Source organism: Heptranchias perlo, chromosome 36 (assembly GCF_035084215.1).
Source record: "Heptranchias perlo isolate sHepPer1 chromosome 36, sHepPer1.hap1, whole genome shotgun sequence".
NCBI lineage: Eukaryota > Metazoa > Chordata > Chondrichthyes > Hexanchiformes > Hexanchidae > Heptranchias > Heptranchias perlo.
The window spans coordinates 16,533,412-16,677,590 of NC_090360.1; the positions used below are offsets into that span (position 1 = coordinate 16,533,412).

At 41.1% G+C, this 144,179-nt stretch overlaps 3 protein-coding genes across 3 annotated transcripts in view; 2 read left to right on the top strand and 1 right to left on the bottom strand.

The window, feature by feature from the left end:
- Positions 1-7,031, top strand: part of rbp3 (retinol binding protein 3) — an 8,099-nt gene extending 1,068 nt beyond the window's left edge. Inside the window, exons 1-4 of the mRNA XM_067972370.1 lie at positions 1-1,932; positions 2,044-2,234; positions 6,356-6,498; positions 6,608-7,031. The exon at positions 1-1,932 is cut by the window's left edge and continues 1,068 nt beyond it. Of these exons, the coding sequence (XP_067828471.1) occupies positions 1-1,932; positions 2,044-2,234; positions 6,356-6,498; positions 6,608-6,933 (2,592 nt within the window). The 3' untranslated portion in view covers positions 6,934-7,031. The remainder of the gene's footprint in view (positions 1,933-2,043; positions 2,235-6,355; positions 6,499-6,607) is intronic.
- A 4,486-nt stretch (positions 7,032-11,517) lies between these two features.
- On the bottom strand, positions 11,518-15,638 carry znf488 (zinc finger protein 488). The gene is made up of 3 exons (XM_067972335.1): positions 15,423-15,638; positions 14,802-15,033; positions 11,518-12,704 (listed from the first exon to the last, which is right to left on the bottom strand). The coding sequence occupies exons 1-3, from the start codon at positions 15,636-15,638 to the stop codon at positions 11,518-11,520; spliced, it is 1,635 nt and encodes a 544-aa protein (XP_067828436.1).
- Positions 15,639-22,447: 6,809 nt separating this feature from the next.
- LOC137304142 (anthrax toxin receptor 1-like) lies at positions 22,448-107,312 on the top strand. The gene is made up of 18 exons (XM_067972638.1): positions 22,448-22,767; positions 40,092-40,163; positions 40,252-40,323; positions 40,589-40,670; positions 40,804-40,837; positions 43,392-43,471; positions 43,559-43,627; positions 44,436-44,516; positions 44,710-44,770; positions 50,698-50,796; positions 56,401-56,470; positions 60,930-61,008; positions 62,294-62,389; positions 67,358-67,396; positions 68,285-68,380; positions 76,248-76,412; positions 77,643-77,723; positions 103,074-107,312. The coding sequence occupies exons 1-18, from the start codon at positions 22,577-22,579 to the stop codon at positions 103,308-103,310; spliced, it is 1,704 nt and encodes a 567-aa protein (XP_067828739.1). The 5' UTR covers positions 22,448-22,576; the 3' UTR covers positions 103,311-107,312.
- The last annotated feature ends 36,867 nt before the right edge of the window (positions 107,313-144,179 follow it).

Consider the following 144,179-nt stretch of genomic DNA (forward strand, 5'->3'; position numbering starts at 1 on the left):
GCTGTGATTTCAGAGCAAGACCTGGCAGCAAAACTTAACTCTGAGCTCCAGGCCACCTGTGAAGATCCACGACTAATGATTAAAATAAGGTCAGAACCCCCAGTCACCATAAAGCATAACCCTACCGTGGACTTACCAGATAACGCTACTTTCCTCCAGCATCTGGTCGACAGCGTGTTTCAAGTGAAGATCCTGCCAGGCAATATAGGATACCTCAGATTCGATGAGTTTCCGGATGATTCTGTGCTGGTAAAACTAACCCCGTACATACTTAAGGGAGTGTGGGAACCGATCGAAGACACTGATCATTTAATAATAGATCTTAGGTATAACATAGGCGGCTCCTCTGCCGCCGTGCCTGTGTTGCTCTCCCACTTCCAAGACCAAACGCCACCCGTTCGCTTTTTCACTGTATATAATAGGCTGACCAACGCCACGATAGAATTCTCCACACTTCCTAATTTGAAAGGAAACTCTTATGGGTCAAAGAAAGGCGTCTATGTGCTCACCAGTCATCACACTGCCACCTCAGCTGAAGAACTGGCCTACCTAATGCAGTCATTGAGCAGAGCCACGGTGATTGGGGAGATCACATCTGGCAGCCTACTTCATTCCGGGTCATTTCAAATAGAAAATACCAATTTAGTTATTACAATCCCATTCATAAATTTCTTAGATAATAATGGAGAGTATTGGTTAGGCGGCGGTGTGGTACCTGATGCGATAGTATTGGCCGAAGAGGCGCTGGATAAGACGAAGGAAATTATAATGTTCCATGCTGAAGTGTTTGGGCTGGTGGAGGACACGGGGAAACTTCTAAACGTCCACTATGCCATCCCAGAGGTGGCTGCCAAGATCAGCTCGGTGCTCAATTCAAAGCGGTCGGAAGGTTTGTATCGTCCCGTTGTAGATTATGAGTCATTGGCTTCTCAGTTGACCTCAGACCTTAAGGAGACCTCTGGTGACCACCGGCTTCACGTTTTCTACAGCGACACCGAACCTAATGTCCCGGATGAGCACGCTGGCAAAATACCTTCGCCTGAAGAGCTCAGCTACATCATTAATGCCCTTTTCAAAATCGAAGTGCTACCAAACAATATAGGGTACCTGCGATTTGATATGATGGCCAATGCAGAAATCATCAAGGTTATTGGCCCACAATTATTGGACCAAGTGTGGAACAAACTGGTCAATACAGACACTTTGATTATTGACATGAGATACAACACTGGTGGTTACTCAACTGCCGTTCCAATTTTATGCTCTTACTTCTTTGACCCGGAACCTGCCCGTCATCTTTACACAGTGTTTGACCGCTCTTCCTTGACTAGTTCAGAAATATGGACAATGCCTAAAGTACTGGGCCAAAGATACGCCTCTCATAAGGATATCTACATCTTAACCAGTCATATTACAGGTTCTGCTGCAGAGGCATTCACAAGAGCAATGAAAGACCTGAATAGGGCAACAGTCATAGGGGAACCAACTATAGGAGGCGCCTTGTCTGTAGGCACATACAGGATAGAAAATAGCAATCTCTATGTATCTATTCCAAATCAAGTTGTCCTGAGCGCCGTCACGGGAAGAGTATGGAGCCTCTCTGGAGCTGAACCGCACGTTACGGTCCAAGGTAACGAGGCCATGAACGTTGCACTTTGCATCATCGAGCTTCGCTCCAAAATACCATGGATTGTCCGGACAGCCGGAAAACTGGTAGCTGATAACTATGCCTTTGCTGAAACCGGTGCGGGAGTGGCTGAGAAGATGGCTGAAATCGTCAGTAAGGGGAAGTACAGCATAATTAATTCTGAGGTTGAGCTGGCTCAGAAATTATCAGAGGACCTTCAGAAACTGTCCGGCGATAAACATCTCAAGGTAGCGCATATCCCTGAAAACTCAAAGGACCATATTCCCGGTGTAGTCCCGATGCCGGTAGGTTTCTTATCCGAAATAAAACATGGCTCAATTAAGAAAGTTGACCAAGCAATCTACTCAGTAACGGTGTATATTAATTTCAGTCTTATTTATATGTCCTTTTCCTAGATTCCGCCCCCTGAGATGTTTGAGGACTTAATCGAATTCTCTTTCCAAACGAAGGTGTTTGAGAATACTGTCGGCTACCTCCGATTCGACATGTTCGGTGACATTGAACTGATCACCCAAGTATCAGATCTAATGGTGGAGCATGTATGGAACAAAATTGCAAACACCACTGCCCTGATTGTGGATCTTAGGTAACATACGGTGTAACTTGGCCAGCCGGTAATGTGCAGTATTGCACTTATTCCGAATCCCCTAATTGCCTGAAAGATGTAAATATCGCGCAAAACTGCACCGTTCCTTCTGCTGCTTATTGTGCACTGCCAACATTTAATGACGATTGCATTAGAGTCATCTGGGCGCTCGAATAGTCTTCATGTGTTGGCTATGTCATGTAGCTAAGCTTGGCCTTTAGTAATGCGGTGTTTGAGTCTCCCCTGCAGCGCAATAAACGGTTCACATACTGATCATATGGCAGGGATCATAGATACTCCAAACCAATCAAAAGCGTTGCTGCCAAATTATAGTCTCATGATGACATGTCATTAATCTATCCTAGTTTATCCCAAGCAAACCAGGTCGGAATACGAGTGGGACTAATTGGATAGCTCTTTCAAAGAGCCAGCACAGGCACGATGGGCGGAATGGCCTACTTCTGTCCTGTAAGATTCTGTGATTCTCTATGACTGTTTCTCAGGTAAATATAGGATCTCCTCTTGTGGCATCGACTAAAGGTGCACGCACTACAGTCCTACAGAGCATGGCCATCTGGGTTAAATTCGAACATCTGCAATTTGCTTTCTCTCCAATAATCACAAATGCCAGAGTCACAGGTACGCAATCACCCTTGGAGGACACCAGTATATGAACTGTTAGTTGCTACAGTAACTGGAGACAGCATTTAAACTTTGCGATTTACAGTGCATTCACACTACAAGTTTAGGATCTATGTGAAGCTGTTCATCCAGACTAAACTTGTAGCGTAAATCGGGCGTGATGGCCCAAAGTGACTCTGAAGTTAACCAAAGTGCGACCACCTCCCCAGGGAGTCTCTCTTAGCTTTTTTCAGTATCAGGATGGCATTCCAAATTCAGCCTTTATTTACACTACAACTACAACCTCCCTGCAAAGCAAATGTACTTGGGATTGAGCTTATAGTTATAATATGAAAGAACTCATAGAGGACAAATAATAATGAATACATTAAATAGTGTTGATTCAGTATTTACCCATCCCACTCATTCTTTTTCTCTGATCCCACTTCTCCAAATGCTGCTGCAACTCCAAATTTGCACTCTTCCCCCCTACATTTCTCTCCTATTCCCTCTATAACCTCTCCTTGCTTTTCACCAATTCCTCTCCCCCCAAGACCACTAATTTAAACTTTTTTCTCCATCATGAGTGAAGTTGAGAAAGGCCCATCCGTCAATCGCGTTCCCTAATATTTGCATCACTAGAAGAGTTAGAGCAAAAGAGACCAATGCTGTTTTTTTTGGGGGAGGGGGGGTGGGGGTGGGTGGATAGATTAAATGGGAAGCAGAACCATATTGGAAGAGCATTTAAAGCAGTGGAGTCAGTGCGAAGCAAGACCTAGAGGCGGCAAATGGAGACAAATGAGCAAGAAGAAAAAAGTTTGTCCCAATGGCTAATTCTTCCAAACATCCCATTTGCAAATGGCATCTGCATTCTCAGCATGTTCAGTTGCCCACAAGTATCGAAGTTTGCAGTATAGCGAATTGGATTTGCTGAAAAGCAACATATCAACCAGACACGTTTCATTAATCTTTGCTAAAAGGGCTGTAGTTTTGAGCAACTGAAAGTATGGAATAGAAAAGGAAAGATTGTCTTGTCAATGCAAAAATAGCAGTACTCATCTGAGTGCAAGCCTTGTTCATGTCATGTGCAGTAACACAGAGATATAGCAAAATAAATAATGACTGTAATCCTCTAACAATATAGTACAGTACTTCCAAAATATTTGCCCACAAGTTCCACGGTGACCTCCAGTGCAGAAATGCACTCTAGGGAAGTAAATGGAGAGTACTTATAGATACATGTGCTGACTAGAGTTATTGTGGGTCTAGCTAATGCTTAAATAGTGTACAGATGTAAGCCACAAATATGTGGCTGATCTGTAATATACCTTGGCCATTCATTATAAGTTTTTTCCACTTATCTGCACTGCTGAGAAATTACGTATTTTAATGCTACAGTTGGTTGGGTATGCAGGCAAGTGCACCGTTGGTAATGACAAATTTGGCTTCCCTGCATCAACAGGGAAACACTAACAATGGCTGCCCGATATCAGGGATAAAAAATTACAGGAAAGTTTTCAAGACGTTCTGACATCCAGCTTCCAATAATTATTAGGAAATACGGGGTGATAAAAATATGACAATTGATACATTATAATGGCTGATCAAGGTGAATCAAAAAAAATTCAGGACTTTGGATGGGATAGTGAGTTAGACATTGGTCTTTCAGTTCTGGGGATCTTAGTTCAAATCCAGCCCAGATTGATTGGATGAAAGTCATCTTTTTCAGCTGGCTGTAATGGTCCAATACGAAATGCGTTTGGGAGGTCACCATTTACCTTCCAGGGAGTTTAGGCACAAAACATAAAAGTACCCACAGTTTGGCATTAACTTGGCACTCTTACCCAGAGACCCTAAATGATGACTGGTGTGGGAAGTGGGAAATGGCAACTGCCACACAAGTGCAATAGAGGGTCCTATTCTGAAGTTGGGACAGCAGCAGATTGTTCGGGCAGAATAGAGGGGGCTGTACTCTGCATCCAACTGTGCTATACCCTTGTATAGATATACTGGAGCGCTTGATGCTGATACTGGACACCCAAACTGGAAAGTGTTCCATTCCCCAACATTAGCATGCTTCACCTTGATGAAAACAGCTACCCTGGAACTAATGCAGGGTCACCCAACACATTGAGTGTTATGTAGTCTTTGAACTTTGACAATCATGTTCAGGGTGACTGATTACGTTGAATTCCATTTTATTATATAAGTTTCCAGGATTTGTAACCAGTAGTTTGGGGGTTGCGTTTGCAATTCTGACTGTTTCAGGTTATGTGACCAAAAGAGTCAGATTCAGTTTTTAATACATGGGAATCTGGGAGTTTTACTGATGTTTTGAGAATCATAAAACCATAAATCCAAAATCATGATGCGTTGTATAATATTATCAAATAAATTTTAGCAAATGCATTCGTCAGACAGTGTGGTGACAATTGTGGCTATATAAATAGTAATTGACTGTCACGTGGTTACAGGTCCTACTGTACTACAATGCTGGAGTGAGATCCAGTTATTTTATGGAACTATGGTGAATGTCATTTTGATTGTTACAAATGGTTACGGTGAAACTAGCTACCGTGTGATGGTTGTTGCAATCATGTGACAGGAAGAGCAGATGCATGTTTTGAAATGAAAGTTTTTCTATCGTGTCACTTGACCGGAAGGACAGTGCTACAGGTTTGTTTTTCTTACAGTTGTAATGGGAAATTACATCGCCATTATGGTGTAATATGACAAAAGGCAAATCTATCATGTATAATCTGAGTTCATTTTACAAACTGGAAACATGCCAGTTGAGGTTTCTGCGTTTGTTATATTTAAATACAATCACAATTTTTTCTTTATATACAAATATTTTTGCATCAAAAATTTTAAAATATGTATTTTGAAGATGTTGTTTACAGATAAATCTATAATCAAATAATTGGAACATACAGTACAAAAATGCTTAGGTTACATTTTCCTTCTTTAAAAGTCGCATTCGTGTTTTCTGATGGTAATCGATTGGAACAAGTATGCTAAATTCAACAATAGTTTTTGAATTTACATGAAAAAACAGAAATTTACTTGTAAAACTCCACGATTGCCATCTCTAGTCCATCAAAAAAAATTGAGGAGGAGCTACTGTAAGATGGTTGCGTTCTATTGCTGAAAGGCAAACTTAAATCTGTACATGGTTGAAGCAACGCATTGTCCGTCGAGATACATATGCTGTATAGTTTGGAGTCGACCATTTAATGCAGCGCGAAACACAAACCAAGTTAGGAAAGAGTCGTTCTGATGTTTCATTAGGTTATGGTGTAAAAGCAGACTTGACTTTTGAGTAAAGCGAGTGAAGACTCGAAGACCAACAGTGCATTAGTATTTATCAGTCAGCTGACCGCTCAAAGTTCTTCACTCCCCCATGTTTAAATTATTCTGATTGCCGTTTAACATGCTTCGAAAACTCTAATACTTTTTTTTCAACTTTAACTAATTCGAACCCATCTTATGTGGCGTAGGTACAACATTGGAGGACCTACATCTTCTATCCCAGCCCTGTGTTCCTATTTCTTTGATGATGGGAATCCTGTGCTCCTAGACACCATTTACAGCAGACCTACTGATACAACCTCCGAATTATGGACCATCCCACTGGTAGCAGGTAACAGATAAACGAGATATATCGTGGCATTTGTTTGTTCAAGCACAAAATGCGCGCCGTTACTAGCTTTTTGCCATAATCCCTTGCAATTGCTGCTCTGTGTTTTAAGGGGAGCGATATGGCTCTGAAAGGGAGTTAATTCTCCTCACAAGCAACGTCACTTCAGGGGCGGCGGAGGAGTTCGTCTTCGTAATGAAGAGATTGGGAAGGGCTCTCGTTGTTGGTGAGGTGACGAGCGGCGGATGCCACCCTCCACAAACCTATCATGTGGCCGACACCAACCTTTACCTGAACATCCCGACCGTCAGGTCTTCCAGCCTGGAAGGAGCCTCCTGGGAAGGGGCAGGTATCGCACCCAATGTCGAGGTATCTGCCGGAACCGCGCTGGAGAAAGCCAAGGAAATTATGAGAAGTCACTTGCATGGACTTTCTTAATTTACTCCCCCACAGCTTCAGCACATATAGTTAAGTATAAATAGCGTAGTATGTCATTCAAATAGAATGCCATGTATTCTTACATAATATAATTAAATACCAAGGGTGAATTGTCACTTTATGGACACACACTGGATATAGTTCTAGTCTCAGTTCTCAGCTAATACCACCCACTGTGAAATAATACATCACTGTCCTTCCATATTTGTTCTCCAGAAGTTTAAATATTTATAATAAAATGTCTGCCTAATGTGTGTTATTAAGAAATGTGCTTCCCGGCTTCGAGTGTAGTTCCAGGACTTTATGGCACAGTTGGATCCCCTCATTTTGTCCGCCTTGTTTGTAACTGGCTGAGAACATATATTTTGGTGTATAATGTGTTATAGGATTTTCTTTGGTGTAATTGTTACTAGTTTATCTATCATTTGCTTTCATATAGTTTGGATGATTTTTCCATTATCTTCATTTTCTTGTCAAGGAGAATCGTGTAATGCTTCAGGGACAATGTCACTAATTTCGACCACACTGTGTGAATCGGCAACGATTAATACAATAAACCGCTTAAAATTAAGAAAATGTGGAGAATGTTTGCCAAAAAGGGTTGATCCGCTTTAGTTTGTTAATCAATGTCCGGGTAAAAAATTTTTTTTATTATTCCTGTTAATACAAATTCAATGATCCTTAAAATTGGAACTATAGTTACATTTATTCTTTTAGTATCAATGTGAAACCCACTTATAGAATCTAAGTAACTAACTGCTACCATTTGGCTCCGAAAAATACACGTTGGATCAAAATCTAGAGAAAACAACCGAAAATCATAGTAAATTAAAGATGACGACGGTCGCTTAACTCCTATGATTTCACTGGACACGGGTGCAACAAAATAATCGCTTTAATGCCCTGAAATTGAAAGTTTGAAAAACATTGGTATAATTGATCTTTTTGGTCGTATATGCTTTCGTAAGCTGAGTAACTCCTCCAGGTTGGTAAAAGTAATACATCACTGAATCATCCAGGTCAGATGGTCATAAGTTGTTTCCAAAGTGATTTGTCCACTTTTAAAATGCGGCTTAGCACAGGCCTGGAATTATACTGCACCTGATACAAACTCACACTGGTCTGCGACAGCCTTCTGAGGGCGAGTCACACATCATGACTTAACTGTGCCCGGGAGTCAAAGCAGGAAGTGACTCCTGACTTATACTGATACTTTCGTGTCAATGAGCATCACCGCGCCCTTCATTTCGATATCAGCGGCGTGTTTTACTATTATTCTTAGTAAACTGTACCAAATTAACACACCATCTTCCAGGGGCAAAACCAAAATAAAATCCACATTGTTCCATTGTTTTCGACGACGATCAGTAATAATTAGAAGTAAGGAGTAAAGCTGTGATTTTAATGTACCTAAATAATATTTTGTAGTTTGTAAGAGAAAAGATAGTGCTGGAATCGATCATATAATTGACATTTATAGCTACATTTTTCAATGCATAGACATTTAAAATTCAGACACAAAGTAAATACCATTCTGAAGTATTAGTTGTTCTCTAATTGTCTATATAGTTAATAAAATGTTACGTGCCTGTTGTGAACTTTGTGAATATAATGCCCACTGTAAACATGTCAGTCTTCTTATCTGGAGATGCAAAGCTCTTCTTTCTCGTTGGTTCAATGTCTTTTTCTCCTTTCGAATTGGTTATTTTCTGCTTTTGTTGTTCACTAATCATATTGTACAAAACCTTCTCCCCCCCCCCCTAACATTTTCTGCCCAATCATAATGCAGTAAATATTAGCCAATCAGGTTGCAATCTCCACGAAAGTCCCCACCCAAGATGAGAACCAGGAAGCTTTTAACAAGTGCTGTTTTAAACATTGTGGATTGTTTCGTGTTCCTAGGAATAAAATAGAGATTACCTGCAACTCCATTTACAGCAAGCCAATGGGGAGATGTCTGAACTTACATAGCCTGGTTTGAAGACGCCCGTCTCTGCGCTGAGTGTGTTCCAGCTCTGCTTCCCTTACTCGCAGTTACTCCCCAGTAATCCCTTTGGGTTTTGCTCCCTCCCCACTTCAGCCCCTTCCCGGCTTCAGCCCCTTAGGTCCCAGACAATCCAATCAGCTTTTTTTTAAAAAAAACAGCGGCCGGTGCCCTATCTCCTCCTTAGCTTGCCAGTAACACCACTGGAGCACCACTAGTTATTAGAATTACAGCTCAATTCACGAAAAATGTGGAGAGCAACCCGAAACACACTATCACTGATAGTTGTTCCTATGCCTTTTATTATTGCACGTTGTATCAATGCAACTAATCTGTGATTCTAAATGTACTGCAGCCGGGTGTTTACGTTCCTCTCCCCTTTCTGTTGGTTAATAGTGATGGTCCTGTATCATTTCCCATTTTACTGGTCAAGAATATTGCGCCACATCAGCCTCGGGGTTAGCTCTTCTAGATATGAATAAACAGTAACCACAATAAAGTGAATGACCTCCTTGAGTGATGGATGGATTCGGGAGACTTTCACCATCTCAGAGCGAACCCGAAGGATTTACTGGGAACACTGATACGTTTCTGAAATGGTCAGTCGGAGCTGCCCAGATAATTCTGACTAATTAATGTTTCAATTCGCACCTGAATACAAATTGATACTGGTTTAGGAAGCCAGTGCATATAACGAGCTAGATTGAGCCCTCACATTTTTGAACTGCAATTCGCTAACTTTCCTACATTGCAACAGTAACTACACTTCGAAAAGTACTTCAATGGCTGTAAAACGCTTTGTGATGTGAAAGGCACTATCTAAATGCAAGTTATTTCTTTTAATGGCTTCAACCAGTACTATGGTTATCTAATCGGAATATATTGTGCTTTGGTGGAACAATCAATATAATTTTCTCCAAACAGGATTGATTGGTCGATCTCGAAGCTAAAGTTGGCAATTCGTAGGCGCCAGTCACGATTACTGATCAGCGTGTGGTATCATTTGGGCCCTTCTGATACTATGAATATTTACACGGTATGCACATAAGCCATGCATTTCACTGTTGAACTGAAAGAAGCACCATGATTTCTATTCCGATGCATTTTGTCCAGCACGAATGCAAAAAGGATGACTTTGTATTTGGGAGTTGATAAATCGCTCAATAATCATCGCTTGGATTTCGATTCAAATTGCCACACAAAGTCCGGCACGGTCATAAGAGCTGTGACCAATTGAATGGCCGATCATAAGGGAACTCCTAAAACCGGGAAATAATTTCAATATTCTAGGAAAATATATCCCTTTCAAATATTCGCTACAACACTAGTATTTAACTCATTCAAAACCGTTGACAAAAGTGTTAACATTCACACCGTACAAAGGCAAAAATATCAATTTAATAAAATGTATGGGTTTCCTTCTAACTGAAATCCATAAAATGTAAAGCAACCGCTAATTAAACAGAGCTCATTAAATGCACTATTAGACTTTCATTTTTTATCTCAATATTTGAATTCGCCTGATATGCAAACATCTGTAACATTAAATCCGAATGACCATGAACTTAGTTGGTGAAACAAAGAGCCTCCAGATCAAGCGCCTCCTCGTCTACCAACTACCCAATAAATGGCCCTTGTGTGTCCTCTTCCCTTTGGTATGGTCTGGATGATTGACAGAAATAGTGTTGCCTTTAATGAATGTATGGATAGGTTTTTCTGGACTTGTCTATCATTCATTATCATTGTTTCTTTAGTCTCTATTCATAGTACCTCGATAGTACAATGGCTTATCCTTCGCTATGCATTAAACACTATTGGCCTAGCTGCCCAAGTCTTTTCACAAACCTTCCACAGTGGCGTAAAGTACTGCATGAATTAGTCCAATTTTCAAGAGTAATCAGTCATGTGTTTATATGGCAATGCAAAAGCAATCATGAGTCTGTACGAACAGATGAGCAGCAACACACTCAACAATTTAGAAAGCTGTTGTGGAAATTGACTTTTTGTATAGTCTCCATATTGACCTTGCATAATGTCAAATTGTGTAATTCATTAACGTAATTCGAATACCAGAATGAAGACACACATTGTAACAAGTAAATTGCAGATATGTACACTGTATTTTCAAAAGTAATTATCCAAAACGAAAATAAATTTAAATTGAAGATCGTTTTATCAGCTGAAGATTCTATGGTCGTTGCACCAAGTTAACAATGTTTCAAAAGCAGGAATTTATTACTGTACATGATTATGTTTAAGTGGTTGTTCCATGCGACGTTTGCACTTACATGTATTTAATTCATAGGCAAATCAAACTGATTGTTCTGAAATGCAACGTTGATTACATTGGCAACTCTTTGTAACCCCAATTTCTATTGCTTTTTCTGAATAAATCAGATGCTTGCAATATCATTTTTGATATTTAGGATGCTTAGGCAGCCATTGGCTCGCTCACCAGCTTAAAAACTGTTCTAGGCCAGTAAGACTAGTTCACTCTCATCTGAACAGACAACTGTTTCTTATGGAATGCCGTTCCAGTTTGTAATCAGACCGCTAGTAAACTACTTCAAAGTTCACTTCTTTCAATTTTAATCCAGATCTCAATTGTGAGATGTCATGTGTCGCGATAGATGGTGGCGCTCTCTAAAGAATTCATTACATATTGGACATGTCAATTTCTCCTCCCTTCGTCTCTTACTCAGGTAGTCAGTTGCATATTCTTTTTTGTGATGAGACCTCATGTGAAACACCAGGTCAGAAGTCATTCGAAAGGACGCGTTGCATTTGGCGCACCAGTTCTGAGCTGACACCCCAAAAGACGTATAGGACGGTGGGAGCAGAGTCAGTGAGGATGTGGATTGTAGCTGAACTCCAACCGGCTTTGGCCACATGTCGGTGCTATATAAAAATGGGCCGTTGGTTGTGACACTTGTGTGTAATATATGAGAATTGCCAAGATCAGTGCTGATGTATTTGGACCCCAACAGATTAGTGTGACCCAGGAGATGACTTGAAGTGATAGAATCAGGTATATCCCTAGCGCATTCAGTAGAAGCATGGAGCGCATGGGCTAGACGCATGGAAGGCCCTTCTCCTGTTCGTCTGTTCGGTTGACAGAACGCACTTTTCTGTTCTTCTCTGGCACCGGACGGCATTACAGAAGAGAAGGCGCTGCCAGTAGAACTGAGAACCACGTCTGTTCTTAGTCCGACCTTCCGGGTAAAGTCAGGGGTACTTTCTTTGGCATTCCCCTCTGTTTTGTCAGCTTTGCCCTTTTCTCGCGCTCGTCGAACCTCAGTAAATGCACTTGTTTTATGCTGCGATGAATCTTTCTTCAATAAATACTTATCAGAATTAAGTTTCCAAACTGAAACTGCAAGTGCCGGACAAAGACTTGGGTCTTCTTTAGAAATTCCGCCCTGGTCGCAGACTAAATGATTTGTTTTTTCTAATAAAACCGTTTTCCTGATTTTGTTTTCCTCTGGGCCTTCTTGTTTCCTCTTGTTGGCATTCTTTTCTGTCGAAGATCGCCCCTCGTCCTGCACGGCAGACTTTTTCTTGGAGTGCTCCAGATCATGGGCTATCCTGTGAAAGTTGGTAACTCTGTCCTTATCTTTGACTTCTGTGCTCTTGTATGTGTCTTTAAACAGGCCGTTGTGACCAAAACCAAGAGCTTGAAAATCTCTCCATGCGAGATAGTCTTTCCTCTTGCCACACAAGAATCGAACGTGGGCCAAATATGGATTTTCATACTTCAATTCCTGATCACAGTCCACGCACCTAAAGGCTAACACAAACAATAAAATGTCACCAACAACTTACTTCTAAATGCATTCCATTGTGTTCATATTTAATAAACAAAACAGAAAAGAAAAAGAAAGAAAGACTTGCATTTATATAGCGCCTTTCACGACCTCAAAGACACCGGGAGATCTCCCCTGTTCTTCTTCCAATAGTATCATAGGATCTTTTAGGTCCACCTGAGAGGCAAGACCGGCCTTTGGTTTAACGCCTCATCCAAAAGATGGCACCCCCGGCCGTGCAGCACTACCTCAGCACTGCACTGGAGTGTCATCCTAGATTATAAGGTCAAATCTCTGGAGAGGGGCTTAAACCCACGACCTTCTAACTCGGAGGTGAGAGTGCTACCCACTGACCCAAAGCTAACACCTTGATGAGATCAGCAAATCAGACGGCCCTGGTTATAAGCCCACCCACCATGATATAAATAACTAAGAACATCCTTTGCTCACAAAATCTTCTTGATGTATTAATACATTCAGTAACATTTTCAAGTAAAGGTAGTACTGTGCTCTCTAACCTTCCTAATCGTTTTTATCCATTGAGAACTATGCATTTGACGAACAGTATGACGGCACAATAAAATGTTGTGTTCCTAATAACTATTAATTATTTAAAGTACAGCGGGCAGTATTATCAAAACCCGAGGTTCTCACAAAGTTTTGAATTTGAACGTAGCTGGTTCATTTAAGATAAACATATCTCCTTTAACGATACCAACACATGACTGTTTCCCCATTTACTGTTGACTTGTCCAATTCAAATGACAGGTAATAAAAACACCACTCGGCAGTTCTAATTAACAAATGTAAGCACTTTTTTACCCTAAGCTGAAAGGTCTGTGCAGTTCATGCTACCACTGGACATAGACATGCATTGACAGTAGTGTTACGGGCCCTTTCAAGTAGACCATGAATAATGGTGTCGCTTTGCATAGACGTGGAGCTACTCAGAAACGCCTCACCTCTACTATTCGGAAGAAAATATATAGAACAATAAAAATTAACAGAATACAAAAAACAACGTGTTCTAGGATGGTCATATTTTCTGCAAAACATCTTACTGTACAACAATGTTAACACTCCATCAATATTCTCTTACAAATGAAGAATATTGCTAATGCAATCACACTAAAGCTAAAAGGAAATGGATTTTATAACAACTTGAAATAGTAATTGTGCATATTTTATACATTTATTATTACATTTTTGGATCTTTCATTCACTTTGATATTTCGGCAAATATGTTTTAAAGAACGACTCGCAGCGATTGGATTTCTTGGGGGCTCGCCTACTAGGGTTGGTCAAACAAATCTGAAATGGACGAAAACATTTGTTTATAGTGCTGTTGAGGGTGGCAGTACTCGAGATTGCGATATATTGTACCTATTTAACTCAGTAACAATATTAAGGTAGGGTCTGATAGGGACTGGTTGCAGCGCAAAGCTTCCCTAAATTTCCTGACGATGCCCTTCAACCCCCAAATGTCAGAAGAGCATCTATTACTGTTAAGTGTGGCATATTCATGCCCCCGTGGGCTTTCGCTGCCCAATCAATGCCAATTAGTGCTAAATTCGGCGATTTTTATTTTGCACCAAGGTCTCCTGTCCATTGAGATCTGATCTAAGACTGTCAGAATGCATTTTCTATGTTCCCCTTAGCAGCACTGTATGCATATGAGTCTAGGAGTCTTATTCCCCTTTCTCTGTATGTTATTTTAAACACATTTGTCTCTATTAAGTTGACTCTTCCAAAAGCAACGCGTGTTACTAAGGTACATTGAGCAAATTTTGTTTGATTTTTTTTAAATGCCGCAATTCATCCCTTTTGTTAAGAAGATAGAATCCATTTATTGATCTATTATTGGACATCAACCGTAGAATATTGTACTTGCCTTGTTCATTTTGTAATGACATTTAATCTGACGCCGTGCCCAAAAGTAATACGCTTATCTAAGCGTCCGTCGGGATTAGCTTTTTGCAGAACTCAATTTAAAGATTTAAACTACAATTTAGTTGAGGGGTAAATTGTTTCAGTTTGACTCCTGCTGTGCTAAAAGTTTCGCTGGTGCCAAGGTTACTCACTATTTGGGCCAGCTTGGGCTTTGATGTCAGTGAAACCGAGGAGTGTCGAGAGCTCCCTGTCGTACCACACGAACAGCTCCTCGTCTTTGCTGATCCTCCGCGTGGAGCGGTAGTACAGTTGCCCACTCTTCAGATAAGCCTCCAAATTCTGTTCCTTCGTGTTGTTCGCCGCTTGCACAAGTCTCAGCCAGGACACACCATCGGTAGAGCTGTTCATCGCTGTTGCATCCACCTAAATGGAAGAAAACTTTCAATGAAGCCCCTAAATAATTTATTTGAATCCCATAAATATTTTATGGAGATTTTTAAAAATGGGTTAGCCATTAACCAGGTTTGATAAAGTCGTGAGTTTAATGCAAAATATATTTCAATCACTTCTCGTGCACCATTTCTGCGATGGAACCCTGCTATTTAATGGGAATTGCTCATCATGTTTATTGCAAAATTCGACATCACATTTCGTCCCTAAGAAGACAATTTTCCTCTTAAGCTTAACTTTAGAGAAACGGTGAATTCATCTAGTTAGGGTCTAGTTTGATGTTTCCTCAAGTGTCATTGACGATACAACTCCCAAAGTGAAACTCCTAAGCACAATGCAGTCTTGGGTATAAGATCTCTTACCCTGAATACATAGGGGGCACTTCTCCTGTCTGAAGATTTCAAAGCAATAAAAGCTATTGTGTCATAGAAGTTGTTCTGGAGGATGCAAGGACCGAAGATCGCGTCCTCAGGGATCTCCCGGGTAATGTGCACACTGGTTAATATGTCAGTGAAGTGATGATGTAGAAATTTGTTGTCACCTGCCCATAGTCCTTTAGAGAAAGGGGTAAGTTCCATAATTCACCTGCGACAGACAAGATGGAACAGTTTAATTACTCGGGTTTTATGGTGCGAATTATCACAGCAGTACATTGTATACAATCCAAAATTCTAGTAAGATGTTCTGTGTGAGTGGAAGGCAGGCAATATTCACGATGCACGAATAGAGACAACTCCACCTTGTTCTATATTAAACAATTTAATCACAACGAACTTCTGATTGAAACATAGTATCTACAACTTTTTTATGCGACATAAATGTTTCTTTTGAAACAGATCAGTACCGACCCGCTAGCCATGCAAAAGTGCAGTATAGTATATATTTGCTTGGTGACCCGCATGCAAGTTTTCACGAGTACCCAAGCTGTGAAGGATGAAATTTGAGCTTTCCCAAAACTATTTAAAGGTGCATTTTGTATAAGTAACGTTGGTTGCTGCAGCATATTTTGCATCTCGTCCTGTCATCATTTCTTCTACTTCATAACCTCCAGTAACCATGACCTTAGAAAGCTATAAATGTGCACTGTTGGTGCCAAACAGTATTAGAAAATACAGTTACGTTCACGTTAGGGGAAGTACAGAAAAATAACCATAAAATATCATAAAATGGATTTCTCACGCAACTTCGTTTATGTATTTATGATGCAGGTGAAACATAAAATCAATATATATGCATAGGTAACGGATATGAATCCATTGCAAATGATATGAATGTTTGATTCAACTCGTTAACTATAGCCTATTCGTCACATTGAATAAAGTTTTTTAAACGATTTAATTTCGGGCATTAGAATGAATCATAAGACAGACTTATCAATGTGTGATATCATTGGTTATTTTAATAAAATACTTGGGTAGCATATATGAATTTATCTAATCTTCCTTGAAATTGATGTTATTGTGCACATCAGGCGAAGCGATGTTGACAATTTGTGACAATTCTGACCGACCCCTGATTATCTGAGGCGCTTTCCAAATATTTTATCATGAGCATTGTGTAGAGCTGATACCTAAATTAATTGATGCGAAAACTAATGATCTGAGAGCTCATGTTGGATGAATATATCCACGGCATTCAACGGTGACAAGGTTGGTGACATAGATTAGTTAGGATTTTTTTTAAACACAAAGACTGAGTAGGTATTTTAACCGTTGCCGATAATTCTGTTTATCAGGTTTAACATTTTATTCACGTTTTGATCTCTCGGTCTTCTGTTGGGTTAGAAGCTGACTGATAGAGGCATTAGCGTTTTTCTATTTCTGACTCCCAATAGCGCAAAGCAGGTCTTTTCAAATCGTTTCGCACCTCTGCTCTCTCGGCTCAATGTGAAATAACTTCTCGGGGTCTCACCCTGAGTCTAGTGACACTTGGAAGCATGGTACCGTATTTACTGTTCATTCATTCCACCCCTTTCCTTCCAGCTAATTCGAATCTGTCTTTTATTTCACAATACCAACTGACACGCGTGCAAAATCAATTTGACACGAAGACGCCAAGATCAACATAATTATCTTCAGTATGCCACAGAGAATGCTTCAGACTGTTGGAAGCAATATAAATATAAATATTTCCCGCTGAATAGCCACTGTTTGAAAAGACAACTGTAGAAATGGAGAACTTACTGCTAAGTTGCAATGTTATTACATTGCTTTAAACGTTTAAACTATATTGTGGACAACACTGTTAGGTGCCCATTCACAGTGATCTGATAGAAACTGGCACAAGCACTGGTCTAAACGCTCACAAAAGTATATGCGATGTGGGTGAATGCGTCTCTCTCTCTCTCTCTTCTATTGTGTATGAGAGGAAAGTCAAGGGATTGTTCATTTGATGCATATCAGCTCACTGAGCCTGATCCCCCATTGTCTGTCCATCTGTCTGCCTGTTAGTTCCGGCCCTTTTTTTTTCAACCATCACTGTTAATATCATGTTAAAAGCACCATTTCTTTTTGCGTGTAATAAACGACCACCATTAGTTACTGTTCAGATTGTTTTTAAGTCATCCAATTTTTAAAAAAATCCAGACGTAACAGTTGCTGTATTATGAAATTATATTCAGGCTTCATGCAGCACTTAACTGTGGCTGAATAATCGCGACCTAATTATACCGTACACAACTGCATTACACGGAAGAATTGTGTTTTATCATATCGGTAATTGATCTTTAAATATATTTGACTTAAGAATCAAGTCCCCGTCTAAAGGGTTGCTGATAGTAGCATGTTGAGCTATTCTTTTTTTATATATATTTCTATTATCATTAAAACAATTTGGGACGCTATCAGAATCTAGCCTATATATTTAAAACGTGACTGATGATCAGGACTGAAAGAAGGTTTATGACAAGAAATCTGTAACCCCCCTCATATAAAATATCCATACACAATACACATCTACACACATACAAATCCAGCTTTCATTTACCAATGTCAGCCGATGGCTTCTTGGAATCGATTTCTTCAATTTCCCCTTCAGGTATAAGCTTCTTTTGGGCACAGCGATTTCTATTGATCCTGAAAGTGAGAGTGACGCTGGCGAGCGCTGGTTGGAAATGGCAGTTTGTCCCGCTGTAAAAGACACTTTCCTTTGGAAGATCATTTGCTCAGTGAAGCGTGACAAGCAATCCCAGGGCTCTTCCGCTTGCATGCACCCTCAATTGGCACTTTCATTGGTGGTTTATATGGAGCAACCCTAATAATGAACGCATGGAAACGAAGAATTGCATTGCATTTAAAGCAACATTTAATAGCTTTATACACAATATTATATATATATATATACAGTTTAAATGTCTTAAACAAGACAAGTACCTGTTATGATATTAAATGCCTAGATGTGGCAATGTCTATTTATGTCGCTTAATGCACCTGATCTAAAATCAGAAGTAAAATATTATGCATTTATGACAAATCCGTACCTTAGGCTGAATGCAGTGAATTGTATAAAGCCCCTATATGGTGGTAGCGTTTACCTGGCAGGGGTAACGATTTAATAATATTTGTGACACATTTGCAGGGAGTAAGTAAGACAAATAAATATAGAACGCGGCACCTGAAGCCTTTTAGTTATGTTTTGTTGTACAAAGAGTATAAAAATGTAAAATTTGAAATCGATTTTAAATATACGTGTTCGTGTCTATATACAGTCCACATCTTGCAGACTTCTTCACTCACAGAATAAACGTTTTCTGAACGTAGAAATTCTGTCTAAAGCTTTCTGGCCAGACAGATTTCTTAATTTTGAATCTATCAATCATTTAAGAATCGGCGCCACTGATCTTTAAAAACTTTAATCAATATATTAAAAACGGAAGTTAGCAAGATAAACATACGCAGCATGGCATCGAAACAATGCCAGTTTAAATCATTCGAATTCACGGTCTTTGGTGTAGTTATGTATTTATATTGGGCAAACTTGAACCTAATTCTGTACTGTACATTATAAAGAAATGAGCAGTTTTGGAGTCTGCTGTGCAGATTAAACAAGGCAGTGACAAATGATGATGATAGGTTGATTCCTAAACATCAACCTCATTTGTTACCGTCTTGTTTATTAATACGTACAGAACAGCGTGGATGCTGCATTATTTATAAAGCATATTACCAGGTAGAAAACCCTCGTCTACTTCACTTAATGCAGAATCAATGCTTATCGCACAACAATGGTGGGAATAAGTATCACAAAAATATCTTTTCAATTCAGGAGATTAAAAAAAACCTTTGTCAAGCAAGATACCGCACTATCCAGCAAGTCAATTACATTCGAAAAGTGCCACTTGTTTGGGAAAAAAAGCTGCCTGATCTATATATGTTATTTTACAAACACATAGCAATGTTTTCATTAAGTAAATTCAATATAATTGCCGTGGTTCTCATACAACAGGCCTAACTCGAGTGAAATTTGCTGTTTTTTGAATTTACAAATGGGGTTATATCTGCAACTATTTTTATGATTATTAATTCGTATTGGACCATGAAAATATTAGCGAGCAAGAAATATTTTCATATAATCCTTGCCCGAAAATGTACCGAGCTCCGAGAAGCTGCCAAATACCTGTCAAATTAATTAAAGGAACCACATTTTCTGCCAAATACAAAACATACTATTACACACCGCGAATTGTCATCTCAACCCTTTCAAAACGATTTACAAAATCTTATAAAATATTTTCCAACTCACCTGAAAACAAAACGTGACTACGCTATTTATCAAAGGATAAACGAATCTCTGTGGGTAACTTCTACTATTCGTTGAAATTTTAAATGCATAATATACATATAATCAGATGATTTTAATGCAATTGATAATTAAGAAAAAAAATGTATTCCAAGTTATTTTTTTCCGAGAAATTGTTGTGCATTATTGCAAGCGAAACTAAATCTACTCAATTTAGTTGCTAACTATTCGAAATAACTATCCCACTACAGCTCTTGGTCGATTGTCCAACTTGTTTCATACAAAAGTCACCGATGATACGCTTATGTAAAAAGCTTGTATAATGATCAAATGTCTTGTCACAATCAAATAATGCTTAAAATTCAAATAGCAACATCATTTTTGAAAGATGTCGTTCCAAATAAAGGCGTGTCAACGCCTGACAGAAAATTCCTATGAACATCTTGACATCCGAAATAGCCAACCCTTTTGATTAATGTCTACGCAGTTTTAATGGCTTGCTCCGCAATATATGAAGAATTATTTAATCGGTGCGAGAACTCCTGCTAATTTTACCAAAATCTAATGTTTAGGAATTGTTTTTGCAATTTAATAGAATAGCCATAATGCGGAGATTTAGTCAATGCATCAATTTAGCTGAAATTTAACACTATGTGGCAACACCAAAGTAAATCAAATCCCCTGTAGAAACCAAATTTCAATGCACTGATTATATGATTAGGATCTTGAATATCATTAGAAAATAATAGGTTTGCTTACAAAATGCATCAATTTTAAGTTCTGTCTTTAAATTCACGATGCAATTTTCAATGACATGTTTGGCAGTGTAACTTTATATATGAATTTTATATTTGCCTTGCTCTTCGACAAAAGGTCACTACTGTGAATTTATTTTTCTTTGAGCTTGTTACCGACTATCACGGATACGTCATAACATGATAGTTGCAGTTTATTTTTACATTTTAATATCTAACAACAGAATGTATTTGAAGCCTTTTAAACTAACACTATAGTCAGTATTGAGAAAGTGATAATAAATTTAGTTCTATGAGACACTAGTTCATCAATTAACCAAAATAAATTCTGATCGAAGCATTCTAAATTAAAATGAAGACAAAAAGGTAAGTACATATTTAAAAAATAATCCTCAATCTTTTGATGTACCTGTTATGCACAATAATTTTCACATTTAGTTACTTTTTAAAATGCTAACATTTGATTCAAGTTACCATGCTTTTGTAAGATAACATTTGAAAAAGTATGTTTGCCTCAAGTCGTGGCAACAGATTAAATGCATAATATAAACTGCCGAGTTAATTTGTGTTGAAATAAAGATATTTTTTAAAGTTGCATGTGCTCTTTGATGCAACCTAATGCAAAGCTGCTGTTATTTTTCAAAGTTGGTGTCACCAATGGCAAATGGTTCAAACGTGTCACTTTATTTCTAAGCTTCTGTAGCTATAAAGCATTGATAGAAGTTGATATAATTCCGTTTAAAAGAGGTATGTTAAGATGCCCTGGGATCTGACGTTAACATTCTGAAAGTCAAATCTGCTCAGCACTTTAGGTCAAATGTAAATAGTGATTGAACATTTGGATTTGCAGCCAGCGGAAAGTATTTTTTTACATCTGAATGCGGATATACCATGTCTATATTACCCGGATCGATGCAAGATAACTGTCTTTATTGGGATTAAATGAGTAGAATAATGTTGCTTCATGGTAACATTCTATAGCGTTAACATTTTATCTCTCAAGCGCCCTCTTACTAGCGAACGCGTACTGCATGATATTTTTGGAAGTCCCTCGAGTCCTCAAATCAACCAAACTGTCTCATCATTAACTCTCCAACCTTAAGCGTTATAGATTTATGAAACGGCCTCTGCATGCCACTCGTTTAATCGAAACTGCAGATTAAGTATTTATCATTATTTTGTGGAATTAAGAAGAAAAGTTTTTGAGCAGTTTATCTATTAACACCACTGCGCGTTTTCATGTAATAATTATAATCGTGTCATTGAAATAAAATAGTGTTGCATGACAGTTCTGGATGATCATTAATTTAAGATTAAGAGGGGAAAAAAGAGCAGACAGGACTAAAATTGGCCAGAAGGGTTGCAAGTCTTACTGTGACAGGAGACTAAAAGAATCAAGTCAGTGTGAGGTATGCTGAAGTATAGCAACTAATGACATTTTATAGGTTGAGTGTACAGTATCATGATACAGCACAGAAGGAGGCGATTCGGCCCATCGTGCCTGTGCCAGCTCTTTGAAAGAGCTATCCAATTAATCCCATTCCCCTGCACTTTTCCCATAGCCCCGCAAAATTTTCCCCTTCAAGTATTTATCCAATTCCCTTCTGAAAGTTATTATTGAATCCGCTTCCACCGCCCTTTCAGGCAGTGCATTCCAGTTCATAACGATATATAAAAGTTAATTTATATAAAAACATGTTATATGTTGCAGCAGCTTCTGGAGGAGCATTGCACTGAATACTACTTTGTCAACCTTTTTTTTTCTGTTGCAATTTGCTTACTTGTGTAGAAATTGGATGCGAGGAAATTACAAGGCTGGTTAAGTTACCAGTCCCAGCCTCCGCACTGACTGTGTGGCAGGGGTCAGGAAACGTCAGAGTCTACAGTGGAAAGGACATGCTGACGTGCTGCTCAGCAACGCCAATTTGAGGGAAATAATTTGCCGGATTTTGCGGGAAGCAATAGTAAAGTTATCACCTATTTGATCTCCCTTGTCTCCAGTGGCGGTGATTGCAGAAGATCGAATGACTTTTTTTTTTAACATTTATGTCCCGAAAATGGCGAGCTTTGAAAGCGGCGTTTGCAGAGCGGCGCTGAGCGCGTTGTTGCTCCTCACCGTCTTCTGCTCATTTACTTCTGGCCAAGTAGAAGAGGACAAAGACGATGATAAGACGTCCTGTCACGGAGCTTTCGACCTGTACTTTATTTTGGATAAGTAAGTGGAAAGCCCTTATACTGGAGTGCTTTATTTACTCTCTTGACTGAACCTCTCTGTGGGACTGCGGGGTTTCTTTTTTTTTTGCTTGAGATGCGATCAAGTTTTTTTTTTAAAAACACAAAAATTAGCACAAAAGGCTGCCTTTTCACTAAATGCACGTTCACTTCGGTGGCTGCAATCAAAAGCAAAACAAAAAATGTACGGGGTGGGCGGGGGGGGGGGAAACAACAAAAAAAATGTTTTTGCAAGTTTTTTCCCCCTTCCTCCTGCAAAAGTGTGCAGATTGCTGCTGGATGTCGTGGCCCCCTCACGCACACTGTTTTGTTTGTGAGGCAGTGGGTGGGAGCCGGTGCTCCGCTGCGCCTCGCTGCCTCCGCTCCTTTTGTTTACTGCACTGAGACTCAATTGTGCAGATCTCCAGCGGAATTTCTGTTTTGAAAGCCGGCTCGCGCATGAGCCGTTGGGGAGATGGGGGGGGGGGGGAGAGAGACTCGCGCAGGAGCCGTTGAGGGGGGAGGGGGACTCGCGCGGAGGAGCCGTTGAGGGGCGCGAGGTGGGTGGTGGAGTAGCGCTCGCGCCCTGGTACACCGTTCTGTTCGCTCCGTCTCCCCCCCCCCCCCACCCACCCACCCAGCTTCGGGCTCTCTGCCCTGGCGGTTGTCAACTGGCGCCGCTCGTGCACGCTGGCGCTGGACGTACGATGGAGCTCTCGCGCGCGCCCGAGGTGGGCGGGGGGGGGGGTGAACAGATGAGCCCTGGCGCTGGGTGAGAGATGCTGGCACTCGGTGAGAGATACTGGCACTGGGTGAGATTGTTTCACTGGGCTAGAGATGCTGGCACTGGGCGAGACATTTACTGACATTGGTGAGAGATACTGACATTTGATGAGAGATACTGGTGCTGGGTGAGAGATACTGGCACTGGGCGATAGATACTGGCACTGGGCGATAGATACTGACCCCTGATGAGAGATACTGGCACTGGGCGAGATACTTTCACTGGGCCAGAGATACTGACACTGGGCGAGGGATACCGACATTAGTCAGAGATACTGACACTTGATGAGAGATACTGGCACTGGGTGAGAGATACTGGCACTGGGCGATAGATACTGACCCCTGATGAGAGATACTGGCACTGGGCGAGATACTTTCACTGGGCCAGAGATACTGACACTGGGCGAGGGATACCGACATTAGTCAGAGATACTGACACTTGATGAGAGATACTGGCACTGGGTGAGAGATACTGGCACTGGGTGAGAGATACTGGCACTGGGCGATAGATACTGACCCCTGATGAGAGTTACTGGCACTGGGTGAGATACTTTCACTGGGCCAGAGATACTGACACTGGGCAAGGGATCCCGACATTGGTCATAGATACTGACACTTGATGAGAGATGCTGGCACTGGCCGAGAGATACTGACACTTGATGAGAGATACTGGCACTGGGCGAGAGATACTGGTGCTGAGTGAGAGCGCTGTAATGAGTGAGAGAGGTACTGTCACTGGATGAGAGAACTTGACACTGGGTGGAAACCCTGACACTGAAAGTGGCACTGGGATGAGAGACTCTGGCACTGAGCGAGGCACACTGGCACTGGACAATGAGGCCCTGGCATTCACTGTCAGATCATGGCACTGGGTGAGGCACTTGTGCTGTGTGATAGACATTGTCACTGAGTGAAGGATACTGTCAGTGAGAGAGGAATTGGTAGTAAATGAGAGAGGCACTGCCACTTGGGTAAGAGATCCTGGCATGGAAGGAGACACACTGTTGCTGAATGAGGGGCACGGGCACTGATGACAGGGACAATGACATTAGGTGACAGAGGAACTGGTGTTGAGTGAGAAAAACACTGACAACAGGTGAGAGATAGACTTGCACTAAGGCAAGACACTGGCACTGGGTGAGAAAGGCATTGGAACTAGTTAAGAGAGACACTGGAACTGAGCAAGAGAGATACTAGCACCAGGCTAAGAGACACTGGCATTGAGTGAGAGACCCTAGCAGAATGAGAGAGGCTCTGTTATTGACTGTGAGGTACATTGGCACTGAGTGAGAGAAACTGGCACTGAGTGAGAGGTACACTGGAATTAGGTAATAGTTGCAGGTAAGGCACTGAATGAGAGGCACATTGGCAGTGAGTGAGTAAGACACTGACACTGAGAAAAACCCTATTACTGAGTGAGAGAGGCACTGGCACCAAATAAGAAAGGAATGGGCGCTGAGTGAAAGATCCTGGTGCTGAATGAGTGAGACTATCATTAGGTAAGAAATCTTGGTACTGAGTGAAAGGTGCACTGGCACTGAGTGAAGGAGATATTGGTCATGTGGGAAAGAGATCCTGGTTGAATGAAAGAAACACTGACACTGAGTGAGAGGCGCACTGGCACTGAAAAGAAAAAGACTTGCATTTATATAGCATCTTATCACAACTCTCAGAAACATCTCAAAGAGCTTCACATACTATTAATTATTTTGGAGTGCATTGATGGTTCTTAGATAACAAACACAAGTCCCCAGAAAAAGTAATCAGATGAATTACCTGGTAATCTGTTTTTAGTGGTGCTGGTCGAGGGAGGAATGTTGATGATGAATCAGGAAACTCCCTGTGCGTCATACCAAGGGACTTTAACGTCCATCTGAACCACTAGACTGGACCTCGGCTTAACATCTGCTCCAGGTCTGCATCTCTGACAATGATAAATCCCTCAGTATTGTCCTGGAATGTTGGCGTAGATTATGTACTCAGATTTTGGAGTGGCCTCAGACCCACAACTTTCTGGCTCAGAGGTGACGTTATTGGGTGAGGCACACTGTTATTGAGTGTGTGAAAGAGTGAGGCTCTAGAGTTGGTAATGAGACAGACCCTGGTACTGGCAATGTCCGAGAGAGCAATAAACCCTTGCAGTGGCAAAGGGTGAGAGAGAATATTCCTGGAAGTAACAATAAGAAAGAGGTATTGATAGCGTGAGAGAGACTCTGTGGTACTAGCACTGGCATCGAGAGAGATAGATACCCTTGACATTAAGAGAATAACACTGGTACTGAGTGAAGTAGAGATATATCCTGGCACTGAGTGAGAGAGACACTGCCACTGATTGAGTGAATAAGGGACTAAAACTAGACACAGATGCATTCTGAAATAGCCTGCCTTGTCACCAGAATGTCAAAGTTAATTCTTAAAAATTAAGAAATACTTTAAAACAAAAACTTTTCATTTCTCAATTTTGAAGAGGACAGCTGATGAAGTATGTGATTACAAAACAAAAAAAGTGCCACTCCTGGAAATCTGAAATAAAAACAGAAATTCTGGAAATGCATAGCACTTGACCAGGTTAACATCTTGGACAAGACCGGTCTCTTTCCTGAAACATTAATATGTCTTTTGCTTTCCGAGGTTGACCAACTTGCTGTTTATTTTCAGCATTTTTGTTTTTATTATTGTTTGTATCAGATGGTTTAGGAGAATCAACCTCAGCTTATTAGACACTTTTATGTGCATATATGGCAGTTTATGGTTCCTGTGAGTTGAGTTCAGTGACAGGGTATGAGAAACTGGCCATTTTCAGCTTGTGTTCCTTGGAAACTGCACATAACCCAGACAGCACAAAGAAAGGATTCACTGAGCTCACATCCTTTCTGCTCTTCCTGGACATTTTGTGTAGCAATATCCTATTTAGCTGGTGCATATATAGGAAATCTCAAAAGTTATGTTTAAAATCCAAGAAATTAGTTGTCACTTTTAAATGTACACAAAACTTGACATTCAAATTTATAAAACAGTTAAAACCATTAATTAATTGAATAATTAATCAGAAAATGTTCAAAATTCCTATATTTTTGAAGCATTGTGTTATATTGCCTATATTTATTTGTTTATAGATAATGGGGCTGAAATTCCTTCAGGGTTCAGCTGGCCTCTTGCCATATCTCCAGCAAGAGACTGGCAGAACCTCCCGAAACACAGTGGAGACCCGGTTACACCTGGCCCCCGCTGTTTCCAACTTGTCTTGTAAGGGGCAGAATCTCTGCCTGCCTTTTAGAAGACAAATATCATTGGGGAATGGAGCCGGGGTGAGGACTCTCTTTGCCAAAACCTCTGCTTCAGTGGCTCAGTTGGGACCTGGGATATCTGTGGAGGATGGTATGCTCAGTGAGGTGAGGCATACCAGACTCCACATGGGTGGATGTGTGCCCCTGTGGTGGATTCCGGGCCAGGGAAATGGCTGGGACCCCCAAAGATAAGTGAAATTTTCAAGACTAGCCCCTTGTACAGGGGACTGAGGGGAACATGGCTTGGATTGGGGGGTTTGGTTTGTATAGTGTTCCCTATTGCTTGTAAGCTATCATTCAAAAGGTCTGTTTTCTTTGACTCTCACTCTCTTAGCGAGAGTTGTGCTTCTAACCAGCCAGTAAGAGGTATGCAAAAGGAGGTTAATGGGCCTATTATAGATGATTTCAATTCACTCTTTAAAGGAAATGTATGGCCTCCACTCAATAAAATGTGGCCCCATACAGTGTGGCCAAGTTGAGGAACTCAGTAGAGTGGGGGCTCAAATACATGTTCCTCCAATCAATCTTCAATGCACTGTGCTTCCTCTTAGGAGCATCTTTTGAAAATGGAAATAGATCACCTCATCCTTTGGTGGGTTTGTGTGCCACATGGTGATACGAAGACCTACAAAATAATCCCCTCCATCTCCCTCTCTTCCTTTAAGACTCTCTTCAAAACTCAACTCTTTGATCAATATCCTAACATCTCCTTCTTTGTCTCTGTGTCCATTTTTTCCTTATGCCTCTGTGAAATGCCTTGGGATGTTTTTCTGTAAGGTGCTATATAAATGCAAGTTTCTGTTGTTGAGCATTCCAAGATCAAGGTGTTCTAATTGGCCTTAGTGTTCCTGGGATAAGGAGGGCAAAGAAATTAGCCAGGGTTACCATTTATGATTGCTGACAAGTAACCCTGCTAGAATGTGAGAGGGGGTGAATTTGTGAAAAGTTATAGCAGTAGAGCAGGGGAAGCCTCAAAGAAATTCACCCCCATAGTGCCTGAATGTCAGGCGAGGACAAGATCAGTCTTGTTTGCAATGGCTCCTTATGGTCAAATATCATACTTACTGTCTATGGTCACACATGTTGAATGGCCAATTGGATGAGGTACCAGAATGCTGCTGGCTCTAGAACTGTACTTGAGCTTTCAGAAAAGGAAGTCAGGAGAGAAAATGTTCCCTCAGATAGTGCAGTCCATGTAGAGAATGCAGGTTCACTACACCTTAAGACTGTGCAGTTCATTGCTACTCAATGCATTATGCTGATTCTAAAGTTATTTAAGTATAGGAACATTTATTATTTACCTGGTTTGAGAATAGGGTTTACATAAGTATTGTTACTTGAGTCCTTGTATGAACAAGCACAATAGCAGTACATGTAAACAGGAGAAACCGATGGAGATTGTGAAATAGCATCTAGTGATGGCTTGTTAATCAACATGTGTCAAAGGGAGAGTGTAAACCTTGAAACATGTTTGTTTCAATTAGTTGATAGTATCCAAGAATAAGTCTTTTTGCTGGAAATTTTTTACTGCCTAAAAAAAGAAAACTTATGTTTAATGTATTTAATTCAGTCTTGGTGTGTCCTTATTAAAGAAACAAGGACAAGGTTATCTATATGAATGCTTATTGTATTTCTTTGAATATATCCTGTCACTATTTTATATTTATATAGTTGTATATCCATCAAAACCTCATGTGACATTAAAACATAATACGTTGCAATATTAAAACCATAGGTTTCAGTACATTATGACCTAAAACCCCAGTTCAGAATATGTCAATCCATTTGTTCGAGTGCTTGCAAAAATAAATAACTAGTCTCCATAACATAGTCCCTGTTGCTTACACTTCTAGTGGTGCTGTATTTAAATACTCCTTTGTAATTTTACTTGCCCTAGCCTGCCCAAATGAAAGTGGTAGTGATGCACGTGAGCTCTAGTCATTGGGAAAGAAAAATAGCTTAGTTTTAAAAGAAAAGAAAAAAATTCTCAAAGTAGTAAATTATTTTAAGGATTACCATCAAAAAGTCATTATGTGGAAATAAAAAGAAAAAAATGAACATGCCATGAAACCCAAAATAAAAGTTGTATTTCCAGTATTTCTATTTGTACTTTAAAAGGCCATAATGTGTTGAAAATGAGGAGAGATCACATTTTGTAGCATCTTTTTTTTGTTCCGAGGTAGTTTGAATATAAATGTAACAATTATTTCAGTGCGGTAATCTAATTGAAGGGTTCAGATGAGATCGTAAACTATAAAAGTAAAGCTGAAATGGTTTATACCAGCCTTTTGAATTCAGGCATTTAGATTTATATATTGAAGCCTCAATGCTATTTTATTGATATAATATATACTGAACTTCTTGTTTTCTGGTAACCAGCTATATATTATCACCCAATAAACTTGCAGTGATTACGCCAAAATTGTTAATCCTTTACTGAGAATGTCACTATACATTAACTTCACTTAACATCTGCCTGTCTGTGTACACCATGCCACAGGCAAAATAAAAGATTGAGAGCAAAACTTCTTTCACCAACTCCATAGTAAATCTATCTATTTGTAGTCTGGTGTGTCAGTAGGGTTTGGGAAAGTGACTGTAGGGCATGAAATATGGTGACTGGCTATTTTTTAATGAATGGGACGCTCAAGCCAATAAGAAGATACTGCTTTTGTTTTAGAAAAGTCATAATTTTTACCATCTATTCATATCATTAAACGTTCTGCATCTATCATGCATCTGTCTCGTAGCTCCTTTCAAAGACATCACACCTGAAAGTGTTACCTCAGAGGCATCATAACTCATGGCAGACACACCTTAGGGTGCCGCACTTCTAAAGTACCACATTGATAGGGAAAAATAATTCTGTTTGGCCTAAATATTCACTTATGCTTTAAGTTACCAGTAAAATCTCTGATTCACTAAATGTGAACAAATAAAAAAAAGCAGAAAGTACCAATGAGGAATGAGTAACTAACAAAAAAACTGAAAAATCAAATCCCTCAATTTTTTTCAAAGCTACAATTCACAAATCAGGAAGTACCACAAACCACCCAATCAAATTACTCGAATTGCCCCTTCACACTGTTATTGACTACCATTTACTTTCTTCACTGAGGTCAGGATATACGGCTAGAAATAATAATTCTAACACAATAACCATGTAAAAAAAAAATCAGAGTTGCAGTTTTTACCTTGCTCCTAAAAATAGTTTCCCTGGAATTTTCATCATTAATTTTTAACCAACACATAGGAGTAGAGAGGGGTGGGGCAGGGCTTACAAACAGCAAGTCCTGGCACATGCTGTGAATGGCCAGTCATGCTGTCAATCATAAATAATTTCTGGAAATTGTTAATCCAGATACATGGTGGGTGCTACTGTGTTGAGTCTCTTCAGCTGACTTTGGTAACTCTGGGAAGCTGCATGATGTTGAGCTAGGCTTCTTACAAAACCCCAGGGGATAAATTTTAACATTGAGCCGGGAAGGGAGCAGGGGTAAGATTTCCAGGTGTGAATCCCGGAAGGTAAGTGGGGGGTCCTAATCGCTAATCAATTGCACTTCCAGGTTTCGAGCGTCGCCTGATTGACAGGGTGGCTGGCTGTCGGGCAGGAAGGCCTGCTGCAGCAGACCGCAGCCAGGGATAGGAGGGAAGGAGGGAGGGATATTGGGCTGGGGAGAAAATCGGGGGCCGAGGAACGGATCGGGGGCAGAGGAACAGATTGGGGGGGGGGGGCGAGGAACAGATCGGGGTGGGGGGAGCGCAGAGGTACAGATCAGGGGAGGCCGAAGAACAGATCGGGGGGCAAAAGAACAGATCAGGGGGCAGACGAACAGATCAGGGGGGGGGCCAAAGAAAGGATTGAAGGTCCGGGAAGAAGATTGGAGGTTGCTGGAGGTCGGGTGAAGAGTTGGAAATAGGTGGGGGTCCACCAGCGGAGCGGGGGGCGCGGGGGAGGGGGGGTCGGCCGACAGGGGAGAGTCCTGTCGGCCAGGTGAGCTTGTTACGCCTGGATGAAGCACTCCTGCTCCTTCAGGCCCAGAAGCAGTGTATTAAGGGTACTCGCCTCATGGATCCGGTCCTTCCCGCCTGCTTTCACAAGCGATGGGAAACCCGGACCGGTAAGATTAAATTTGTTTTATTATTCCAATACACAAAATATTAAGTACCTCAAGTATCTCAATGAGGTACATTGCCCTTTTAATTTTCAGCCTGCTGGCTTTAAGTGGGGGCGGGACTACCTGGTGTCTGCTCTCCACAAACACACACACAACACACATATACCTGCCTGGGTTAAACCCAGAAGTAGGCTTGTTGGAGCTGGAATGCCATTCTGCTCTGAAAACAGTATTTTTCTCCCACTTCTCCTGTTTTTGGAGGGTAAAATTTATCCCTAGGCCTCCAGCAAAAACCATTCTTACAGGCATTTCTAACACAGAAAATCCTACTGTACAGGAACTTTTTTTGTAACTGTCGTAATTTTTAAAATACATTTATTGTGTTATAAATCTTATTCTCAGTATTGCAAGATTTCCAGTGACAATCCAGGATGGTAACCAAAAGCATTTTCAAAGAATATTTGAAGTGATTTCACTATCTACTTGTTCAATTATGATTTGTTATTGTTTTTTGAATTTGGGATTTGAGCAATTCAGGTATGATGTGATGCGAAATTTGCAAATTCAAAGTGTGATTTAAAATGGGAGCGGGTACTGGGTAATAGAAGTGATTGTCATTTCTTCAGTGAAAAGAATTTGAAAGATTTTGCAAAAAAGCTCCCCAGAGGCAGTGAATGAAGTAAGTGTTTTTTGGTTGGTTCCTGGAAAATAAATAGTGTTTTCCTTAACCACTGGAGGAACATAAATAAATATCACAGCCACTTAAGTAAATGTGTTAACATAAGCAATTGTTTTTGACTTCTCAGCATAAAATAAATGAAAAAGGTAATACAAAATATATAGACTTGACACACTTTTTTTCTCATCCTGCCTTTTACCCTCTCCTTCTCCCCCTGTCCCTGCATGGTTCTGATAAGTATCTCTTTCCCTCTCTATCTCTATCTCTGTGTCACAGATAATTTTCCTTTCAAAACTTAACTCAAAAAGGTTCAGAAGTTCATGTTTTACCTTGTTTTCATTTCTCTAGGAAAGACAAATCACAATTACTGGTATAGCTTCTGTGTTCTTGTACTTAAGTTTTACCGCACAAATTGTCTTCAATCATACTGCTACATGAGCGGAAGGTTTTCCACCATGCATATGCTCAAACTGTGACATACTGGAAATTGTAGGCACAACTGATTGCTAGGAGTTGTAGCTGTTGTTACTTCAGCTGCTAGTGATGGCTCTGGGAAGAATATGAACTAGAACCATAAGCTTATTGGAGAGACATAGGCCCTGAGATGGAAAATGTTCTTAAACACATTTCAAACATGATTCAATAGGTTAGTTTAATAATTTTTTGTCATTTTTGACACTTTCCATGTCCATTATTTTACAGGTCTTATTTCTAAAAGTGCTTAGTGGACAATCCAATAGTAGTCTAAAGGATTATTGAGAAAGGAATAGAAGGATAGTTGATAGGGTGAGATGAAGTAAGGTAGGAGGAGGTTCAGGTGGAGTATAAATACCAGTATAGACCAGTCAGACTGAATGGCCTGTTTCTGTGCTGTAAAATTCTATGTAATGCTACGTAATTTGCAGCAATTTGATTGGCTCTGCTTCTACTCCTTGCTATTGGTAGCTGCTGTTGATTTTTGATTCGGAGTTTTTGAAATTGCTGACTGGTAGTTTTTATTTCTGGTTGCGATGTGTTTATTGGCACAGTCCATACTTGTTTAGTTGTTCTTTGTTGCTGATTTCTGAATATGAAATTTGAGCTAATCCAGGTGCAAATGTGCTGCAAAATTTTCAAAGAGAAAAGTGTGATGCTGAAGTGTGGGACTGACACGAATTGTGCATACTGTTATTATTTGTGTTATAGAGGGTCTCTCATCTCTTGGTAAGTCAGATGATACAGTGTTTTATATAGGTATAAGTAACAGAAAATACAGCTGTTGTGTGACTGGCTGGCTTTCTCTGAGGTTGAATTTAAGTGCCTGAAGAAAAAATTTGTTCTCCATGAATTTGGAAGTAAGTAGGAAAGAAGTTCAAAAATCCTGTCACAGGCAAAATAGCAAATGGGAGAAATATTGCTAAAAATATTATTAGGTGTTAGATGTGGAACTGCAAACAGATGCTCAGGCTTGCAGCCTGAAGCTCTCCCCTGCTGTATGGGCTTTCTCAGTGGAGTCAGCAGCCCTGAATGCACAGGATAGACTGATTCACCTCGCAGCCTTCTACATTGTCTACCCACTGTTTCTCCTCCTTCGCAGAATGCAGGTATTGTGGACTGCTACATGTTGATGGCCGCATGGCTACTTCCTGGATAATGGCTACGGATCTGCATGATGATGTTTCTAAAGTCAGATACCACCAGAACATTAATTATGTGCAAATCTTTTCTTTTTGTGTAAACCATGGGGTAGATATGAAGAATGCTGATGCCTGTATGGGTTTCATATGTGACTTTTTCCACTTGAGAAAGTCACCTCTGCGGTTTCAACCTTAGTGCACCTAATGTTTATAGGTGAGACTTACGGTGTGGGTGAAGCGAAATTTGACCTGACAAAATTTGGTTACAGTTATTTAAACCACCATTTGAATATAATTATGAGGCCTGCACACTCCTGAAGCATAGGCCTAAAAATTTTCCAAAACTGGTCTCATAAAATCAGGCACAGTGTGCTTCAGGCACTTGAAACCTCATGCCCAATTTTTTGAACTCTACCGGCAGAGTGCAAGGCCTACCAGTGGCACAAGGCTCACAAAATCAGGACTTTAATATGTAACTAGCAGATCTTCTGTAGCATTGGTTAAGATGAGTCAGAAGATATGCTGTTTTATGTTATGTAATATAGAATATACCTATGAGGCCATTGATTTTTGGTGATAATAATAAAAATACAATTGATATTCTAAGTATTATGGGATATAAATATTTTTGGTTCAAATTATGCAATTGGTCCACATTTTCTTGTAAATTGTAAATTAGTGGTTTTGATTGTTATTATAGGGCCAACTTTCCACGGCTACCTACATATTGTGGAGCCTTGCTGGCAACGTATGTGGTCACTGATACCTTACACAGTGTTCTTCCTGCACCCAATTTTCTGATGGGTGATTTTGCTGTACATAAGGAGGTTTTCGCTGCAGGCCTGTGAACCCTTCTTAACATATTTTAATTATTTTAATTGATCCTTTACAGATGTTCCCATGGTTGGACAAAACTTGGTCCATGGCATGCTCCTTGCCCTCTGTCGAGAATGGGTTTGGCTACATTTATAGATTTACCTATAGCTGATTGCAATTTCAGTGCAGTTTTTGCTTATTGGGCATTTGTTTGGCTGCATTGTACATTATGCATATTTATGGTAGCCTCCATTGTTTGTTCTTTTTAACAGTGCATACCGACATTGTTGCCTAAAGCTTTGGCCTGTGTACAAATTGCAGTTAATTGCAGGAAATATGGGAATCCTTTTATATTCAATCATGCTGAATGATCTGTTTAGTGTAAACATTGTAGTTCACATGTGGAGCCTTGATGGCCACATGGCTACCATCTACAATGTCCTGCAATCCCAGAAATCCCACCAGTCTGAAGAAGTTTTGTGCCCTCTCGTGTTGCTGGGTCATCATCCTTATCCTTCCCCAGTTGAAAAGACCCAGTAACAGATGAATGACTAGTTAATTTGTTTTTTTGGTGGTGTTGGTTGAGGGATGAATGTTGGCCAGGACACCAGGCAAACTCCCTGCTCTTCTTTGAAAAGAATCATGGGATCTTTTACATCCATCTGAAAAGTCAGATGGATGCAGTAAATTGCTTGCAGTAAATTCCATTGCCATTCATGACAGTGCACTTTTTTCCTGGTAACTATGGACATTCTGCTTCTCATCTAGTGATTGTGGACTTGTATCAGTTCCCAATGACCATGCCTCTTCCATACGCTTCATTGTGCCCTCCCCACCCTAAAGTGCTATGAGACCTTCTACCAGTATCCAGATTGCCCAGTGTTCCAGGGCTCTCCAAGTGCTCCCATTCCTGACCCTAATCTGCCTACACTAGTCTCCCAAATTCTCCTAAATTTCAGCTCCACTTATTGCTGCCAGACCTCCTAAAATGCTCCCAGACTGCAGACCTCTCGAATGCTGTCTTCAGAGAATCTTACAGCCCGGAAGGAGGCCTTTCAGTTCATTGTGCCAGTGCTGGATGTGCCTGAGCCCTTATGAGAGAAATATGGAAGATACTGACAACACAGGGAAGGATTGGAACTTAATCAAAGATGAGGAAATGAGTCAAAAACAAATAGAGCAATGAGTGTGTGACAAAAGGGAGAAAAAAAGAATGGAAGGCAAACAGAAAGGGAAAGAGTGACAGGAAGAATTAGTGTACGAAGAATGAAGGACATCTGCGGGAACTGAAAAACATTTTTTTAGTTGTCTCTGAACAATGCCGCAGGCGATTAACTAGTATATTATTAAAATTATGTATATGTAGCAGCGATTTCAAAGCAATAATCTCTTCTTTGAGTGTGGATAACAGTATCTTTGATGAGATTTCTGCCTTGTAATGACTCCTGGGTATCCTTAATCTGCAAGCATTATAGGTTTTAATAATTTGTGGAGTGATTCTATTCAGGTTTAGTTATTTTCTGCTAACAGCAGCTGTCAACCTGTGCTCCAAAGTGCAGTTGCGCTCTATGTCAACGAATCATGATGTTCACACTACATGATGCATGACTGTGACATAATTACTGCAAGTTTGCAGTCTATTAATAGAAAATACTAGTGGACAGAATATAATTTCATAGCATGTATATTTAATTATGAACTGCAAAATAACCACACTCAGATTGTGCTCTCATTATGATAATATTTAATCAATGTTATGCAAAGGTCCTGTCTTCACACTGAGGACACCATCCAATGTGTTGTGTGGCACTACCACTGTGCTAAATGGGATCAGAACAGATCTAGCAGCTCAAAACTGGGCATTCATGAGGCACTGTGGGCCATCAGCAGCAGCAGAATTGTATTCCAGCACAATCTGTAAACTAATGGCCCAGCATATTCCTCACTCCACCATTACCAACAAGCCAGGGGATCAACCCTGGTTCAGTGAGGAGTGTGGAAGAGCATGCCAGGAGCAGCACCAGGCGTACCTAAAAATGAGGTGCCAACCTGCTGAAGCTACAACTCAGGACTACATGCATGCTAAACAGCGGAAGCAACATGCTACAGACAGAGCTAAGCGATTCCACAACCAACGGATCAGATCAAAGCTCTGCAGTCCTGCCACATCCAGTCGTGAATGGCGGTGGACAATTAAGTAACTAATGGGAGGAGGACGCTCCGTGAACATCCCCATCCTCAGTGATGGCAGAACCCAACACGCGAGTGCAAAAGACAAGGTTGAAGCGTTTGCAACCATCTTCAGCCAGAAGTGCTGAGTGGATGATCCATCTCGGCCTCCTCCCGATATCCCCACCATCACAGAAGCCAGTCTTCAGCCAATTCGATTCACTCCACGTGATATCAAGAAACGGCAGAGTGCACTGGATACATCAAAGGCCATGGGCCCCGACAACATCCCGGCTGTAGTGCTGAAGACTTATGCTCCAGAACTAGCCGCACCTCTAGTCAAACTGTCCCAGTACAGCTAGAACACCGGCATCTACCTGATAATATGGAAAATTGCCCAGGTATGTCCTGTCCACAAAAAGCAGGACAAATCCAATCCGGCCAATTACCACCCCATCAGTCTACTCTCATTCATCGGCAAAGTGATGGAAGGTGTCGTTGACAGTGCTATCAAGTGGCACTCACTCACCAATAACCTGCTTACCGATGCTCAGTTTGAGTTCCGCCAGGACCATTCGGCTCCAGACCTCATTACAGCCTTGGTCCAAACATGGACAAAAGAGCTGAATTCCACAGGTGAGGTGAGAGTAACTGCCCTTGGCATCAAGGCAGCATTTGATTAAGTGTGGCACCAAGGAACCCTTGTAAAATTGAAGTCAATGGGAATCAGGGGGAAAACTCTCCAGTGGCTGGAGTCATACCTAGCACGAAGGAAGATGGTACTGGTTGTTGGAGGCCAATCATCTCAGCCTCAGGACATTGCTGCAGGAGTTCCTCAGGGCAGTGTCCTAGGCCCAACCATCTTCAGCTGCTTCATCAATGACCTTCCCTCCATCATGAGGTCAGAAATTGGGATGTTCGCTGATGATTGCACAGTGTTCCATTCCATTCGCAACCCTCAGATAATGAAGCAGTCCGTGCCCACATGCAGCAAGACCTGGACAACATCCAGGCTTGGGCTCATAAGTGGCAAGTAACATTCGCGCCAGACAAGTGGCAGGCAATGACCATCTCCAACAAGAGAGAGTCTAACCACCTCCCCTTGACATTCAACTGCATTACTATTGCCGAATCCCCCACCATCAACATCCTGGGGGTCACCATTGACCAGAAACTTAACTGGACCAGCCACATAAATACTGTGGCTACAAAAGCAGGTCAGAGGCTGGGTATTCTGCGGCGAGTGATTCACCTCCTGACTCCCCAAAGCCTTCCCACCATCTACAAGGCATAAGTCAGGAGTGTGATTTAATACTCTCCACTTGCCTGGATGAGTGCAGCTCCAACAAGACTCAAGAAGCTCGACAACATCCAGGACAAAGCAGCCCGCTTGGTTGGCACCCCATCTACCACCCTAAACATTCACTCCCTTCACCACCGGCGCACAGTGGCTGCAGTGTGTACAATCCACAGGATGCACTGCAGCAACTCGCCAAGGCTTCTTCAACAGCACCTCCCAAACCTACGACCTCTACCACCTAGAAGAACAAGGGCTGCAGGCACATGGAAACACCACCACCTGAACGTTCTCCTCCAAGTCATACACCATCCCGACTTGGAAATATATCGCCGTTCCTTCATCATCGCTGGGTCAAAATCCTGGAACTCCCTGCCTAACAGCACTGTGGGAGAACCTTCACCACAAGGACTGCAGTGGTTCAAGAAGGCAGCTCACCACCACCTTCTCAAGGGCAATTAGGGATGGGCAATAAATGCTCAGCGACATCCACATCCCATGAAGGAATTTTAAAAAATCTCAACCTGCGTTAAAGTTGGTTGTAGCTGTTGTGAGGTCAGTTCCAGCCAATATATTATAAAGTACTAGTCAATTTATTTTTCAAGCTGCAATTGTATTACATAGTGTCTTTCCGCTATATAAATTACAGTAAGAAAGACCTTGCAACTGCATAGTATCTTTCATGAAGTACTTGTGAAGTATAGTCACTGTGTTCATTAGAATAAACACGGCAGCCAATTTGTGCATAGCAAGGTCCCATAATCAGCAAATGTAAGGAATCTTACAACACCAGGTTATAGTCCAACAAATTTATTTTAAAATCACAAGCTTTCAGAGATTATCCCCTTCGTCAGGTGAATGAGTGAAAAGGTTCTCAAATCACATATCTTATACTAGGCTGGGACAGCATCACACCAATCAAAAGGTGTCGTTGTTATTCAAACAGGCCAGTCACGGAGAACAGCACGTCCCAGTACACTGGATATACATTGTGTCAATTACACAGACAGACAGAAAGAAACCCAAATGGCAGAGAGAGAGAAAGAATATTAAAAACATAACTTTTTTTTCCCCTTTTTGCTGGTGGGGTTACGTGTAGCGTGACATGAACCCAAGATCCCGGTTGAGGCCGTCCTCATGGGTGCGGAACTTGGCTGTCAACTTCTGCTCGACGATTTTGCGTTGTCGTGTGTCTCGAAGGCCGCCTTGGAGAACGCTTACCCGAAGATCGGTGGCTGAATGTCCTTGACTGCTAAAGTGTTCCCCGACTGGGAGGGAACACTCCTGTCTGGCGATTGTTGCGCGGTGTCCGTTCATCCGTTGTCGCAGTGTCTGCATGGTCTCGCCAATGTACCATGCTCCGGGGCATCCTTTCCTGCAACGTATGAGGTAGACAACGTTGGCCGAGTCACAGGAGTATGAACCATGTACCTGGTGGTGGTGTCCTCTCGTGTGATGGTGGTATCTGTGTCGATGATCTGGCATGTCTTGCAGAGGTTGCCGTGGCAGGGTTGTGTGGTGTCGTGGACGCTGTTCTCCTGAAAACTGGGTAACTTGCTGCGAACGATGGTCTGTTTGAGGTTGGGTGGCTGTTTAAAGGCGAGTAGTGGAGGCGTGGGGATGGCCTTAGCGAGGTGTTCGTCGTCATCGATGACATGTTGAAGGCTGCGGAGAACATGGTGTAGTTTCTCCGCTCCGGGGAAGTACTGGACGACGAAGGGTACTCTGTTGGTTGCGTCCCATGTTTGTCTTCTGAGGAGGTCTATGCGATTCTTCGCTGTGGCCCGTCGGAACTGTCAGTCGACAAATCGAGCGTCATATCCCGTTCTTACGAGGGCGTCTTTCAGCGTCTGTAGGTGTCCATCGCGTTCCTCCTCGTCTGAGCAGATCCTGTGTATTCGTAGGACCTGTCCATAGGGGATGGCCTCTTTGACGTGGTTGGGGTGGAAGCTGGAAAAGTGGAGCTTCGTGAGGTTGTCCGTGGGCTTGCGGTAGAGTGAGGTGCTGAGGTGCCCGTCTTTGATGGAGATTTGTGTGTCCAAGAAAGAAACCGATTCTGAGGAGTAGTCCATGGTGAGTTTGATGGTGGGATGGAACTTGTTGATGTTATCGTGTAGTCTCTTCAGTGATTCTTCGCCGTGGGTCCATAGGAAGAAAATGTCGTCGATGTATCTGGTGTATAGCGTTGGTTGGAGGTCCTGTGCAGTGAAGAAGTCGTGCTCGAACTTGTGCATGAAAATGTTGGCGTATTGGGGTGCGAATTTGGTCCCCATGGCTGTTCCGTGTGTTTGGGTAAAGAACTGGTTATCGAAGGTGAAGACATTGTGATCCATAGTCAGCAATGAGATAATGACCAGATAATGTGCTTCTGGTGGTGTTGGCCAGGACAGTGGGAGAACTCACTGTTATTCTTAAAATAGTGCCATGGGATCCTTTACATCCACCTGAGAGGGCAGACAGTTTAATATCTCATCCAAAAAACAGCACCTCTGAAAGTGCAGCACCTCTCCAGTACTTGCGTAGTGCAGATTAACAATAATTATGTTGACTATATTTTTTTCAGATCTGGAAGTGTTAGAAACCATTGGATTGAAATATATTCTTTTGTTGAACTTCTGGCTGAGAAATTTTTAAGGTATCATTAAGTCTATTTAACATTATTGCTGTCAAGTATAATTATAAACTTATTCAAAATACTTCACTAATAATTAACATTTTTTCAGTCCTCAGTTACGAATGTCTTTTATCGTTTTCTCTACAAGAAGTACAACTTTGATGAGTCTAACTGCAAATAGGTAAGTCTTATTGTGGATCACTCAAGTATGTAAAAGAACATTCAGGTTTTTCAACAGTGCAGATTGTGAATGCTTTTGCTTTAACTGACCACTTGATTAAAAAGTCTTCATTGATGACCTTGTAAAATGAAAAAAAACTCACCAACATCTAGCCAACTCATTGCTTTGATAGGACACCTTAATAACAAAAACGGGAGCAAATGATAAATATACTCATTGATTTTGTGCTATCGTTTGAACTTAAGTAATTGTATTTCAATTAAAGGGAAACCATCCGCAAAGGTCTTGAAAAGCTTCGAAATGAAGTGCCTGGAGGGGATACATTCATGCACGAGGGCTTCAGAAAGGTATAATTTACAGCACACATTCTGTTGTTTGTAATTATTTTTTTTAATCACATTGATTCAGTCTGTAGGACATATTGTTTAAGGTCCACATTAATTTTATTTAGTAACTTTGTTTCATTTAAACTTACTACAGGCAACTGAACAGATTTATCATGAAAACTATTCAGGTAGGCATCAGCCTTCTTTCTTAGTGACCATATTTGATCTGCATCCATGTGTTTAAATCCCTCCATAGCATCCCCAGCTCTGTAACCTCCTACAGCTCAAGCCATGACCACCTCCCCCCAAACACTCTGGTTCTCTGACTCATGCCTCTTGTGCATCCTCCCTCCTTTTATCCTATTATTGGCAGCAGTGCCTTCAGTTGCCTAGGCCCAAAGCTCTGTAATTAATTTCCTAAGCCTCTCCGCCTCACTCTCCTCCTTTAAGGTCATTCTTAAAACTCAGCTCTTTGACCAAGCATTTGGTCACCATTCCTATCTCCTTCTATTGCTCAGCGTCTATTTTATTTCCTTACACCTGTGATGCACCTTTAAAGGTGCTATATAAATGCAAGTTGTTAATGTTGTTGTTGATATTTTCAACTGTTTGCTATTAGTATACTTGTTAAGACATGTTAGATATAAGATACCTCCACCCACTTTTAGTATAATTTTAACACAGCCCATATTACACAAAATAATTCTATCTGGTTAGCACAACAATTAAAGTCACAATGAGGGTAATTCAAACTGCATCCTCCATCATGGTTGCATTCTGTATTTTGTCTTCAAAAAAGTCATTCTTTTTATTTTAGGGTACATACACTTTTATATTCTTAAGTTATTTTCTAGCTCCCTTTCCCTGGTCTCAATAGACCATCAGATGTGGCCAATGGAGGAAATAAATGGTCTGTTCCTAGACCTATGGCAGTTGCCAGAAGGCACAGAAATAACTCAGTGACAACTCATCCTTTGATTTTCTCTCCCCTCTGCAGGGTGATGATGGCTTTCATTTGGCACTTTCCTGCACAATGCAGCTGAGATTGGGAATTCAGTGAAGTGATGAAAAATGATTGGTTTATATTAACAGATTACTACATATACTCCCATATAAGGCAGGACATTTATGCCCTTATTTGGTGTTCAAAGTAGAGGTTCATCTTAAAAGAAAAGGTGTGAAGCTGTGGCTGGGACTTGCCCAGAGTTTGGCTCTGGGTACAGGCCTGTACTTGCTGACTGTATAGGCAATAATATGTTCCATTATCTGAAGGGAGACCAATGGACGACCAGCAGAGAATAGAAAATTTACATCTCCACTTGTGATACTGTGTTCATCTCTGGGAGCAATAGTGTATTTGTGTCACAATATTCAGCCATAGCATTGGAAATGACAGTTGTCAAATATAATACCCAAACTGCACCCAGAATCAAACACAGACTGAGTTTCAGCCACAGTATTGCAAATGAAAATGTAAATTTTTGACTCTGGCAATCTCTCGCTGTGTTTCTCTCAACCCCAATCTGTTGCTCTCCTCTTTCTAATATATGGGCATATTTAAAATAATATCCAACTCAGTATCATCATCCTTACTTACAAGTTGCTTTGTTTAAAGAAAATATTCTGATTTACATTCTAAAGACTAATTAAAATAATTTAATTCCCAGTCTCCTGCTACATGATTATGTTAGTGCGCAGCAGTGGCAGCGCATGAAACAGTCAGTGCACATTAAAATCAAATTTTCTGCTTTTTGGAAAATCACCCATAAGTCATTGCAGCTCCCCAGAGAGCGGGAAATTTGATTTTAATGCGCGTTGACTTTTATACAAGTGCTGCCACTGCACATTAATGCAACCGGGGAGCAGAAAACCAATACCAGAAATTATTTTAGTTAATTTTTAAAATTTGGAAACCAGAAACTTTTCTCCCAACAAAGTGACTCATAAGTAAGAGAAGTGATGCAAAATTAGATAGTATTTTAAACATACTTGTATATTAGAGAGGCGGGTGTGGCAGAATGGCAGTCTGAGAGAGATTGAGAATAAAACTGGGAGCCTGAGAGAGGGGAGCATCAGACTGAGAACTGGAGAGATAGGACCTATGGTACTGTTGTAATGTTGACCCACGCCTTATATGTGGGTCATAAATTTTTGGGTAGCTTTGGGCTGGTAATGAGGGTGGAAAATCATCTTATACGTGGTTCACCTTATGTGCAAGTATAAACGGTGGTGAGCAAAGTTTCATTTTGGAACATGACAGATCAGAGGTATAAAGACAGTGGACAATGAAATTCTTTCATAATTTTAGATGTCTCTAAAGCTGCAACTTAGTTAAAATCTTTTCAAACTCATTCCTTGTCATTTATGAAGTTCAAGTTAGTCATTTTGTATCTATTACTATTAATTTTTCAAGGAAATTGATTTATTAGTTCAGTAATTAGATCGCTAAGGGGATCTTAGTCAGTACATTTTTCTCCGTAGAGAAAACAATAACTGTATCAAAGTTATCCTGCTCACGGCAAGATATATTTTCCTTCCCTCCTTGTGGTCTCTTTATTAGTTAATGGAAACACATGCAGAAAATCTGTTAGAATTAATAGTGCTACTTTGCTTTGACTTTGTTTGGTGAAAAGTTATTTTGAGGCGCCAAGTGTTGCAGGAGCACAGGAGGGTAAGTTACCCCACGCATAACTCCTTGTACTATATTGGGAAAAAATATTAATTTTGATTTTACAATTACAGGGATTCGAGCTGCTAGTGTCATCATTGCATTGACGGATGGGGAATTAATTGATAATTTGTATGATCGTGCACAAGTAGAAGTAAGTATTCATAAGCATTAGGGAAAAAATAAGTCTCCAATTTATTTTTAACACTAAAAACATTTGACAAACATTTTTTTTGTATAGGCTGAAAGAGCTAGAAGTTTTGGGGCTACAATTTATTGCGTTGGTGTGAAAGATTTCAATGAAACTCAGGTACACCTTGCATTGTTTTACTAATTGATTTAACTAAAATTAAATTGGTATGATGCTTTTTCAAACCTTAGAAGCGGCACAATCAATGGCAGGTCCCTAAAGCACCATGCTCCTGCCTCAGCTCCTGCATTAATAATAATGGTGAAAAGGGGAATGCCCTGTGGGACGACCATTGCAGCTACTTTGCCCTTCCAAATGTGTTGAGAGGGGTGGGGGTTCCTAAAAGTATTGGCTACAGACACTCACAGAACTCTGGTCATGAAAACTGAAGATGTCAGTAAGAGACAAGCAAACAAAATACCCAGAAAAAATCAATTCCAAACTGCAGTGATGAAGCTGCAAAGTTTGCATAGTCCTCCCAGGCTGGGAATCATGGGAGAGCCATAAATTACATTGTCAGCAGGTGACCTTGGACGATCTGCATCTAGTTTTCTCAGTGTAACTGGATGCCACAAGAAAACTAGCGAATATCCAGGAAATTCACGCTCACAACTGTTTTGAATGGAGTGGAGCTTTGGAGGGTCTCGGCAGATGTCTTGGCGAAGCAGCGCAGAAGTCCCAGGAAATTACAGAGTAGCATGAAAACTTACTTGCACCATATTTTCCTTGGACTTTTACACTGGAAGATGGCTTTACGATGTAGACACGCCATTGTTATGGTGCACATTTCCAGGAAATTCCCGGCCATTGTTTCTAAATTACAGAAAACATGAGGGGAGAGTGTCTGTTAAAAGCTTCACAGAATAGAAAAAGAATTGCCAATGCTTCTCCATCCAATGCTTTTTTAACCAAGAACTTTCTTTTCTAGTTGGCAAAGATTGCTGATAGCATAGACCATGTTTTCCCAGTAACGGGTGGATTTCAAGCATTAGGAAGCATAATTGATTCGGTAGGTGCAATTCAACATAGCACAGTGGCTTTTAGTCCAATGGTGCTTGCATGCAGTATATTTTTCTCATTCTCTAATTTTAGTGAAAAATTAGAAGTGAATATAAAGCATGAGAGACCACTTTGTAAACATGTTTGTAGTTGAATTCTTTGCTGGGCCACCAAAATATTCTTTATCCTCTCTGTCTTAACAGATTCTTAAGAAATCTTGCATTGAAATTCTAGCAGTTGAACCAGCAAGTGTCTGTGCAGGAGGTAGGTTTCAATTTCCAATACAAGCCAAAGCATCATTAAATGATAAAAGATTAAAAGGGCAATAAGAGATAATTTAAAAAGTGACTTTTTTGTAGCAATTAAAAAGGTTAAAATATCTTTTAAAGAAACATAGATATGTACTTTTTAAACAACTTTGTATCATTCATTTAATCACATTTACTAATGGAGCTCTCAATTGAGAAATTGACAAGAAACAAAGTAATACACGCAACATTTCTTTAGTATGTATAGACCATGCTTAAGCCATGCTTAAATATTGAATATCAAATTCCCTGATCGTTTTAGCTACCAGTTTATAGTAGATGTTCTCTTAAAAGCATTCTGCTCTAGATTTGTAAAACAAAGCACATAAATTGGCTCATGTTTGAGGGGTGTCTACAGATTGCATGAGATTAGGCGGATCCATCAAACACACAGCTGTGGATTGCAAGGAATGTCAGAGATGCCTAACTGGATAGGATATTTTATAACAGCAAAGGTCCAACCTTTTGTCTCAAGGCAGAACCTAATAGTTCAGATGAAAAACTTTTCACCTTCTCTTACTGCATATCTAGCTGGTTGGCATTCATGTTTACATTCTTATGCACTAAAAACGGACACAAATGTCTAATTAGCTATTAGCAGTAAGCATTGACTTTTGTTTGGTACTTCCTGATTATGTAACTTTTCAAAAAGTTTTAAGTTTGCTTTTTGCCTCTGTTATAATATGAACACAAACAATCACCATGAACAAGTACAAACACAATCATTAAGAAATATGGGACTCAGCTTGAAGGCTGAACTAGCAGTCACAGGCAACAAGACAAAAAACGTGAATCCAGCTGATCAGGCTAAAGCCAAGAGTCTGAGAAGAATGCATGGTAATAGTTGTTTTTGTCCTGATACCTGGAAAAGTTCCAGCATAATTTACTTCAGGTACCAACACAAACTTTACAATGCAGCAAATGGTAAGATAGCTAGTAGTGTAAACCACAATTGTACATGCACAGAAATCAAATTAAAAACTATTTTTCACTGTGCCACATTTTATGTTGGAAGTTTTATACTGCAGCTGATGCCTTTGCCATTTACCACAATGGACATAATATGAAGTCTAGAAGGGTGAAAATGTTATGTCAGTTTTAAGAACATCAGACAGAACATAAAGAACATAAAATGCAATAAGTCCATTTAACCCATCAATCCCATTCCTTTTGAAGACCATTGTACATATTTGCCAGTCATTAGGGGTGAAATTTGTCTTAGGCAGAGTGTATAACGAGCGATGGGGAAGTGGGCGGAGTATATAATGGGCGATGGGGAATGGGGCGGAGTGTATAATGGGTGATGGGGAAGTGGGCGGAGTATATAATGGGCGATGGGGAATGGGGCGGAGTGTATAACGGACGATGGGGAATCGGGCGGAGTGCATAGAGGGCGATGGGGAATTGGGCGGAGAGTATAACGGGCGATAGGGAATCGGGCGGCGTGTATAACTGGCGGCCAATTCGTTATCGCCCATTTTGCCCTACCGCCCAAGACAGATTTCACCCCATGGATTCTACCCAATTTATTTGAGATAAAGTTTTGCAAAATTTCCCTTTGTCCCTCCAAAGTAAACAACTAAAACTTCATAATATGTGAGTGATTGCTTTCCATGACATGACATTTTGATAGACCAGCACTTCATGAACCACTGTATTCCAGAGATCATTTAATCTTCTCCATCTATGCTTACAACCTCTAGTCCCATTCCTAAACAGATACTTATCCATTTATATAAATGAAACATAGCCTCGCTAACCATAGCCAGAGAATAATCCTGACACTGATGCCTGGTGAAAATGATAGTTGAATTAGCCAGTTAAGAATAATTGAAAAAAAGAATAATGGGGAGGGGAACAATATTGTGATAAGTAATTGCTCATACCCAGTAATTTACAAATTGGAACAGTGTTGCCTTGGTAACTCAACTTACAATTATCTACTAAATCAAATTAAATAGGTAAGCAAAATTTAGTTTATAGTGGAATGCTTGCTCCAAATATTATAATGATACCATTGATCAAATTATGGTAATAACCATAGGGTGTAATTTTAACCTAATCCATCCATCTGAAAACTGACAAGATTGGGTGCAGTGTTGGTTTTACACCCCACCCTATTTTACTTTCTATTGAAGTCATTTGGCATTCTACCCGATTCTACCGGGTGAGTTAGGTTAAAATTACCCCTATAGAATCTATACAATATTAAATGAGTAAGTCTTTGATTAATTGTGTGTGATAACTTAATAAATAATTAATAACCTTGTTAATTTTGTTTCCATAAAAACATTTCACATTTCAGATGTGGAGCTTGCTAACATGTATTGCATATATATTTTATTTGTTTGTGAAATATATATTGTAGGCTCTAATTTTTTTTCAAAGCAATGAAACTAAAGTGCATCCAACCACCTAACTTAACATCATCCAGTGTTAAATTACTATATTAGGTAATATTTGCACTTTGACAAACTACATTAGGAATGTTATACTAAAATAAAAATATAGAAAATGATCACTTTTAGTTCATTTGGTGGATTATGTAAATGAAGAAATGGCTCATTGGTTCCATACATTTCCCCAACTCTGATTTAAAAATGAAAACAATTAAAATGAAAAGAAAAACATTTTTGCATATGTTATAAAATGCTTTGCATGTACATTTTGAAAACTGCAAGAAACATTTACCAATACTCAATGAATAAATGATCATCTAATTGATATTATCTGTCCTTTTTTGTGAATCCTATTTAAATATATGGGCAGCTTGAAATGAAAACCTTGCATGTCTTCTTAATATTGTGCTACAAACTGTTAGCTAAATGTTTATGTAGTCTGACCTGTCAATGTAGAGTGTGCACTGAGAGAGCTGAAAAATAATAAAAAATGGCATTGCTGAATCGTGACAGACATGTGTGAAGATATCTCTGCTTTTATAACATGCCACTTCATGCTTTCTGCCTGCATACTGATGGATTCATGAACAAAATTTGCATCCTGCAATTCCTGATATAGAGCAACGCACTGCTATCTTAGTAATAAGGCTGATTTAAAATGACCAGGATGTGCAGCCTGTAAACAGGCCATCAATTTGGAGTTGGAGGTGCATTGTATATAAGTTGACAGCATCATTGCTTTGATTATGCTCATGGTACATAGACATGATTGAAAGGTTTTGCTGGATGTGGCATCCTACTGGCCACGTCAACTACCAGGTGTGGATGCAAACAGTCAGCTTCTCATCAGAGTCACAAAAGCAAAGCCGACAGCACAGCCAGCGCGCACCAGCTTCAACCCACCATCTCGCTGCCAGCGCTGCCCGATTATTTCAGAGCTGACCTTTTTCCCTTCGCTATCTTGTCAAAATCGACAAATGTACAATCTGACAGTAACTAAGGAAGAAAAGGACTCGGTCACAGCCAGAACCTGAAATTAAATAGAATTAGCCATTTCAGCATTCAGCTTTCATATTAATCACGTATAGCTGGGCACAAGTAAGAATTTGATTCGTAAACTGGTCTACGACTTTGAACACAAAATGAAATTTATGTAAAATTGAACAGGAATCCTTTATTGAGATGACATGTTATTAAAGATTTGAGCTGGTTGCTAGCTGACAGAATGGAGGTTTTACGTTATACCTCAGCTGACATGGCAAGTGGGACATCAGGAGAGCAGTAGATGTAAGCTACAATGACGTGATTAAACCCTGTGACATTAACAAGAGGGCAGTTCACAGTTTTTATATTCACAGCTTTGTTTGCCTTGTGCCAGCCATTTTTTCTTTTTTTTTTGTGAGCTTGTTTATATTGCGGTAATCATTATCATTGTTTAGATCCTACATTACTAATACTTCTTAAATATTGCAGAGAAGAAAGTAAATATGATCCTATTAATTGTGATATAGTTATAGAATAATAATCACCTCTTAATATCTAAGATATTTCAATTATGGAATAAATCAAATTTAATTGGTCAGCCTTGGGAAGAATTAGAATAAATGCTACATAATTTGCAAAAATATGGCCATTATGGCAAACTTAATTTTTTGATAATTGTTCTGTTTCCCATGGAAAGGAAACTATTACAGTAGATAGACACCAAAATGTCACTTAAATACACAGGAGAGTGACCTAGGGGATGTTCCTCTCTAATGAGGCACCAAAGAAAGTAAAATGGAATCTCCATTATTCACCATAATGTAGGGGCCCCTTGGTGGGTAATGGAAATTGGCAGATAATCGAGTGCTCAAATGTTCGGTCTTACATATATATGTTATAACAATACACTAAACACAGAATGAAGCCAAATATAATACAGATAATAAAATAAACATTAAGTAGTTTTATTCATCAAGAGAGAGATGAAATACAAATAACAAAAGAAGTTGTGCAGTGAGACACTGTCTCGTGCACGTTTGTCCTACAAAAGTTCTGGCAAATAATCAAAATGGCAAATAATAGAAGTGTGGTTAAAGGACATTTCAGTGTATCGTCACATTTCATGCACTGTGAATAACAGGCTGTAGGATTTGTGCCTATCTTCCTTCACACAAAATGCCACTAGAACACTAGCTAACAAGCTGAACTAACAGACCATACTGAGGCCTTTATAACAGCGGTTTGGCTTCCCAACTATTTATGCACTATTGTGTTTTACTGGCAGAGTTTGTATATGAATGTATATATTTTTTTATTTTTGTTCAAGGGAGGAAGGGGGTTCTTGAGTTTGTGCAAGTATAAATTCAGCCATGGCTCAGTGGTATCACTGTTTGCCTTCTGAGTCAAAAGATTGTGGGTTCAAGTCCCACTCTAATGACTTGTGGTACATAATCTAGACTGACACTCCAGTGCAGTACTGAGGGAGTGCTACATTGTCAGAGGTGTGGTCTTTTGGATGAGTAGTTAAACATAGATCCCATCTGCCCTCTCAGATGGATGTAAAAGATCCCATGGCACTATTTTGAAGAAGAGCAGGAGAGTTTTTCCTGGTGCACTGGACAATATTTATCCCTCAACTCAACCTCACTTAAACAGATGATTTGGTCATTATCACGTTGCTGCGCATGTTTCCTACATTACAACAGTGACTACACTTCAAAAAGTATTTAATTGGCTGTGAAGCGGTTCCTCAGGTGGTGAAAGGCACTATATAAATGCAAATCTTTTTTTTCTTTTATTATGAAATTCCTTTTACTGACAAACTTACATTTTATTAAATTTTATCCATGATGATGAATTGCTTTGGTTGTCCCAATTCCCACAAACACAACATCGATAAAGCACTGTAGTAATGAGTTCTTCCCAGAATTCATTAAAGCTGGTGCTTGATTTTGAATTCAAATAAAGGAAATATTAATTGAATTTCTAGACTTAGTGGGGGACTGAAATCAATGACCATTGATCAAGCCTGCACTTGCATTCTTACATAAAAGGAGATTTTCTCATATCAAGGAGAAATACAAGACTACATATTATATATAAAATAAGGATTGGGTTGCACTAACTGTTTATCCTTAAACAGAAATTACAGTGCAGTTGGGAGTGTTGCGGCTTGCTATAAAATCAAAGAGTACTGATGATGTCAAAAAGCATTATAACAAGGATCCAGTGGTTGATGTCAGGATTGTGTTAAAGCCCAAAATGCAGTCACTGGAGATTGTTCTGTATCCCATTACTGAAGCTTTGCATAAATTGTTCAAGCTTGGCTTATGATTTTTAACACCATCATTACCCTTCAGATGTGATACAATCTGCAACACGCCTCAATACAACTGTCCATATATTACACATTCAAGGAATAAGAAAAAAAGAATATACAGTTTGTTATAGTGTCGACAGGCATTTGTAATGTTTGTGTGTTATTTTGCTATTGTTTCAGAATCATATCAGGTTGTGGTAAGGGGCAATGGATTTTCTCGTGCACGAAGTGCTGATCAAGTTCTTTGCAGCTTCAAGATAAATGACACAGAGATAATAAGTAAGTATTACTTATAACTTATAACTTATAAGTTACATCTTCAATGTTGAGATTTTTTAATAAGCAACATCTAATGCTGCATTTAGTCTGATGATTCATATCTGATCTGTGCTGAAATCAAGTCCAAGTCATCTCACTTGAATCCATTCAGACAGGATAGCAAATGGCAATATGGCAATAAACATCAATTGGTATTGCAGAGCTTCACAAAAGGAAACATTTATTGATTGCATGCATCATGATGTTACGATAGCTGATGCATGGACAAAATTATGTTATTTCTCCGTAAGCGCTCTTCCATGAAATTCTGGGTTCAGTAACCTAAATTGGTTCCATTTCATTTTGGTGTCAGTTTGAATATTGCTAAATTGGTCCCACAATAATCCCAGACTACAGTTGACCTGCTTATAGGCTCCAGTCTGAATGCAATCTAAAATGGCAGCAAGCATTCAAATTATCTTAAGTAATTTCTTGTAATGAAATGTACTATTTATGTTGTTGTCCTAATAGCTACAACACTAAAATATTGAATCTCAACTTGGAAGCCTTAGTTCAAATCCCAGCTTTGACTGACATTTCCGCTAAGGAATCCTCTAGAAGTCGAATTTGCTGGTCTTGGCAAGGTCATCTGGGGGTGGGAGGGAAATCTCTCCAGGGGCTTCCTTCCGTACTGCTCAAGTGTGCCTCCTGGCAAGTCAACTAAAGAGCAGCATTGATGTAATCTATGGAAATATTGGTGGGCTGAACCTTCCCTTCCTTCCCAGTGAGAATCATATGAATGAAAGGGGAAAATCAAAGTTTTCAAAAATGTACAATCTATTTTCAATTTTTTTTTGTAATTTTACAAGAATTTATATTTGTATAGGATACAAATATCATAGTTCATATTTCTTCCCATGCTATAGAATTTTACTGTTCATTTTTAAAAGAAGTTTTTCTTTGATGCAGCTTAAACATGTCTTCAGTATTTGGGCTGTAAAAGATTAGAAAATGTCAAATTTACGTAAGCCTAAGAGATGTAGTTTTGAAGCTGCTTAAACATAAAAAATGAATGGTATAATGTAGCCATTAAAACTCTGATTGCCCAATTATACTGCAGTTCTTGTGTCGATGCAAGCAGAAAGACAGTAAGATTAGAAAGTGAAGTCTGACAACACATTCAGCATTCAGCAAGCAGGGTAAGATCAATTCCAGAGGGTAGCTTTATGCCTGTAGTAGAACTGCAACTGGTGTGGAGCAAACTTTTCAAACTTTATAATGTTAGCAGACTGTCCCAGCAGTTCTTTGCTAAGATTAAAACTTTGAACTTTATTTGGAGGCCGTCGACCGGATATCCATGCACACCTACATGTACATGTCCACAGCGCCACTTTGTCTGACCAAAGAGTAATGCAGAACCAGCAGTATAACTCTGTGCTGATAGTTCACACCACTCTAAAGTAGATACCAGTATCAAACAAGTACGTGCAGCAAAACTTGGCTATAAACCATGTGATTTTCAAAGATTTTATATAAAACATATTTATGCTATTTATCAGGTGTGAAATATTTGTTCACCCAAAAGGACTTTAATTAAAATTTTAGTTCAAGCAGGCAACCCAGGAGCATAGTCCAGTGATGTACCAACATTTTGTACCACTGACTGATAGGGCATAGTTTAAGCATGTCATTCACCACATGCTTTCCTACCGGGAAAGAAGGAAAATCATGGGTTGTATCTTTTCCGGTTGATCTTTCTTGTGCATCTCCTACCACTCAGTTATGGTTGAATTGGCAGAAACCTGTGCTCAAGTCTTTTCAGTAGGTCTGTGGAAAAATGTTCTAGAGAAGAAAATAACAAAGAAGAACTTAAGGAAAGAAAATGAAATGAAGCCCAGAAGTGTTAATGGTTGAATGCTTGAATTCCAATGAAAAAGAAAGTCAGATATTTGAGTATCACGAGCTACACATTATTGAAACTACCTTCAGAATGCTGTTGATTTTCAGCTGGCCAGCCAATGAAGCATTACACAGAAATGAGGTGTTTAAAGGAAAACTAACAATGTTGATTTCAATTATCATATAATTCTTAATGCAAAACAAAAATATATACAAACCAAAAGCTATGTACTTGAATGGAAATGAAAAGTTTAATGAATCGTATTTTAATTGATAAAACATATATTTTTATTGAAATACCTGCATAGAATTATTCATAAATTTTAGATTTCCGTGTAATTTTTGGAGGCTTGGAGAATAATGACACTGTGGAGGGGGGAGCAAAAATTGCATCAGCTTCAGCTATGGGATATGTGACAAATTTGTACTGTGTGGTTTCTACATCTGCTGCTATCAAATTCATAGCTGTGGATTCATGCAGATTTTTTTATTTTCATAGCCTTGCAGCTAGCTGTCCACATAGCACTTTTTGTCTGTTTCTGGGTTTCCCAATTATACAAGTTAAAACAATATTTATTCCACAATACATTGAGTATTTAACCAGTAGAAGAGATGGAAGATATCACTGCAAGAATATAAATGTGTTCCTATTATAAAGTATTACCAAATTTAAAATAACGGGAACATAAACAAAGGCAGTTTTGAATAATTGCATTGACTGTACACTGAAATAAAAGGTCAAATGAGCATAAATTTTCTAATTTCACAGTATTGTGCCACATATTATAAGTGTCGTCGTAAGAGTGTCAGCTTGACTCAGTCAGGAGGTTGTGGATTAAAGTCCCACTCTCTAATTTAGGCTGAAACTTAAGTACAGTCTGAGGGAGTCTTGGAGGTGCCATCTTTTAGATGAGACATTAAGCCAAGGCTCCGTCTGCTTCTTCAGGTGGACATAAAGATTCCATGGTACTATGCAAAGAAAAGCAGTGAGTTTCCTGGTGTCCTAACCAACATTCCTCCCGCCCACCCACCCCCCAACCCAGTACCACCAAAAGCAGATTAACTGATTGTTCACCTCATTTGGTATTTGTGTGGGATCTTAATGTGTGCAAATGAGCTGCTGCATTTTCTTGCATAATAAAAATGTCTATACTTTAAAAGTAATTCATTGGAACACACTGACGACGTGATGAAGCACTATATATGCAAGTTCTTTCTTAATAGGGGGTTTAGGCAAAACAATTTTTATATTTACTTTTATAGTGATTTTGTTCCATAACAAAATCTGAGTCTTTAAGAACTTCAATTTTACTTTGTTCTACTTCCTCCACTAACTTGATAGGTTTTGGGGAAACCTCATGATGTGCATGCACCTAAAAATGTTATAAAGATGTTGCAGATTGGTGGTGTTGCACATGATCTCCTATTCCCACATTATTTAAAGTTCCAGGAATTGCATCATTCCACCAGTTTGTGTTTTCTCAGCTAAATGTTCTTTGCTCATCGCATTGAACCGCTTCTCACCAAAGTTTGAGACATGTGGGGTGATTTTAACCCCCAAGAACAGATGGGTTGGGGGCGGGTGGGAGTTGAAAATAGTTGGTTTTTGGGTCGCGACCGCAACCCGGCTTTATTTCCGGGTTTAACTTGGGCGCGTAAAAGTACAGGCTTCCCACTGGGAATGCAGTTGCGACCCAAAAAAACAACTATTTTCAACCTCCACCCACCCCTAACCCACCTGTTCTTGGGGGTTAAAATCACCCCCATAATGTCCAGTCTTCCTACAGGAGTACATTATACTTGTCAACATTAGAAAATCATACATTTTATTCATTTAACTGACCTATTTTACAGTACACTCTATACCGTAGACCCATGGAATACAGTGCCTGGTGCCACTCGATCATTGCATAAAATGCTTGTAGTCTAAACTGCAACTTGTCAAATTTGCCTCTGGTTTAGAGGGAGGTAATTGTCGGTTGCAGACATACACAGTTAATTACGTTCTTGGAAGGTGTGGCTGGTTACAATTAACCTTGCCAAACCTTATAAGATCATTACATTTTTTCCTGCAGTTGTTGCCCTGCTTGGGGTAATTGAGTTGGTACTGACAATCCTGACCACCTCCTGCTCCTGTGCTGCTTTCTTTGCAGGATAAAGTTATGGGATTCCAAACATTACTTCTCTCCTCTGCCTAACTTAATTGAGAAACACTTGTACACCCTCATAACTCCTGCATATAATAAATTAGATAGCCAGGTGGTGAAGGATAGAAAACTAGAGCCTGGTCTTCAGTTGCTTCCGAGTCTTTATTCACAGAGATCCACATTACCCACTCTACACGCTAGATAAGCTCTCATTTAAATTGATGCAAGAGAGTCCCCATTTGATATGTACCATTTGAATACAATTAACACTAATTGATATAAATCATATGGATACAATTAACACTGCAAACCTAACAGATAGATTTGAGGGGGGGGAGGGAGTGGGAGTCTGCAGAGGAGTCAAGACACAAGTTATCAGGATCAATCTGCCAAATGTGTTGTGTGCTGTTGTTAAATCTAGACTGCAATGTTTAATAAAGGTGTGCAGGCTGCTTTATGTGGCAGCCGTACGTATGCTCAATTCGAAACTGATTGAGCAATGCCCAGGAAGCAGCCATAGAAAGGATTGAATGACTGTCAGCCCGCCCCAAACAATGGTGCAGAATGCACTCAAATATCCGTTAGGCTATCTTAGTCACTTGCATTTCTTAGGCTCTAGCACCATTGGAAATGAACATAAGTCTAAAACCTGAGTGGAAAATTCGCAGCACAGGGCTTGCCAAGAAGTGGGCAGACGGCACAAGAGTTTCCAGGGTCGGCCCAATTAAGATAACGACTGGGCTCAGAATAGGTCAGTGTTAAGTATTTAGTTAGTTTCAGTTTAACTTCAGGTGAAAACAAATTTGGCACAGGCCCTGGACTTTTATACAAGGAGACCACATACAGTACTGCCATTCTACAATATCACAGCAACATTTTTAGGTGCATGCTTGGCACATAGTCTCCCCATAACCCATCAAGTTAGGTTAAGCTCCAGCACTGTGTGGAGGAGATCCATCAATTTAAAACTGAAGAAGACCCCACAAGGTAGAATTTGTATCTATGCTTTCATGGAATGATTCTTTGACTTAGTGGTGGTGTTTAAAATCTTAGATTTGACTAAGTCATCGACTGATATGATTTCAATATGGTGGAAGAATAAATCATTCCTTTAACTTTTCTTAATTGCACAACAGTCACAAATATATAAGAAACTCCTGGATGAAGAACAGAATTCTTTAGATTCTGAAAAGCAAATGGATTCATTGTCATTCATTTTTTTTCTCCTCTAAAAGGTTGTGTGCAAATTAAATTGATTAATATGAAAGAACACAGTAAACAACTAGAGATATAGATATTTATAGGGCATTGAAGAAAATGATGTGATGAGAAAACTTCCCTGGTCTTTACTTGCCTTGTGTGGCCATCCTAAATATTTTTATTCATACAACAACAACTTGCATTTATATAGCGCCTTTAATGTAGTTAAGCGCAGTTCGCAAGAGCGTTATCAAAGAAAATTTTACACACATTACCAGAATATACTACACTATTGTGAATACTTTTATTTTTGATTACTCTTTGAAATATTCACTTTTAACACAAAATTTCAGCACTAAAAGATATTTCCATCTTTTAGCTGAGAAGCCTCTTGTTGTGGACGACAATTACTTAATCTGCACTGCTCCAGTGATAGATGAAGTTGGAATGTAAGTAATGAGGTGACTTTTTGTGTCATGTTAAATGCCTGAAATTAATTGTAATACTTACTGCAGCAAAGACTATTACATTTTTGTGAAATACTAAGAATAATAAAGTGATTCCACTTCAGCATTTAGCACTTGGTCACAATTATCCTATAGGGTCAATCTTCATTGTAAGTGCTCACTACAACTGATCAGTCTGATTGGGCTACATCTCACCACACAGACAGCATAGTGGACTAATTCTTGTGTTTTTCTTATTTTGTTAGAACTTGTGTTTCTTTGCACTCATTTCATTCACAAAAGTGCACAATTATGAGATGTTATCTTTTAAACAAAAAAGGCAAAGTTCAGTGAGATAAGATATCTGGCCCAAATTGACTGGGCAGAAAAGTTAGCAAACCAGTTGATGGAACAGCAGTGGGGAATCTTCAAATATGAGATGGATAGAGTAGAAAATAGATGTATTCTTATAAGGCAAAAAGAGGTGTTTCAAAGGATAGAGTTCAGTGAATAAGTAGAGAGATTAAAAATAATCGAAAACTTAAAAGGGAGACATAAAATAAAACTAGAGCTAACAATGCTGAAGAAAATCATGAGGAATATAAGAGGAGTTTAGAAGAACTAAAATAATTTCTAAAAGGCTATCAGATAATATAAGTGGAAATAGTAAAGGTTTTTTATAAGCATATAAAAACGTATAGGAATAATTAATGAGAGGACTGCTCAGGAGTGAAGGGGGAATTTAGTTGTGGAGGATGGAAGTTTTGGCAGAGATATTGGGTGTGAAATTCAACTTCTGCGGGGATGCAAACAGGCGGTAGTGGATTGGCCACTCATTATACACCTCACCCAATTTCAAAATCGGGCAGGGCATATAACAGGCGGCTGATCTGCTACCGTCCATTTTGCACCCCCGCCAAAGTTGAATTTCACGGTCATGAAATAATTATTTCTCGTCAGTTTTTACAAATGATGGTGAAAGTGACGATGTAGATTTACTAGCGGAGAATGTGGCACAATTGTTAGAGATAACTGTAGAAAAGGAATTGGTTCTGAAAAAATTAGCAGAATTCAAAGTTGACAAGTTACGAGGTGCTAATGGCATGCACCATAGAGGATTGAAGGGAATCAGAGAGGAGATGGGAGAGGATCTGACCATAATTTTTCAATCTCCTTAGATATGCAAATTGTGACAGGAGACTGCAGGGTAGCCAGTGCAACACATGTATTCAAGAAAGATAGACTGGTTAGTCTAATGTCAATTGTGGGTAAACTCTTAGAATTCATGATACAAGATTAAATTAGTGAGCATTTACAGTCCTCCTTGCTATTTACCAAGCTCCCTACTTTTATGTCATCTTGAATTTTTTGAAGATGTGATTCATTGATTGCTTGATTGTGTAGATAAAGGAAATGCAGTAGATGTACTGTGTACAGACTTTCACAAGGTGTTAGATAAAGTGTCTTACCTTGTTAAACAAATTCAGGTATATAGTACATGACAAAATGTAGCAGCAGGGGCAAAAAGTTGTTTGATGACAGGAAACAAAAGGTTAGGGTGAATGGTGTTGCTTAGTTTGGAGAAAGGTTGGACGTGTTACCCTAGGAGACAGTGCTAGGTCCATTTTTGTTCATGATTATACATAGATGATTTGGAGTTGGCATAGGGAACACAACCTTGAAATTTGCTGACAACACAAAAGTAGGAGGGTTGACAAACAAGAAGATGATTAAAAAAAAACTTAATTAAGGATTTGGATAGGGTGAACAGGGAAAGACTATTTCCTCTGGTTGGGGAGTCAGTGATGAGAGGTCAACAATTTAAAAATGTCACCAAGAGAGTGAGAAAAGAGATTAGGAGAAATGTTTTTATACAGAGAATTGCTGGAGCATGGAATGCTTTGCCACAGGGAATAGGTAAGGTAAACACCATTGCATCTTTTAAGGGAAGAGTACATAAACATTTGAAGCAAAAGAGGATGCAGGACTATGAGGAAAGAACGGGGCAGTAAGATTTGTTTTGGATTGCCGTAACGAAGAGCGGCATCGACACGGTGAGCCAAATGGCCTCCTTTTACGCAGTAAATTTCTATGTTTTAGGTTTAAATCATCAATAGTAGGAAATGTTCGGCCCTATGTGCTTATTGCTAAAGCAAAATAATTTTCATTCATACATGGTTTCAACAAATCGAAACCATATGAACCTCCATCTGACAGTATTATTCTAAAATTGAATTATGATAAAATGTTTATAGGAATTGATCACTGCAGGGAAAGTATTTTTAAAAAATGAACTCAGCTCTATGTCATGTTCAGTCTCTGGTTAACCAGAGTACTAAGTTGCTATATAACTGGAAATTCTGGACAGGATGAATATGTGGTTTTCCTGTGATTTTGTTTGTTGAGATTGGATCTGACCCCAAAGGATTTTAATGCTGCCTTTGCTGCACCTGCAGTAAAGGCAATGCCTTTCATAGAGATGCTCATTATCCAATTTTATTTGTAATAACTGAGAAACTTACATGTTTACAGCTATAAGATTTCAAATTGCAGTCCCTTCCTGCTGCTGTCTCAGTCTGGATGCTCTTAAATTAGAATATGCTTACTTCATCTGTGGTGGGCATTGATTGATGGATAGCTGGAGGCTTAGAGGGCTGCAGAAAGACACTTACTGTTTTCACATAGTCCAGAGTTGCACAGACTGCATTCTGAGAATAGTTTTCTCATCTAAATGTTCACTGTAGCTGTTGATTTTGTACATGGTTGCCTTTTTAAGGAACTAAAAGACTGCTTTTTACTTTTTAGCACATAACTGTTTTCAGCCACATCTTTTTTAGATGATCTGGCTTGGAAATATGTGCCATCTTTGTGTGGTAGAGTAAATGTTAAATACTCTCACAAAATAAAATCTACTGAAAATGCCAGAGCAGAAAGAAGCTTCTCGACCAAAACAAAATTATTTGTCTTGTTTTTAGTTTCTATTGTTATTTAACTAACACTTATACATTAAATTAGCATTTCCATAATTTAAAAAAGCGATTTGCTTAGAAGTGTTTCATATATTACATTCAGGAGTCTTTCAAATTACATTTGTTTCCAAGTACTATTTGGTACTGTTTTTGCCTATAATACTTTGCTTATCAGGCTTGTGGTACATTCTAATATGTTACAAATATTAAACCATTTGAAAATACTGGCCCATATCACAATATGAGCAGCACTTAAATATTTCAGGAGGGCACTGGTGCCATTTACAGTACTAATGAGGTGCCAGCCTGAGGTGGGGGAGAGAATTCTGAGGTGCCTTACCACAGCATAAATGGGCTCACGGACCTGAAGGAGCAGCAAAGAATTTTTTTTTAAATTGTCGGTTGATTTTGCTGCTGGTTCCCAATCAATTGTATTACCCAAACAGCATTTTGAAATGTGAATCCCCCCCAAGCCTTTAGCGATGCTAGTGTCCAGCATTGCTTGGGCAGAAATGATGGGAAATATGTTGTGTGGCAGATTTCGCTCTGTTCCCTCTAGTTACAATATCTCTAACATTAGTTCCGGAGGACGATGCTGGAAATGCCTGCTCTCTGAACGAACTATCCACTTAGTCTCATTCCCCTGCCCTTTTACTACACCCTTTTAAATTTTTATTTTTCAAATATTTCTCCAGTTCCCTTTTAAAAGCTATTGTGGATTCGCTGCCACTGCTGTTTCTAGTAGGGCATTCCATGTCCTCGCAAACTTCTATGTAAAAAGATTTCTCCTAAACATACCTTTTGTTTTTTTTGTGATGAGTCAGATGGTCGTGAATTTACACCCTACACCAGAACTTGAGTATATAGTCTTGGCTAACACTTCAGGGCAGTATTGAAGGAGTGCTGCATTGTCGGAGGTACAGTATTTCGAATGAGACATAAAACTGAGGCCCCTCCTGCTTCTTCAAGAGGATGTAAAAGATCCCATGGTGTTATTTGAGGAAGAGCAAGGGAGTTCTCCCAGCTAACATTTTCCCCAACTAACACCACCAAAACAGATTAATTAATCATTTATCTCATTTGCTGTTTGTAGGACCTTACTGTGTGTAAATTGGTTCCCATGTTGACCTATACTTTTAAAAAAAGTAATTAATTGGTAGTGAAGGGGTTTGCAACATCCTGAGAATGTGAAAGATACTATATAAATGAAAGTTATTTCTTTCTTTGGGTTGGCTGGCTGATGGTGGGATGAGGGCATCAGTTTGATTGTCAGTTTCAATTGCAAAAGAGAACAGCATTGAAGCTACTGGACTTGGTATAAGTATGCCCCCAGAAGCTCATTGGAATGTTTCAATTTTTCATATCACACCTAAATACAAAGATATGTAAATACTCCTGCAATTCTAAGAACAGATGTGTGGTGCAAATGAAATATAATTGCCTGTATTAAAAGAGTGATATCTTACAAATCAATATTGATGTTTGCCTTTTAGGGTAGTTTACCTTCAAGTAAGCATGAATCAGGGATTAACATTCATCTCCAGCTCTGTCAGTATCACCAGTATACATTGTGTAAGTATACCGTTCAGAGCAAGCAAAAGAGAAATGATTTGGATTGTCATAAAAGTAATTTTGAGAAGACATAAATCGACTCAAATGTAAATGAAGTTAAAGTTTGTGGTACACCTCATACATTATAGAAATATTTTTGTAATCAATAACAACTTGCATTTCTGTTCAACTCCTCATGAGCAAAGAGAGATCTCAGAATGTTTTACTGGAAGGTGAACAAAGAACCAAGCATATAGGGAAAGAAGAAAGAGGGTTAGGTGTGGGATCACAGTCCAAAAGAAGGGTCTTAAGAGGGCTTCTGAAGGTACGGAGGGAGGGACTGAGGAAGGGAATTCTGGGTGGGGCTAAGTGAGTAGAGGAGTGGGAACGAAGAGAATTCCAATGTTGGATAAGCAGAGAGTGCATGTAAGGACATATGGCTGGAGGGCATTGCTGAGGTACGGTGGTGTGCGGCAATGAAGGTATTTGAAGGCAATGATAAAGATCTTAAAGTCAATTTTTTGAGGCATGGAGACCATGTAGAGGTTGGCAGGAATGGGGGTTCAGGCCTTTTAGGTGAGAATGTGGCTAATGGCATTTGTAGAAGGTGAAGGTGGAAAAGTTAGCATGGAAAGCATTGGGGAAATCAAGCTTCAAGATAATAAAGGTACGAACAAGCGTTTCAGTAGCAGTGCTGCTACTGTAGTATTTTTTTGTAATCAAATCATTTTTGATAGCTGTTGTCTTGTCCATAAAGATCTTGACAGAAAGAAAAGCAAGGAGTGAATATTGGTAATTACTAATAAACAGTGAATAATTGATGTAATGCATAGAAGCATAATTTAAGAAAGGTAATTTACCTCTGCTTTCAGTTACTGTCCTGCATTACTTACCAATTCATTTATTTCTGTTATCATTTTTTTTTAGGTGGGGGTCTTTTCTGTTTTGCTCTTATTTCTGCATGTCTGTTTAATCTTTTTAGCTGCAAGACTTCTTTACTCATCCTACAGAACTATCTGCTCTTCTATGAGGCATCCTCAACTCTTGTTTCTTCTCTGGTTATCTCCTTTTTATAGAGTAAGTTTTTCTACCGCTTCCTGGCTACATGCAGCTGTTTACTATTGCAATTTGAATTACAAATATTTTTACCATTTTTTCTCAAGGCCGAGTATTTCTAAGTCCTATAAATGATTTCTCTTTGTTTTACCAGTTTTGTTACATTGCGATTAATATTACATTTATTACATTTTACCTCATATAATGTCTTCTGCCAATCGTATGTTTAATTTTGTTTGCTTATTTTCAGTCTGATGGAACGATCCTTTTAATTGCACTATTAGTTTTGTTCCTGCTGTTGGCATTGATCTTGCTGTGGTGGTTTTGGCCACTGTGCTGTACTGTGGTAAGCTCCCAATCACTTCTTAAATTGTTAACTGATCCTTTTAATGATATTTGATCAGTGATTACAAATTATGATGAAAATTAGAAATATCTCCCATAATTATGATTATTTACATTAAAAAGTTGCTCTTTGTTGCCATAAATACTACTAAGTATTTGGCACAGCATGTTGGAGCATCAACATGTTGCACCATGGAATGATTAACCCCCACAACACTAAGTACCTGATCTCAGCAGTACCACTGAAGACATGTGGTAAGCCCAAGCCAGATGACTCCCGTTGGCGAGGAGGAAGGGAAATTGGATTGGAAGTCTTCTCTGGGACACTCTCACACACCTCCTGGTAGTTCACCCCAGAACAATATTAGTTGTTACTTAGAAACAAGCCACCCACCCTTCCTTTGTAAGCATAAATGGTGAGTATCCTACAAAGACAAGCAAGGATAGGACATCAAGTAGTGTATACTTATAGGAGAATATTAACAACAAAAAATCTAGTTTTGCATTACAAGCTATTTAAATTGAGGTGAATTTTGCATAGGCATGACATATTTACGTACAGCACCCCTCCACATTATACAACAACATTATGAGCGTAAATATTAACTTCACAATGATTGTTGTTGCTGAATAAACCCAGTTAAAGATCAAAGGAGGGTAATCTAAACCCGGCGGTGACTCTCTAGAGTAAATGCAATGCTAAATTCAAATGGATAGTGTGGACATTGATCTTCATTATCCTTCATGACATTAAAACAGTGCTAACAGTTTTTCAGTGATGGGTGGGAAACAGCAATTCAAGCCATTATTGAGTGGATACAATTCGTTATAACTGCACTGAATTTTACAAATAATTGTGTGGTTTTCACGTGAAGTCACACAGAAGAAGACTACATGGAACAAATTGGGCCAGAATTTTCCCAATCTTTCTTTCCTTCTGTTTATTTCTCTTTCTGTACCTGATCTGACTCTAATTCACTCTATTTCCTCCTCCCTCGTTCCTCTGTTACTTTCTCAATCCTTAAATCTCATTGGTTAAGGAGATAGATGGTTGGTTCCGTCATTCACTCAAGGTCCCAGATGCCCCGTTGCCCTCGCCGTACCATTATCAGCTCGCACTTGCAGCTCAAAATTTTTCAAGCTGAAGGGTGAGGGAAAAAGTCTAACTAACAAGGCATGCCATGAGATGCCCCATTCCAGCAAATCCTGGGCCAATATATGTCAAACCCAGCAAAAGGATAGCAACATGGCATTTGCTGTTATTATGGTGACCATCATCCTATCGTGGGAGAAATAGGGACATCAATAATTGAGAAGTTCAAACACACAAGAAGAAAACTTTCTGAAGAAGATCACATCCAAGGGCCAGAATGTTCTACCTGATCAAGAGAAGGAGAAGCATTCAAGGAGGCTGAGGTTCTGGAAGGAGACACTTACAGAAGCTTGTGAAATGGTAGCAGGTGACATAAAGGTATCCTTTGCAACTTGAGCTGCTCTCCCTGTGGCTATGAAAGTCAAAACTGGTTTGTTTTTCATTTACTACTGAGTTATTGCAGTCACCTGGGGTAATATTGCAAGCGTTAGTAATACTCATAAACATTATGACCACCTGCATCCAAGTGACAACTGCTGCACTATTGCAGATGGGAAACAGGCTCATCCATTTCCGAAGATATATGGATAATCATTTGACAAGACATCAACAATTTTATGGCATTGCTAGCTTCCCCAAAGTTTGGGTGGAAATGACTGCACTCATTCAAAAATAAGAACACCCACAGTTAATCAGATGGCATACATCAACCACAAAGGCTTCCATTCACTCAAAATGAGGATGGTCCACAAATTATAAAGAAAGAACTTAAGTGTGATTGCCTAATACCCAGGCTCAACACATATTCATCTTGAGAAACTTGATACACTACTCTGGTTGATACAAAATCACAAATTTGAACTATCATTGCAACCTTGCACTTAAATAAAAGATTAGCTATAACAATGGCAGGATAAAAAAATGTTAACTGGGGAAACTGCATGGCACAGTGGTTTAGACATTGGCCTTTTACCTCTGAGACCTGGTTCAAATTCAGTTCAGACTGATGGCTGTCCTTCGTCTGCTGGATGTAAGAGTCCTATATGAAACAAGTTTGAGCAATCTTAATCCAGCACAAGACTATCCATAATTCAGCAATAATCAAAGTCACTCAGAGAGGTCACAGGATGCCTGATGTGAGAAATGGAAAAAAAATTGTCACACTGGTGTAGCAGGGAGTGTTTGATTGAGATCGAGGCTGAGGTTTTTGTTGGGTAAGAGTAGAAGGCACTTTACTCTGCATCTGGATGTGCTGTATCTGATTTGGCCTGGGAGTACTTGGTGGTGACAAAGGGTTCCCCTGAAATGGGAAGAGTTTCATTCACCAGCACGGGTATCCCTCATTCTGATAAGCATCATAAAAATGTTATCTATCATAGCATACAATGTTGTTGTTTTCCTATAGTCACACCTGAATCTACTATTTCTTTTTCAAACAATTAAACATACATATAATACAGGGGATAAAAGCAAAAATGATAGGTATGGTAACCTAGTGATTATTGTAGCAACCCACAGGTGGTAGATTCAAATCCCACTATGGCATGTTATGAAATTGAATTGAATAAATCTGGTGATTTAAACTCTAGAAAACCCAACTGGTTAAGGGAAGGGTGCCTGCCTCTCCTACCCAGTCTGGCATACATGCGTCTCCAGTTCTACACTGGATGGGTAATTCCTAATGCCCTCTGAAGTGGCCTAGCAAGCCACCCAGTTGTAAAGAATCACTACAAAGTTCAATAATAAGAATAAAATCAGATGAAACTATCAGCAACAACCCAGGCATCGTATCAGGACAACAGCAAGGCAATCTCAGCCTAATTGAGCCTGCAATATCTTCCTTATGAATATCTGGGGGTTGGTGCTCAAACTGGGAGAAAGGACCCACAGACTAGTCAGGCAACCGCTTCCTCCCTGAAACCTCTACCACCAAGAAGGAGAAGAGCAGCAAAATTATGGAAAGACCATCACTTCCAAGTTCCCTACCAAGTTACACTTCAGCTTGACTTGGACCTATATTACCATTCCTTGGTGTTTTTTCTTGATTTCTTGAAATTTTCAGGACTGAGATCGATAGATTTTTGTTAGGTAAGGGATGTGGAGTGAAGGCGGGTAAATGGAGATGAGGTACAGATCAAACATGATCTAATTGAATGACATAACGGTCTCGAGGGGCTGAATGGCCTACTCCTGTTCCTATGTTCCTATTTTTGGTCATTGCTTGGTCATTATCTTGCAATTCCCTACTTCATACTATTGTGGGAGCAATTCAAGTAGACCCAACACCTTCTCAGGACAAGTAGAGATGGGCAATAAATGTTGTCTGGCCAGTTGTCAAGAACAAATTTTAAAAAGGTGATTTCAATTGCCTTTGTTGAATGAGTGCTAAATGTATCCTACTATGTGTATTTTGGCTCTTTATCTATAAAGCCTTACTTTCTCTCACTCCGTGGCTATCTACCTGTGGAGATGCCCTTTTTCGTATCTCTCATGCAGCAGAATCACTGGTGACAGGTAGTTCATCCAATCAGGCATTTTCAATTTGTCATGAAGGTATGAGGGAGGGATCAAAGCACTCAATGATGGTGGAGTCTTAGGATGCAGAATGGCCTTGTACAGTCACTGTGAACAGCTTACTGCTTTGAAGTTTTTTTTTATTCAACCAAAGATATGTGACTAGAACCCCTCTGATGTCAGGGATAGCTGCTGGCCTGAATTCCAACATTCTGCCTCTGAATTCCCCAACAAAGGTGGTTGGCATCTACTGTTTTCTGACTATAATCTGTCTGAAGCCAGATCAGTATACATAAGGTCATAAATATCTACTCTCAGTTTCAGTGCACAGTTGCCCTGGATTTGAATGCAGTGTATGGTGCAGAACAGTCGAGGTTCACTTGTGCAGAGAAAAAGAGTGTATTAGCCGGGTACCACTGAGATTTTATTTTTATCATTGAGAACCATAAAATGTACATTAAGCATTTACTGCTTGTTGTAGATTAAACTTCATATTAGTTAAAGTGTAGTAGACAGCATCACAAAGGCAGGAAACCACTTGCTGGATCCAGTGCAGTCTCTGTCCCCTTCTCCAGTCTTCCATATCCATTTCTGGTTCTGTAAGCATGTTTAATTACAGTGACCCTCACCTGATCCTATTGGTTGAATGAAATTTTTAGTTTGCTAGTCTTCTGTACATCACAAAAACTTTCCCAGAATTCATGTTATGTCCTTCAGTTGGTGTTCAGCGCCTTGTTATTTCCTCCCAATCATTTTCCCTAACATGTGAATTCAAGGGATGAGCTCCCATGCTGAAGATCGCCAAATTCCTTGACAGTACTTCCTCCACAATGATTCAGTAAAACACACCTTCTATGTCTTCTTCAGCATTAAGTAGGATACTCTAATCAGCATATCTGGGTTCCCAAAATCTTGTACATTATAAAGGCCAAAAGACACACTTTCCGTTTAAGGGGCTAAACTGTGGGCGTCAAAACTGAGCTCTGATTAGTGGCTCCCCCCCAGCTGAAAGTCACACTGCCGCAGATCTAAAAATGCCATATTGCTACGTGGGGTTCAGCTCAGCAGATTCCATGAAAAATAACTGAGTAAAGGACCTTTATGTCCAGTACCTGTCAAATTATCCCAGGCATTAGAAACCTGTGTTATTAGAATATTATTTACAATAAAGTAGATTTGGGATTATAGTTTGAATTTATAGGTTGTTTGAAAATAGAGGTAGTGACAATCATGCCTAATTAGAAAAAGATTAGTGTTTCAAAGAAAAAGTGTGCCCAACTAAAACAGTTGCCATTCAACTTCACTTCTATACTAAATTAACAAAGGTACTTTGTTTGGTAAATTGTATTTCTTTCCTAATAGGTGATTAAAGAGCCACCACCTCCACCAATCTATGAGGAGGTAAGTGAGATGATCTTCGCTTAGCTATTTCCTTTGATAAATGATTTAATATCAGTGATTCTATTTTTACATTTTGTGAGAAATTTGTTTATAGTGTCAACTGCTAGCACCTGAATTTACTTGTGTGCAAATTCTGTTCTGACTACTCAACTGCATATGAGGATGTTTTTGATATAAGCAGTGTATATATTGCCCAAAGTCATAATAGCTACTATTGCACTTCAATCTGGTTAGTACCATATATTTAAATCCCTTAAGCCCAGCAAAATAATATGCCTTAGTTTCAGGAAAGCTGGGATAGTAAGAGTTCAAGTCAAACCAAAGAATCATCTCCTTGTGCTAACTGGGTTATGAAAAGTCAAGGGTCAAAGATTTTAACACAGAGCTTTGCAAAAGATCTTTGTCACACTGTGCTACTGAACTGCACTTCTGTGTAGTCCTGCAAAGATCTTGGAGTGAAGAGTACAAAACTTCAACAGCTACAGGGAGGTCTGTGTTTCAGTGACTATTACATAGAGATATGGTAGACAGAAGTATAATATAGCATTTGTCCCCACATAATGACCCTTTTTTGGCATGAATTATCAGAATTTGTTGTCTTGTATTTGTATGTGAATAGCACATGAATCAATGCTGATTCCAAATGCCAAGTGTTAGCTTTTTCTGGCTTTTTCCCGAGATACGAAGCTCCAAACAGGACACAGGAATCCTTTATTTTACTTCAGCATGAACATCCACTTAGTTTTTAGTTAAGGCTTGTGGCAACTTGGATTGGAGATTGAAAAACACTTGCTGTTTGAGATTTGCTTAAACTGATTCAGAATTTGGCAGAAAGTCCAGTGAGATTTTCCACCACCTGACAACTGTCTTTTGTTCGTCTCCTTGCAGGAATCCGATGATGAATCCATGCCAAAGAAAAAATGGCCAACAGTTGATGCATCGTACTATGGTGGAAGAGGAGTGGGTGGCATTAAAAGGATGGAGGTTTTTATGTTGCTTCTTTTTGTAGTTAAATTTGAAACATTCACACACCATTATTTTTGGAAAGATTACAAACACTTGAGGAAAACTTTGATTTTCTTACCTGCTAGATATGAAATTCTTGCCCTTTGAAATCAGATGTTGATTATGATCTAAGATTTGAAATTTGAAACCACACTGACATCTGTGCCACAATCACATTCCTGACTGACCTGTAGTCCTTTGTGATGCAGGTATAGGTTTGGTCCTTTTACCTGCTTTACAGCACTGCGTTATACTGATGGCTCCACACCACTTTATACCTAAGCAAAGTCAAGCTTCAATTAACATTGTCGCAATGGTAATGAGCCAACTATCAGTTGGTCTTCACTAACATCATAAAAGGTAAAGGTGGTTTGCTGGAACCTTTAAAACTTGAATTTTAAAGTTAAATTAAGTGGCTTCACAATGGTTTTGTTATATAGTAACCATATAAAACCCAAGCAATGTGAGACTATCTCCTTACCAACCTGCATTGTGTCCTCAAATTGGTAAATTGAAGCCACAGTTGTACTGCAGTTTCCAAATTAATGTAACAATGTTACATTACATCAACTCAGAAATTGCAGTGTAACAGCCATTGCACTGGTCAATATTAGCTGTGTCCCTAACTGTGAGTAATAGTTTCCTGAAAATTTTTGGGGCCTATTTTTATCTGTCTACCGTCCCGCTTTTTGGTAGGAAGCGAGATAAAAATCGCAAAAAAAACTCACTTCCCTCTGTCTTTGCCCCCGCTGCAGGTTTGGAGGAGGCCTTGAAATAGGTGGCCAGTGACCCCACCCAAAACAAGCAATAACCTCATTAATATATTTAAATTGGGGTCCTATGATGTAATTAGGACCATGGTGCAATTTTGGTCTTCCAATAGGCAGAGCGCCTTAACAGAGGTTCTTAAAGGAACCACTGGAGGTAACTGAAAACTTTAAAGGTGAGTTTTTTAAATGATTTTTATGGGGCCAGGAGGACCCACAAAAATCACCTGCCTGCTGCCGGTCGCTCTACAGACCCCCACCCCCTCATTGCCTGCCACCACCCCCCTCCCCCGGCCATATGTAACTCTGCCGGCTCAGCTCTACGGAGCAGCCACTGGCATTCCTGCTCCCCGTGCCCCCTTTCCCTGCTCCCTGACCAGCAAGCAGCCTGTCAACATTCATTTAGTTCTAGCAGCTTGTCTATTTTTATTACAATGAGGTCCAAATCACCAAAATTGATTGGATCTTCCGCCAGCAATAACAGGTGGGCGGTGCAATTGCCTCCCTCATCACCCTCCCCCACCTCACTCATACCCCCCCGTCACTCATCACCCCCACCCAGCCCCCTCGCTCATCACCCCTACTCCCCCCTCGCTCATCACACCTACTCCCCCCTCGCTCGTTACACCACCCCACCCACCCCCTCTCACTCACCACCCCTCCTTGCTCACCACCCCGCCTCGCTCTCCACCCCCACCCACACCCCGCTCGCTTATCACCCCCATGCACCCCCTCGCTTATCACCCCCACCCCTCTCGCTCACCACCTCCTCACCTCGCTCACCACCCCCACCCACCCCTCTTGCTCACCACCTCCCCCCTCGCTTACCACCCCCACCCACCCCCCTTGCTCACCACCCCCCCTCGCTCACTACACCCAACCCCCCTCGCTCATCACCCCCACCCACCTCGCTCACCACCTCCTCCCCTCGCTCACCACCCCCACCCACTCCTCTTGCTCACCACCTCCCCCCTCGCTTACCACCCCCACCCACCCCCCTTGCTCACCAACACCTCGCTCACCACACCCACCCCCCCTCGCTCAACACCCCCACCACCCCTCAATCACCAACCTCCACCCACCCCACCGCCGAATCAAAAGTCACCCCTTTATTTCCTCTCTGCACTATAATCAAAGACAGGATCTCTTCGTGTAAAAGCTTCCAGCATTTGGAGCAGTATGGATAGAAGAAAATGTAGCCTGCGGCCTCATCATATTGGTGGTCCTTTGACACATTTTCCTGGAAATACTTTATGTCTCTATGGGCTCCTATTCAATTGTGCCAAAAGAAAACGTCTCGATTCTGCTATATAGTACTGGGAAAATCTTTTTAAAGGAACTCTTTTCATCAGCACTATGAACTTAAAATGAAAACCAGAAGTAAGATGTGCAGAAAATTAACATGCCTTGACATGAAGTAGGTCAGCTTAGAACAATGGGAGATTGTATAATGGGAGAAATGTTAATAGTAATGAGGGTAATATACTTTGATTTTTATCTTTTACATAGAAAAAAGTCTTAAAACTATTCACTAATAATAATAAAATTTAACATTAAATTAATAGTAAAATATGGACCAGTAAACAAAAAGAATAATATTAAAAAGAGTGCAAGACTTTGGGGGCTATAATAATATGTCTGATGCAGTGACGGAGCCAGTGGGGTGTTGGGGGGTTATGACACCCCCACCCCACCAATCACTTTAAGGTCGGTCAATTTTGTATTTCAGAACTCAGCCAAAACTAACTAAAAATAATTTACTCATTTAACTTTTAAATTCCCAATCGCATTGTCGTTTCGTGTCTGACATGAACGGCAATGCGGCATTGGAGGAAGTAAGTGGGATTGTGCTGTGCCAAGTCAGCCAAAGCTGGACTTCAACCTCCTCTAATCCTTCAACCTTTTTTTTTATTCGTTCATGGGATGTGGGCATCGCTGGCGAGGCCAGCATTTATTGCCCGTCCCTAATTGCCCTTGAGAAGGTGGTGGTGAGCTGCCTTCTTGAACCGCTGCAGTCTGTGTGGTGAAGGTTCTCGCACAGTGCTGTTAGAAAGGGAGTTCCAGGATTTTGACCCAGTGACGATAAAGGAACGGCGATATATTTCCAAGTCGGGATGGTGTGTGACTTGGAGGGCAACGTGCAGGTGGTGTTGTTCTCATGTACCTGCTGCCCTTGTCCTTCTAGGTGGTAGAGGTCGCAGGTTTGGGACGTGCTGTCGAAGAAGCCTTGGCGAGTTGCTGCAGTGCATCCTGTGGATGGTACACACTGCAGCCACAGTGCGCCGGTGGTGAAGGGAGTGAATGTTTAGGGTGGTGGATGGGGTGCCAATCAAGCGGGCTGCTTTGTCCTGGATGGTGTCGAGCTTCTGGAGTGTTGTTGGAGCTGCACTCATCCAGGCAAGTGGAGAGTATTCCATCACACTCCTGACTTATGCCTTGTAGATGGTGGGAAGGCTTTGGGGAGTCAGGAGGTGAATCACTCGCCGCAGAATACCCAGCCTCTGACCTGCTTTTGTAGCCACAGTATTTATATGGCTGGTCCAGTTAAGTATTTGGTCAATGGTGACCCCTAGCATGTTGATGGTGGGGGAGTCAGCGATGGTAATGTCAAGGGGAGGTGGTTAGACTCTCTCTTGTTGGAGATGGTTATTGCCGGGCACTTGTCTGGTGCGAATGTTACTTGCCACTTATGAGCCCAAGCCTGGATGTTGTCCAGGTCTTGCTGCATGCGGGCTCGGACTGCTTCATTATCTGAGGGGTTGCGAATGGAACTGAACACTGTGCAGTCATCAGCGAACATCCCCATTTCTGACCTTATGATGGAGGGAAGGTCATTGATGAAGCAGCTGAAGATGGTTGGGCCAAGGACACTGCCCTGAGGAACTCCTGCAGCAAAGTCCTGGGGCTGAGATGATTGGCCTCCAACAACCACTACCTTTGTGCTAAGTATGACTCCAGCAACTGGAGAGTTTTCCCCCTGATTCCCATTGACTTCAATTTTACTAGACTCCTTGGTGCCACACTCGGTCAAATGCTGCCTTGATGTCAAGGGCAGTCACTCTCACCTCACCTCTGGAATTCAGCTCATTTGTCCATGTTTGGACCAAGGCTGTAATGAGGTCTGGAGCTGAGTAGTCCTGGCGGAACCCAAACTGAGCATTGGTGAGCAGGTTATTGGTGAGTAAGTGCCGCTTGATAGCACTGTCGACGACACCTTCCATCACTTTGCTGATGATTGAGAGTAGACTGATGGGGCAGTAATTGGCCGGATTGGATTTGTCCTGCTTTTTGTGGACAGGACATACCTGGGCAATTTTCCACATTGTCGGGTAGATGCCAGTGTTGTAGCTGTACTGGAACAGTTTGGCTAGAGGCGCGGCTAGTTCTGGAGCACAAGACTTCAGTACTACAGCCCGGATGTTGTCGGGGCCCATAGCCTTTGATGTATCCAGTGCACTCTGCCGTTTCTTGATATCACGGAGAGTGAATCGAATTGGCTGAAGACTGGCTTCTGTGATGGTGGGGATAGCAGGAGGAGTCCGAGGTGGATCATCCACTCGGCACTTCTGGCTGAAGATGGTTGCAAATGCTTCAGCCTTGTCTTTTGCACTCACGTGCTGGACTCTGCCATCATTCAGGATGGGGATGTTTACAGAGCCTCCTCCTCCCATTAGTTGTTTAATTGTCCACCACCATTCACAACTGGGTGTGGCAGGACTTCAGAGCTTTGATCTGATCCATTGGTTGTGAAATTGCTTGTCTCTCTCTATAGCATGTTGCTTCCGCTGTTTAGCATGCATGTAGTCCTGAGTTGTAGCTTCACCAGGTTGGCACCTCATTTTTAGATAGGCCTGGTGCTGCTCCTGGCATGCTCTTCTACACTCCTCATTGAACCAGGGTTGATCCCCTGGCTTGTTGGTAATGGTGGCATGAGAAATATGCCAGGCCATGAGGTTACAGATTGTGCTAGAATACAATTCTGCTGCTGATGGCCCACAGTGCCTCATGGATGCTCTGTTTTGAGCTGCTAGATCTGTTCTGAATTCTACCCCATTTAGCACAGTGATAGTGCCACTCAACAATCTGGATGGTGCCCTCAGTGTGAGGACGAGACTTCATCTCCACGAGGACTGTGCGATGGTCACTCCTACCAATACTGTCATGGACAGATGCATCTGCGACAGGTAGATTGGTGAGGACGAGGTCAAGTAGGTTTTTCACTCGTGTTTGTTCACTTACCACCTGCTGCAGGCCCAGTCTGGCAGCTATGTCCTTCAGGACTCGGCCAGCAGTGGTGTTGCCGAGCCAATTCTTGGTGATGGACATTGAAGTCCCCCACCCAGAGTACATTCTGTGCCCTTGCTACCCTCGGTGCTTCACATGGAGGAGGACTGATATCATTAGCTGAGGGAGGGTGTTAGGTGGTTATCAGCAGGAGGTTTCCTTGCTCATGTTTGGCCTGATGCCATGAGATTTCATGGGGTCCAGAGTCAATGTTGAGGACTCCCAGGGCCACGCCCTCCTAGACTGTATATCACTGTACCGCCACCTGCCGGTGGGATAGGACATACCCAGCAGTGGTAGATGGAAGAGTCTGGGACGTTGGCTGAAAGGTATGATTCTGTGAGTGTCTATGTCAGGCTGTTGCTTGACTAGTCTGTGGGACAGCTCTCCCAATTTTGGCACAAGTCCCCAGATGTTCGTGAGGAGGACTTTGCAGGGTCAACTGGGCTTGGTTTGCCTTTGTCGTGTCCGGTACCTAGTGGTCCGTCCAGTTTTATTCTTGTAATGACTTTTTTTTTTAGTGAGTTTGTACAACTGAGTGGCTTACTGGGCCATTTTCAGAGGGCAATTAAGAATCAACCACATTGCTGTGGGTCTGGAGTCACATATAGGCCAGACCGGGTAAGGACAGCAGGTTTCCTTCCCTAAAGGGCATTGGTGAACCAGATGGGTTTTTACAACAAGTCCGGTAGTTTCATGGCCACCATTATTGACACTAGTTTTCTTAAATTCCAGATTTTATTTAATTAATTGAATTTAAATTCCCCAGCTGCCATGGCGAGGTTTGAACTCATGACTGTAGATTATTAGTCTAGGCCTCTGGATTACTAATCCAGTAACATAACCACTACGCTACCATACCCAGTCTGATATAAATATTTGCAAACATTGCTATCAAAAATTGATTAGAATAAATTTCTATCTTGTTACTTCTACAGTACACAAAATACAGCAATAATTTTAAGCTTTTTTTTAGTTTTTAAGCCTCAAAATCTAACCTCCTTTTCTAAGTATTAGTCCACATATGTTGCCTTCTCTTTTTCTGTTTCAGTAATTGGAAACTAGTTTTCCGTACTACTGCACATATGTTTTTAGAGATGTTTGAACATGTTTGACAAATTCAAAGCACATTTAACAGTTGTAGGGGTGATGCTGAAAACATTAGTTTTACAAATTAACAATAGAACATTGCATGATATTGTAAAATACTTTATTTTAGCTGTTATTAACATTTTTTTAATTATTCCAGTAATTTGGTTGTAATATTGTTTGAATGCAGTGGTTTGCATACAGTATCGTTTGATTTCTAAATGTTGCAGATATTTCCTACAAACATTAGGATTGCCTAGATTAATTTTCACGGTTTTCAGATGTACATTGCACTTCCTAAGGAACCTAAGGGACACATGTGACATTATCAGCCCTTAATGTCTACCTCAATCAAAATTCAAACTTACATGCGCTTTTCTGCGGGTGAAATTCTTCTTTTTAAACCAAAAATGAGAGAATGCTTGCTTTTCTCCATTATTAATGACCCTTTAACAAAATTGCATTCTCAGAGCTCATGAAGGTGATTTTAGGAGGCAAATGCGGGTGCATTGTGGGCGGTGGGGGGTCTCCGAAAATCGCGCAAATCCTGTTCGGGTTCGGCAATTAATGCCAGCGGGATGACAATTAAAGAGCCAAATGTACCTCATTGAGATACTTAAGGCACTTTACCTGTGACAGATGAAGGGATTAGAAAGATTTTTAACTTACCTGGGCGGCTTGCCCACCGCTTCTGATTCACGCCTGGTGAAACCAAACGTGAAGGGACGGATCAGGAAAAAAAAACTAAATAAATTAAATAAAAAAGGAAGTGAAAACACTAAATACACCTACCTTTGAAACCTGCTCCGATGTCTCCCGCTCCGATGTCCCCACCTTCACCCTCCCGATGTCCCCACCTTCACCCTCCCGATGTCCCCACCTTCACCCTCCCGATGTCCCCACCTTCACCCTCCCGATGTCCCCACCTTCACCCTCCCGATGTCCCCACCTTCACCCTCCCGATGTCCCCACCTTCACCCTCCCGATCTTCCCCCAATGTCCCCCGATCTTCCCCTCTCCCCCCCGAACTTCCCCTCTCCCCCCCCCGAACTTCCCCTCTCCCCCCCCCGAACTTCCCCTCTCCCCACCTGATCTTCCCCTCTCCCCCCGATCTTCCCTTCTCCCCCCCCCGATCTTCCCCTCTCCCCCCGATCTTCCCTTCTCCCCCCCCCGATCTTCCCCTCTCACCCCGATCTTCCCCTCTCCCCCTCCCAATCTTCCCCTCTCCCCCCCCCCTCGATTTTCCCCTCTCCCCCCATCCCCGGTCTTCCAGTCCAGCGCCGGATCTTCCATTCTCCCCCCCGCCCCGGTCGTCAGTTCCAGCGCCGGATGACGTCTGGCTCGCTCTCTTTCTCGCCACCCCCCCCCTCGCGTTGCAGCTCCTGATGGCAGCCAACAATCAATCAACATGCGATCGCGTCAGAAACGGTAAGTTTGGTTCATGCGGGTTTGCCATGCGCCCAATCGCCCCCGCCACTGCCATCCCACCTCCCCGCTCATATCGGGGCCCATGTGTTTCAAAGCTGCCTGTTACTGTGATTTCATTAGTGACTTAATAACTATGGAGAAAAACAGGCATTCTCTCATTTTTTATTAAAAAGGAATTGTGGCTCTTAAATATTGCCGTCTTTTGCAAGATTTGTTAATTCAAATATTTCTATTTCTTACTATAATTCAACTTTTTGAATTACTTTTTTTTGGGTCAGGTTCGCTGGGGTGGCAAGGGTTCAACTGAAGAGGGTGCAAAATTAGAAAAACCCAAAAATGCAGTCATTAAAATGCCAGATCAGGAGTTTGAACCACTGGATCCTAAGCCCTACAAGCCTCGACGGACACCACCAGACCAGAGAAAATGGTATACACCAGTTAAGGTAATTCTGCTGTTGGATATGTTATAGGGACTGATTGATTATAAAAAAGTAAGATGAACCATAATCACCCAAATAGTGCAGACGCACGGAATTATGTTGGCCATGTCACAGACTGCTGTGGATTCTATTTAGAAATTATAATACATGTCAACATTTGGCACATAAGAATATAAATAAATCAATTTTGAGTGAACTTACACTCTCAGGAGGTGGGTCGGTCAGTAAAGTCTTTTAAGGAGGCTGCATGCCTCCACTTTAATAGCTTTTTTATTTTTAACTCCTGGGGGCTGGGATTCCTGGGCCTTCTGATTCTCACCACGTAAGAGGAAGCGAGAAGGCCCGGATCAACCGGTAAGTGTCTTTATTGCATTGCTTGTGGGCCAGGAGGAGCAGGAGTATTTCCTCCAGGCCCAACAAGCTTACCTGCCGTGATCCAACACACGCGATCGGCCGACCACCCATCCCCATGACCCCCCTTTACAATGTCCAACCACCCCCACGATGCCTCCAGCCCCCCATCCCTGCAATGTCCAACCCCCACCGCCCCCCACAAGACCAACCCCCCCTCCCCGGTATCCAGCCCTAAATCCCCCGATGTCAGACTTACCTGGCATCCGCTCTCCGATTGCTTTCCCGTCTGACAGGCAGCCAGCCTGTCAATCTGGCTGCTTGTCGGGCGGGAAACCTGCTGATAAAATTTAAAAGACGTCCTGACGTCAAAATGGTCAGGACGTCCAGGAAACCCATACTTCCGGGTTTCCCATTCGGAAATGCTCCCCCACCCCCGCCCCCTGCTCTCCACGGCTCGGAGTAAAAATCGAGGCCTTGGTTCCAACACTGTGCGTAAGACCCAGAACCACCAGTCACAAGCTACTACTAAAACTGTGTAGTGCTAAATGTAACAATGATCAGTACCATATAAGATTAATGTGGACTAGAATTTTGAGTTAGTGGGGGTAATTTTTATTTTGGGTGCAGGCGGACAGCTGGCGGTTGCAGATCAGCTACCTATTATACAGCCCATCCAATTTTCCTGACTTAATTTCCACTAACTTCAATGGACAGGAAAATCGAGCAGGGTGCATAACGGGTGGCCAATCTGCGACTGCCAGTTTCCTGTCCCCACCGAAGTTGAAAATTATCCCCAATGTTTATCGTTTTGAAAGTGGTAACCTTTTGGTAAGCAATAGTAAGTCTTGTCACCTAATATTGTTGTGATAATTTATCTAGGGCAAATTGGATGCCTTATGGGCCCTTTTTCGCAGAGGCTATGATCAAGTATCTCTGATGAGGCCACAGCCTGGGGACAAGGTAAGATCAGTTGTACAGATATCTAAATACCTTTACTGAACAGAATGAGGTGTTAGTTCTCCTTCTGATTTCTGTATGTGTGAACCTTTGTACAGTCTGTTCCAATCAAATTACTAGAAGTACTGTTACCAATTTTGCATTCTTAATTTCTGAAGATATAAATGCAGATTAAATAATTAAAACCTTAAGAATGATTACATTCCCTCGTCACATTAGAAAAATTATTTGTAGACCTTTGATTTTTTTTTATATAGTAAATTAACAGTGTGTGCCAAAGGTGCATAAAGCCGCTAAAATAGCTTTAAATTTTACTCAGCAGCTGACTCTTGGACAAAGTATTCAGTCATCAAAAAGGAGTTTATAATTAACGTTTTTTTTAATGTCTGACTGCAGGCAGAGTGTAAGCATGCATAGTGTAGATGTGGACAAAGCACATACACAAAATCCCAACAGTGCAGTATCTATGTTCAGGCCAGGACACCAATTATATTCAAGTCAGACTAGGTTTCAGTATAGTCTGACTCCACCCAGTTTGTTTAAAACAGAGTATTCCTGTGCTAGTTGGACTCTTGCTGCAATGGTGACATTATTACTTAATCATATTTATCAAAGGCAAATTTTTCTTTCATGTGAGTAACGTTGTGTAAAATGTAACTTAATTGTCAATGATTCCATATTAGTAGATGTACAGTTAATAATGTCCCTATGTTTTTAAAATCTTGACCTTTTATTAATCTTTTTATTAATGCTTTCATTTGAAGAATAGTTTTGTCATTTTGGATAACTCTTCTATTAAGTATGGAATTGAGTTATTTAATGCCCTGGTTCTCTCTGAAGAGTTTACAATTTAAGTTTCTCATATTGTTTGTTGAAAGTACCTGTCACACTAGAATGTAAAAATATTGACAAATTCAGCTGCAATAAATGTCTACGGTGTAGATTAGATAAATTGTGAAAATTATTTGTGGTGTTTGTAAAGAGTAGGTGTGATGACCCAACTACTTTTTCTTATTCTGTACTTTTTATGTTCTTGTAAAGAACAGTAAGTAATTTTGACAACACAGTATGTAGAAATGCTGTGTTCTTAAGTGTGGTGGGATCTGAGACCATCTGCACTCTTTCCACCAAATGATCAAAATACTTTATATCTGGTTTGGATTGCCTGCGTGAATATGGAATAAAAAACGCAAATTTCAAACATAAAATTACATTAGCCACAATCTAATCCCTTGTTGCTACTGAATGGGTTAAAACAAAATTAAAAATTCCAATGTGTCACATACAATACGAAGCATTTATACTCCGGTGGTTTACCTTGAAAAGCTTGGCTCAACTGAACTGTGCAAAAGTTGTACTCTGAACTAAATATTTTATCCTTACACATCCCTAATTTAAATATTGTCTGAATTCTGTACCAAATAAAAATGTATTCATGCCAAATGGTATCCTGTGGTCCCAATGGAGTATCACATTTCCAGTGGTAATCTGAAGATAGTGAAGTAAACATATAGGCTGTTTTTTTTTGTTTTCTTAACCATTTGTCAGATTTTATGGAAGTGCACTTGGTAGCACATAATTTTTTTATGTCTATGGTAAGTAGGATTTAGTAAATAAAATATGGCATCAAATTTTTAAAAAAATAAAATTTAAAAGCTGATAATACTTCAAAAAACTATAAAGGGCAAATCAATTCTAGATCACATTCGCAACCAGAAGGATGATTTTAATGGGATGCAGAACTTATCTATTCTGTGTAATTTGTACCACTTGTTTAAAATCAGCTAATTGAGTAAATGCACCAGCACTGTCGGTAAACAATATGAAAGAATAGGTAGGAAAGATTAAAAGTTTGCCTTCGTCAAATACACCCTTTGAACATCACAGTAATTGTTTCCACTTTGCAAGAAATCTTAAAAATAGTCAGAGTATTGGAGAAGTATTTATGCAATTTAGGATGGTCTCCATCAATTATATTATTAAAAATCAAAGAGCTACAAGGAATTTGAATTAACTTTATTTTATATTCTGTTTTTTCTGTTAATTATTTGATACCATTAGGGAAACTGGATTGACTAACCCCTACACTGTAAAATAATGATGTTTCAATATCAGAGATACAGTTATTAACCCAGGAAGCTTTAGTGATTGTGCTGTGTCAACACTGTGTGTTAAGAAAGCGCCTCACTATGTTGGACTTAGTAATTTTACTGAACTTGTTCTCCCATCAGCTTTTCCCAATGATTTGGACACATAGTGCATAATAATTTACTACTTTTTTTGCCAACTGAGTCAATCACAAACAAATAACCTGTTTAATAAAAAGTATTTGTTAAAATCCTAATCAAATAAAACTTAGAACTAGGCATGATTTTATAATGATGAAGTATAGGTATTTCACAAAGAAGTGAACATTTTACTGTCAGTACAAGTTATTTCCTGTCCATTGTTGTAATATTGTTTGCATTTCAAAGAACCTCCTAAAATCTCTGCCTTCTAGCCAGAAGAAATATCAAATGGGTTGGTATGGGAGGGGGGCTGTATAAATCAGTTTGTAGTTTTTTACTACCTTTCAACATGTGTGGTTATCCTTAGGGAACAAGGTGGTGACATGATGTAGAACTAAAGCTGCAGGGACAGATGAACTGGTTTCCTACACAGAGTACATTCCATTAAGCATATAACTAGCTTACTGAGTACTTACGGTTGAATCAGAATTTTACTTGGATCAAGATTTCTATTAACCACAAATGAGAATCACCAATTTTCATCTGGTTGAACTTCAGGCATTTAAATCATCCAGCAATGCATTCACAATGGAAACAGCAGGAAATATTCAAAATCATACTTTATGCAAAAATGATAAAAGTTTTAAAAAGCACTTCTCTCCACGAGAAAGGTAAAATTTATTTGACTACAATTTGCTGAACACGAGCAAAGTGGTAAGTTGAGCACTCTAAAGCATCAATTTTAACTTTGTCTGCTGAGTGGGAATGGGGTGCTGCTGGCCCTAAAAATCGTATTGTTGCACTTACTATCTCATTACTCTTCCGATCCCACCCATCACCATTTTGACCAAGGCCATGCACACTTCAACCATTTGTACCAGACGGTCAACAGCCTAACCAATGGCCCTTAAAGGAATCGCTGAAGGTCGGTCACAAAACAGCGCAGGAAATATCTAATTTTTATTTGGTGGGACCAGGAGGAGCAGGAGTGCTCATCTTGGGCCCAGAAAAAAGACGGACCGCTCCCAGCTCATCCGAGGACCCCCCGTCCCCCTCAGGATTGTCTCCTCCCCTGGGCTCCGACTGGCGGGCAGGTCAGCATGTGAACCAGCCAATTTCCTGCTCTCCCAGAACTGGTGAGCTGCAGCGGGGTGCTTGCTGGGCGCCTATAGCCCACCAGTGAGATGGAAATGAGGCCCAACCCCTAAATGGCTCGGACCTCTCGCTGGCATGAACAGCAGTTAAATGGCCCTTTTATGTCTGAATTGAGTTTTTAAAAATTTTAAACTAACTGATGTACTGTGGCATTGCTCATGGGCAGTCTGGAATCTGGAGCACAAGTGTCATGTTTATTGCTAAAATGGAGTTATGTTTAATCTGCCCAGATTGTTTAAGGCCATGTGCACTGTGGAGAAGTGGTCTAACTGGGCACATCCTGAGGATAATTAGAAGTTAATTGTTCAGGGAAGTTTCTGTATTTTGGAAGCTGCTTATAAATTGCCCACTCCTGCTCATTAAGGTTAGAAAACCCAGTAGAAAGTAACTACATTTCTAATACTGTTCAGTTGAAATGATGTCTGAAATGTGACACCTGAAATGTAGTGAATACACACTAGATGCAAAACATATATACAAACATCTGTTCCTTCATCATCGCTGGGTCAAAATCCTGGAACTCCCTACCTACAGCACTGTGGGAGAACCTTCGCCACACGGACTGCAGCGGTTCAAGAAGATGGTTCATCACCACCTTCTCAAGGGCAATTAGGGATGGGCAATAAATGCTGGCCTTGCCAGCGACGCCCACATCCCATAACTGAATTTTAAAAAGCAAATTTCTTGTAGCATTGCTCACGGTGAATCAGAGGTCATAATGTTACAATGGGTTGGTACAGGGGTGAGGGCAGGGTTCACAATTCTTTTGAAAGGACTTGGAAACAAGTTTATAAGATATATGTTCAGAGACTTTTTGTGTCACAGAAAATTCTAAATCATATCTTAGTTTAGTTTTGTATCAATGATAATGTCATTTCTATAAAAAATGCTGTCTATAAAACACATGTGTAGGACAGTTCTTCTTTCATTAGGTTAACTGGATGCAGAGGGAGTAACTTTTGGTAATTTCATTGCCACTGAAAACAATAATGGCACCAGTACATTATAAAACACATTCTGACGTAGGCAGGATATCGTATTCTTGCCTTTCTGTGGTCTGACTGGAGTCTCCTCATATGAAATAGGTCAAAATGAACAGAGTTGTATACAGCCTATATCTGGTTGCCAATTTGGCTTCAGACCAAATCCTGACTTGTGATGCTCCAGAAATAGAGCAATTCTTTTGGTGCCCAGCACTAGGTTAGAGCAGTATCATAATATTTCTGGGGTCTTTTACAAGCTATGGCACCACAGTTGAGAATCTGGAGTTTTGTGTCATATATGGTGAGTTGGTTAACTGGATATAGATGCAGCTATCAGATTATTCAGTTTCTTACCGTGACAATTATGCAGTGTCCCACAAAGAAGCACTCTTAGCACCAGTCTGCCTCTCATCTTCATCAATGACATGGTGGGTGTTCACAAAAGTGACACAGTTCTCTTGCTAATGACAGCATCCTCTGTAGAATGATTAACTCCCCATTTGAAAGATAAACAGTGACTATATTATTTAGCAAATGTAGAGAATTTGTCAGTTGCCAAATAGATTGCTATCTTTAATACTGACAAGACAAAATCAGTAATGTGGAGAAAGATTTACCATTATATTATCCATCTATCTAAGCTATGAGGATTCTGCTGTAGTGATGTCCTGGAGCTGTGATGAATGGCCTCCAACAACCATGGCCATCTTCCTTTACATCAGGTATGACTCAAAGAATTGGAGGGTATTCCCCTTGATCACCATTGACCTCAGTTTTGCTAGGGCTCCTTGGTGCCTTATTCAGTCAAATGATGCCTTGATGTCAAGAGCAGGTACTCTCAACCCACCTCTGGAATCAGTGAGCAGATTATTGGTAAGTAGGTATCACTATTGATGACTTCTTCCATCACTTTACTGATGATTGGGAGGGCCTGATGGGGTGGTAATTGGCCATGTTAGATTTATCCTGTTTTTTGTATTGTCGGGCAGATGCCAGTGTCATAGCTCTATTGAACAGCTAGACTAGGGGAGCAGCAAGCCCTGGTGTACAAAACTTCAGCAATACAGCCAGGATGTTGTAAGGGCCTTTTCTGTGTCCAGTAACTCAGCCACTTCTTAATGTAACGTGGAATGAAATTAATTGGCTAAACACTGGCATCTATCATGATGGGGTGCTCAGGAGAAGGCCGAGTAGGATTGTGCACGTAGCATTTTCGGCTGAAGTCCTCCTTCAACTGCTGAACCCAAGGATTGAGACCTCAAGGGACCTGTGTACAAATTAAGTCACTCATTGGAACATGAGTATTTTGTGTAGTTTTTCTAATGAATGATCTGACTGAGTCTATAGCCACCTTGGACTCCAATATTCAGCAGTTTCACTTGTCAAGTTTCAATATGCTTGAGAATTGGATTCGGAGAGCCATAATGTAACCTTTCAACAAACCTCATAATTGCCTAGTTTTATGCTCCCACACAGATCATGCAACATGCTGAGGGAGTTCCCCACAGCTGGATATGACAGGATTACAGAGCCATCAGTCTGGGTAACACCACATCTGTCCCACCCATCTGTTCCACTCAAACAATTTGTGATGTAAGTAAACAAGGTACTGGATCAGGCAGGCAATGCTGCATTAAATCTGCTGCCAGTAATTGAAGAGCCATCTCAAGATCCAGCATAAGGAGGCACCTGACAGCCTCCACCCCCAGAGGCAAACATTGACACCCAGCAACCAGCCACCATACTTCCTTCTCCCATTGGCAAATAGCTTAGATGGATCGCTAGGTCAGATAATAGAAAACACCAAAGGAGATGCACAGGGATTAGAGACACTGGGTGCAGTTTAGTGGAAGGAAAATCTGGCAGGTTCTGATAGGGGCATGTGATCCTCTCCATCAGGTTTTCCTTTCTGCATTTCGCCGAAGTAATGCTTAATGCTCAGGCATTAAAGATCAAAATCCTACCCAACTAAATACAAATGCTGCTCTCACTATTAAGGAAAATAATATAGCTGGATTTTATTCAAAATATGTCTTGAGAATTCACATGGGATGGAGCAGAATAATTAGCAGCAGTGGACTCGATTGGTATCCATTGCAGTTGTTGTAAGTCAGAAGTCAGCTGTACCTTAATTAAAGAGGAAGTTTGTACCTTTCCTGGTGCCGTTAAATGTTATAAAGAATTATAACATTCTTTTGTTTTTCTTAATTTATTTGTACTGTTGCAGATTTTAAGGATCATTAAAGTCAGTTTTTACTAATTTTCACCATCATTTCTGGATTTTTCAGGTTGGTGGATCAGTAGAAACTGAATTTCTTCCCATTTTTAAAAAAAAATAATTCTCCCCGTTCTTCATGCTGAAAATCGGGTCCTGAAATGCTTGTGCATTTTGTGACCCAATTTTCAGCACTAAATGCAACACAGAATTGTCCTGAGGTGAGTTCAGAGTTTATATAACATGTGAACATGTATTGCAGACACATTTAGATACTTCAACTTTCTTTGGCAAACAAATGTGATTATAGAAAATGATTTGATATAAAATTTGTCATGCTTTGCACTATTATAATCAAAGCCGAACAGACTCTAACACAGCAATTGGCTAAATTTACAATTATTATAATTTTCATGTTATCCAAATCTGTCCACAGTAGTGACTACATTAAAGTTTTTTAAAAAATAATAGATTGGAAAAAACCTGGTGGAACTGCCAGTGAGACTCAAAGTCTGTGAGCTGTGTAAATAATTGTGATTGTCATTTAACTTAATGCATCTTTTTATTTAGTGCCTTTCTTGTTTTCTGAAATTTAGCAATATGCCAAATAAAAACGGATTTTTTTCCAAATTTACAGGTTCTTTTGGGGTCCTTTTTTTTTCTCTGACTTTCTTAGTTTTTGGTGTCAAAAATAGAATCTGAAAAACACCTGAAAAAAACCAGACTTTTAAATTGGCAATAAAAACCAACTTTAATGATTCTTAATTATTTTTAAGTAGTGTGTCTACTGAAAAAATCAGAGGACATTGACAAGAGGAAGAACTGGGAGCTGAAAAGTTGAAATTACATGATCCACAGCAGCATCCTAGGTTACTTACCTCTGCGTAATGCTAGTTCACATGCCTCACACGGCTGGGCTCAGTAACTCTGCCAAGATAGTTGTCTCAATGTCATCAACATTCATTTTGTTTCAGCATTCATATTGAATAATTCCACAGAAATAAACAAAAATAAACCAACACTAGTCAAAAATAATTATTATTTTCAACTTGTTGCTTGTTAAAAGGATTGGTGCATTTTCTTCTTTGATTAAAGCGCAACTCTTCTGAAAGACCTATCATTTTCAAGTTCTGATAATAGAACAAGGGATTATTGTCTTCAAGATGATGTCACATTGGTGTCGTCTTTCAGTTATAGCATTAAGATGTTGCCCCAAGGGTCTGAAAATAATTGACCTATAAAAGCAACTTTATGATGATAAACTCATTGTATATTTTCTGACATTTATCAAAGTTCAACTACATGGATCCTTTCAGGTAAAATATATGTATAGATAGATATATATATATATATAATTTTCTAAAGGTCCATCATAATTGCTAACACCTCAAGTAACAATTTTGTTATTTTTGCCAGATAGCCAAATATCTAAGTTTCAGTAGCAAGATTTTGATTAACTAAACATAATGGGTCGGATTTTGCCATGAGCAGCGAAGGAACAGCGCCCGCTGTTTGTTAGACTTGCACTTGCCCATAGACTTTCTATGGGGTTTTGCACTGCAAGTTGCTGTCAGTGGGACAGCCAAACGGCACGGTGCCCTCTACAGGGCATCTGGGACCTGTGCGAAGAGAGCAATCAACTGTATATCTCCTTAACCAATCAGACTGAAGAATCGTTAATGAGCAGTATAGAGTCTGAACCAGGAAGCGTAAGTTCGAATAGTGAATTCAATGTGAAATCAGGTACAGAAAGAGAAATAAAGAGAGGGAAAGAAAGATTGGATTAAGAGAGATAGATGAAAGAGACAGAAAGAAAAAGTAAAAAAAGTTATTTAAATATTTTTTGCCTAAATCTCCAACATTAATTGAAAGCTGAAGAAATGAGACTCCACATTTGTAAAAGTTAATTTTCAGTGCCAGAGAACTTGCTTGGCAGTAATTATGACTTACTATGCTGTCAAAAGGGTACTTTGACTGGAATGGACAAGCCCTAACTTTTTGTAGCAAGTTTAGTCCATATCTATGACGTCAGTACAGGAACTTCTGGAAATGACTGTCTGATTTGCGCAAAAATAACAGTAAGCGCTATTATCCTCACCGTTACTTTCACAGCAAAATTTGGGCTAATAACTATTATAAGGTAATGAAACTTTACTGATAATGCTTTTGAAAAGCTATATTTTTGCAAATATTTTGTTTTATGAGATAGCATGTGTGTCAGAAGTTATCAATCACTTATGTTTTCAGTGCATGGAGCTCCACTTTGGAATTGTTACTGTTTGATCATTTAACATTGAAAGATGTTTTGCATTTATGTACAATATTTGGAATATGTATTACCAATTCATCACTTCTGGCAACAAGACTCATTTTCATTGGCAAAACATCTGAATCAGTTCAACTTCTTTAAACCTTACATTATATTATATGTTGTACCGTAATATTTCACTGTCAACTTGAGACATCTACATTTGACATTATTATCTTAGCAAAATTCTTTCCAAGACCCGATTGGGTGGACCTTACTCCGCTATCCTTCCTAAAACCTGGCTGGATAATGGCGGAAAAGAGGCAAAATTGGGTGCTGAGGCCTACCACTGCCTCACTACTCCAACCTGAATTTGCTGCCTCCTCCACCAGCTGTTCCTTCCCTGCCCACCACATGCAAATGCCGATGAGCAGGGTCTGGGTTCCCAGCCCATTTCCCTCCAATATGCCTTTTCCCCAACAATCCCTGGGACCACTAGTTGAACCATGGCAGTACGCCGAGGGTAGTGGTGGGAATGGCCCCATATGTGGCAAATGGAGGGATATGGCCTGATATAGACCTCCCCTTTTTCCGATTGCTTACCTGGCCAAGGCGCTCAGTAAATCTGCTAATCTAGACTTCAGGGCATTTTGGTCCCTTTAATATTGTCTCCAATCTCTGGGTGCTATAACTGCACTGCTATGATTTTCCTGGGAGCCAGGAGCCTGCCATGACTACCTAATAACCCCAAGCCAGGAAACTGAGCAGGGGTCATGATGGGGTAGTATCAGGGAAATCCTGCACTGTACTAAATTAAGGCAAATGAAGGCTAGATTAAAATAAAATCTTGTTTCCCATTCGATATCTACAGTTGCTTAAAACTGAAGTGCAGGAATACTGGATTCCTTTAGTGCAGTTTAAGTTAAGCACAATGGATGTCGGGCATTTTGATTTGACATTAGACTAGATTGGTCCACTGGACTGTCATTTAAGTTTCTAATGTTAGAACAGAGCTTCTGTCCCATTGGCTAAAACCAATGAGTGTCCTATAACTGCATCATTAGTCAAATCCTTCAATGGCTGACAAGTTGCGCATTATGTCAGGAGTAACCAGACATTCCGAGTTAATATATTCACTTGTTATAATTATTTGCAACACAGATTTTTCATCCTACAATTTTACAATGAATTGTAATCAAGGAAGTTAAGATCTGTACATTGCTAATGATTACACACACATGTCTGACAAGGAATGGTGTCACTCATTTTCAGTAGAAGAAATTGGTTTCTGATTTCAGTCAGCTGTTGCATAATGTATGGATATGCTCCTTCCTTTTGGAAGTGTAGCCCCATTGAGCTTTCTGAATAGGCTGTACAGTCCCAGCTGTATCCTGCAACCTACATCCTGTCTCACACACAAATTCTAGTTAATAAGCCTACTTCTTTCTTTTGCCAGCTTCTCACAATGAATACATTAGGGCTTCTGTTTGGACATAACCTTCTTAAAGATTCACAAAACCAGCATTGAGGGCAAACAGTTTAAATTAAACTGAAACACTTTTAGATGGTAAAGAATAGTGTATTATGCAAAAAGAAAATAGAACATCAAAATAATTAGTGAGTGACTGGCAGGAAACTGCAGAAAGTAGAATATCTGTTGTTGGTATAAAAAAAATCCTGTTGCATGACACCCAGCTGCGGGATTATGAATATGCTTTGATTTTATTCAAAACAGGGATATGGCAGTCAACCAATATTTACACAAGAGTGGGAAACAAATATCAGTACCATGATATGTGTTTAAAATAATTCATGAGGTCAGTGATTCAAAAAAAAAATAATCCTCAATATCAGTAATGGACCAATTTCCTTCCATGAAATAAGTGATTCATGACCCAGTAAGCTTATGATGTGGTTATGCTAGTCTTTTAGCACCACATTCAAAGGAAGCAAAGTTCATTTTTCAAACTTTTTTCACACATCCTTATTGAGACCCCCAAGGGGGAAAAATGTAAAAAAAAGAAATCTTCTTTGTTTTGTTAATGGCAAATTTCAAAAAAAATTATTTAAGCAACTTTCCACTGAAGAAAATGCTTATGAAATATTGACATACTAGCAGGTTGCGTGACTGTAGCATTAGCAGCTAGCATGTGTTTTCAATCTGTGAAGAAATGTTAACTGCGTAGTTAATATTTTTAAACCAGGAACAGCAAGCTGAAAATGCAACAGTTTTTGTTAAATTGGGAAGTCTTGCTATATTTCATTTGTAATTGATTTAATGATAAAACCTGTTGTCCAGTTTGAATAAAATTACATGTGTACTCAGCACTATTAGCTGAGTATTGGACTTTCTAACCATTCGGCTACAAAGTCGAATTTCAGCTATAATTGACATTGAAATTTGTGTAGCTTGAACAAGCAATCTTGCCAATTCTTGGAGTGGCTGATAGATATGGAGCAGGATGTGACATCTGAGTTCCTTAAATTTGTTCATGGGATTTGGGCCATGCTGACAAGGCTATGCTTAATCATTAGTTGCTCTGAGAAGGTGGTGGTAGAACTTCTTGAACCACTGTAGTCCTTGTGGTGATGGTTCTCCTACAATGGTGTTAGGTAGGAAATTCCAGAATATTGACCCAGCGATGATGAAGGAATGGTGATATATGTCAAAATCAAGCTGGTGTGTGACTTGGAGGGGATCTTGTGATGGTGTTCCCATGATATTGCTGCTCTTTTGTTTTTCAATGATGGGTGTTGTGGGGCTGGGAGGTAACGTCAAAGTAAGCTCGGTGGGTCGCTGTAGTGTATCCTATAGATAGTACATACTGCAGGCACAATGCTCTGGTGATGGAAGAAGTGAGTATTGAGTCCAATGGCAGGGATACCAATCAAGTGAACTGTGTTATCCTGGATGGTGTCAAGCTTCATAAGTGTCATTGCAGCTACACCCATCTGGGCAAGTGGTAAGTAGTCCACCACACTTGTGACTTGAGCATTGTACGTGATGGAGAGGTTTTGAGGGGTCAGGAGGAGAGCTACGCGTCATTGAGTGCTCTGCCTCTGCCCAAATCTTGTAAGGAGTCTTACAACACCAGGTTATAGTCCAACAGTTTTATTTGAAATCACAAGCTTTCGGAGGCTTCCTCCTTCGAAGGACCTGACAAAGGAGGAAGCCTCCGAAAGCTTGTGATTTCAAATAAAACTGTTGGACTATAACCTGGTGTTGTGAGACTCCTTATATTTGTCCACCCCAGTCCATCACCGGCATCTCCACATCATGGCCAAATCTTGTAGCCACAGTGTTGATATGGCTGGTACAGTTCAATCTGGTCATTGGAGATCCCCACAATGTTGAGAGTGAGGGTGCCAGCAATGGGGGCACAGATAAACCATAATTTGGGCGACTGCTTTGGTATGCCAAAACTTGCCAAAAATCACGGGGCAGATGCTGGCAAAATGGCTAAAATATTCAGGTAGATGTGGCAAATACATTTCCCATAGACCTCGCCAAAATTTCCTCTCACTAGCAGCTTAATTTTTATCAGCAGCATGTTTTAAAATATCTGTGTTCTGCCCTTTTCCGCCCCCCGCCCAACATTGAACGAGGTTTATGGTTGGTTATTGTATCACTTGGCTCTATGGTCAGCATTGGCACTGTTTAACATTAGAACTTGGATTAAATTACCAGTAAACAAAGCATGTGTCGAAGGTACAGTGCTCAGGGACAAAAAATGGAAAGAAATTGTCTCTCTCTCTCTCTTTCTCATTCATTCACTCTTCTGTGTGTGTGTATCTGCCTATCAGTTTGTGTCTCCCCACCACCTCTATCTCTTTGCCTTTCACTCCATTTCTATCCAGCTCCTTCATGTCTTTATCCCTTTCCATCTGTCTGTCTGTCTCGAACTTTTTGTCTGATGGGGGCCTTAGTTTAATGTCCCTGAAGTGGAGCTTGAAACACAACCTTCTGACTCAGGCTAGTGCTACCACCTTTTAGAGGTTCTGCCTGTATGACACTAGGGAGGTACCAGTAGATTGGAAGTAGACCAATGTGGTGCCTATATTCCAAAAGGGTGACAAATGAGAAACAGGCAACTACAGACCCATGAGTCTTACTTCAATCCTGTGTAAAATAATGGAATTGATTATAAACTTGAAGATTATCTGTACAATAGTAATTTAGTAAACAGCAGTCAACATGGATTTCAATGGGGAAGATCCTGTCTGAACACCTCCTTGATTCCTCTAAGAAAGTGACATCCCAAGGGACTGTGGTAAGCCTTATGACATGTCGTGCCTAGACTTCCAGAATGCATTTGACAAAGTTCCCCACAAAAGGTATTAGTTAAGCTCAAAGCTGTGGGTATTCAGGTTAAATCTTGGCTACGGTTAAGAAGTTGGTTGAAGGGTAGAAAACAGTGGGTACTTGTGCAAAGAGTTACATCAGGGTGGGGGGGTGCCGAGTGGGCTGCCTAAGTGATTGGTGTTGGACCACTATTTCTAATTTACATCAGTGCCTTGGACTCAGAAACCCAAGCAAACTGGTCGAATATGATACAACAACTACTGGGGGGGGCAACAGAATTGGAGGAGGCAGCTCAAAAATGACAGAATGAGTTAGACAAATTTATAAGTGAGCAGAACAGTGGCAGATGCAATTTAATGCAGACAAACATAAAGTACTGCATGTTGGAAGAAAAATTAGGCAATACACATACTCGCTGAATGATATTGATGAAGGTTGAAGGTGAAAGAGACCCTAGGAGTCTTAGTAGGCTCAACACTCAAAATGTTCAACCAATGCAGTGCAGCAAGCCACAAAGCCTGTAGAATGTTGAACTATATAGCCAAAACAGTAGAATATAAGAGAAAATCATAATCAAACTACATAGTGCTTTGGTTAGACTCCACCTTAACTACGCTGTCCAGTTCTGGTCACCAAGAATCAAGGGAGTCATTCTAAGAAGAGCCACCAGACTGATCCCTAGTGTTAGAGGTCTGAGTTATGAGGAAAGAAAGGAGAGACATGGGGCTCGATTTTCGGACCTCCGAGCCGTCGGGTTTGTGGCGGGGGGGGGGGGGCTGCAAAAATCGGGGATTCCCGGGGCGGGTCCGGAGCCCGGCTCCAACCCGCCAACTTCCAGGTTCCCCAGTGACGCACTTAGATGCGCGCGCAGCCCCCGCATGCGGGACTCCCGCCGGCATCCCACATAAACCAATTAAGTAGGTACTTCAGTTCGTTTGCAGACCTGATTGACATGATAGTTTAGGAGGGGTGGGATTTTCATATCAACTGGGACTCTTTCCCGTAGTGGGGGAAACACTCCCAATTGAAATGGACGTGTTGCAGCCACCAGCCTGTGGCAGCTGCAAAGGTTCATTTGACAGGTGGGTTGGGGGGGGAGACCCTTATTCATTGCAGGAGGCCACTCTATCACTTTGGACAAAGTTTGGCCTCCACCACCCTCCTCCTAACAATAAAATTCACAACCTTTCAAACTCAACCCCGGTGTGCAGACACATTTACCTACCTTGCGGGCCCCCACAAACCTACATCTTGCGGATGGAGGCCGCCATAGCTGCAGTCATGACCTCCTCGGAGGACAAACAGCATCACGAGCCTCGCCGGCCACGCCGTCCACCTCTGACACGTGGAGCTCCACAACCGAGTGCTGTGACACATCCACCTGCACAGCAGGAGGGAGGGCAACCGCAGAGAGAGATGCATCGCAGAAGGCACTACCCTCGCCACAGGGTCTACAGACCGAGGCTCAGCTTCCTGGACCTCTCTGAGCAGCAGTGCATACGGAGGCTCAGATTCACTCGACATGTAGTCGTGGACATCTGCAGCCTCCTTCATGCCGAGCTGCTCCCGGCTGGCCCGAGCACCATCTTCTTACCTGTCCTGTCAAAGTCACCACTGCCCTCAACAACTTCTCCTCCGTATCCTTCCAGGGTGCCACCAGGGACATCGCCGACGTCGCTCAGTCGTCTGCACAAAAGAGCCCTGCAAATACACCTACACCCACTCTGCAGTGACACAATGGGTGGCATCAGTTGTGGGTCTTCATAGTGATCCTCAGGAAAGGGCATTATTGCATAAACCAGACAAGATTTGCAAAGACGTGGCAGTAGTGGTGACAATTTAATATGTAATGTGAGTTGATCAGAAATCAAAAATAAGTAAAAACCATCACAAACCCTCAAACACCCTTGTGCATCCCCTTCATGCTCACGACACGTTTGCCTTATGCTTCCTACTGCACATATGTGATGCATGCCCTGTGGCTGCAGCACAGGTAGTGGCAGGTTGAGTGAGGCTGACCGTGAAAGAGATGCATGAAAGGGTGAGTATGAGATAGAGCCATGAGATTGTATGAGGATTGGGTTGAGTGGTAGTGGCGGGATGAGTACTGGCGAGGTGAGTAAGTACATGTAAGATGAGGATGAGCTTTGAGTGGGTGTGAGGAGTGATGTGATAGAGTAGTGTTGGCAGTGCAGAAGGAGATATGGGGGGGGCGGTGATGTGGCAGACAGAGTGTAGGGGAATGAGTAAGTGTACTCACTTCGGCTGACCTACTTAGGGAATTGAAGCGCCTCCTGCACTGTATGCAGGTGCGCGATATGTTGGTGGTGCTGGTGACCTCCTCTGCCACCTCGAGCCAGGCCTTCTTGGTGGCAGAGGCAGGCCACTTCCTCCCGTCCACCGGGGGGAAGATCTCTGTCCTCCCCCTCCTCCTCACTCCATCCAGTAAGACCTGGAGTGAGGCAGCATTAAACCTGGGAGCAGCCTTTCCCCTGGGCTGCTCCATGCTGTAATTTTGCCTATTTTCTGCAGCATCAGTCAGTGGAGGACTGCCCCTTTAAATAGGGCTCCTCCAGCTGACAGCCTATGATGCGACTGCGCAGTCCGCCCGCTGAGCAGCTTTCCAGCGCGAAAGCCAGAAGCCTTCAATCAGGCTACGATTGTGTGCGGAGCACCCCGAATTCACCGGGCGCGTTACCCATGCGCCCAGTCGACCCCCTGCTGCCAACCCGCCACCCTCCTAAAATCGAGCCCATGGGCTTTTCATCATTGAAGGGAGATGTCCGAGAGGTGATCTTAGAGATATATAACAGTAAATGGTATGGAAAAGGTAAATCTGGATAATTGCTTTAAATTAAATCATAAGAATAGAACTAATTCAAATTAATAAAGGCAAATTTAGGACTGATACCAGAAAGCTTGTCACACAAAGAGTGATCAACACTTGGAATAGATTCTTGAATAGAGTAATGGAAGGAAGAACTAACTGGATGCAGCAATGGAGGGTACTTAGGGTGATTCTGGATGAATGAACTAAGATGGCCCAAATGGCTTTTCTTATTTGTAATTATCTTACAATATTGTGATTGAGACTATTTCCTTTGAAAGCCTCACTATAACTGCTCTGGCTGATAATAGGCACTTCTATACCTATTAGTTAAGAATCGTATCTTGCAGTGCTTGCGGTTTGGTTTGGGGCAAATACAAGAAAAATAGAATGATGCATAAACTAAATAAGATTGTGACTAGTCAGTTATCAACAAAATGAAGATGTAATTTATAAATCTCAACACAAATCATTGTTAAACATTTTGATCTACAAACAACACATTGATGTGTTTCAGTCAGTATATTCTCTGCTGGAATGTTTAATTGCGGAATGTCGCTTTAACAACAACAGCAAGGCAAAATGACACTGTATCGAAGAACACACAGAGGTTGTCATGGAACTGAACACTAAGCATGGATTACAGAGTTCCTCAGAACTGCTGAATGAAATGGCTTCATGTATTGTTACCAGAAGTTGCTTTGTGACGCAATTAGAGGTAATTTACAATACAAGTCAGCATCTAGGTGGTCTAATGAAATGAATACTTCAATAGATAGGCCTAAAAAGGACATGAGGCATTCACAAGATGATAATCAGGGGCTGGCATTCAGGCGTGATGTCCTTCGGAAGGGACTAAACAAATTGCTGTGATTGATTGGGCTTAAGTCAGGGTGAGGGTAACGCCTGCTGCCTCAGCACTTGGGCAGAGAAAAGGCAATTTGGTGAGCAGTACGGCCAACAGCCAAACACAAGGATGAACATATGGGAAAGAACAGAATGGTGCAGCATGAATACTGCACAGATGTGAGTGGAGGTAAGGGAGTCATTCCATATGGTGCGTTACTGGTCTTCAGTTGGTCATGAATGGCAACAAGCTTCAGTTCAAGACAGCAGAGAGATTTACTGTCAGAACTAATGATGGAAGCACGAAGAGCAGAATGTAAGCAGACTGATAAGCTGCTTCTTAGGGGCGACAGGCTGAGCTACTGACTGCAAACTGGGAAATGGACAGCTGTCACGGTTAGGATCATTAGTCCAGTCTCCAACAATGCAACTCTGACACCTTGGTTTAAAGAATTAATGCATACCAGACTGCAAGAGAACAATATGCCAGGGGTATTGCATTAGAGTAATTATTATCCATCATACCTCATTAATCTGTTTACGAAATCATAGTGGGGGAGGGGGTGATCATTTGGCTGATTCGATTGTCATTGAAGTTATACATGGAGAAATTAACCACAAAAAATATAAATGAATACATCTTCATCTGAAAACCCAAGGAAATATATTTAGCAAACAGTTGTGATTTTAAAAATATTGTCCTCCAGTGCCTACAATAATCAGAGTGCTGTGCAACAGTGGCTGTAATATGGTGTCACGATTTCTCATTATCTCGTTTGGTTGTCAGTCATGGTAATCATTTAAAATCTATTCCTGCTAGGATTTGCAAATTGTATTATCCTGTCCTTTGTGCAGCTTAGCTCACTACATTTAGCTTAATGTGTTCAAGTTAGAAATTAGTAATTACAGCACAGAAAGAGACCATTTGGTCCATTGGGCCTATGCCGTTAGAAATATTTAAAAATATTGCACCAAATGATTAAAATTAAATTGTCCTGGAAATAATTTCCATATTAATATCAACATTTGTTAGATTAAAATTTGTATCTGTGCAATATTAATGATGATACTCTCAAAGTCCGTTGAAAAACACAAAGGCTTCTTGTGTGTTTCAACAGACTGAGATAATTTTTTATAGACCTGTAAACATTACATATTTTTGTTCAAAACATCTTGCACAAGTGGAAAAGTGAAATTAAAAAGTGAAATTCATCGTCTTGCAACATGAGATCGGTTTATGGTACATTTGTCGAAAGGATTGTAATCTGCATTGTCTTCTTGAGTATAAATTAGCCTGAGACATTCCAACTCGTGCACAAATGTGGCTACCTTATTTATGTTTGCCAATAGTTTATTGAACTGCATTACAACACGTTCAGACATTGTTGAGCAACATAAAGCAGACCTCATGCTGACAAAGCATTCATAGCATTCATTTACATGCATTCCATTCAGCCCATCAAATTTGAAAATTACAAGGAAACTGCAATCTTGTGATCTCTTAAGTTGTTGACAGCCATCCAATCATGTGCCTTCCAAGCAAGTTAAGAGCTGACTAAAGAGAATTTATCAGGTAAATCAGAGAAGCTGTATTTGCTTTAACAAAAATGAAAAATGCCAGTATCTGCTGAAAATGCAATTTTAAAGGACTTAAAAATCAGTTAATACTACAGTTTTGAATGATTGACAGCAATAATAGAAACATATTATACACCATAGAAAAATTCAGGCCTGATCTTGCAAAAGCAAACCTGTGGACGTCCAAACTTAAAGAAGTGTGTAATATGATATCTGGCAAAGCATGACACGTCTGGTGATTACAACGATCTAACTTACAACAGGGTAACTAAATAGAAAGTGTACTATTCAAGGTCTAACATGGATCAAAGAAGTATAACAGCTTGGATACAGTCATTTAGGACATGAATGACAATTGATGTTCTCCATGTTTACACACAAAATAACATTAGTCCTATTTTAGTCATATTGTAGATTGCTGAAATATTTCACTGATTCAAAAGACTGTGCCTAGGCCTGATGTAACTTGTTTTAGTACAGAATCAGCAAAACTGTTGATTATAGTTAAAACAGAAGGGCATTCCTTTTCCTTACTGGCAAAGACCTAAGAGTGTGCCAAACAAAGAAGGGAATCTTTTCTGTCACAATATGGCTCGTGGCCTTTAAACTCTCCATCTGTTTGTCTGACAAGTAATCAAAGCGCGTGGCAGGAACTGGCAGCACTGTGACGGCCCTTCTCACTTTAACTGGAGTGAGAGTAATTTGAACAGATTCATGGTTTCTTACTTGATTGTATACCAGTGACGGGTTAGCTATGATTTTTTTTTACTACTGAGTATTTTTGTGTTTGATTAACATGGCATGAAATGAGTGCAGACACTTTGGAACTGTGGTTATATTCTTTAATCAGTGGATTGCCCAAAGGAACATTTAATGTGTTACACAGTTATTTTTAACTGCTGTTTTAATTAAAATATAAACACTGTGAGGTGCAATTATTTGAAATTAAGCTCTCGCTGAGTGACTCTGAGCTACATATGTACCCATATGTAAATACTTACATGGTTGCATTTTCGTTCAGATTGGAAGGGGTCAAATTTTAATCAGCTTTATTTGGGAATGTGTGCTCCCTGAAATGTTTTGTATGTGCCAGAATATTAGACTACACTTGTGTTTCCAATTAATAATGTTAATGCACATTGTGTCACATTCCCATATCAGAAAGTGAACATAAAGTCTGCCCCATATCAAGCATCCACATTTAATTTTTACAGACATATTGTGAAAAGATTCCAGTCTTGTGCTATAGTTTGCACATTTAATCTAGTATACATCACACTGGCATAAAAAGGAAAAACAATTGAATGCTGCAAATCTGAAATAAAAAGCAGAAAATTCTGCAAATACACAGATCAGTCAGCGTCTGATGAAAGGTAAACACCTAAAACGTCATAACACGGCTTCTTTTTACAGATGCTGACTGACCTGCTATTTCCAGCATTTTCCATTTTTATTTCACACCCCATTAATATGAGTAACAGTTAATATCAAATACTTAGCCCAAAGACGCACCCATATACACAGTTTAAATCCGCAATGTTGTGATTTTGCATCCTTGCTCCTTTTGGTTGTAATATAATGATTTCCTAGCAGATCAAAACCCAAGAGAAATAAATGACTATTAGGTTAATGCTGGGTGAACCAAGGACTCAAGTCACTCAGCAGACTGAGTAAGAGGTCTGAATAAATTCTAAGTTCCAGACAAATATCAGGTTGTTGCAAATGAAGCTGTCACTGAGAGGAATGGAGTGTATTTAACTTTGAAGTATGGTGTTTGGTGCCAAATATTTAATTTGTATGGGAAACATGTAAACATGTAAACAAGCAGTTCATGAATCTATCATACAAGGTAACAAAGGCTCAGGAGAACAGAATCAGATCTTCAAAATAGATTGAGATGATTTTTCTTTACTAGATCTTTTCTGCAGTATTTGGACAACTTGTTTGAACAAGTCTGTCTCTTATGTGCACGTTTATTATTTTTTAAGTTAGCATTTACTGTTGTTGATGATGAAACAGGCCAATGCCCTTTCAGTACACTGGGGGAATACATAGTTCAGCCACATTGTATTTCTCATTTTATTAATTAAATGTAGACAGATATAAGAGATATTTTCAAATTGGATGTCAGAGTAGCCAAGGTTTTAATGCCTGTACTGGTATTAATGTTTCTGTCTACATACCTAGGAAATCATTGGTGTGGCTATAATGTAAAAGCACATAGATCATATACTGTAAAGAGCTGTAATATCCCCGATTCCAAAATACAACATTGCATGTTCACACACCACAGGCATTAATTAATACCTGTCTACTTTAGATGTTCATTTTAGTAATATGTCCAACATGGAGGTAACAACTGTCTTTTGCTTTTTAGTTCAATTCAACAAATTTCATACCCAAGTTGTATTCTGTCAATAAAAGGCATTTTTTTCCTGATACAGTTTAATTCAGACTTTAGCACATTGCTTGTGCCTGGGAAATTCTCTTCCATCAAAAGCAAAATACTGCAGATGCTGGAAATCTGAAATAAAAGCAGAAAATGCTGGAGAAGCTCAGCAAGTCAGGCAGCATCTGTGGAGAAAGAAACAGTTAACGTTTCAGGTCGAAGACCTTTCGATAGAGCTGGAAGATGTTAAAAGAGTTAAAGTTTTTAAGCAAGTACAGATACAGGGAAAGTGGCAGGGGGGAGGAAAGAACAAAAGGGAAGATCTATGATAGAGTAGGGGGCAAGAGAGATGAAATGATAAAAGGGATGATGGTCCAAGGCAAGGAAGGTGGTAAAGGGACAGGTTAAGAAACAAAAGATTGGTCAGGATTAGCTGTAAATAGCAGCAGCAGAACCATTGCCAGCACTTGCTGACCGAAAAAATGGGAGCAGTGGTTATGATCTGAAGTTACTGAAATCAGTGTTGAGTCCAGAAGGTTGTAAAGTGCCCAAACGAAAGATGAGGTGCTGTTCCTTGAGCTTATGTTGAGCTTCATTGGAACAGTGTAAGAGGCCGAGGACAGAGATGTCAGAGTGGGAGTGGGACGGGGAATTAAAATGGCAAGCGACTGGCAGGTCAGGGTCACATTTGCGGACAGAGCGGAAGTGTTCAGCAAAGCGATCGCCCAGACTGCGTTCTCTTCCACTTTGCACAGAACTTTGGAGTTAATCTATACTTGCAGATGGTGAGGCTGATTATAGTGCACCAGCTGAAATTAGTTAGCTCGAGTTTGATCAGAGATCTTGAGATCTTCCTGGACTTTATGCTCAGTACCAAACTACGAAGTGCATTTCCTCATTGAACTATCGGGAAGGAATTATGGGGGTGATTTTGCACTTTTGTGCTGATCACCTTGGTATGCCGTCTTTCATGCAGTGCCACTGCAAACTTGATAGCTAGTGATTGATGGCGCTTCTGAGGAAGCATCCAGCATACTGTTAGTCAGACGTTCATTGGTGCCATCAGGTCTGCTGTGCCGCTTCCTTTTCGTTTTTTCCTTTTCGTTCACCTGAGGAAGGAGGAAGCCTCCGAAAGCTTGTGAATTTAAAATAAAATTGCTGGACTATAACTTGGTGTTGTAAAATTGTTTACAATTGTCAACCCCAGTCCATCACCGGCATCTCCACATCACCGCTTCCTTTGGGAAGAGGAGCCTCTAGATGCACTAATTTTCTGCCAAAGCAAGGTCTAGCCACCTCTGCAGATGTGGATTTAAGTATTTTGGGTAATGTTAAGGTTAGAGGAGGTTCTCAATGGGTGGACATAGAGCACCTCTCACGGCCAAACTTGCCTGACATCCCTCCATAGGTCCTCCTCTTCTTCCAAGCACCTCGGATAGGTGGCAGTAATGATGTTGGAGGCACAAAAAATCAACAATTGTCACACGGGCAACCTTTAGAAACAATGGGCCCGATATTAGGAGGGCGGCGGGTTGGCAGCGAGGGTTGACTGGGCGCATGGGTAACGCGCCCAGTGAAATCAGGGTGCTCCGCACGCAATTGCAGCTTAATTGAAGGTACTTACCTTTGCTTCCAGGTTTCGCGCTGGAAAGCTGCGCAGCGGGCAGACTGCGCATGCGCAGCATAGGCTGTCAGCTGGAGGAGCCCTATTTAAAGGGGCAGTCCTCCACTGACTGATGCTGCAGAAAATAGGCAAAATTACAGCATGGGGCAGCCCAGGGGGAAGGCTGCTCCCAGGTTTAATGCTGCCTCACTCCAGGTATTATTGGATGGGGTGAGGAGGAGGGGGAGGACAGAGATCTTCCCCCCGGCAGGCGGGAGGAAGTGGCCTGCCTCTGCCACCAAGAAGGCCTGGCTCGAGGTGGCAGAGGAGGTCACCAGCACCACCAACATATCGTGCACCTGCATACAGTGCAGGAGGCACTTCAATTACCTAAGTAAGTCAGCCGAAGTGAGTACACTTACTCATTCCCCTACACTCCATCTGCCACATCACCGCCGACCCCACATCTCCTTCGGCACAGCCAACACTACTCTATCACATCGCTCCTCACACCCACTCATAGCTCATCCTCAATTTACCTGCACTTACTCACCTCGCCAGTACTCATCCCACCACTACCACTCAACCCAATCCTCATACAATCTCATGGCTCTATCTCATACTCAACCTCTCATGCATCTCTTTCACGGTCAGCCTCACTCAACCTGCCACTACCTGTGCTGCAGCCACAGGGCATGCATCACATATGTGCAGTAGGAAGCGTACGGCAAACGTGTCGTGAGCATGAAGGGGATGCACAAGGGTGTTTGTGATGGTTTTTTACTTATTTTTGATTTCTGATCAACTCACGTTACATATTATATTGTCACCACTACTGCCACGTCTTTGCAAATCTTGTCTGGTTTGTGCAATAATGCCCTTTCCTGAGGATCACAATGAAGACCCACAACTGATGCCACTCATTGTGTCACTGCAGAGTGGGCGTAGGTGTATTTGCAGGGCTCTTTTGTGCAGACGACTGAGAGACGTCGGCGATGTCCCTGGTGGCATCCTGGAAGGATGCAGAGGAGGAGTTGTTGAGGGCAGTGGTGACTTTGACAGCGACAGGTAAGAAGATGTTGCTCGAGCCGTCCGGGAGCAGCTCGACATGAAGGAGGCTGTAGATGTCCACGACTACATGTCGAGTGACTCTGAGCCTCCATGTGCACTGCTGCTCAGAGAGGTCCAGGAAGCTGAGCCTCGGTCTGTGGACCCTGTGGCGAGGGTGGTTACTTCTGCGACGCATCTCTCTCTGCGGTTGCCCTCCCTCCTGCTGTGCAGGTGGATGTGTCACAGCACTGTGTTGTGGAGCTCCACGTGTCAGAGGTGGAGGGCGTGGCCAGCGAGGCTGGTGATGCTGTTCACCCTCTGAGGAGGTCATGACTGCAGCTACGGCAGCCCCCATCCGGAAGATGTACATTTGAGGGGGTCCGCAAGGTAGGTAAATGTGTCTGGACACCGGGGTAAGTGTGCAAGTTTGTGAATTTTATTGTTAGGAGGAGGGTGGTGGAGGCCAAACTTTGTCCAAAGTGACAGAGTGGCCTCCTGCAATAAGTGCGGGTCTCCCCCGCCCCCACTTATCAAATGGACCTTTGCAGCTGCCACAGGCTGATGGCTGCAACACGTCCATTTCAACTGGGAGTGTTTCCCCCACTACGGGTAACAGTCCCAGTTGACTTGAAAATCCCACCCCTCCTAAACTATCAGGTCAATCAGATCTGTAAACGACCTGAAGTACCTGGTTAATTACTTCAAGTGGCATCCCACCGGCTTTAATTTCCGGCGGGATTCCCACATGCGGGGGCTGCGCGCGCATGTCAGCGCGTCACTGGGGAACCCGGACGTGGGCGGGTTGGAGCCGGGCTCCGGACCCGCCCCGGGAATCCCCGATTTTCGCAGCCCCCCCCCGCCACAAACGCACCCGCTCGGGGGTGCGAAAATTAAGCCCAATGTCTTACATCCCTGAACTTCAGGAAATGGCTTGCAGGATGTCCCAGGATGAATATTTAAAGGAAGCACCAGCCTGTTTGAGGTTGGCGCTTCCTGTGCTACTGATAGTCATCCCCCTGCCCAAAAAAGTAGTCTCTAATGCAAAGTGGACAACGTCATGGAATTTTCTACTATTAGCCACCCAAATTAAGCTGCTACAAAGTAATATTGGCAGTGAAAAATCCACACTATTGAGTCTGAAGGTTAACGGGATCACAACAGATACTGCAGTATTACAAGCTTTTAAATAAAATATTAATTCCCTGTAAAAAAAAAAGTAAATTATTATTTCTGAATAATTCTGCAATCATGGTATCATAATATTTAGCCCTTTTCTATGAACATTATTTATTAAGGTCATAGAGCACACTAGCTGATTGTGTTTACATTGATGGAAAAGGTGGCCAAAAACAGAAAAAGATCTTCACATAAAATTGAAACCACGTATTTATTTATTAGGGGCAGGCAACGTGAAGATTTTAAATTAACCTCGGAGTTTAGACAATGATTACAAAAAACTCCAGGTTTGCATTTGTGATTTGTTGCATCATCTAAATTTCTCAATTTATATTATTGAATTGTAGTCACTCGTAGGTATTCATTATGTCTGTCCTTTATGTAGATATTGCATAGATATAAAAAAATAATGGTATGAACAAAAAATAATCAAAAATATAACCAAACCAAAGTAGCATCCAGAACAATTAATTAACCAAAACTAAAATCATGCTGAAAGTGAGTTTATACATAAACACAACTGGTCATGCAAGAAGCTTAAATAGGAATAAAAGGAAATGTAAACTGAACTTTAATTTTGCTGGTTTAAAAAATGCCAAAGATTTTCTTGAGCAGTAGTTGCAAATAATAGTGTTGTGAAAGGAAATACAAATTCCACTGCTATGTACCATTTTTCCCTCGGGCACCTTCATCCAAAGTGCAGGAACAAACAGGTGCAGATTGTAATTTTGTTATTTCTCTTTTCCAACCAGGGACGCTGCATAAACTTCACCAGAGTAAAAGAAAATGAAACCCCATCTCCTTCGTGCTATACTGCTGCTGCTGACAGGCCACCTCCTCACATTGAATGTATTCCTTTGACCCTTGAACCTCCCAGTCCTCCTGCTTCATCAGCCAGGTCATCTGTGAGGAGTCCGCCTCCTGGACCACCACCATCTCGTGCACCTCCTCCTTCACGACCTCCCCCTCGTCCAGCAGTAAGAACCTGACCTCACCAGGATTTATATTGTTAAAAGAAACATCCATGAAGAAGAAAAAAAAGACAAGGCTAAATGGAGAAATACTACTGGACTTAAAACCAAATATTTATTGAATTTATGGGTTTCCTTGAAAGGGTAAAATCTGTTGCTGTGCAGCAAGAGTTTCCATCTGGAGAACCCTAATCAGTAAAACCTCTCCCTAGTTTTAAAGATGATATTGTGTCCACCTAATGTATTATCCGTATGTTTGAACAAGCAGAATTCTGGAAGTTTATAATATTAATTTCAAGTTATAATAAACCCTGCATTTTTATCTTTTGAAAATTTAATACACAGGACAGAATTTCATTGTTTTTGAAAGTTAAAAATATTCTTTAAAGATCCATAAAAAAAATCACTAACAATTACTTCATGAATCTGATGCTCAAATATGCAGTGTGTTGATGCTGATAGTGATCATATTGACCATCTGCTGTAAAGTCACAGGGGCCTGGAATTTCCCGCAGAGGTGCAACCTGGAAGTTGCACCCAAAATTACTCCCATTCCCGCACCCGTTCTGACAATGTCAAATTACGTGCAAATTTGCTGCCAATCTCATCAGCATATGCCCAAAAGTAAAAATGGGCGTAAATCAGCCTAAACAATCGAAGTCCAAGGCAAGTGCTGAACCCACACCATATATTAATGTTACAATGCATTTAACCATCCATGCAGATTAGGCACAGCATATTTAAGAACCTGCAATTGGGGAAGCTTTTCAATTTTTAATGTCACTTATACTGATGCCATAAAAATGCATTCAAAGAAACAGAAAATATAGAGCACATCTCAGTGAGCATAAATTTTAAAAAAGCTAAAAAAATTGCAATTAAACACCAGAAAAATTACTTTGTTTCCTGCTGCGCCTGAAAATCTGGTCGTAATTTGAAGAGAGCCTCAGAGCAAGCGCAATTGCAGGAAACTTGCGTATGAGGCTCTGTAAATTGGGGGTGGGCCCAGCGCCTTGGGACGTTTTACTACATTGTTGAGATGCGTTGGAGCGGAGGGATCGATAGATGATCATAAAAGGTGGAGGAGTTTTGGGTGTATTGTACTTACGCACATTACTCACTTACGCCCAAAATTCCACGATCTTTCAGGCTGCGAATTTGCTTTGCGCCCAGATTGTATGTGTCTCTGGATGCAAGTATGCAGGAAATTCCAGGCCAGGATTTCTATTTCAGAGTCGAATTATTACATATTTGATTAGGCAATATTGTTAAGAGTTCTTCACATTTACCATAGAGTGCGAGAAGATAGTCATTGATCATCAGCTCCAAGGTAACTAGGTTCTTGTTTATTTTTTAAAACTAAAGGTAAATGTTCTGACAAAGTGAAGCCACAGCAAGTGAAGAGGTTCTCATACGTAATTAATATAATTAAAGCCCAAGGCTAGTTGACCTGTGGGACGACTCTTTAAAGTTGCTGGTTGATGCTATTTGACAATGATTGACCTCGTAATTGATTAATTCACAGGACTTGGAGCTGTGATTTCAGTTATGCTTGAGTTCTTTTGTATATGGTTAGTGACCCTAAACTGTGCTCTACCTAAACAATAGTCCTAATCTAGGGAACGTTCTTGCTAGCCTTGAATTTTAAAATGTTGCAAAGGGACTTTGTTGAGTTGTGTGCAGGTTGTGACCCATGTTATTCTGTTCTTCAAACATGTATAGTTGAACTTGCTCTTCTTATAGAATTTATTAGCTAGCTACCAAACAGCAGGATTGTTCTTTGTGCCAAGATCTGCATAACAGTTTTAACTGCAGATAATAGCTCATAGAAAACGTGTTTAATCTGGTTTTGGAAATGCTTGCCCGCTGGATATTAAGCACTTTATAGTTACTTCAGTGTAAATGCTAAGAGGCCAGATCCTTTTCCAGACCACATCAAATTATACAATTCTGGTTATCTACTTTATTCCTTACAAATTAAATTGTACTATTTGCTTCAGGGCACAGGTACATTTTGGTGACACATAACAATGTCTACTTTAGTGTTTTATAAACAGATGAGATACATAAATCCCATACTGATAAAGAAAATATTGTACGGTTTTGTGATATTAGTAAAAAAAAATCAAGTTTTACTGCAGGACAGTTAAATGTATTAATTTACTAAACTGTGGTCTAGGTATAGGTACTTGAATCTGAGTAAAGGTGGCCACTAAATCCTCAAGATGCTAGATGCATGCAGTAGTAAATAGTAGAGTAAGCATCATTGAGCTTGAGTGGTATATGGATCTTTTGCTTTATTAACATTTAATGCATAAAAGCTCCCTCTTATTAACTAGCCATTAATGGCTTGTAATCTTGTTTGACATTGGTTATCTGCTGGATGGACTGGTAGAACGATTTAGTTAGCAAGTGAACAAGCTGTGCAATCACAAATCGAATTACAGCTCCAGAAAGGCAAAGTGAAATATATCAATATTTCAGTGGCATAGTTGCGCAACTTAATGCAATCATCACGTTGAAAACATGGATTCACTATTAATTTGGCTAATATCTATCTTAACCCCTAGATTTATGCAGCTTTCTAAACATAGACCAAAGGAATTAAAATAACCTCAACACTGTTTTAGTGTTGCATTGAAGGCCATTAGTTAGATTCAATTCAAACTCACAAAAGAAATTCAAGGGATCCACACTACCCTACAGCAACATTGTGCAAGGATGCACAGAGCTCTAGAAAGATTAATATGTCTAATGGGCAGTGGCAGCCTGCATCACTGGGGGCTTGCTTTGGGAAAACGGTTAACAAAAATTAAAAATCATATTGCCTAATAGTAGTTTATTTTCTTTCATAAAAGCCTAATTTTCAGTCAAAATTTTAATTTAGTAAGTGTACTATCAACAATTGCATTAAAGGAAATACCTCACCAGGGACAACAAAGAACAGACACTAAATTCGACCTGCGCTGTTCAACTGTTTGGGTGATTTTATTGCATTAGAACTTCTTAAAGGGGCTATATGCCAAAAGTAAATATTCGGCAAACAAACCTTTTCCAGTTTTTTTTTATAACATTACTTTTGTTTCCCAATTTTTTTTATTGGCTTATTGTCTTCTTAATGTTGCCAGATTTGCCACTTTGGAATCAGGACTTGAAAGCGCTAAGCTGCGCTATCGTGTATTTACTGTGTTAACCTGTATTTTTATTATTTTTAAACAACGATGGATAATTTTTCTGAAAAAAATTGAGATAAAGCAATTGGAAATCAGAACTAAAACTGGAGAGCGTTGGAAATACAGAGCAGGACAGTCAGCATCAGGAAGGAAAGACATGTAAATATTTTGGGTGGGACCTTTCAATTGCTGACCGACCTGCTGTGTATTTCCAGTATTTTCTGTTTTTAAAAAACAAATCCTATTGTGTTAAAATTCAACAGCTAATCATTCCAGAAATGTGTTAGTTTGGTCACATTTATGATACAGAATACCGTAAGATGCATAGAACATGTAATTGCCAATGTATCAGAAAAATCACAAATTTATAATACTTTGAGCATGTGAGAGGATCTTCACTAATAAACTGTGAATTATAGTGTATATGTTACATCTATAGCATATACATTTTGGCATTGTACAAAATAAATCTGTTAATACTAAAATGCCAAAATTATGTTTCACAGTAAGATTTTTTTAAATCTGTTTTCATGAGCATTGGCATCAAACTGTTATAATTGGTTGTGCATCTGTGATGATAACTATGTACTTTTCCCTTTTGCCTGTAATTTTAACATCACTAATAAACTGCAATTCTTTTACATAAAATCACACTAACTTTTTTTGTTGACAAAGGAAATGTAATAGACTGCAGGTTTGGGGAAATGATTGTCTCCCTGGGTCAGATGGTTTTGTGATATTACAGTAATCATGCTACTTAAATGTCAAGGGCAAAACTTTATTCCTGTAATATAAACCCTAAGGTGCAAAAATGGATATTAAAACATAACTATATTGAAAATGACAATATTTTAAACATTTTAATTCTGCTTGCTCTTTTACCCCATTCCACACACTCTTTCAAAATCTATCTCCTTTTTTAAAAATCTTTCTTCCTACCTAATTTACCTTTTTTGTATATTTATAAAAATAATTTTTAAAACACCATGCATATCTTATTTCTTCTTCCTCTTAGCTACGCGTTCCATTTTTGAGGTGTAAGCAACATGTTAAAAAATGGGTATTGATTAACTAAAACTAGCATGACAGGCTATTTTATTAGCCAGCCAGAAGCCAGAACAGTAATGGCTGACTTGCCCACATGATAATTGTAGCCAGGCTGATCCCTGATGTGTTTCATTCATAAAAAACAGGAAGGGACTGCATGCAATGGTTAACATAAACTCAATTACATTTCACTGAATGGTATAAAATTGAATATGTGATTATCCCTTTAAAACACATTCTTTTTCACTAAATCATCTTTTCCATTTACGAGATCGCACATTTTATTTACAATTAAAACAGCCACTAATTTGACGTTGGATCGAAACATTACAGATGTAATGTAAAAACTGATTTAAGCTTGCACCTTGTATTACTTCTATAAGAAAGTGCACAAACAGAAAGGCATCTGGAACTTAGTATATATATTCAAAATAAGTTGCCTAGGAGTGTTGTAGGCTGTAACTGCACCCGTCATTATTTTCAACATTATTAAAAATCTTGGCTGTGCCATGCGTTGCAAGTCCACATTTTATGTCAACATTTATAATTTAAACTTCTAATGTAAACATTTATAATGGGAAATCCTATGGAAACATTTTATAGGAGAATTCTGCACTTAGTTAACAAACTCGTCAGTACTCTAAGGCAACACTCTCTGGAATTCCCTCTCTAAACCCTTCCACCTCCCTCTCTTCCTTTAAGATGCTTCTTAAAACCCACCTCTGACCAAGATTTTCACCACCCTTCCTAATACCTCCTTCTTTGGGTGGGCATTCATTTTTGTCTCTATGCTTCTGTGAAGTGCGTGAGGACGTTTTTCTATGTTAAAGGTGCTGTATAAATGCAAGGTTTTGTTGCTTTAATTAATTTCCTTTTTTCTCTGATGTACCTGAAAACCACCTTGGAGAATAAGATAAAAACTGTTCCATAATTGAAGATCCAGGCGTCCCCACCCCCCCGCAGGCAACTGTTATATAAACCAATAGAATTTACTGCCACTCTCTTTGCCTCCTCAGAGACAGGAAGAAGTTGATGCTCCTTAATGTCCTGAAATACTATTTCTGGCTATTCTTGCTTTGTTATCATTCTCTCCTTTAAAAAATGACTAAGCTTTTGGTTACCTAATGGGGCATCCAAAGTGTCATCTTCTCCACAAGAGAATGAATGATATCCAAATTCAAAGTAAAATGAAGGTCTGTAATGATTCTTGGAACACAGATGATGGACCTTTCTTACCAATCGACAACAGCGTATTGTTATAGCTTTCCTACAAAGAATACCAATATCTGAGTGGCTTATCTTCTGGTAACGTACATCTCAGCCCCTGTTTTGCAAGCAAGCAAAAATGGGGTCGTGCTGACCCAATACATAAGTACACCCATGCCCGTAGACTTGGGGGTGGGTGGGTTTGCCAAACATTGTGTTATAATGCCCACCTCTTAACTTGAAAAGGCTACTGTCCAAGAAGCATAAAATCCAGCAAGGAAGTAGCTCTTAAACGGCTGCAGATTACCTTAAAAGGGAAAATGGTGGTGATGGCAGAAAAGTGGACTCATTGTTCACAACACTGCAGCAGAGGCATGTGAGCAACACTGCTACCTTTGATGCTGAAGAGTTGGAGGTCCTGATGTGGGAGACGCACCAAAGGCCACCATCCAGCAAAGGCACAGGTGCCAGTTGTCTGGCGAGAGATCACTGACCAAGTCATCATAGTTACCCAGCTCTTGTACCTGGGTAACTATGAGGTAAAAGAGGAAGAAGTGTGCTGGTATCAAGAGCACAGTGAAGGCAACTGTGCTCCTCACTCTTAAAGACCGAAGGAAGACTCGCATTTATATAGCGCCTTTCATGACCTCAGGATTTCCCAAAGCACTTTGCAGCCAATGAAGTACTTTTGAAGTGTAGTCATTGTTGTAATGTAGGAAACATGGCAGCCAATTTGCACACAGCAAACAACAATGAGATAATGACCAGATAATCCTGTTTTAGTGATAATGGTTGAGGGATAAATATTGGCCAGGACATCGGGGAGAACACCCCTGCTCTTCTTCGAAATGGTGCCGAGGAATCTTTTACACTCACCTGAGAGGGTAGATGGAACCTTGGTTTAATGTCTCATCTGAAAGAAATGCACACATTTCTTGAGGGACCCATCAAGCATGGCACAAGTTGAAGACCACCAACACCCATTGGAAGGTATTATTTGAATCTTTATGTACAACCATTGCCCTTTTGGCATGTGCTCTTTCATTTTCCCTGTGTTTGCAGACACTCTTTTCTTGAAGGTGCAGATGGCAGCTGAGGAATGGCCAATAGATGCTGAGGATGTCCAGCCCAAAGTGCTCATCTGTTATTCGGGCCTTTCTCAGTGTGATTATCAACCAAGGATGCAGTGGATAGCCCTGTTCTCCTAAGAGCCATCCAAGCAATATTTCTTCTCCTTTAAATGATGCAAGCACCATGGAATGCCACAGAATGAAGACATTATAGCTGTTTCCTGGATACTGGCCATTGAACTGCATGATAATGTTTCTGTGGTCACATACCACCTGAACATTAATTGTTCATGAAAGTCATAGGGTTTACAGTGATAGCCTGCCTATATGCAACTCTTTCTATTCAAGGAAACCCTGTCACCTGTTGAAAACCTCTCATCCTGTCAATCTGACACCTCTTTCAACAGGGAATGTGTCAAAAGTGTTGCCCCTTTCAAATTTAGTGGCTGGCAATCCCTGATACATGTGCATATTGCAAACTCCCTGATGCAGCAGATGTCTCCTGGTGGCTTGGAAGGATCCAGTAACACGAAAGCTGCGTGCTGTGATAATCTTATACAAGAAGAGCCTTACAGGATCCAGATGTAGCGTGCAGATCATTGGCACCAATATGTGGCAGCCTGCCTTGTGAAACAGAGTCGACAACATCAGACCCCCTCTGACATGGAATTATACAGAATTTTACAACACAGAAACAGGCTATTTGGCCCAACTGGTCTATCTGTATATTCTTCTGTTCCTTTCTCCCTCATGTACTTATCTGGCTTCCCCTTAAATACATCATTCAATTTAGTATAGCCCATTGTTGGTTTCTCTCGCAGTACCAGGGCCTATCTAGCTCAGACTCTTGGGATGCAGGCATGTCCAGATATATCTCCTGGGTTACTGACAGGTGTGGTCAAAATACCTCAAGGAATCTTTGTCCCTGCATTTGTTAGTCCTTCACAAACTCCTCTTCCTCAATTATGCAATGTATTCAGAATCCAAAGGAATACCCATCCTCGCTTCTTTGTAAGGCACAACATCAAAGCCAGTAATAACAAAGAATAACAAAGAAAGGTTTGGTAAGGGAAAAAAAATGCAAAGGTGGAGGACTACCCAGCAAAACCAACTAATGCACGCAGCAAAATGCAGCCAAGGGTACAGGAAACACAACCCCACCCTCCCCCATAATAAAGACATATTTTTAATGACATTCGCCCTTTAAGAGACCTAGTTCAGCAGGCAAAATCCCATCATTCCGTCGCGCCCAGTTGCGTTACAAACACAGCTTTGCCTTTAGTCATAAAATTCAAGGCCTAAACATTTATACTGGGGCTGATATTTTAAAATGAAGTGGCACATGCCGGTAGTGCAGCCTGATCAGTTAGGCCTAAATCAGCCATTGGAAATTCAAGCACCCTGTGAATTGGGCGCTCGAGGTCAGGCACTCAACTTTCCAAACCATGCCCACTGCATCTGAGGACCCTGCTATGAGCCTCTAACGTCACTGTTTAAAAAAAAAATGAATATACAATAAAGTATCTATTCAAAACCAATTTAAAATTGCATTATGGTTACTGAGCCATACAGAGTAGGTTTGATCCCCAGGCTGTAGTGTCAGTGGAACTCAGCCAGGGTGACAGTAGGAGCTGCTACAACTGGCCTTAATGCCCCTGGGGCATGCCAGAAGAAAATCAGTCAGGGTCCCTAACTTGATTGTTATCCATCCCCTTGACGTAAAATGTGTCTGTGGATGAAGACGGGATCACGCTCAACTGTGAAAAGCCTCACAGTTGAATAACCTGTTGACAATACCTGTCAAGGGTCTCACATGAAGAATGGCCACTAAGGTGAGATATTAGCGAGTTGCTGGCACCTGTGAAACAGAACCCAGGACGACTCAGCACCTTCAGGAGGGAGGAGAGAAAACCAATGGGTGAAAAATTACTTCATTAAGAAATTCAAATCCTCTGAAAGGGAAGGTTGTGAGTTCAAACCCCACTCCAGGATGTGAGCACGTAATTTAGGCTGGCACTTTAGTGCAATGTAGTGCATTGTTGGAAGTGCTATCTTCCAGGTGAGACGTTAAACCAACGTCTGCCTGTTTAGGTGGATATAAAAAAATCCCATGGCACTACTTGAAGAGTCAGATTCTCATGGTGTCGTGGCCAACATTCCTCCCTCTGTCATTTGCTGTTTCTGGGACCGTGCTTTGCGCAAATTGGCTGCTGTGTTTGCCTCCACTGCAACAGCATCTGAACTTCAAAAATGATTCATTTCTATTTTATCACAGGGGATCATTCCAAGTATGAGCTCACCATTTCATGTTATGCTTTGGCTTCTTCATCAACTCTATTTTCATCAGATTTTTAGACTTCTGTATCCTCAGAAGTGAACAGATTAGATAGATATACTAAGAGGGGAAGTGTGGAAGGATCTCTCTGTCTTTATCCACCTTTCCTTCCCAGACAGCTAAAGGTGGGGGAGAGGCTGCAGATGGTCCTCATTTCCCTTATATTTGACTTAAATTTTGGCAGCTGCATTGGTGACTAAGGCTGATGACTGCCCTGCAGGGTATTCCTCTGGGGTGTATTAGTGTAAAGCTTCCCTGGGAGGCCACGAAAACGGCGTAACCTGAACCTCATTAGGATGCAGCCAGGCTACATCAACACCTTGTTTGATGACATCTTATTTGTCCCTGGGCCTTTTCTTACAAATATATCCTCACACAGTTTCCGTTCTGGACTGGTGCAGACACAAACGCAATCTGATCAAAGGAATACCTTTACCTCACTACAATGTCACCATTAATATCAGCGTTGCAGACCATAATATCATCTGGGGCCATTGAGTCAACTGATACAACATGAATTTCTTGAACCTCAAAATTGCTTGACAAGCACCGATCTATTTTCCAATTGCTTTAGATGGTCAGGTTTTCATCCTTTCGTAAAATAATCAACCACTAGTGTCTTACAGCAACCAAAGGACTGACACCATGCATCAAGGTGACCTTAAGCGGATAGGCTCACTGTGACCATTAACACTCAAATTAAACTGGCTTAGTTGACAGGATGTTCTCCAAGTGAAATGTCAGTTAGATTATTATTTTCCTTTGAATAATTTATCAGCTGGATTAACAAGAAATGGACTTAATGGCCTCAGATACAGACAAGAAGCTCTCAAAAGTCTGTATTGAGACAATTCTGTATTGGGATTACTCCACACCAGATGAATGCGTGGCTGGAGAGTTGGTGCAGGAGGGAGGGCTTTAGATTCCTGGGGCATTGGGACCAGTTCTGGGGGAGGTGGGACCTGTACAAGCTGGATGGGTTGCACCTCAACTGGGCTGGGACTAATATCCTCACAGGGAGGTTTGCTAGTGCTGTTGAGGAGGGTTTAAACTAGCTTGGCAGGGGGATGGGAACCTGAGCATAGATTCAGGAGGGAGAGAAACAGAGCTGGAAATGAAAGGCAGAAAATTAGTAAGTGAGTTTGGAAGGCAGAGGAAACAAAGGTTAGAAAATAGACAACAAAGGAGTTTGGCGGTTTTTAATGGTATATACTTCAATGCAAGGAGTCTAGTGAATAAGGCAGATGAGCTGAGGGCACAGATAGCATGATATCTTAGCTATTATGGAAACATGGCTTAAACAGGGGTAGGAATGGCAGCTCAACGTTCCTGGTTACAGGGTTTTCAGACAAGGTAGAGAGGGAGATAAAAAAGGAGGGGGGATGGTAATATTGATTAAAGAAACAATTATGGCTGTGAGGAGGGATGATATGTTAGAAGGATCATCAAATGAGGCCATATAGGTTGAGTTAAAGAACAAAAAAGGGACAATCACGCTGCTGGGAGTGTACTATAGACCCCCAAACAGTCAGAGGGAGATAGAAGAGCAAATATGTAGGCAAATTTCTGAGAAGTGCAAAAACAATAGGGCAGTAATAGTAGGGGATTTCAACTACCCTAATATTAACTGGGATACAATCAGTGTAAAAGGTATAGAGGGCGCAGAATTCTTAAAGTGCATTCAGGAGAACTTTTTTAGCCAGTACATAGCAAGCCCAACAAGAGGGGGTGCAGTTCTGGATTTAGTTTTAGGAAACGAAGCTGGGCAGGTGGAAGGGGTATCAGTGGGAGAGCATTCTGGTGGTAGTGATCATAATTCAGTTAGATTTAGCATAGTTATGGAAAAGGACAAAGATAGAACAGGAGTAAAAGTTCTCAATTGGGGAAAGGCCAATTTTACTAAGCTGAAAAGTGATTCAGCAAAAGTGGACTGGAAACAGCTACTTAAAAGTAAATCAGTGTCAGAGCAGCGGGAGGCATTCAAGGGGGAGATTCAAGGGGTTCAGAGTAAACATGTTCCCACGAAGAAAAAGGGTGGGACTGACAAATCTAGAGTCCCCTCGATGACAAGGAGCCTACAGGGTAAGATAAGGCAAAAAAGGGAAGCTTATGTCAGATACTGAGAGCTCAATACTGCAGAAAGCCTAGAGGAGTATAGAAAGTACAGGGGTGAAATTAAAAAGGAAATTAGGAAAGCAAAGAGAGGGCATGAAAAAATATTGGCAAGTAAAATTAAGGAAAACCCAAAAATGTTTTATAAATACATAAACAGCAAGAGGATAACTAAGGAAAGAGTAGGACCAATTAGAGACCAAAAGAAACCTGTGTGTGGAGGCGGAAGATGTGGGTATGGTTCTTAATGAATACTTTGCGTCAGTCTTCACAAAAGAGAGGGACGATGCAGGCATTATAAAGGAGGAGGAGTGTGAATTATTGGATGGGGTAAGCATAGTGAGAGAGGAAGTATTAACGGGTTTAGCATCTTTGAAAGTAAATAAATTGCCAGGCCCAGATGAAATGTATTCCAGGCTGTTAAAAGAAGCAAGGGAGGAAATAGCAGAGGCTCTGACCATCATTTTCCAATTCTCACTGGCTACAGACTGCTAACGTTGTACCGTTGTTTAAAAAGGGAGAAAAGGATAGACCGAGTAATTACAGGCCAGTCTGTCTAACCTCGGTGGTAGGTAAGTTATTGGAATCAATTCTGAGGGACAGGATAAACCATCATTTAGAAAAGCACAGAGTAATCAAGGACAGTCAACATGGATTTGTTAAGGGAAGGTCGTGTCTTACTAACTTGATTGAATTTTTTGAGGAGGTAACAAGGCGGGTAGATGAGGGTAGTGCATTTGATGTAGTCTACGTGGATTTTAGCAAAGCTTTTGACAAGGTCCCACATGGCAGACTGGTCAAAAATGTAAAAGTCCGTAGGATCCAAGGGAAAGTGGCTCAGTGGCAGGAAGCAAAGGTTAATGGTCGACAGGTGTTTTTGTGACTGGAAGGCTGTTTCTAGTGGGGTTCTGCAGGGCTCAGTACTGGGTCCCTTGCTTTTTGTGGTATTTATTAATGATTTAGTCGTAAATGTAGGGGGCATGATTAACAAGTTTGCAGATGACACAAAATTTATGGACCAAGTGCTAGAAAGTGTGATTAGGCTGGGTAGTTCTTTTTTGACCAGCACAGACATGATGGGCCAAATGGCTTTATTCTCTGCCATAAATTTTTCTATGTTTCTATGTGAATGGGAGCTTTCATGCATGTGTTTCCACCTTTTCTTGAGGGAGGTCAGATTTGATTCATTTACTACTATAAAACTAAATGTTCAGTACATAAGGCAGATATTACAGTTATAGAATCATAGAAAGTTACGGCACAGAAGGAGGCCATTCGGCCCATCGTGTCCGTGCTGGCCGAAAAAGAGCTCTCCAGCTTAATCTCACTTTCCAGCACTTGGTCCATAGCCCTGTAGGTTACGGCACTTCAAGTGCACATCCAAGTACTTTTAAAATGAGTTGAGGGTTTCTGCCTGTAACATCTTTTCAGGCAGTGAGTTCCAGACCCCTGCCACCCTCTGGGTGAAAAAATTTCTCCTCAGCTCCACTCTGATCCTCCTACCAATTATTTTAATTCTATGCCTTCTGGTCACTGACCCCTCTGCTAAGGGAAATAGGCCCTCCCTATCCATTCTATCTAGTCCAGTCATAATTTTATTTACCTCAATTAAATCTCCCTTTAGCCACCATTGTTCCAAAGAAAACAACCCCAACTTATCCAATCTTTTCTCATAGCTAAAATTCTCCAGCCCTGGCAACATCCTCATAAATCTCCTCTGTACCCTCCCTAGCGCAATCACATCTTTCCTGTAATGTGGTGCCCAGAACTGTACGCAGTACTCAAGCTGTGGCCTAACTAGTGTTTTATACAGTTCCAACATAACCACCCTGCTCTTATGTTCTATGCCTCGGCTAATAAAGGAAAGTATCCCATATGGCTTTTTAACCACCTTATCTACCTGTCCTGCTACATTCAGGGATCTGTGGACATGCACTCCAAAGTCCCTTTGTTCCTCTATACCTGACAGTATCCTCCCATTTATTGTGTACTCCCTTGCCTTGTTTGCCCTCTCCAAATGCTTCACCTCACACTCCTCTGGATTGAATTCCATTTGCCACTTTTCTGCCCACCTGACCAGTCCGTTGATATCTTCCTGCAGCCTATAGCTTTCCTCCTCACTGTCAACCACACGGCCAATTTTTGAATCATCTGTAAACTTCCTGATCAAGCCCCCCACATTCAAGTCCAAATCATTAATATATACCACAAAAAGCAAGGGACCTAGTACTGAGCCTTGCGGGACCCCACTGGAAACAGCCTTCCAGAAGCAAAACCCCCCATCAACCATTATCCTTCGCTTCCTGCCACTGAGCCAATTTTGGATCCAACTAGCCACTTTCCCTTGGATCCCATGGGCTTGTACTCTTTTGACCAGTCTGCCATGTGGGACTTTGTCAAAAGCCTTACTAAAATCTGTGCAGACTATCTCAAATGCACTACCCTCATCGACCCTCCTTGTTACCTCCTCAAAAAATTCAATCAAGTTAGTCAGACACGACCTTCCCTTAACAAACAAAAACATTAACCCATGCCTTTCTAAGTGACGGTTTATCCTGTCCCTCAGAATTGATTCCAATAACTTACCCACCACCGAGGTTAGACTGACTGGCCTATAATAACTCGGTCTATCTCTTTCTCCCTTTTTAAACAATGGTACAACGTTAGCAGTCCTCCAATCCTCCGGCACCACGCCTGTATCGACAGAAGATTGGAAAATGATGGTCAGAACCTCTGCTATTTCCTCCCTTGCTTCTCTTAACAGCCTGGGATACATTTCATCCGGGCCTGGCGATTTATCTACTTTCAAAGATATAAACCCGTTAATACATCCTCTCTCACTATGTTTATCCCATCCAATATTTCACACTCCTCCTTAGCTACAATATCTGTATTGTCCCCCTCTTTTTGTGAAGGCAGACACAAAGTATTCATTAAGAACCACACCCACATCTTCCGCCTCCACACATAGGTTGGTCTCTAATAGGCCCTACTCTTTCCTTAGTTATCCTCTTGCTCTTTATGTATTTATAAAACATCTTTGGGTTTTCCTTAATTTTACTTGCCAGTATATGTTCATGCCCTCTCTTTGCTTTCCTAATTTCCTTTTTAATTTCACCCCTGCACTTTCTAGACTCCTTGGCTTTCTGAAGGTTGGGTTTCAGCATGTAGTGGAGTGCAGATTTCGGAAGGTCAGCTCCTTTAAATAAAAATTCAGAGCTCCCTGCAAGGATTGCACAGAGAAACTGCCTAAATTGGGGGCGGGGGATCAACTTGACCTGTTTGAAGTCCAACTTTTTTGAGGAGGGATGCAAGGAACTTCCTTTCTTTATATCGCCTGGAAATTCAAATGTTTGGGCAGTCAGGAGTGAAGTAAAGGAATTCTCTATAGTTGCTCACACTTTTGTGCTTCAGTTCCGTCAATCAATTAATTCCGCTGAATAAGCAACCCCGAGGCAGACTGATTGCACAATGCACCTTGATTTGGTTTTATGAACCGTTATGGATCCACTTTACGATCCTTTTGGCTTCATCCCAATGAAATGGGTGATCCTAAGTACATATTCTTAGTACATATGAGTTCTGCTATGTACATTACTCACAGGTGCTGCTAAAAGTCCTCACCAAGGACCACTCTTAATTATTATCAAAAACAGAAGGATTCTTTATCCCCAGCTCCTTTGTTTTTGCCAAAGGCTATTTTCCCTTTCTATCTTACTTCTGTGTCCAGATCCTAAAGCAGACCCTAAACAAAATTACATCGATTAGCCATGAAGAGAGAACTAAAATTGAAATATTCGCACATGAATGACTTTGAGTAGTCAAAGCATTTTGTGTTATTTAGGAAAGGTAAGAAATGTTGCCTAGTTCCTAGAGAACTGTCTTAAAATGGTTCTGCTCCAATGTACCCAAAGCCGGGGATTCCTAAGTGGATCAGGAATCACACGCAGGCACCTGGACATTTGTTTCTTTACGCAGTTGACTAAAATTTTATAGCTAGATATTTGTCGTGTAGGGACACGTTCTCAAAGCAGCTGCCTCAACAGAGGTGAGATTAAGTAGAAGTTATTTGAGCTGCAGTTGAAGGCAGTACCATCTGCTAGCTATGTTTCAAGACACTGCTCCATACTTAAGAGTTAAAGTTGCATACAGGTTGTGGGAGGAGATAATAATGATTAAAAGGTCATTTTTCATTTGTCTTGAAAGTATTTTTACAGGCTTTTCTGATTCTTGAACAATTGAGGCTTTTTATTGTTAGAATTATTTATATGTTCTATTTAGTAACTTGTTCTTAACCCATGAAAAATCAGTTGAAACTACTCAATGATCTCACAGCATCATTACAATATAATACCTTGTTATGGTCATGTGATTATCATGGGCCAATGACAGATGAGATGTTTCTATGGACCAATCACAGCATTCAAAAAACAATAAGTAGCAGTTACCAGGTAAGATACAGATCAGCCATGATTTAATTGAATGGCAGAACAGGCACGAGGGGCTGAATGGCCTACTCCTGTTCCTATGTTTTGTCCACCCCATTAAGTCTCCCACTACTGCCTTTTGGCATCGCAATTCCAGGCATGAACTGGGGGGAGAGGCTGGGTCCGTCTTTTGATTCCTCCATTTGCCTTGTCAAAGCTGTTCTATGCTTTACAATAGGAGTTGCTGTTCTGTAACAATTTCCCCACTCCTGCACAGTCTGGGCAAGAACTATGAGAAGCTGATTTGGAATATTAGTTGAAACTACAGTTTGAACTTAATCTCTTTGGTTGGGAGTCCAATGCTCTCAATCATCAGGCTGACATAAAAAAGAAGTTTGAAGTCAATGTAAATGGGACCAAGTAATGCCAATAAGCGCAGTCATACAACAACAACAACAACAACAACAACTCACGTTTAAATAGCACTTTTAACGTAGTAAAATGTCCCAGTTTGCTTCACAGGAGCGTTATCAAACAAAATTTGACACCGAGCCACATAAGGAGATATTATGGCAGTGACCAAAAGCTTAGTCAAAGGGGTAGGTTTTAAGGAGCGTCTTAAAGGACGAGAGGGAGGTAGAGAGACGGAGAGGTTTAGGGAGGGGATTCCAGAGCTTAGGGCCTAGGCAGCTGAAGGCACGGCTGCCAATGGTGGAGTGATTAAAATCAGGGATGCGCAAGAGGCAAGAATTGGAAGAGCACAGAGATCTCGAAGGGTTGTAGGGCTGGAGGAGGTCACAGAGATAGGGAGGAGCGAGGCCATAGAGGGATTTGAAAACAAGGATGTGAATTTCAAAATCGAGGTGTTCCAGGAACGGGAGCCAATGTAGGTCAGCGAGCACAGGGGTGATGGGTGAATGAGACTTGGTGCGAGTTAGGATACGGGCAGCAGAGTTTTGGATGAGCTCAAGTTTATGGAGGTTGGAAGATGGGAGGCCGGCCAGGAGAGGATTGGAATAGTCAAGTCTAGAGGATGAGGGTTTCAGCAGATGAGCTGAGGCAGGGGTGACACCACCTGGTGTGCTGCTGACCAAATAAACTAGGAAGGTCTCATATTCGATCCCCAGTCTGTGATATCCCTGGCAGTGGGGTACCAACCCTATTCTCTAGTTTGCAGGCAGCAGTATAATTCCACTCTCCTAGAGTTCAGGCGTATCGTGGATGTGAGATGAGTGTGCTACATCAAAGATGTTAGGGCATGAAGATATCAAGACCACAAGAAGCACGGCCCAGCAAGTTACAGTTATTCATAACTGTAGCCTCATATATTCAGGAAAAAAATTCTTCCTTTAATTTTCACTCATTTTCAATGCTTGCTTTTGGATGTATTAACTTATATGTGATGTGGAACCAGATTCAGTTACAAAGACTCCTGCAGTTTTCCTGCTAATTGCAGACGCATGATCTATTTTGTACATAATGCAGGATACACTAACGCTGCCATGCCTACATTTGAATAATGAATGCTATTATTAGCCTTTAAATAATCAATAAAACACAACATTCATTGTATGTGCACATTGTGGGGCCCAAAACCAGCTTTAGAATAATTGAAAACTTAAAAAAATCTAAGTGCCAGTGTAACTCCAGTCGATGTGACTGCTGCACACTTGAAGGCGAACCAGTCTCAGATCAGTATGTGTATTAGAATTGCAGCTGTAGAACAGAGCCAGGGACTAACAGCAGACTTGTCACTTTAAATGTCATGATGTGGAGATGCCGGTGATGGACTGGGGTTGACAATTGTAAACAATTTTACAACACCAAGTTATAGTCCAGCAATTTTATTTTAAATTTACAAGCTTTCGGAGGCTTCCTCCTTTGTCAGGTGAACGATGTCATCGTTCACCTGAGGAAGGAGGAAGCCTCCGAAAGCTTGTGAATTTAAAATAAAATTGCTGGACTATAACTTGGTGTTGTAAAATTGTTTACAACTTTAAATGTCAAGATGATGTATGGGAACAATTAAAAAGCAAATAAAACATTGGGATTAATAATCAGAACAATGCAATACTAGTCTGCAGAGGTTACACTGAGGCTTTATAACACATCAGACAATCCACAAGACGTGTGTGTGCATTTGCACTACATCAGTGTGAAGCAGCTTAGCTTTGCACTGACACTATAGAGCAAAGGAATTTGGAAAGGGAGGAGGAAAGACCAGTTGTCGTGGTCCATGTTGGGTCCAATGACAGAGGGAAGAAAAGGGAGGAGGTCCTGCGAAGGAATATTAGGAGCTAAATTAAAAAGCAGGACCACAAGGGTGGTAATCTCAGGATTATCACCCGGGCTACGTGCTAATCGCCATAGGGACAAACAGATCAGGAAGTGAATATGTGGCTAAAGGAGTGGTGTGGGAAGGAGAGGTTCCATTTCGAGGGAGACTGACACCAGTACTGCGACAGGAGGGAGCTGTACCATTGGGATGGGCTGCACCTGAATCAGGTAGGGACCAAGGTTCTAGCGAAAAGAATAAATAGGGTGGTAAAAAGTTTAAACTAATAACTTGGGGGGGCGGTGAATCTCAGTCAGAAACAATAATGAAAATCATAGTTCAAAGATTTAAAAAAGGGATAAGAGCAGAGCTCAGGTCACAAAGTGATACAGATACTCCAGGTGAAGAGAATACTAACATAACTAAACGAGTTACAGCAGGAGTGACAAACAAGAAACGTGTTAAGTTAAACAGTGTGAGAAAGAGAGCATCTAAACAAAAGGACAGGTTAGGGTCTCCTGCCAAAATAAGAGTTTTATATACTAATGCACGGAGTATAAGAAATAAATTGAGTGAATTAGAGGGTCATATGCAGCTTAGAGGGTATAACATGGTGGCCATTACTGAGACATAGCTGCAAGCTGGTCATGATTGGGAGTTAAATATTCCAGGTTATAAGGTCTTTAGGAAGGATTGGGAATCTAGAAGAGGAGGAGGGGTAGCCTTATTGATTAAAGATACTATTACAACGTTAGTACGAGAGGATATAGGTAAGGGAAAGCAATCAGCAGAGAGTCTATGGTTAGAATTGAGGAATAAGAGAGGACTTAAAACTGTAATGGGTGTTGTTTACAGGCCTCCTGATAGCAGCAATGAAGTGGCAGAATGTATTAATTCAGAGATTAGAGAGGCTTGTAGCAAAAGCAGAGTTGTTTTAATGGGAGACTTTAATTTTCATATAGATTGGGAAGAGCAGAGTAGCTCAAGTCAAGAAGGCAGTGAATTTCTTGAGTGCATTCAAGATAGTTTTCTGGAGCAATATGTTCTAGAAACAACAAGGGGGCAGGCCATACTAGATTTAGAAATGAGTAATGAGCCAGATTTAGTTAATAATCCAACAATAAGGAAACATTTATCCAACATTGATCATAATATGATTGAATTCAATGTTTGAAAAGGAGAAACTTAACACAGTTACTAAGATTCTGGATTTTGGCATGGCTAACTTTAATGGGATGAGACAGAGACTGATGGCATCAAACTGGTCAACACTGTTACCGGGTAAAACTAGAGAGGAACAGTGGGAGGTGTTCAAAAAATAATTTAGCTTAATACAGGACCAGTATATACCCCGAAGGGGAAAGAGCTCTACTTACCAAATAAAACAGCCATGGTCGACAAAAGAGGTGATAACATGAAACCAAAGGAAAGAGCATACAAAAGTGAAACAAATAGTACAGATCCAGGGGACTGTGAGAGATATAACGAACTGCCAGGAAGACAAAAAAGATAGTCAGAGCTGCAAAAAGGGAATACACAAAGAAACTTGCGAGGGATATCAAGATTAACACAAAAAGTTTTTACAATTACATTAGAAGGAAAAGAGTAGTCAAGGGTAATATGGGCCCTTTAAAACAGATGCGGGTAATATTGCAAATTAAAAATAAGGAGACAGCAGACTTAATTACTTTGTGTCCGTCTTCACAGTAGAGGAAGGGGATAATATACCTGACATTCCAGGGAAACTAATAATGAATCAAGGACTGTAACTCACTAAAGTAAGGAAGAAAATAGTATTCGAAAAAAAAATGGCACTAAAGACTGACCAATCCCCAGGACCTGATGGTTTCCATCCCAGGTTTTAAAGGAAGTAGATGAGGAAATTGCAGATGCTTTAGCCATAATCTTCCAAAGCTCTCTTAATTGAGGAATTGTTGCTTTAGATTGGAAAATTGCAAATGTAACTCCATCATTTAAGAAAGGTGAGAGAAAGAAACAAGGAAATTATAGACCTGTTAGTCTAACACCTGTTGTGGGAAAGTTAGTGGAATCTATAATTAAGGACAAAGTGACTGAGCGCTTGGAGAAATTTGAGCTGAATAGAGAGCGCCAACATGAATTTGTAAAGGGTAGGTCATGTCTAACAAACCTAATTGAATTTTTTGAGGAAGTAACTAAAGTAGTAGACAGGGGAATGTCTATGGATGTAGTTTATATGGACTTCCAGAAGGCATTTGATAAGATTCCATATAAGAGACTGTTAGCTAAAATTAAAGTTCATGGAATTGAAGGCAAATTATTGACCTGGTTTGGAGATTGGTTAGGCAGTAGAAGTCAAAGAGTAGGGATAATGGGTATGTACTCGAATTGGAAGAAAGTGACTCGTAGTGTCCCAGAAGGATCTGTGCAAGGATTAATGATTTAGATAATACAATAGAGAGCCATATATCCAAGTTTGCTGATAACACAAAGATTGGTGGCATAATAGGTAGTGTGGACGGGAGCATAAAATTACAAAGAGGCATTGATAGATTGAGTGAGTGGGCAAAACTGTGGCAGATGGATTTCAACGCAAGTAAGTGTGAGGTCATCCATTTTGGAGCAATAAAGGATAAATTAGAGTATTTTTTAAATGGTGAAAAGCTAGGAACAGTGGCGGTCCAAAGAGATTTAGGGGTCCATGTACACAGATCACTAAAATGTAGTAGTCAGTTACAAAAAATAATCAAAAAGGCTAATGGATGTTAGCCTTTATAACAAGTGGCTAGAATACAAAGGGGAGGAAGTTTTGCTACAGCTATATAAAGTCCTGGTTAGACCACACCTGGAGTACTGTGTACAGTTCTGAGCACCGCACCTTAGAAAGGATATATTGGCCTTGGAAGGAGTGCAGCGCAGATTCACCAGAATGTTACCGGAGCTCCAAGGGTTAGATTATGAGGAGAGATTACATAAACTAGGCGTGTATTCCCTGGGATATAGAAGGTTAATGGGTGATTTGATTGAGGATTGTAGGATTTTGTAAGGAAATGATAGAGTAAATAGAGAGGAACTTTTTCCTGTAGGTCTGGGAGTCTAGGACAAGGGGACATAACCTTAAAATCAGAGTCAGGCCATTCAGGAGAGAAGATAGGAAACAATTCTTCACGCAAAGGGTGGTAGAAGTGTGGAACTCCCTCCCACAAAAAGCAGTAGATGCTAGCTCAATTAATAATTTTAAATCTGAGATCGATAGATTTTTGCTAGCCAAGAGTACTATGGGACATAGAGCCAAGGCAGGTAGATGGAGTTAGGATACAGATCAGCCATGATCTCACTGAATGGCGGAATAGACTCGAGGGGCTGAATGGTCTACTCCTGTTCCTGTAGTTATAGTGTGAACGTAGCCTAAATACAGAGTTAGAGCTTAACCTAACACCGGAGCAGAGTGGAGTGAGACTTAACTCCAGATTTACACGCTACAAGCTTACTGTCGGTGTGAAGCTAAAACCACTTTGCATCAGTGCTAAACTTGTAGTGTAAATGCACTGAGTGCTGTATACAGTGTACGGTGTGACCACTATGCTTTCGGAGGTGCCGTCTTTCAGATGAGATGTTAAATTGAGGCCCCGTCTGCCCTCTCAGGTAGATGTAAAAGATTCACTATTTCAAAGAAGAGCAGGGGAGTTCTACCCGATGCCCTGGCCAATATTTATCTCTCAATCAACATCAGTAAAAAAACAGATTATCTGGTCATTATCACATTGCTGTTTGTGGGACCTTGCTGTGTGCAAATTGGCTGCCGTGTTTCATACGTTAAAACAATGAATGCACTTCAAAAGTACTTCATTGGCTGTAAAGCAACTTGAGACATCCTGAGGTCATGAAAGGTGCTATATAAATGCAAGACTTTCTTTTTACATGCATTGCAGAGTGCGTAGAGAAAAACAGAAGAATCAATTCCAACTGTAAAGGGGATTAGATATGAGAAAGGACTGAATATATTTACGGAATAGCAAGAAGATTTGAGGAGAAATCTCATCAAGGTATATAAAGTATTAAATGGTACAGCTGAGGTAAACTCAGATTATTACTTCAATGTAAGTTGGTTCAGAGGACATAAAATTGTAAGTGAAGAGTTGAACAGATAAATATATATTTAAAAAACATTTTTCTACTCATGTTTGGAATAATTTGCCAGGCAAAGTAAAGGAAGAGAGAGCTTGTATTTATAGAGCACATTTCATATCCTCAGGACGACTCAAAGCACTTCACAGCCAATAAATTATTTTTGTTATGTTGTCACTGTTGTGTAGGCACAATGCAGCGGTCGATTTGAGCTTCAATGGGTTGAATGGTCTTTTCTCAACCTTGACTTTTTGTTTTCTTTTATCTGATGTTAAGTCTAAGCAGCTTCGAAAATGGGTGACAAGCCATAAAAAAAAAGATGAGCTTTCTAAGCAATTGAATCCCTTGTTTTAAGAAGCACAAAGAATAATTATATCGGAAAAAATACTGACACAATGGAAGTATTAATTTTTTTAAAGGTGGGACTGACCACTGTTTTAATCTACTCTGCAGAAAATGTTTTCAAGGGTATTTATATGCATTTCTTTATCCAAATATAATCATGGTAATACTAATATATCCTGCTTTATCTACATACAATATCACGTGTCGGCAGGAAGCATGAAAACTGCAGGAGTCCTTGTAACTAAATCAGGTTCCACAATAGCTTCCAACATTACTTTCAGTTGAGTCGGCAGGTTTCGCTAGCTTAAAGCAATGCTGATCATTCCGCAGTTACTGACTTAGCCATTATCCCTCGGACAGTCTACCTACAGGGTGAATGGACAAAACATGAATTTAACTCTAGGCGTTCACATGAGTCACAGCTACGGAGATAAGAAACAAAATTTTGCATTTGGCATCTAACACTGTTGGCCATTTTGCTTTAAAAAAAATACTTGGGATTGCCACTGTTATGTCTCTATGATATTTACTGCGTTTCCTTATAAAAACAGGGCTGAATTTTATACTGCAATCAAAATGACATAGCTGATCGAATATTTACACAAAAAATACAGTTGTGCATGATTGTTAAAGAAACGTGCAAAAAAATGCTGTTTTAAGCCTGAAATTCTTTTCATTACTTTCTCAAATGGGCAGTTGTCTTGTTACTTCAAGGTTAGGTTAGTTTTTATAAGGTTGAGCTACTTGCATGGATTCCATTGCAGCTCAAGTATCTACCAGCTGTTCAAGCCTATTGAGTTTATGGTAAGCTACAGGGGATGAGGGGGAGGGCAGCAATATTCCAGTACTGTATATGCAGAAAGGGGATTGGGGGGGGTGGGGACTGTGTCTGTGCCCAAGGGATCAGTGTTCAGAACCTAGACGGTCAAGCTGCCTAAGGCATGCTTTGAGATTTAGGCCCATACTTGATATTTTTCTGTTTTTCCAGGAGGTCATGGGTTGTTTTTCGTTTCCCTGTTAAGGGCTGAACATGTGCAGCCTGCAGGTTAGGTGTTCTGTGAACATTTTTTTAAAAAACATTTAATGCGAGCTAAAGCACAGTACTGTTTTAGGTTAATGCCTTGGATGTTTCAACACTAGGTTATGTTTTGATGTGGTTATGGCATACCTTTCAGCTAATTAGCTCTGTTAGTTCTGTCAGAACTACAGGGATTGGGGAGTGGGGGGTGGGTTTGACGCCAAAATAAAAAACTTCAAACTATTTCCCAGGCTTGTCAGAGAACACACGTTAATATGGTTAAAACATTTAGGTATTGAAAAGTTCAGCAGCACATTATAACTATCACAATAATATGTTATTAAAATTGCTATTGAGGATTTGTAGCTGATTATTCTGAGACGTATTCTAATCCAATCAGACAGAGAATAAAACACAAAGGTCCACCACACCTGTGTAACAGAACTGCTTTTTCTTTCACTGGGATGCTAGGTCTTTGAAACGGCTGCCAGTGCCTATAAAACCCCAGAGAGATTTCAGACAATTCGCAACGAAAGGCGTGATCTACGCCCTGGGATATTTAACGCTATTTTGGACAAAGGCTTTGTGATTAAAAATTGCCAAAGTCTTGTTTTAAAAATTTAAAGCAGAGGAACTCTTAAATGAAGTTGCAATAAAATCATCAAAGGCTATAATGAGCTTCAAAATTTCTCTTTTGCGACAGAAATACAAGAAATTAGCTTTAAAATGAACTTGCTAACAATTTACAGTGGAAATGTCTTCCTTCCATTAAGATAACTAAAATACTGCCTGATTGATACTATGTTTAAAGAAAGTTTAGTGTGATTTTTAAGGTCTATTTAGGGTACAGCTTGCACACAGAAACTAAATAATCCTAAGATTTACATTAATATGTAAAACGGATGTATTCCAGGCTAGTGATGTTTGCAGGCTATTATTTAAATCATAGCATCAATTGGTGTTCCATTGCAGGCATAAAATTTGAAATGCTTTGCTACATTTGTAAGAAAAGCTGAAAGATCAGACAATTAACATGAAGATAAGCTTTCAGATGATTTGTAGCCAGAAAGCTGGACTAAAGAGGCACCACGACTGGCACCTACGTAAGGAAAGAGCTTGTGTGATGAACCGTTCATGAGCATCTCTCTTTCGGTTGGAATCCACGAGCCAGTGTTGCTTGACGTGATGACGAGCCAAATATCTTCAGGCTGAGGGAAGTTCAGTTAGAGGTACTGGCACTGTGCCAATATTGTTCAGCGGAATATACACAGGGATGCCACATTTCATCTGCGTTTCAAAAAGGTTGGAGTAGTCGGCTCTTGCCTCAATCAGTCTGATGTAACTGGACACCTAGTAGTGATCAATGGCAAAGAAGGACACCGCCACAGCCAATTCTGGTCAAAGGTAATTCCTAATACTGCAATGGATTTTCTCTCTGCCAGCTTGTTCTTTATGAATATCACTAGAAGATAACCAGCTGGGACGTTAAGATCTCAGCTTGCTATCAGCAGCTGGCTCTTGCTGGCATTGAACAGAACTTCCTGCTGCTGATATATAGCCACCAGTTCATGGTTATACTGAGCGGCAATGATATCTTTGTTACGTTGAGTTGTGATAACGTGATGGTTCTGTGAATATGGTCATCTTTAATTCCACATCAACAACTTACAATAAAGAGAACTAAGATGGTTTGTCTCAAAGCCCTGAAGCCAGGTAAGAAGTCAACCATTTATTTTTAGCTGTGCTAAAAGACCATGCTGGCTAGTGCAGTCAAAACAGGCCATGACCCGGGTAACTGTTCCCACTTACTTCCAATGCTTTGAATGCCTAATCGCTAATTTCACTTCAGTGATGTTAAGGTGCCCTTGGTCACATCAAGTGGAGCCAATAGGTGCTTAATTTTACTGCTGTTGATCCTAATGTGTCAATCTTGGCTCAATGGTATCGCTCTTGCATCTGAAAATGAAGATTGCAGGTTAAAGCCCCACTCCAGAGACCTGAGCATCTAATCTAGGCTTACAAATCAGTGCAGTACTGAGGGAGTGCTGCATTGTCGGAGGTGCTGTCTGTCGGACGGGATATTAAACCGAGGCCCTGCCTGCCCTCACAGGTGGGTGTAGAATGGCACTATTTGAAGAAGACCAGGAGAGTTCCCCCGGTGTCCTGGCCAACAGTTATCCCTCATCCAACATCACTGGAACAGATTATCTGGTCACTTATTTCATTGCTGTTTGTGGGACCTTGCTGTGCGCAAATTTGCAGCTGCATCTCCCGACATTACAGCAGAGACTACATTTCAAAAAAAAGTAACTCATTGGCTGTGAAGAGCTGTGGGACATTCCTGAAAGGCCCTATCCAAATGCAAGTTCTTTCTTTTAATATCTGTGAGTTGCATCTCTATCGCTGGTTCAGCATGAGGAGGTTCTACATAATCATCAAGGCATGATTTGACAGCAAACGTCAAGCTGAGCAGTTCATCCCTTGAGGAGGTAAAGGCTTCATGACCTATGCACAGAGTATCCACCTGCTGTCTGGGCCTAGACATGTTGTAGATCTTTGTCTACGATTGTCATTTTTGCTGAAAATGTATATTTACTTAAGATGAGTATTTAATTTACAGATATTTAACAAAAATGCTAAATTTACACTTCTTGTGTGACAAAATTTCAATTTTCTTACTCAAACAGGGCAGCTATAAGACAGAACTAGAAAGCTTTTTAAAGATATGGGCTCAGTTGCTACAATTATTGCTTTACATTAAATCTTATTTAAGGAGTTCTGCTAGGAGACGTTTACTACCGCAGAGAAGGAATTCTTCAAGTATTTCACTCTATCAATTCCTTTAAATCTCCCATCGTCAATCCAGAAACTCGGCTGACTGGCAGTAGTGGCGTTACAATTAGCCTTAGGATCCCCGGGCTAGGAAGGGGGAAGAATTCTGCCAGGATTCACCACCTCTAGTACTGTTCAGGCTCAGCTGTGATACCCCATATGACAGAATGAATTGTCCGCTGACACTCGCCATCTAGGTTCACACATGACGAAAGGCTAGTTTGGGATGCCAACAGAAAGTGGGAGGGAAAGAAAAGGAGTCTTTTCCCTCAAAAAATGACCAGAGATCACATTTGTAAAATACCTTCTGTGTACCTAACACTAACATGATTGTTTCAAATAATATTTATAGAATCATAGAAGTTTACAACATGGAAACAGGCCCTTCGGCCCAACATGTCCATGTCGCCCAGTTTATACCGCTAAGCTAGTCCCAATTGCCTGCACTTGGGCCATATCCCTCTATACCCATCTTACCCATGTAACTGTCCAAATGCTTTTTAAAAGACAAAATTGTACCCACCTCTACTACTGCCTCTGGCAGCTCGTTCCAGACACTCACCACCCTTTGAGTGAAAAAATTGCCCCTCTGGACCCTTTTGTATCTCTCCCCTCTCACCTTAAATCTATGTCCCCTCGTTATAGACTCCCCTACCTTTGGGAAAAGATTTTGACTATCTACCTTATCTATGCCCCTCATTGTTTTATAGACTTCTATAAGATCACCCCTTAACCTCCTACTCTCCAGGGAAAAAAGTCCCAGTCTATCTAACCTCTCCCTATAAGTCAAACCATCAAGTCCCGGTAGCATCCTAGTAAATCTTTTCTGCACTCTTTCTAGTTTAATAATATCCTTTCTATAATAGGGTGACCAGAACTGTACACAGTATTCCAAGTGTGGCCTTACTAATGTCTTGTACAACTTCAACAAGACATCCCAACTCCTGTATTCAATGTTCTGACCAATGAAACCAAGCATGCCGAATGCCTTCTTCACCACCCTATCCACCTGTGACTCCACTTTCAAGGAGCTATGAACCTGTACTTCTAGATCTCTTTGTTCTATAACTCTCCCCAACGCCCTACCATTAACGGAGTAGGTCCTGGCCCGATTCGATCTACCAAAATGCATCACCTCACATTTATCTAAATTAAACTCCATCTGCCATTCATCGGCCCACTGGCCCAATTTATCAAGATCCCGTTGCAATCCTAGATAACCTTCTTCACTGTCCACAATGCCATCAATCTTGGTGTCATCTGCAAACTTACTAACCATGCCTCCTAAATTCTCATCCAAATCATTAATATAAATAACAAATAACAGCGGACCCAGCACCGATCCCTGAGGCACACCGCTGGTCACAGGCCTCCAGTCTGAAAAACAACCCTCTACAACCACCCTCTGTCTTCTGTCGTCAAGCCAATTTTGTATCCAATTGGCTACCTCACCTTGGATCCCGTGAGATTTAACCTTACGTAACAATCTACCATGCGGTACCTTGTCAAAGGCTTTGCTAAAGTCTATGTAGACCACGTCTACTGCACAGCCCTCATCTATCTTCTTGGTTACCCCTTCAAAAAACTCAATCAAATTCGTGAGACATGATTTTCCTCTCACAAAACCATGCTGACTGTTCCTAATCAGTCCCTGCCTCTCCAAATGCCTGTAGATCCTGTCTCTCAGAATACCCTCTAACAACTTACCCACTACAGATGTCAGGCTCACCGGTCTGTAGTTCCCAGGCTTTTCCCTGCCGCCCTTCTTAAACAAAGGCACAACATTTGCTACCCTCCAATCTTCAGGCACCTCACCTGTCGCTGTCGATGATTCAAATATCTCTGCTAGGGGACCCGCAATTTCCTCCCTAACCTCCCATAACGTCCTGGGATACATTTCATCAGGTCCCGGAGATTTATCTACCTTGATGCGCGTTAAGACTTCCAGCACCTCCCTCTCTGTAATATGTACACTCCTCAAGACATCACTATTTATTTCCCCAAGTTCCCTAACATCCATGCCTTTCTCAACCGTAAATACCGATGTGAAATATTCATTTAGGATCTCACCCATCTCTTGTGGTTCCGCACATAGATGACCTTGTTGATCCTTAAGAGGCCCTACTCTCTCCCGAGTTACTCTTTTGGCCTTTATGTACTTGTAGAGGCTCTTTGGATTCTCCTTTGCCTTATCTGCCAAAGCAATCTCATGTCCCCTTTTTGCCCTCCTGATTTCTCTCTTAACTCTACTCCGGCAATCTCTATACTCTTCAAGGGATCCACTTGATCCCAGCTGTCTATGCATGTCATATGCCTCCTTCTTCTTTTTGACTAGTGCCTCAATCTCCCGAGTCATCCAAGGTTCCCTACTTCTACCAGCCTTGCCCTTCACTTTATAACGAATGTGCTTACCCTGAACCCTGGTTAACACACTTTTGAAAGCCTCCCACTTACCAGACGTCCCTTTGCCTGCCAACAGACTCTCCCAATCCACTTCTGAAAGTTCCTGTCTAATACCATCAAAATTGGCCTTTCCCCAATTTAGAATTTTAACTTTTGGGCCAGACCTATCATTCTCCATAGCTATCTTAAAACTAATGGAATTATGATCACTGGTCCCAAAGTGATCCCTCACTAACACTTCTGTCACCTGCCCTTCCTTATTTCCCAAGAGGAGGTCAAGTTTTGCCCCCTCTCTAGTCGGACCATCCACATACTGAATGAGAAATTCCTCCTGAATACACTCAACAAATTTCTCTCCATCCAAGCCCCTAATGCTATGGCTGTCCCAGTCAATGTTGGGAAAGTTAAAGTCCCCTACTATTACCACCCTATTTTTCTTGCAGCTGTCTGTAATCTCCTTACATATTTGCTCCTCAATTTCCCGTTGACTATTTGGGGATCTGTAGTACAATCCTATCAAAGTGATCTCTCCCTTCTTATTTTTCAGTTCTACCCATATAGACTCAGTGGGCGAACCCTCGGATATATCCCCTCTCACTACTGCCGTGATGTTCTTCCTAATCAAGAACGCAACTCCCCCTCCTGTCTTACCTCCTGCTCTATCTTTCCTATAGCATCTGTACCCTGGAACATTGAGCTGCCAGTCCTGCCCCTCCCTTAGCCATGTTTCAGTAATAGCTATAACATCCCAGTCCCACGTACCCATCCATGCCCTGAGTTCATCTGCCTTGCCCATCAGACTTCTTGCATTGAAATAAATGCAGTTTAATCTAGACTTCCCTTGGTCTTTGCCCTGCTTTCTCAGACCGTCTGTCCGGTCATGTTTTGTACACTCTCCCTTACTGCCTTTTGTTTCTGTCACCACTTTACTTCCCACTGACTTCCTGCATCGGTTCCCATTCCCCTGCCACATTAGTTTAAACCGTCCCCAACAGCACTAGCAAACACTCCCCCTAGGACATTGGTTCCAGTCCTGCCCAGATGCAGACCGTCCAATTTGTACTGGTCCCACCTCCCCCAGAACCGGTTCCAATGGCCCAGGAATTTGAATCCCTCCCTCTTGCACCATCTCTCAAGCCACGTATTCATCCTAGCTATCCTGTCATTTATACCAGCTCTAAATACCGCTGGTTATTTACTCCTACAATTGACCTGTGAGGTCCCAAGCTTCATTGTCAGTACCTTAATAACCTAAGTAAAGGGTATGAAATAACTAATAGATTGTACTTCATGGTGTGGTTATTTAGTTGACCATCAGTACTGGGTCCAGTACAGCCGTTCTTTAGTTTCATCCAATGTTTTGTCACAAAGCCCACATTATTATTGTTATTTGCTAATGGATTTCCTATTGGGTTCAAGGGTGTCAAGTTAACTTAGATCAATCAGCTTTGATGGCAAGGACTTGGCTCAGCATCAATACAGCCAGCAGCAGATGAGACACAATTGCATAGTTTGGGTGAAATCACCACCATCATTATGAATAAGCTCAGAGTAGAAGACACTGCAGAAGAAGACTCAATCAGCCTTGGAGGACAGCAGGAGCATTTCTTCATCAAGTGGTTAGATTCATACACCATTTACATTGCAAGTCTTGCCTCGGGAGGCAAAGTGCCTTTGGTAGCAGATATACAAACAGGCACTGCATGCCACCAAGGCCGCCATCTTGTTCTGGTCAACATTAAGTCACACCTAGAATTGTAAAGTTACTTTAGATTAGCTGATGTGTGCAGCTACCTCAGCAATGCTGCTGATCTCTAAAAAGCCTCAAAAAACAAGCAACCAATCACTTCTGGTGCAAGTGGTTCAGTAATACAAACAGGGCAGATAACGTTACCTTTGACAAGCATCTCCTTTCTCCAAACATACCGGTTAAAGGGGAAAAGCTTTCAGTGACCTTGACAGCAGGACTGAAAAGCTTCTAGCTACAGTCACTCCTAACATCTTCTGGCAAACTGTTCCTTTAAGGAACGTGTAGCCGAGTTTGGTTAGAGAATCGTTGAACAGCCAATACTACAGTAATGTAATGATAGGTCATGAACTATATTAAAATCTCAGCAAACTGAAAGGAACAACAAATCAACCTTTTAAAGGCCACTCACAGCCTTGCTATGCTAATTGTACGAAGCTTCCATTTATTCAGCAGAGTAAAATTTAAGTAAATTAATTCTATTTGGTGACTTACGAATTATTGTGATCAAAAATGCTTTGAAATTTCGTCCGGAACGCTAACTCCAAATATCATGCAAGGTCTTATTTTTAGCATGTAAAATAATATGTCCGTAAAGTAATAACAGGTTTTCATGTTGACATAACCAGTAATCCTAGCTCCCTAAGGAATCACAACTGGGCTAATTAACATGCACACAACTGTTGCGAAGGTACATATGTTTCATACAGTATGAAGACTATTTTATTTGATAGTCTGTCTCTTTAAATTCATTTCCAATGCACTTTATCGCTGGGTTTGTTCACTAACAATAACATTCAAGTGTACCTAAAGCAATAAAGTGAGGTTATCCTTTAAGTCGGTCTTTAACAAAAAAATTTTAAAAAGGAAGTGTCAAAAGTAAGGTGGCCGTAGATTGACATCAAAGCAGATTTGAAGAGAGAGTCTGTCGGTTTCCAGTTCATGAGGATGTCACCTTTCCTGCTCCAACCCCCCATTTCTTAACACGGTAGAAACTTTAATCATTCATGTAGTATGGTTGGCTACTCCATCTCACACACCCAAGGTCTGAAAAGGACAAATGAGAAACAAGCCCATCCAGTATTGTGGGAGGTCGGACTTTCTTTTGATACTGATCGCCCGGACTATTTACTCTGGAATCACTTAACACGTCACGATAAAGTTCAGTAAAGCACTGACTACAGAAAAAAGACTCCTACTAGAGGACTATTTTTCTTTTGGTCTTCACTCCTGACAGCACTGACTCATGGTGGGGTATGCATGGACAACGGCAACCGAAGTTGCCTCGCCAAATGTCCATCAGATGTGTAGGCACAGAACGCGGCAGCACCAACCCTGATCCTGTCATCACACTTATACTATCCAACAGGGACCGTTGGATAATGTTGATGAGCTGGAACCCTGCTAGTCCAGGCACACTGAATCCAACTGTACCTCCCCCACAGCTGACCTAGCTAGAAGCAGCTAACAACAATAATTAATATAACACTTTTAAAGTAGAACATATCGCAAGGCACTTCACTGAGGGGAGATGGGGGGGGCGGGGAGGGGGGGGGGGGAAGAAGAAATGAAGAAAAGGAATAAGGAAGAACATGCCAAGCCATGGCACAAGAATTAGGAGAGATGACCAAAAGCTTGGATGGAAAGAGGGGCTCTGAAAAGGTTTTAAAGGCGGACAGAGATGTGGAGGGATTCGGGGATCGAGTTCCAGAGAGACGGACAAGGCGGTAAATGGCCCTTCCACCAATGGTGGGACAAAAGGACGGGGGAATAACCAAAAGGGCCATCAGAGGACCGAAAGTAGATGTAAGTCTGGGGGAGATAGCAAAGATAGAGTGGAGGTGGGGGAGGATTTGAAGACAAGGGTAAGCATTTTTATTGAATGCAGTGGGTGACAGTGAGCCAATGAAAGTCAACGAAGAAAGGAGTGACAGTTGAGCGGAACAGGATTTGGGCAGCTGAGTTTGAACAAGCGGGAGTTTACGGAGAGTGGGGAATAGGAGGCTAGCAAGGAGAACATCACATAAATCAAATCTGGAGGTTACAAAAGCATTTCAGCGGCAGTGGGGGTGAGGCAGGGACAGAGGCGGGCAATATTGCAGAGGTAGAAGGAGTTTTGTTGATAGATGGGATGTGGGGCTTGAAGTTCAGCTCTCAGGATTGAACCTGAGCTGCATAACTACGAGGGGTGCATTTACCCCCTGAGCCATTAGTGGTGCGGTATTGAATGGTTCACACACTGCTGATCAGACTATCCAAGACATTAGTGCAACTGTTGGCTACACAGGGTTGCAGACTTGGAGCTATGAGGCAACACAGCATGCTCTGTGTCCCGCCTTGTCTGTGGTGTAGTAATGTTTGAGAGTCAGGCACTTGTTTTCTTTGCTTCTGAGTCATGCCAGATTTTTAGCTGCTGTACTCATGAGAAAAATATTTGCAAGCCAATAAAGCATCCTGAACTAAACGCAGACGAATAATTTTTCAGTCACAGTACTGATCCTTTGCACAGTTGTTAACCTTATCGTTCCACTAAAACTTTATTTGAACAAAAATTAATGATAAAGTATTTGGATTTATCGTAATGTCTCTTCACAACACATTGAATTTTAGCCAGAGTAATTTACAAGATTTTTTGCCAGTCAGCCACCCATGTATTTAGAAGTTGGTTGCAGTGTGTTGCATAAGCATGATTGTTACTTGACTGCATTACATCAGGTTAATTTAACATTGCTAAAGAAATATGGCAGAGGACAGCGTCCTGATTTTCACCAGATATTACCCTCAACTGAAAGGGTACTACAGACCCAGAAATCTGAAATTGGTGCAAATTCATATATGATGTTGTTATGGCATGAACACTGAAAGTGAGAGGGATGGATGGAACAGTCCAATGGTTCGCCAAAACCCCAGGTCATGGCACCAGGCAATTGGGGCCCAACCTGGGGCTTTGATTATAACGGGCAGCCAATTGGAGAGGAGGACAATTATCTTCTTGGTGGAGGCCAGGCACCAGGTCACCCACCCGCCCTCCGGGGTTCAAGTCACCTGCCCCCCGCTCCCTGAGGTTCAGGTCACCCCCCCCGACTCTCCGGGGTTCAGGTCACCCCCCCCCCCCACTCTCTGGGGTTCAGGTCACCCCCCCCACTCTCTGGGGTTCAGGTCACCCCCCCACCCCGCTCTCTGGGGTTCAGGTCACCCCCCCCCACTCTCTGGGGTTCAGGTCACCCCCCCCCACTCTCTGGGGTTCAGGTCACCCCCCCCCGCTCTCTGGGGTTCAGGTCACCCCCCCCCCCCACTCTCCGGGGTTCAGGTCACCCCCCCCCACTCTCCGGGGTTCAGGTCACCCCCTCCACCCCGCTCTCTGGGGTTCAGGTCACACCCCCCCCCCCACTCTCTGGGGTTCAGGTCACCCCCCCCCCCCACTCTCTGGGGTTCAGGTCACCCCCCCCCCCCACTCTCTGGGGTTCAGGTCACCCCCCCCACTCTCTGGGGTTCAGGTCACCCCCCCCACTCTCTGGGGTTCAGGTCACCCCCCCCACTCTCTGGGGTTCAGGTCACCCCCCCCCCCCCGCTCTCTGGGGTTCAGGTCACCCCCCCCCGCCGCTCTCTGGGGTTCAGGTCAACCCCCCCGCTCTCTGGGGTTCAGGTCACCCCCGCCACCCCTCCCCGCTCCCTGGGGTTCAGGTGACCCCCCCCCCCCACTCTCTGGGGTTCAGGTCACTCCCTCGCTCCCTGGGATTCAGGTCACTCCCTCGCTCCCTGGGATTCAGGTCACTCCCTCGCTCCTTGAGGTTCAGGTCACCCCCTCGCTCCCTGTGGTTCAGGTCACCCCCCCCCCCCCCCACTCTCTGGGGTCCAGGTCACTCCCTCGCTCCTTGGGGTTCAGGTCATCCCCCCCCCCCCCGCTCTCTGGGATTCAGGTCATCCCCTCGCTCCCTGGGTTTCAGGTCACCCCCTCGCTCCCTGGGGTTCAAGTCACTCCCTCGCTCCCTAGGATTCACGTCACTCCCCTGCTCCCTGGGGTTCAGGTCACCCCCCCCCCCCCGCTCTCTGGGATTCAGGTCACCCCCCCCCCATTCTCTGGGATTCAGGTCACCCCCCCCCCATTCTCTGGGATTCAGGTCACCCCCCCCCATTCTCTGGGATTCAGGTCACCCCCCCCGCTCTCTGGGATTCAGGTCACCCCCCCCGCTCTCTGGGATTCTGGTCACCCCCACGCTCCCTGGGGTTCAGGTCACTCCCTCGCTCCCTGGGGTTCAGGTCACTCCCCCGCTCTCTGGGGTTCAGGTCACTCCCCCGATTTCTGGGGTTCAGGTCACCCCCTCGCTCCCTGGGGTTCAAGTCACTCCCTCGCTCCCTGGGGTTCAGGTCACCCCCACGCTCCCTGGGGTTCAGGTCACCCCCTCGCTCCCTCGGGTTCAGGTCACCCTCTCGCTCCCTGGGGTTCAGCTGGTGATGCTCAGGAGAAACCAGAACGAACAGTAAATATTAGAAGCTAAATACCCTCCGGGTGAAAACCAAATGCGGTAGAATCTTGAATTTTACTGACACAATCCTTTTTTCAAAAGGGAAAATCGTTCCATCCTTTGATGTGATTCCACAGTTAAGTCTTTAGATTACAGCAATGGCACGGACCCAAAAGCCACAGATGAATGACCAGCACCAGAACACAGTTCTTCTCCCCAGCACTCTGCGGAATGGGAGGGCAGGAAGACAGATGAGAATTAACGGTGAAGGTACGACACCATATAAAATATAGTCATAGCAGAATGAGACTGAGAATAATTTATGATGATGCACAAATATAGTGATGTGTGTACATTTATATTGAAACACTATGATCTCAATGGTACTATAATTACTGAATAATTCTACCACACTCTCCCATTAGTTAGGCGACAGGCTTCTTACACACCCATTCTCTTTGAACAGTTGGACCATCCTCCCCATGGACGTTGCACTAACTCTCATGGTTCGTGAAGGTACTTCTTAGTGTAGTTCCTTTGCAGTAATCAACTAAATGGAATCATAAAAGTCTTGACATCAATGTTGTAATGATGTCATGCAAATGACACACGATGCATTTCAAAACAGTTGAAGAAGCGAAGAAATGTTTGTATAGAATTATATAGAATGTAGAACACAGAACCAGGCCATTCAGTTCAAGAGGTCCATGCCGATGTTTATGCTCCACTCCAGCCTCCTCCCTCCCTCCTTCATCTAACCCTATCAGCATATCCTTCTATTCCTTTATCCCTCATGTGTTTATCTAGCTTTCCCTTAAATGAATCTGTGCTATTCGCCTCAACTACTCCTTGTGGTAGCGAGTTCCACATTCTAACCACTGTCTGGGTAAAGAAGTTTATCCTGAAATATTTACATGAACGCAGTGCCCTTTAAATTACAGCCTTATTACTCCTACCCATCCAGAATCCATCAAAGCACTTAGAAATGCACTACACAGAGTTGTGTATATAGCATGCAAATAAGAAGAATAAAAATATATAACATTTATTAATATTGCATGATTGCTCCTGTTAATTGATATTTCTAAGTATTTGAAGAATGGATTAACAATTAAACATTTAGCTCAATTGTTTATAAAGATATCTAACTAAAACATACATCCTGCGGCAATAGTCCTGATGTATGCAGAGAAACACAAGGTTCAAAGTTCTCAGCCCTGGTCTATTGCTCGTTGCAGGAAACCATTCAGCAGTTACATAGGAATGCACAGAACTGGAAAAGATTATTAGGATCCATCTGGCCAGTCCCAGCGTCTAGGACCACGAAATTCCTCATAGCCCTCTTATGCAACTCTGTTGAATTTTCAAGAATGATACCGGGGCTGAAAGTTTAAATTATGAGGACAGCTTGCATAGACTAGGCTTGTATTCCCTTGAGCATGGAAGATTAAGAGGTGATATAATTGAGGTGTTTAAAATGATTAAAGAATTGATAGGGTCGATAGAGAGAAACTATTTTCTCTGGTGGGGGAGTCCAGAACAAGGGAGCATAACCTTAAAATGAGAGCTGGGCCATTCAGGGGTGATGTCAGGAAGCACTTCTTCACACAAAGGGTGGTGGAAATCTAGAACTCTCTTCCCCCCAAATTGAAAATTTCAAACCTGAGACTGATAAATTTTTGTCAGGCAAGTGTATTAAAGGTTATGGAACCAAGGCAGGTAGATGGAGTTAAGATACAAATTAGCCATGATCTAAATGAATGGCTGAACAAGCTCGAGGGGGTTGTTCCTATGCTGATTCAACCATTACTGCTTCCCTTTCCAGCACAAAATAGTTATTTAATCTCTGGATATTGTACCTGTTAAAAATATTATTTAAATCCTTATGTGGGGCAGGGCAGAGATGTTTTCCTTTTGATTGTAAACTTGTAAGCTCAAAATATTAATAGTTGTCCAATTAATCGAAAATATTTCCTTTTGTAACTTTTAATTAAAAATGACTCTTGAGACTGTGGCAATTTGTTCACTTTCGAAAGGCTGTTCGCAATGTTGTGCTATATAGGAAAATTGGACCCACACTGTCTAGACATAAATCTATTTGCTGAAACAGTCTAATTATAACACACTCAAATTCAGTTCCTACACGAATCATCCATTTGCAACATCAGTGAATCTGGCCTGAAAAAAAAGCCAAAACAAAACAGCCTACAGCATTATGGAACTATTTAGAAACAGTTCCATAAAGACCAAGCTATTGTTGTGTCAATTACTTGATGGATGATACAGCTCTTAGGCACAAAACAAAATCGACAAAAACAGATTTAAAAGTAATGCATATTGTCCGTAGGAATCTAGAAATGCAGAGAATTAAATCTCTCAGATGTCTCCCATGGTGGCTGAGTTGGGAACGTGCACCATCTAACCCGATGCTGAGCCGCAGAGACCAAGAATATTCCAGCCGATCTCAACCAGAAACGAGTACAATTGCCTGAACACCCGAGAGCAAATTCGGGCAGGTTCCCTTGCTCCTCATTGCTAACCAGTCACTTCAGTGTAAAAGTGTGTGTATGTGGGTTCTGAGAAAGGGCAGGAAAGTCCTAGGCAAGGACAGGACAGCTGTGGCATATCCCACAGTCGACATGACCGAGGTTCACGCATGAAAAATAGGCACTGGGGTAAGAATATAAGAAATAGGAGCAGGAGTAGGCCATACGGCCCCTCGAGCCTGCTCCACCGTTCAATTACATCATGGCTGATCTTCGACCTCAACTCCACTTTCCCGCCCGATCCCCATATCCCTTGATTCTCCTATAGTCCAAAAGTCTCAGCTTTGAACATACTCAATGACTCAGTATCCACAGCCCTCTGTGGTGGGGAATTCCAAAGATTCACAACCCTCTAAGTGAAGAAATTCTTCCTCATCTCAGTCTTAAATGTCCGACCCCTTATCCTGAGACTGTGCCCCCTAGTTCTAGACTCTCCAGCCAGGGGAAGCAGCCTCTCAGCATCCACCCTGACAAGCCCTCTCAGAATCTTATATGTTTCAACGAGATCACCTCTCATTCTTCTAAACTCCAGAGATTACAGGCCCATTCTACTCAATAACCAATGGACATGACACAACTTCCTAAATACTTTAAGAAATGTATTCTCCATCTACCTTCCTCCGCACCCCCTCCCCCCATCACTTTCTGGTATCATGTAGTTGGTGTTGATCATAGTTCACTTACTGTCTATTGGCCTTTTGCAGTCTCACATACACTTAGTCTGCATGCAATTTCCTGCATCATAATATACTGGATTTGTGTGTGGTTACACCCAAGTAGCACTCCTATCCCCTGACAGTGTCAATGCAGATCGGGATCACTTCTATCAGTGCCTTCAGTTGCCAGTGCACAGGGGCCTGAATATTGTAGAATATGTGAAACACTAGCAAAACTGGACATCGCAATGAGGTACGATTGTGAGAAAGTACTAATGCACTTATAGGAGGACTAAACAGTGCAGTACTTTCAAAACTGCTAGCAAATAACTGTTGTACAGTAAATTATTTTTGACCATTTTAATTAGACAGATCGTAGGCTGTGATAAAACAATTACAGTCAGAGATGATTTACAAATGGCTTCCTGCTTTAACTTCAAAATGTTTAAAGTCACAGTGTAAGAAGCTTTTGGTGAAAATAAAAAGGTGTTTGCAGGAGAATGGGCTGTGCCTCTGAAAACCCAAGAATGTGAATCCATGAAACAAGAAAATGCAATGCTGCCTATCAAACCTGTTCCTTCCACAGCCCTTGTGCAATCTATCCAATCATAGACTCCGCCGTACTCATTTAAACTCCTGGGGGAAAGTTCTGTAGGTGTACTCAGCCCTCTCGCCTCTGAGTCAGAAGGTTGAAGGTGCAAGTCCCTAATCTAGGCTGACGCTCCAGTGCAGTACTGAGGGAGCGCTGCACTGTCAGAGGTGCTGTCTTTTGGATGGGACGTTAAACCGAAGCACCATCTGCCCTCTCAGGTGGACCTTAAAGATCCCGCAGCACTATTTCGAAGAAGAGCAGGTGAGTTCTCCCCGGTGTCCTGGCCAATATTTATCCCTCAACCACCATCACTAAAACAGATCATGTGGTCATTATCTCATTGCTGTTTGTTGGATCTTGCTGTGCGCAAATTGGCTGCCACATTTCCTACATTACAACAGTGACTATATTTCAAAAAGTACTTAATTGGCTGTAAAGTGCTTTGGGACGTCTTGAGATTGTGAAAGGCGCTATATAAATGTAAGTCTTTCTTTTTACTCCCTAATCCCCATAGATCATCAAACAAAACTGTAGAGCATTCATCCATCTTTACCCTGATCTTCTGGTCCCTCCAGCAATCCCCAATCCCCAGTGAAACAAGAACCATTCAGTCCCTATGGAATATTTGGTCATCTTGCTTTAGGCCTTTTCCAATGGCTACCCATCCTTTTCCCAGCTACTTACCAAGGTCCTTTTTAAGAGTAGTTCATCATCTCAGCCTTAACTGGGAGTTGGATCGCAGTTCATTGCTAGGATTTCAATTCACCAGAGACGTAAAACATGATTATCTTGCAACTCTGAAAGCTATTCTGGTGGCTCATGGTGAGTCATCATTGGGACAATATCAGCTGCGTCATTTCCAACTACCCTGATTTTATTTTGCGGTGTTGTCAGTTTTGCATTGGGAGTGTTAAAGACTTAATTCCAACTTAGCAACAAAGTGGGATAATGAAGATGAAAAAAGGAAAGAAATCCTCAAACTATGAAGAGATTTTCTGCAAAATGACAGGACCTCCCTTCCCTGATTGTACAGATTGACAACCTTTTCAATAGCTGGTGGCATTATCATAGAGTTAACAATACACCATGGGTTAACTAAGGGAAGGGGTGAGGAGAATATAACAAATCAAAAAGGGTCGTTTTGCAACCACTAGATAGTCTTCCATAGGTATTCCTTGTGTACAGAAGTTAAAAAGGTCTCTTGTAGTGCTCACTCTGCCACTCTTTAAATCTTGCTACTTCCCTCTACTGTTTTTGACTCCCATTGTGTTCCTCTTTTGCTCTCATGTCACTGATTTTCTCCTTTTCCATAACTTAAATTTGTATCTCGCCTTTAATCTACTGAAACATCCCACGGCATTTGGCAAAGAAGGGATTAATGGGCAGTGAGTGGGAAGTGGGAGGGGAGAGGAGAGGCTTCGTGGGGGCAAACAAGGACAGAGTTAAGGAGGTAGATTTTTAAGGAGGCCTTTGAAAGGCGGGGAGAGACGTAGCAAGTTTCAGGGAGAGAGCTCCAGTGTGATGAGTTGAAGAGTCTGCCAGCGATACCGGAGCAGGGGAGGGGAATGCACAGAAGTTCATATTCAGAAAAGTGGAGAATGCAAACTGAGGCATAGGCCTGAAAGAGTTTGAGGAGATGGACTGGAGGGAGAGAGATTCAGACATTCCCTTTTAAATAAATCTATACAACTTTACAGTGATCTGATTAAAGTTGCTATGGTAACAATTGTGAACATTGCTGGGAAGGTTGTTTTTGGCAAAAATATGAACAATTATGTACTTTACCTGATCTCATTCCTAGATATTTCTCCTACCAGTCCCTTTGGGGAATGTGTAATCATCTGAGCACTGGGGGAGCTTGTATTTGCTTTCATTATCTTTTCTGTGGGAAAAGCAATTTCCTGGGGCTTGGCCACTGTCTCAGGCTAAACCAGACTGTTTGCAACCTTGGCATCCTTTTCGACCCCAAGCTGAGTTCCTAACCCCATACCCTCTCCATCACAGACTGTCTACCTCCACCTTGTAACATCGTCCAAACCTCCATCTTCCACTGAAACCCTCTTCTATGTGTTTGCCACCTCCAGACTTGATTATTTCTGCCCTAACCCTGAACTCGTATCTTTCTCTAGTTCCTCTCCTATCTCTCCTCATGCCCTCTCCGAGCTCATCTTGACCATGAGACCCACCTCCTGCTCCCTCGACCCTATTCCCAACTTACCTTCCTGGCCCTAACGTTAGTTGATATTGTTAACAGTTCCCTCTCCTCAGGTACAATCACCCTCCCCTTCAAATCTGCTTCATCACTCCCCTCCTCAAAAAAAAACACCCTTGACCCCTCTGTCCTTGCAAACTACCACCCCATCTCCAACCTCCCTGTCCTCTCCAAAGTCCTTGAACGTGTTGTTGTCTCCCAAATCCGTGCTCATCTTTCCCGCAACTCCATGTTTGAATCCCTCCAATCAGGTTTCCGCCCCTGCCACAGTACCGAAACGGCCCTTATCAATGTCACAAATGACATCCTATGTGATCA

What these genes read in the sequence shown, in the direction of transcription:
- LOC137304142 (XM_067972638.1), top strand. Translation starts at nt 22,577, where the DNA reads ATGACTTTTTTTTTTAACATTTATGTCCCGAAAATGGCGAGCTTTGAA. An exon ending in AAATGACACAGAGATAATAA is followed by an intron (nt 50,797 to 56,400) that starts GTAAGTATTACT and finishes TCCATCTTTTAG; the next exon opens with CTGAGAAGCCTCTTGTTGTG. An exon ending in GTGATAGATGAAGTTGGAAT is followed by an intron (nt 56,471 to 60,929) that starts GTAAGTAATGAG and finishes TTTGCCTTTTAG; the next exon opens with GGTAGTTTACCTTCAAGTAA.
- znf488 (XM_067972335.1), bottom strand. Translation starts at nt 15,638, where the DNA reads ATGGAACTTACCCCTTTCTCTAAAGGACTATGGGCAGGTGACAACAAA. An exon ending in GTGCCCCCTATGTATTCAGG is followed by an intron (nt 15,034 to 15,422) that starts GTAAGAGATCTT and finishes TCTTCCATTTAG; the next exon opens with GTGGATGCAACAGCGATGAA. An exon ending in AGCCCAAGCTGGCCCAAATA is followed by an intron (nt 12,705 to 14,801) that starts GTGAGTAACCTT and finishes TGTTTGTGTTAG; the next exon opens with CCTTTAGGTGCGTGGACTGT.